Source organism: Chlorocebus sabaeus, chromosome 1 (assembly GCF_047675955.1).
Source record: "Chlorocebus sabaeus isolate Y175 chromosome 1, mChlSab1.0.hap1, whole genome shotgun sequence".
Taxonomy (NCBI): domain Eukaryota; kingdom Metazoa; phylum Chordata; class Mammalia; order Primates; family Cercopithecidae; genus Chlorocebus; species Chlorocebus sabaeus.
In genome coordinates this window covers 84,634,848-84,779,026 of record NC_132904.1, presented here as the reverse complement: position 1 = coordinate 84,779,026, position 144,179 = coordinate 84,634,848, and the positions used below count along the sequence as shown (strand labels likewise).

The window sequence follows — 144,179 nt, the reverse complement described above, 5'->3', positions numbered from 1 at the left end:
TTGCACTGCTATAAAGAAATACCCGATGCTGGGTAATTTACCAAGAAATGAGGCTTAATTGTCTCACAGTTCTTTAGGCTTTCCAGAAAGCATAGTGCCCACATCTGCTTCTGGTGAGAACTGAGGGAGCTTTTACTCATGGTGGAAGGTGAAGCTGGAACAGATGTGTCACATAATGTGGTGAGAACAGGAGCCAGAGAGGAGGGAGGTGCCACACACTTCCCAACAGCCAGATCTTGTGAGAATTCAAGCAATGAGAGATCTACCCTCCATGATTTAAACATCCAAACACTTCTCACGAGGCCCACCTCCAACAATGGGGAGTACATTTCCTTTTTATTTTGTTCTATTTATTTTTTTGAGATGGGGGTCTCACTCTGTCACCCAGGTTGGTGTGCAGCGCTGTTCACTGCAATCTCTCCCTCCCAGGCTCAAGTCTCAAGTGCTGCTCCCTCCTCAGCCTCCTGAACAGCTGGAACCACAGGAATGTGCCACCACACCCAGCTAATTTTTTTCTGTTTTTGGTAGAGATAGGGTTTTGCCATGTTGCCCAGGTTGGTCTCAAACTCCTTAACTCAGGCGATCCACCTACTTTAGCCTCCCAAAGTATTGTGATTACAGGCGTGAGTCATCATGTCTGGCCTGGGATTACATTTCAACATGAAATTTAGAAGGGGCAAATATCCGAACCATGTTAATAATTGTATCATGGTGAGTTTTTCTCTCTCTCTCTCTTTCTCTCCCTCTCTCTCTGCCTCATGAAGTAGAGCCTCAATCTCTTATCCAGTAAGAATTGCTTCTTCTTGGCAGCACATGTTATAAAAAATTATAAGAATAATGTAAGGCATGGATGAAAATTACTGCTAATCTTTTCTCTCAAGTAACAGTTATAATAATAAGTTGATATTCCATACTGAAGCTTTTGCTAGAATATAGCAAATTATGCACGGTGAGCTATATCTACTCTCTACAGTCCCTTGGTAATAAGTGTAAAAAAAGTCTGTGACGCTTTTGGAAGTTTTGCTCTAAAACTCTTTCATTGACTTCAAAGCTTTGATCATGTTTGGCAGAAGAGGTTGTGGTATGCTTTGTGAATATCTAGGACATCAGAAGAGCTGCAGACAACAATGTTGATAGTGACCTTCAGAATGCAGATGAGGGAAGTCAGAAAAATGGGGATGGTTGAACTGGTTTATTCCTACAGGGTATTAGTCATCCAATAAAACCTTAAATTATTTAATTTATTTAACAGATAATTTTTGTAACAAATCTTGGAAGCATCATAAGTAAACTGCTAGTATATCAATTAGTTCTTTCATCTTATTTAGATTAGATTCATGTGTCAATGGATTTACAATAAAGGGATCCATTCTGACCTTTTGAGAATGTGACAGATTAGGTTGATCACAAATAATTTATTCCTCATATTGGCATGAACTTTGGAATTTCACTTGAATAGGTGTATTTGAAACAGTAGGATGATTATGGAAAATTACAACTAGTTTTAAAAGTTTTGCATAAGCTAGAGTTCTCAGTATGGCTAAGTTAAAAATGTTTCAAATCAAAATAAGGAGAAAAGATGTAAGTTCTACAATATTTGTTAAAGCAATACATCAAAATTATACATTAGCCTCGTGCAAACAAGGAAAATTAAATCTTAAAATTTAATTCATTATAATTACTCAGTTTTTCAGGCAAACATTTTTGCTTTCTCACTTCTCATTTCTATAGTCCAGATTCTAAATATTTTCACTGCTCAACTAAGCATCTTCAGCTCCTTTGAAGACGTTTTTTTTCACCTGGTATAAATATTAAATCTTGTTTTGTGGTGATTTGTATCCCCACAAAAACATGGTTTCTGTATAAATACCTTTATCATCACTGGAATATATAGGCCTTAAAGACAGTGATAGTTTTAAAATTTATTTCTGTAATCCTCAGAGACTAACACAGTACCTTCCATCTAGTAGGTGTTAAACTAATGTTGGGTTGTTGAATAGTCAGTAAGACTACTTTGAGAAAAATGCAATAGAAATTAGAAATCAAAAAGACAAGGTAGTCTTTTAAAATATTTTTATTTATTTTAATTTTCCATTTATTTCCAAAGCTTATTGGGGAACAGGTGGTGTTTGGTTACGTGAGTAAGTTGTTAAGTGGTGATTTGTGATCTTAAGCTCTCTGTGGGAAAGCATAATTTTCTTTTTATCTTTTCTGAAAATGAGACACCAATGGATATGAAAAAGGCCATTTGAGATATATATATCCAACAGTATGTATGGAATAACAGGAATTATATCACGATATTTCTAATCTACAAATAATTTTCAGGAGAGGAAAGCAATTTTTTATTTAAAAATACAATTTAAAATAGTATCCACATGTGAATATACACATTGTGGATTGTCTGTGACAAACATATCATCTCTAGCTATCTTTTTTCCATGACACTTCATATTTAGGTAAGTCATAATTCTATTATTCAACATATTTATTGACATGACTTGGATCTGTGTCCTCACTCACATTTCATGTTGAATTATAATCCCCAATGTTGGTGGCAGGGCCTGGTAGGATATGATTGGGTCATGGGGGTGGATCTCCCTCTTGGTGTTGTTTTCATGATAGTGAGTTCTTGAGAAAGATGCTTGTTTAAAAGTCTGTGGCACCTACCCACCTCTTCCTTCTGCTCCAGCCATGTAAGACATGCCTGCTTCCCCATTGCCTTCCATCATGATTGTAAATTTCCTGAGGCCTCCCCTGAAGCAGAAGTTGGTATACTTCATGTACAGTCTGCAGAACAGGGAGCCAATTAAACCTTTTTCTTTATAAATTACCCAGTCTCAGGTGGTTCTTTATAGAAATGTGAGAAAAAGCTAATAAGGAAAATTGGTACAGAGGAGTGAGGCATTACTATAAAGATGCCTGAAAATGTGAAAGCTGCTTTGGAACTGGGTAATGGTCAGAAGTTGGAAGAGTTTGAAGGGCTCAGAAGACAGGAATATGAGAGAAAATTTGGAACTTCCTAGAGCTTGGTTAAATAGTTGTGACTGAAATGCTTATAGTGATATAGACAATAAAGTCCAAGCTGATGAGGTCTCAGGGGGAGATCAGGAGCCTATTGGGACCCGGAGCAAATGTCACTTTTGTTGCACAATAGCGAAGAATCTGGTGGTATTGTGCCACTGCCCTAAGGATCTGTGGAATTTTGAACTTGAGAGTGATGATTTAGAGTATCTGGAAGAAAAAATTTCTAAGCAGCAAAGCATTCAAGATGTTGCTTGGCTGCTTCTAAACAACCAGGTTCATATGTGTGAGCAAAGAAATTATGTACAACTGGAACTTATAATTGAAAGGAAAGCAGAGCATAAAAGTTTGAAAAATTTGCAACCTGACCATAAACAGTAGGCCATATGGTAGAAAAGAAAAGTCCATTTTCTGGGGAGGAATTCAAGCCAGCTGCAGAAATTCATATAAGAGGAGCCAGATGCTCATTGTCAAAACAATGGGGAAAAGGCCATGAAGTCATTTTGAAGAACTTCCTGGCAGCCCCTCCTATCACAGGCCAAGAAGCCTAGGAGGGAAGAATGGCTTTGTGGGCCACAGCGAGGGCCCTGCTGCACTGCAGAGCCTGGAGACACTGTATCCCAGCTGCGTCCCTCCATCCCAGCTGCTCCAGTTCCAGCTGTGGCTCAAAGAGGTCCAGGTACATCTCAGGAAGCTTCTTCAGAGGGCACAAGTCATAAGCCCTGGGGTTTCCATATGGTCTTAAGCCTGTGGGTTTGCACAGTGCAAGAGTTGAGGCTTGGAAGCCTCCACCTAGATTTCAAAGGATTTATGGAAAAGCCTGTATGTCCAGGCAGAAGCCTGCTACAGGAATGGAACCCTCATGGAGAACTTTTACTAGGACAGTGCAGAAGGTAAATGTGGGGTTGGTTACACCACACAGAGTCCCCACTGAGGCATTGACTAATGGAGCTGTGAGAAGAAGCCCATCATCCTCCACACCCTAGAATGGTAGCTTTACTGGCAGCTTGCACCCTCAGCCTGGAAAAGACACAGGCACTCAATGCCAGTCCATGAGAACAGCTGCAGGGGCTGAACCTGCAAAGCCACAGTGGTGGAGCTGCTCAAGGCCTTGGAAGCTCACCCATTGCATCAGTGAATGTGGGATAGGGAGTCAAAATAGATTATTTTGGACCTTTAAGACTTAATGTCTGCCCTGCTGGGTTTTGGACTTGCATGGGGCCTGTAACCCCTTTCTTTTGTGCAATTTCTCCTTTTTGGAATGGGAGTATTTACCCAATGCCTGTACCCCCATTGTATCTTTGGAGTAATTAACTTGGTTGTGATTTTACAGGCTCATTAGTGAAAAGGACTATCCTTGTCTCAGATGAGACCCTGGAATTTGGACTTTTGAGTTAATGCTGGAGTGAGTTAAGACTTTGGGGGACTGTTGTGAGGGATGATTGTATTTTTCAATGTGAAAAGGACATGAGATTTGGGAGGGACTGGGGCAGAATGATACAGTTTGGATCTGTGTCCCTGCCCACATTTTATTTCACATTGCAATCCCCAATGTTGGTGATGGGACCTGGTGGAGGTGATTGGATCATGTGGGTGGATTTTCCCCTTGGTGCTGTTTTCATGATAGTGAGGGAGTTTTTCTGAGATCTGATCATTTAAAAGTATGTAGCACCAGTCCCTCACCCTCCTCCTGCACTGCCCGTGTAAGATATGTGTTTTAAGGACAGACTAATACATTTTTCCTTAGGAAATGCAATCTCTTTTTTAACTTAAGGCTAAGAAAACACAGTTATTATTTCTATGATTATTCTTTTCTGGACCCATTTTATTTCCCACAATCTAACAGGCACTAGTGCTGTGTTCGCACTTTGTACCTCTTTCTCACAAATCTCATCTACTTTTAATAATTCAATTAGCACAGTATATAGGTGGCCGCAGTTTCAACATTTATGTTTATCCTAAGCTCCCTCTATATCTGCAACTGTCATCAACAGTGTCACTTGAATGCTCCACTATCATCACAAAATCAGAATCTGATTAAATAGATGTTAAGCACCAAGTATCTGCTAGGCACTTTCTAGCCATACCCAGTGCTGTAATCTAATTACACAAACAAAACAAAACTTAAACTTTAAACTTATGATCTCTCCACCCTATAAACCATATTTTAATGCTATAAGAGCTATGGCATATTGGGCCATCTACCGGGATCTATGTACTGTACCCAGGATCTCTTAAGTATATAAACACATACACAAAGATATAAATTTTTAAAATGTATGTCTCATTATCTTCACTAAAATATGATATTTAGACTCAGAAAATTTCATTTGCCTAAGACTTCATATGATAGAGAAAGGATTCAAACCAAGATCCTTATGATTCCAAAGTTTAAGCTCTTTACACTATTCCTCACTTCCTCTGACCTCTACTCTGTTATTCTTAAATACACGATAGTAATGAAGACCATTTACTGGAGTCAGACTACTTGAGTCTGAATTTTAGATGTCATAGTTACTATGCTAGTAACCTAAGGTCATTTTACTTTATTTCCCTCTGCCTTGTTTTTAAAATCAATTTTAATTAAATTAATCATTATTTTTAATATAATGGGGCTAATAAATACACATACTTCACTAGATTATAAGAATTAAATGAAATATGAAGCATGTGAAATAGCAACTAATACATGATAACTCAATATATTATTCCTGGGAATCATCTAGTAGTCAGAATGTCTTATCAATTCTTTACTAAAATTCTTCTCTATCCATTTCCATCTTTTCAGGTTTAATGTTGATAGTCCAAATGGAGGAGTCCACCATGTCAAATGACTGGTCCATTTTCTATCCTAGGAACCACATTCATCCCTGGATCTGCAACCTGTTTTGTGCTATACTTCACTCCATGAATAGCGTGCCAGTTCTTCTCTATCTAATTTGACCTTTAGGCCAAGCTCAAGATTGTCTTAATCTAATTCTTCTCTAATTAATCCAATCAGAAGTCACAATTTCCTCTCCCTACTGAGAAATCGGAAGTTGACCCTTGTTTTATGATTAGATAGGGTTTAAATTCTTGGGTAGTCTTATCCATGACTGTGACCTCAGATATACACTACTACTGTCTGCACAAAACAGCCTTATAACATAGCTCTGTCCCAATGTTCACTAAAGCACAGATTTCTGTGATCTTTGATTCTCAACAGGCCTTAAGGAAAGATCCTTGGATACTTGGAAATTATTCTCTACTTAATGTTATCAGTCAATGCTTCATAACAATCAGTTGTGAGTGTGATGCATATAATCGCTCATATTTTCAGAATTTTGTTAAAGGAGAGTTAGGCTGTGTATTCATGAGGGCAATTAACGCTAGCTTCTGTGGGAAACAAATTCAAATTGCAGTGGATTAAAATAATAAAGGTTTATTTTTTGCTCATGTTATAATCCGCAGAGGTTCAGGTGATTTGCTATGGATTTTGGGTATGCTAACTTCCAGATGATTCAAGCATATTGATTTACATTATACAGATCCAGAATCTCAGAATCATTCACTTCTAGCAATAAGGTCAGAACAAAATTAGATAAGGAATAATTGAGGCAGTTTAATAGGCAGGCCTACATAGTGGTACACCACCCTCCACATTTTATTGGCCAGATATCAGTCACATGACCGCAAACCAACTGCAAAAGAAGCTGAGAAATCACTTTTGCTGTCTTGCCCAGAGGGAGAAATGGGATTGATCTGCATCTTGCTAGTCTCTGACAGGGTACCAATGAAACAACCCTCCTTCCCACTGCCATCCATTCTTACAATTATGAAGCTGTTTCATCCCTGTTCCTAAAAATTATATCAGATCTTGCAACTATCCCATTCCAGGGACTATCCCATTCCCATTCCAGATAATAAAACATTAGTTCCAAGAATAGTCTCAGTATAGTAATCAAAATTTCCATTTTGAAAAATAAAACTGTGAAAATCATTTGAAACTAAAATTTTCCTCTCCTCCAACTTTCACCTAAGGGAAGCTTTAATTTTCCCTTATGCAATCTGTTGTGTAACTTCCAGGCTTTGTGAAGCCCCAGAATTAAAGAACTATCCCACGATGCCTCTTGAGGTCTCTCAAGTTCCCGATTTGTTTTAAACCAGTCTTGTTTGACTGCCACAAGCTTACTGGTTTCTATTTCCCCACTGGAGGTTCTAGGCCTGAACCAACTTCAGCCCTTAGGTTGGTCTCAGACTGGGCAAATGCCCTTCGAGGAAAAAATAACATAAAATTATCAGCTCCCTTTCAAAGGCACTCCTTTCTCTAAAGTTTTAATCTAGTCTTCGTTGTTTTCACAGTCACTTGATGTCTTTAAAATTGGGATTGGTGTAATTTCTTTAACTTTTTCAAGGCTTGATTTTTTTCCCCCAGTGGGAGCATAGGTGTGATCTCTCCTACTACATTTAAAAGTGGAAATCCTGCTTTATTGATTTTTAAAAGTTAAACTACATTTATTAAATTAAATTTCCCCTAGTTCCATAAATCATTTATTGAGTTTGGGAATTTCTTGTATTTACAGATATAACCATGAAAAGCATTTTATCTAAAGACATTATTCTCATTGTGAAATTAAAGTGATACCTTAGAGTAAAGAGTAGAATAGTGGCTACTGGAGGCTGGGAAAAGTAAGAGGGAGAGATAGTCAAAGATTGGTTAATGAATACAAAATTTACAGTGAGATAAGATGAATAAGTTCTAGCATTCTTTAGCATTATAGGGTGACTATAATTAACAACAATTAATTATACAGTTTCAAATAGCTAGCAGAGCAGATGTTGAATGTTCCCAACACACACAAAAAAGAAAAATGCTTGAGGTAATGAATATTCCATTTACCCTGATTTGATCATTACATATTGTACCTATGAATTAAAATGTCACACTCTACCCCAAAATATGTACAATTATCATGAGTCAAAAATAATCAAAGCAAAAAAATGGTTTCTTTAAAATTAGGTATGTTTATCTGTAAACATGATTTAATATTTGCACAGTTGTAAAAAATAATATACATGAAAGGGCTTTGGATAGTGAAAAATAATATACAAATGTGAAGTTTTTAAAAAAATTACAACATGGAGTTACCTGAACAATCTGAAAAGTGGGATAACTTCCCCTTATACTAATTACTTTTGTATAATCTATAGAAATATGGTGTTTAAAGTAGGGTCATGAACAACTTCCCCTGAACAAAGTCTTCTTAGACATATATTCATTCAGTTCCTAAGATAGAGAAAACAATGTCATTTATTAAAGATACATTTTTAGAGGGGCGGAGCAAGATGGCCGAATAGGAACAGCTCCACTCTCCAACTCCCAGCGCGAGCGACACAGAAGACCGGTGATTTCTGCATTTTCAACTGAGGTACTGGGTTCATCTCACTAGGGAGTGCCCGACAATCGGTGCTGGTCAGCGGCTGCAGCCCGACCAGCGAGAGCTGAAGCAGGGTGAGGCATCGCCTCACCTGGGAAGCGCAAGGGGGAGGGGAATCCCTTTTCCTAGCCAGGGGAACTGAGACACACAACACCTGGAATATCGGGTAACTCCCACCCCAATACTGCACTTTAAGGAAACGGGCACACCAGGAGATTATATCCCACACCTGGCCGGGAGGGTCCCACGCCCACGGAGCATCCCTCATTGCTAGCACAGCAGTCTGTGATCTACCGGCAAGGCAAAAGCAAGGCTGGGGGAGGGGCGCCCGCCATTGCTGAGGCTTAAGTAGCTAAACAAAGCCCCTGGGAAGCTCGAACTGGGTGGAGCTCACAGCAGCTCAAGGAAACCTGCCTGTCTCTGTAGACTCCACCTCTGGGGACAGGGCACAGTAAACAATAACAAACGCAGCAGAAACCTCTGCAGATGCAAACGACTCTGTCTGACAGCTTTGAAGAGAGCAGTGAATCTCCCAACACGGAGGTTGAGATCTGAGAAGGGACAGACTGCCTGCTTAAGTGGGTCCCTGACCGCTGAGTAGCCTAACTGGGAGACATCTCCCACTAGGGGCAGTTTGACACCCCACGCCTCACAGGGTGGAGTACACCCCTGAGAGGAAGCTTCCAAAGCAAGAATCAGACAGGTACACTCGCTGTTCAGCAATATTCTATCTTCTGCAGCCTCTGCTGCTGATACCCAGGCAAACAGGGTCTGGAGTGGTCCTCAAGCAATCTCTAACAGACCTACAGCTGAGGGTCCTGACTGTTAGAAGGAAAATTATCAAACAGGAAGGACACCTACACCAAAACCCCATCAGTACATCACCATCATCAAAGACCAGAGGCAGATAAAACCACAAAGATGGGGAAAAAGCAGGGCAGAAAAGCTGGAAATTCAAAAAATAAGAGCACATCTCCCCCGGTAAAGGAGCACAGCTCATCGCCAGCAACGGATCAAAGCTTGACGGAGAATGACTTTGACGAGATGAGAGAAGAAGGCTTCAGTCCATCAAACTTCTCAGAGCTAAAGGAGGAACTACGTACCCAGCACAAAGAAACTAAAAATCTTGAAAAAAAAGTGGAAGAATTGATGGCTAGAGTAATTAATGCAGAGAAGGTCATAAACGAAATGAAAGAGATGAAAACCATGACATGAGAAATACGTGACAAATGCACAAGCTTCAGTAACCGACTCGATCAACTGGAAGAAAGAGTATCAGCGATTGAGGATCAAATGAACGAAATGAAGCGAGAAGAGAAACCAAAAGAAAAAAGAAGAAAAAGAAATGAACAAAGCCTGCAAGAAGTATGGGATTATGTAAAAAGACCAAATCTACGTCTGATTGGGGTGCCTGAAAGTGAGGGGCAAAATGGAATCAAGTTGGAAAACACTCTTCAGGATATCATCCAGGAGAACTTCCCCAACCTAGTAGGGCAGGCCAACATTCAAATCCAGGAAATACAGAGAACGCCACAAAGATATTCCTCGAGAAGAGCAACTCCAAGACACATAATTGCCAGATTCACCAAAGTTGAAATGAAGGAAAAAATCTTAAGGGCAGCCAGAGAGAAAGGTCGGGTTACCCACAAAGGGAAGCCCATCAGACTAACAGCAGATCTCTCGGCAGAAACTCTACAAGCCAGAAGAGAGTGGGGGCCAATATTCAACATTCTTAAAGAAAAGAATTTTAAACCCAGAATTTCATATCCAGCCAAACTAAGTTTCGTAAGTGAAGGAGAAATAAAATCCTTTACAGATAAGCAAATGCTTAGAGATTTTGTCACCACCAGGCCTGCCTTACAAGAGACCCTGAAGGAAGCACTAAACATGGAAAGGAACAACCGGTACCAGCCATTGCAAAAACATGCCAAAATGTAAAGACCATCGAGGCTAGGAAGAAACTGCATCAACTAATGAGCAAAATAACCAGTTAATATCATAATGGCAGGATCAAGTTCACACATAACAATATTAACCTTAAATGTAAATGGACTAAATGCTCCAATTAAAAGACACAGACTGGCAAACTGGATAAAGAGTCAAGACCCATCAGTCTGCTGTATTCAGGAGACCCATCTCACACGCAGAGACATACATAGGCTCAAAACAAAGGGATGGAGGAAGATTTACCAAGCAAATGGAGAACAAAAAAAAGCAGGGGTTGCAATACTAGTCTCTGATAAAACAGACTTTAAACCATCAAAGATCAAAAGAGACAAAGAAGGCCATTACATAATGGTAAAGGGATCAATTCAACAGGAAGAGCTAACTATCCTAAATATATATGCACCCAATACAGGAGCACCCAGATTCATAAAGCAAGTCCTTAGAGACTTACAAAGAGACTTAGACTCCCATACAATAATAATGGGAGACTTCAACACTCCACTGTCAACATTAGACAGATCAACGAGACAGAAAGTTAACAAGGATATCCAGGAATTGAACTCATCTCTGCAGCAAGCAGACCTAATAGACATCTATAGAACTCTCCACCCTAAATCAACAGAATATACATTCTTCTCAGCACCACATCGCACTTACTCCAAAATTGACCACATAATTGGAAGTAAAGCACTCCTCAGCAAATGTACAAGAACAGAAATTATAACAAACTGTCTCTCAGACCACAGTGCAATCAAACTAGAACTCAGGACTAAGAAACTCAATCAAAACCGCTCAACTACATGGAAACTGAACAACCTGCTCCTGAATGACTACTGGGTACATAACAAAATGAAGGCAGAAATAAAGATGTTCTTTGAAACCAATGAGAACAAAGATACAACATACCAGAATCTCTGGGACACATTTAAAGCAGTGTGTAGAGGGAAATTTATAGCACTAAATGCCCACAAGAGAAAGCAGGAAAGATCTAAAATTGACACTCTAACATCGCAGTTAGAAGAACTAGAGAAGCAAGAGCAAACGCATTCAAAAGCTAGCAGAAGGTAAGAAATAACTAAGATCAGAGCAGAACTGAAGGAGATAGAGACACAAAAAACCCTCCAAAAAATCAATGAATCCAGGAGTTGGTTTTTTGAAAAGATCAACAAAATTGACAGACCACTAGCAAGACTAATAAAGAAGAAAAGAGAGAAGAATCAAATTGACGCAATAAAATATGATAAAGGGGATATCGCCACCGACCCCACAGAAATACAAACTACCATCAGAGAATACTATAAACACCTCTATGCAAATAAACTGGAAAATCTAGAAGAAATGGATAATTTCCTGGACACTTATACTCTTCCAAGAGTAAACCAGGAAGAAGTTGAATCCCTGAATAGACCAATAGCAGGCTCTGAAATTGAGGCAATAATTAATAGCCTACCAACCAAAAAAAGTCCAGGACCAGATGGATTCACAGCCGAATTCTACCAGAGGTACAAGGAGGAGCTGGTACCATTCCTTCTGAAACTATTCCAATCAATAGAAAAAGAGGGAATCCTCCCTAACTCATTTTATGAGGCCAACATCATCCTGATACCAAAGCCTGGCAGAGACACAACAAAAAAAGAGAATTTTAGACCAATATCCCTGATGAACATCGATGCAAAAATCCTCAATAAAATACTGGCAAACCGGATTCAGCAGCGCATCAAAAAGCTTATCCACCATGATCAAGTGGGCTTCATCCCTGGGATGCAAGGTTGGTTCAACATTCGCAAATCAATAAACATAATTCAGCATATAAACAGAACCAAAGACAAGAACCACATGATTATCTCAATAGATGCAGAAAAGGCTTTTGACAAAATTTAACAGTCCTTCATGCTTAAAACGCTCAATAAATTCGGTATTGATGGAACGTACCTCAAAATAATAAGAGCTATTTATGACAAACCACAGCCAATATCATACTGAATGGGCAAAAACTGGAAAAATTCCCTTTGAAAACTGGCACAAGACAGAGATGCACTCTCTCACCACTCCTATTCAACATAGTGCTGGAAGTTCTGGCTAGGGCAATCAGGCAAGAGAAAGAAATCAAGGGGATTCAGTTAGGAAAAGAAGACGACAAATTGTCCCTCTTTGCAGATAACATGATTGTATATTTAGAAAACCCCATTGTCTCAGCCCAAAATCTCCTTAGGCTGATAAGCAACTTCAGCAAAGTCTCAGGATACAAAATCAATGTGCAAAAATCACAAGCATTCTTATACACCAGTAACAGACAAACAGAGAGCCAAATCAGGAATGAACTTCCATTCACAATTGCTTCAAAGAGAATAAAATACCTAGGAATCCAACTTACAAGGGATGTAAAGGACCTCTTCAAGGAGAACTACAAACCACTGCTCAGTGAAATAAAGGAGGACACAAACAAATGGAAGAATATACCATGCTCATGGATAGGAAGAATCAATATCGTGAAAAATGGCCATACTGCCCAAGGTAATTTATAGATTCAATGCCATCCCCATCAAGCTACCAATGAGTTTCTTCACAGAATTGGAAAAAACTGCTTTAAAGTTCATATGGAACCAAAAAAGAGCCCGCATCTCCAAGACAATCCTAAGTCAAAAGAACAAAGCTGGAGGCATCACGCTACCTGACTTCAAACTATACTACAAGGCTACAGTAATCAAAACAGCATGGTACTGGTACCAAAACAGAGATATAGACCAATGGAACAGAACAGAGTCCTCAGAAATAATACCACACATCTACAGCCATCTGATCTTTGACAAACCTGAGAGAAACAAGAAATGGGGAAAGGATTCCCTATTTAATAAATGGTGCTGGGAAAATTGGCTAGCCATAAGTAGAAAGCTGAAACTGGATCCTTTCCTTACTCTTTATACGAAAATTAATTCAAGATGGATTAGAGACTTAAATGTTAGACCTAATACCATAAAAATCCTAGAGGAAAACCTAGGTAATACCATTCAGGACATAGGCATGGGCAAAGACTTCATGTCTAAAACACCAAAAGCAACGGCAGCAAAAGCCAAAATTGACAAATGGGATCTCATTAAACTAAAGAGCTTCTGAACAGCAAAAGAAACTACCATCAGAGTGAACAGGCAACCTACAGAATGGGAGAAAATTTTTGCAATCTAGTCATCTGACAAAGGGCTAATATCCAGAACCTACAAAGAACTCAAACAAATTTACAAGAAAAAAACAAACAACCCCATCAAAAAGTGGGCAAAGGATATGAACAGACATTTCTCAAAAGAAGACATTCATACAGCCAACAGACACATGAAAAAATGCTCATCATCACTAGCCATCAGAGAAATGCAAATCAAAACCGCAATGAGATACCATCTCACACCAGTTAGAATGGCAATCATTAAAAAGTCAGGAAACAACAGGTGCTCGAGCGGATGTGGAGAAATAGGAACACTTTTACACTGTTGGTGGGATTGTAAACTAGTTCAACCATTATGGAAAACAGTATGGCAATTCCTCAAGGATCTAGAACTAGAAATACCATATGACCCAGCCATCCCATTACTGGGTATATACCCAAAGGATTATAAATCATGCTGCTATAAAGACACATGCACGTGTATGTTTATTGCGGCACTATTCACAATAGCAAAGACTTGGAATCAACCCAAATGTCCATCAGTGACAGACTGGATTAAGAAAATGTGGCACATATACACCATGGAATACTATGCAGCCATAAAAAAGGATGAGTTTGTGTCCTTTGTAGGGACATGGATGCAGCTGGAAACCATCATTCTTAGCAAACTATCACAAGAACAGAAAACCAAACACCGCATGTTCTCACTCATAGGTGGGAACTGAACAATGAGATCACTTGGACTCGGGAAGGGGAACATCACACACCGAGGCCTATCATGGGGAGGGGGGAGGGGGGAGGGATTGCATTGGGAGTTATACCTGATGTAAATGACAGGTTGATGGGTGCTGACGAGTTGATGGGTGCAGCACACCAACATGGCACAAGTATACATATGTAACAAACCTGCACGTTATGCACATGTACCCTAGAACTCAAAGTATAATAAAAAAAAAAAAAAAAAAGATTTCACTTAAAGCAAAGATTAAGCCATAAAAAAAAAAAAGATACATTTTTAATCAATCATTTTTAGGTAAATTATCTGACTGAATTTTCACAGCGTCAAAGATATCTTCTACGTTATAAAACTAAGACAACTCAGGCTGTAATGGGTTGGTAATTTTACATTACAGTCACACAAGTAGAAGGTTGAAGGGCCAGTCTTTAAACCTCTGAAAGTAAGTATAAACCTAGGCTCTTGAACCATACCAAAGATTCTTTTTGAAATCATAGTCTTACTGGAAAGAAAAGGAGATTATAACTTGAAGTTTCTCTGTAGTTCCTTCTGTTCCACTTGCAACATAAAATGCATTTTAAAAGTTGGACAGCGTCTCCTATAGTAATTACATGACCAACGAAGCTCATTTGCCTGCAGGTTGAAGGAAATCATTCTGGAAGTTTCCTTCTGGAGTATTACTTTCTCTCAACTACCAACTATATAGTGAACTCACAATTGTACTGGTATGTTAGAGATCCATAGTGGAAGAAGGGTCTTAGCAAAAGTCAGTTTCCAGAAGGTATAGAGACTGTTTAGAGACAATATTAAGAAAGTAGAGGACTAGAGACACAGGTTATTGAGGACAGAGTGGAAGGGTTTCAAAAGTTGAGGCCTAGGTGAGAAACGGGATCAGATGAGAGAATACAGCCCTATTAGAAGTTGAGAGTCCAGGAGAGAGCAAATGACCCAGAGGTCCGGAGCTTTGAGAGGTGACTAACAGGAACAGGAATGAAGGCACAGTGGAATTCATTCTGAAAAGCTTCAAGGCAGATGGTGCTAGGGTGGCTATGAATGTTGAATGGAGGGAGGAGTGGGTAGTAGATGAGGACTGAAATTAACTAAAAACAGAGTGAGTCCCCTGTGGGAAAGCAACAAGTGTTTGATGATACAACAAATCACAGAAGGAGGGGAAGACAGTCCCAACGAGAGAGCAAGAAATTCCTATTGACTCCTCTAAGAAATCTGAATTCAAAACCTCAATTCTTCCACCACAAACATTTGACTATCACTTATAAGCCTTTACATTTAGCAGAATGTTCACTTTTCAGCTTCATTGTTTCAGCTATTAGAGCTAAAGGAATATCACTGTCACATGATTAATAAAATATAGTACTTCCCAGATACTACTTTTTAGTATGGCTCTCTTTTTCTTTACTAGAGGTCTATCAAAACATATTCAACTCAGTTTCAATATAGACAATTTAAAGCTTTGCTGAGTAATTTCAAGGACATGGTAAAAGATAAAATTATCTGAAAGTTAGTTTAACTGTATTCACTACTCGCATGCTTTAAGATCCATGTCTTTGCCTTACTTGCAGTGAGCCTATTTAACTACCACAATTTTACTGCAGGATATAAGGCAAACTATGATCAAACTACCAATCAAGGTAACCAGATGAAGTGTAAAAATTTAATGTTAACTTAATGTTAACTCCATAGTTCATATAATAATACTTTTTGATATAATTTTTCCTTCTTTGGTTTTAGGAAGATGATTCTAGTTAAATAAGTTTCATACATTAAACTAGGTACATTCAAATACAAATTTGGTCCCAGTAAGCGTATTTTACTTTTCTAGGTAACTTATTCTGTTACAAAACTTACAACCTGTACAGTTAGATTTTCTTTTTAATCTGGTTCTTGTTTTCCTAAAGCATGTGCCATCCTTTCTGCCTAGAATAATCTTCCTACCTATTCTGTTAGATAACTTTTTTCAGCATTTAAAACGGAATCCACTCATTTCCTTTGTAAAGCCTTCTTTGACCCTCCTATCTCCACTGCTACGTCTCTGAAGTTAATCATTTCCTCCTCTGAACAATGTATAGATATATAAAAATATAACATATATAAGTAAATATATATTTTTATCATATTATTTTACAATTCATATACATGTCTGTCTCTTAGTGATTATTTGTGGGGATAATATTATATTATTTTCATTAGTATATCGACAGAATAGTAAGTGTTCTAAGAACATGCTCAATAAATTTTGTTACATTGAACTATGTTTGGGCTTGTGGACTAATTTGTCACTTCCTTAATTTTGGCTGATTTTGCAATGGTGTTTACCAAAATTAATGTATATGGTTAAATAGAGTGCAAGATAGTGACTAATCAGATATGAAAACTTCCTTAAGGCCATTAGAGTCTAGGACAGAAAAAAAAAAAAAAAAAAAAAAAAAAAAGCATTACCACATCTGAAGTGTCTCCATTACTGGAGATTTTTATTGACCAAGAAATTTTTATTTGGTATATTTCCATCCTCCTTACCCCATTCTTCTTCTTTCTCCTTCTTCTGGTACTTTTCCCTTCAAAAGTTGGGCATTTCAAAAATGTCAAGGAACCCCTCTTGCCACACACTTAATTAAGAAAAAGATTCTATGTAAAGATTGTTTCTCAAACTTGAGTAAAATATAGACCTTTCTTTTTTTTTTTTTTTTTTTTTTGAGACGGAGTCTCGCTCTGTCGCCCAGGCTGGAGTGCAGTGGCCGGATCTCAACTCACTGCAAGCTCCGCCTCCCGGGTTCATGCCATTCTCCTGCCTCAGCCTCCCGAGTAGCTGGGACTACAGGCGCCCGCCACCTCGCACGGCTAGTTTTTTTGTAGTTTTAGTAGAGACGGGGTTTCACCGTGTTAGCCAGGATGGTCTTGATCTTCTGACCTCGTGATCCGCCCGTCTCGGCCTCCCAAAGTGCTGGGATTACAGGCTTGAGCCACCGCGCCCGGCCAGACCTTTCTTAAAATGAAAAAAATTTCATCAATTACTAGTGTTGGCTTAACTTACATTTGTTATGTTACTAAGATATGTATAAGAATAAGAGTAGGTATAAATTCATGTATTATTTTAGAAATAAACTGAAACACATTTCTAAATTAAATACATAAATCTAGGACTTAATTAAAATTAATATATTAATTAAATGTTATATAAATGTCACTGTTTGACATTTAAATGTCAATACTGAATTCAATAGTACAAGCATGCATTTTCTTGTCTTATATTTTACTTTTTGTGTACTTAGTTTTGTTCCCTTGTACTGCCTAGGCTATTCTGTGTATATTTTCCATTATTACTATCATTTTAATTTCTTTTTAATAGAAACATTTTTTTAACTATGAAAACATTATTTTAGTGGACCAATTAAATTAATGATGCATAATAAAATATAATAATGGAAAATTTAAAGGGCCATTTAACAAATATTTCTTCATTTTATATTTACTACTCTACATTTTGCCAGTGAGCTTGTACAAGTTGGTAGAAACAAAAAAATGGTTTGCCCAACATATTTGCTTGCAGTCTGAACTTACTGTTTTGGCACAAGTCCGTTTGAATTCAGCATGCCTCTGTTAACATGGTGCTCTGATAACTTTTAACCATCATATAGCACCAAACTGATTATAAAACCAAAAGCAAACCAGAGCACACAAATCTGTTGGAAAATTAATTTTTAATTTGGTTCTGCAGATGGCTCATTTACTCCTGTGTTTTGTCTCTCAGATTTAATGGGACTTTACTGCTATGTCTTAGAAGTGTCTAAGAAACCTCATTGGGTAGTGTCTCCATCAAGACATCTTCCCACTGTTGGTCATAGCTGTAAATAACACACTGTATGATCAAGAAGTCACTTTATTTCTTGTCTTGAGAAAAGTACAGATAGCATAGTACTGTACTATTCACCACCTAAGTACTTTCCTCTCAAAACATAAAGATTACTGGAACCCTTTCTTATTATGCCAGCTTTTTCTGTGATGGCCAAAAGAATTCCCTATCTCTATTTGATCTTCCAAAACATTTTTGTTTCACACAGTCATCCAATTCTTGCCTCTCTTTAGGTTGTATTCCTAATTTGTTACACACATGCAATTAATTATAATTAAAGGTAGGGAGGTGTCAACGCTGTAAGAGTTTTATAACATAAAGTTGTAGAAGTCTTCAGATAAATGAGAGATTCCTTTCATCCAGGGTATCTGAAAGGGCACTTCAAAATAACAGTAAATGAGCGATATCCATATCCACAATCATATGTTGTTGTTGTGGGAATTTTCTGGTTCCACTCATCCGTAGCTTGCACTCAGTTTCCTTCTCTTTTCCAACAAATGTCTATCTGCTTAACCACCAGGATTGGAGCCTAAACAAAGATATATGGCAGCTCCATGCAAATTAGAGGAAGTTTCCCATTCTTTCCAGGTAAATGTAGCTCAGCACCCGATTGCATAGTTTGGTAAGCGGGGCACATGCTGATTTTAAGCCCTCATTTTTTCCCCCATGGTTGAGTGCTCCATTTCAAAGCGTGGCGTACACAATTGCCTATGATGGCATTGACCATGATTAACTCAGACACTGTCACATAAACCAATTTAGATTAATAAAATACAAAAAGAACATTAATGGGGGCTTTGGAAAATTAAAAAAAAAAATTGTTCTATGGAATCTATGAAAAAGGCACTTTGTCCTACTGGACATTAATAAGAAAGCAGATAGTTTTAGTTCCTGCAAGTTGATATCATAGGGCCATAAAATCTTGGGATTAGCTTTAATAGGAAGCTATATTAGTTAGGCTACAACAAACAAAAATGACTCAAAAACAATATGGTTTATTTCTAATTTAAATAAATTCCAAGTTTTTGATTGCTTTTGTTTTTACTTTCAGGGATAGAAGAGCCTCACATTTTTAAAAACAGCTTTATGGAATTATAACTGATGTGCAAGAAACTGCATATATTTGAAATAGACAAATTAGAAAACTTTTGACATATATATTTACATGTGAACATTCTAGTTCATTCTAGATTATTCTTTTTTTCCAGCCCCAGGTTGTCTCCTCACACACATTTGCTGATCAGTACTTTGCTGAACACTAAAGGTGTACCCTCTGCATATCTCCTTAGTTGTTTCTCTGTGCAGCACTTTCCTTTCTATTTGCTGTTTTGTGAACTCCATCTGCCTGGGTCCCTCCCAGACTTATATCTGATGCCTCATTTTAGAAAATGTGCTGGAATCTGCTTGGGTTCCTGCTCCCTGAGCTGCGTCTTGCAAATTCTCTCAAGGCAGTAAACTGGAAAAGTTGTAGGACCCACTCATTTGCTGTTTTTAAAAGATTACTAACTATCCTTCAATATCTGACTTACATGTCCAATACATAGAAAACCATTGCTTCAAATATTTTGTAAGATTTATTCATCGTTTCAGAAAGGAAGACATATCTAGGCCCTTTCTCCCATTCTAGATAGAAGCAGAAGTGCCCAGTCTCCTAATATCTTGTGGCTCCTCCATTCTAACATACAGCTTGCATGATCTCTATGCACTTTTCTGTCAAGCCACGGAAAGAGAAAGAGCCACATGATCGACATGAAGAATCACATGTGAGTACTTTCTGTGAGTCAAGTCTGAAAGTGGTTGCTAACTTCTGTCACATTTCGCTGGCCAGATCTTAATCACAAGGCTGCACCTGACTGAAAGGTCAATGGGAAATAATACTCAAACTGTAATTACAGGAAAAAATAGGAAATGCTTTTTGGTAAATGGCTAGCCAGTCTCTAACACATTGTGCCTTTATAGGCATCAAACTACATTTTACTTCTCCTCCCACAAAGTACAAGATACTCATTTCATCTCATGGGAGACAACCTGTAGTCACATACAGTTATTTATGATCTTCCAGTACTATCCTCTTCTCTTCATCAAGTCCGATTATTATCTCTAATAATCCCGCAGCATTTGAAGCAAAAATTACTTATTTTTTCCTCTATATCCACTCAATAAATAGTATTGGAGCAGGGATTGGATAATTAAAAAGAAAAAAATAAAGAGTAGGATTTCTACTATAGTCAGTAGTGCACAACAATGACGAAAATCCTGCCAGGCAGGAATTGTGAAGTCCCACTCTCCTAATAAATGGAGAAAATTCATTGATTAGACTTTTATTTTGCCTTCTGAAAAGAACTTTTTCACTCTGTTTTCTTCAGGCTGACTTCTCTGAGTATTTCCTATTAATTTCTCCATCACTTTTCATGTTGACATCTTATATTTACAACAGCCTATTTTAAGCTAATAACAACTTAATAGTTGTGTATATATGTATAGCTTTCTGTGTATCAATTATATTTCAATAAAGTGAGCTTATTTAAAGAAAAATTTCGTATGTTTATAGACAGATGAAACTATCTGGAAGCAAATAAGTTTACTATATTTTGAGGAAACTGAATTGCTAAAGAAGCCATTAACCAATACAAAAAAAAAAAAGAATGCCTTGACCAGTCAAGGCTTTAAAATCTGGATGACTACAAGATAAGAAAAGAGGAGCAAAAGAACTACAAAACGAGATAGAAAACAATGAACAGAATGGTACTGGTAAGTCCTTATCTATCAATAATTACTTTAAATGGAAATGGATTAAACTCCCCAATCAAAAGACATAGAATGACTTAATGGATAAAACCAGATCCAACTATATCCTCTCTACAAGAGATTCACCTTAGATTTAAGGCCACACAGACTGACAGTGAAGGGATGGAAAAAGATATTTCATGTAAATAGTAACCAAAAGAGGACGAGGATGGCTCTTGCCCTCTTAGAGGGCAAAAAATAGATTTAAAGTTAAAAACAGTCATAAAAGACAGAGAGGGCCATTATATAATAGAAAAGGGTCAATTAATCAAGAAGATATAATAATTATAAATACATGTGGACCCACTATCATAGCACTTAAATATATAAAGCAAATATTTATTTACAGATCTAAAGGGAAAAATAGATAGCAATACAATAATAATAGGAGACTTCACCCCATTTTCAATAATAGATAGAACATCCAGACAGAAAACCAATAAGAAAACAGCAAACTCGAACAACACTATAGACCAAATGGTCATGACAGATGTATACAGAACATTCTGCCAAACAGCAGTAGATTATACATTGTTCTCGAGGGTACATGGAACATTCTCCAGAGTAAAGTTTATTTCTAGATATAATTCTAAAGCCTAATTCATTTTTGTTTTTGATTTATCATCCCTATATCTACCATTCACAATAAGGATAGTTAACTGGAAACCATTTGAAAAAGTTTGTAGCAATAATATACACTATTAGGCCATTGTTGCTGAAATCCTGTTTATAATCTTATCTTTTACTGTTTGAAGTCTAGAATTAATCATCTTTCCCCTTCCCTTTGGATCCTAAATTACGGAATCTATATATTACCTTTTAATTCTGACTGAAAACTGACTTTTAAATAGGCTAATCTCTTTCTTCAAATGATTTGTCAGCAAAGCAACAAATAGTAGCAACACATACTCAACATTGTATATCTTTTCAACCACTTTTCCTAACGTTACAGGCTCATAGTCTACCTTCTACATTACTGAAGCATTTGCTTTATGAAATGTTTTCTTCTATTGTATAACATAGATCGCTATTTTTTCAGCATGTTTTCTTTATTATTAAACCAACTACAACTAAACAACTAAACCAATCCTATAAAGTTTAGGTTGTTCTTGAGGTATCATTCCACTTCTGTTATCAATATTTTAATGTAAGTCAGTAAAGTAAGGTAATGGCTCAAACAGCACAACAATTTATTTCCCTTTTACATAAAGTCTAAAATGGGTATTCATCATTGGCAGTGGCTTTCCTGCAACTGGCTTGAACCTGGGCTTGCCACATACGGTTTCTAAGATTGTGATGCTTTTCTTCATCAGCTTGTGGAAGGAGATAGCACGAAAAAACACACATAGGCTCAAAACAGAAGTAGACAAAATTTTGCCAACTGTCACCTGGCCAGACTTTAGAGACATGCACAAATTTACCTATAAGGAAGGCTAGGAAATACATACAATCCAGTGGTGTCATCAGGAGAAAGAGCTAAAAATTTTAGGGTATAGCTAACCATTTTATACACAGAAGCCAATACTATGGAAGATAGAGTAGGAAGACAGAAAAACCTGGATCTTTCTTGACTTCTTTGAGCTACTGGATGTTTCACCATATTGCTAGACTGAATGTTTGCTAACGTTCCTTTTATTGTTGAAGGTGATTTTAGTTGGAATTCTGCTACTTGCTATGCCAAATCTTATGATTAATACAATTGCCAAATAAATTTCCCATTAATATCAACTGACAAACCAAACACCGCCTGCTGCCTCCCTGCTATCTATTTGTATGATGCACAGTACAAATGTTTGATGTTTCAGTTGCCAGTGAGTACCTGATAAAATATCAGGTCTGCATCCTGAGAAATTCAACTGGATCCAAGAGATGAGGCCCATAGCCTCAAAATAATAGTGGTAGACTTCAACACTCCACTGACAGTATTAGACTGCTCATTGAGGCAGAAAACAAAGATATTCAGGACCTGAACTCAATATTTGACTAAATGGACCTAACAAACATCTCCACCCCAAAACAATAGAATATATATTCTAAATAAAACTATCAATCCAAAAACAATATAATATGTATCCTTCTCATCAGCATATGGCACATACTATAATATTGACCACACAATCAATCATAAAGCAATTCTCAGCAAATGCAAAAAATAAATAACCTCAAAATCATACAGACCACAGTGCAATAAAAATAGAAATCAATACTAAGAAGATGGCTCAAAACCATACAACTACCTGGAAATTAAACAACCTGCTCCTGAATTATTTTTGGGTAAACAATAATATTAAGGCAGAAACCAAGGCTCCTGAATTACTTTTGGGTAAACAATAATACTAAGGCAGAAACCAAGAAATTCTTTGAAACTAATGAGGACAAAGATATAACATACCAGGATCTCTGGGACACAGCCAAAACAGCACTAAGGGGAAAGTTTATATCACAACCACCAGCATAAAAAAGTTAAAAGGATCTCAAACTGACAACCTAATATCAGAGGAACTAAAACAAACAAGCAAACCAACCCCAAAGCTAGCAGAAGACAAAAAATAACAAAATCAGAGCTGAACTGAATGACATGGAGACGCAAAAAAACCACACAAGATCTCTGAATCTAGGAGTTTTTTCTTTAAGAGAATAAATAAGATTGATAGATCATCAGTTAGACAAATAATAAAAGAGAGAAGATTGAAATAAACACAATTAGATATGATAAAGGAGGCATTAGCACTGACCCCCTAGAAATACAAAACAAAACACCCAGAGACTACAAGGAACACTTCAACACACACAAACTAGAAAACTTAGAAATTGATAATTTCCTGAATACATAAAAACTCCTAAATTGAACCAGAAGAAACTGAATCCCTGAATAGATCAATAACAAGTTCCAAAATCGAATCAGTAATAAAAAGTCCACCAGCGGGAAAAAGTCAAGGACCAGTTGAAACCACAGACAATTCTTCCAGATATATAAATAAGAGCTTGTATCATTCTGCTGAAACTATTCTAAAAAAAAATGGGGATCAGGGACTGCTCCCCACCTCATTCTATGAGACCAGCATCATTCTGATACCAAAATCTGACTGACACACTGCAGAAAGAAAACTGCAGGCTGCAGACTGTAGGGTGCAGGCTGATATCCTTCATGAACACAGATGCAAAAATCCACAACAAAATACTAGCAAACCAAATCCAGCAGCACATCAAAAAGGTAATCCATCATTATCAAGCAGGCTTTACCCCTGGGTTGCAAGTTTGATAAACACGTGTAAACGATTAAATGTGAGTCATTACAGAAACAGAACTAAAAATAAATCCACATGATTATCTCAATAGATGCAGAAAAGGCTTTCAATAAAACTCAACATCCTTTCATATTAAAAACCCTCAACAATCTACGTATTGAAGGTACATCTATGACAAATCCACAGCCAGTATCATACCAAACGGAAAAAAGCTGGAAGTATTCTTCTTGAGAAAGAATGCATTCTCACTACTGCTATTCAATATGATATGGGAAGTTGAACAGCCAGCTTGCTCATACAAGAGACAGAAATAAAAGGCTTCCAAGGAGGAAGAGAGGAAGTCAAACCATCTCTGTTTGCAGATGATATGATTCTTCATATAGAATACCCCATAGTAAATGCCCCAAAGCTCCTAGATCTGGTAAACAACTTCAGCAAAATTTCAGGACACAAAATCAATTGCATTGCTATATACCAACAATGTGTAAGCTGAGAATCAAATCAAGAACACAATTCCATTCTCGATAGCCACAAAAGAATAAGATACCTAGTAATACAGCTAACCAGGGAAGCCAAAGATCTCTGTAAGAGTTACAAAACACTGCTGAAAGAAATCAGAGATTGCACAAACAAATGGAAGAACATTCCATGCTCATGGATAGGAAGAATCAATATGGTTAAAATGACCATACTGCTCAAAGCAATGTACAGATTTAATGCTATTCTTATCAAACTAACTATTGACATTCTTCACAGAATTAGAAAAAAAAAACTATTTTAAAATTTGTACAATGCCTAAAAAGAGTCTGAATAGCTAAAGTCATCCTAAGCAAAAAGAACAATGCTGGAGGCATCATGTTAGCTGACGTCAAACTATACTACAAGGCTTCAGTAACCAAAAAAGCATGACACTGGTGCAAACACAGACACATAGATCTGACAGAATAGAGAGCCCAGAAATAAAGCCACACACCTACATCATCTAATCATCTACAAAGTTCACCAAAATGAGCAATAGGGGAAATGAATCTTTGTTCAATAAATGATGCTGGAATAACTGGCTAGTCATATGCAGAAGATTAAAACTGGACCTTTTCCTTACAATACATAAAAAAATCAACTCAAGATGGATTAAAGATATAAATGTAAAACCTAAAAGAATAAAAACCCTGGAAAGTAACCTAGAAAACAGTATTCTGGACACAGGTCTTGGCAAAGATTTCATGCTGAAGATGCCAAAAGCAATTGTAACAAAAACAAAAGTTGACAAATGGGACCTAATTAAACTAAAGAGCTTCTGCACAGCAAAAGAAATTATCAACAGAGCAAACAGACAACCTACAGAATGGAAGGAAAAATTGGCAAATTATGCATCCCACAAAGGTCTAATAACCAGAATCTATAAGGAACATAAACAAATTAACAAGCAAAACAAACAATCTCATTAAAACGTTGGTAAAGGACATGAACAGATACATTTCAAAAGACAACATACTTATGGACAACAAGCATATGCGAAGATGCTCCACATCACTGATCATTAGAGAAAGGAAAATCAAAACCACAGTGAGATACTAAGTCACACCTGTCAGAATAGCTATTAATCAAAAGTCAAAAAATAACAGATGCTTTTGAGGTTGTAGAGAAAAGGACACACATAACACTGCTGGTGGGAATGTAAATTAGTTTAGGCATTGCAGAAAGAAGTTTGGCAATTTCTCAAATAACTTAAAATAGAACTCTCATTTGACCCAGCAATCCCATTATTTCATACATACACAAAGGAGTATAAATTGTCCTACCATAAACACACATGCAGGTGTATGCTCATAACAGCACTATTGACAAAAACAAAGACATAGAATAAATCTAAATGCTCATTAACAGAAGAGTGGATAAAGAAGATGTGGTACATATACACCATGGAATACTATGTAGTTATAGAAAATAATAAAATCATGTCTTTTGCAGCAACAGGAATGTAGCTAGAGTCTGTAATCCTAAGTGATTTAATGCAGGAACAGAAAACCAAATAGCGTGTGTTCTCACTTTTAAGTGGTGATAAACATTGAGTACACAGGGATACAAATAAGGGAACAGTAGACACTGAGGCTTACATGAGGGTGAGGGTTTGGGGGGAGGATGAAGATTGGAAAACTACTACCTATCAGGTACTATGCTTATTACCTGGGTGACAAAATAATCTGCACATCAAACCTTCATAACACACAATGTATCTACATAACAAACCTGCACGTGCACTAGAATTAAGTTAGAAACCTAGAATTAGAGTTAGAATTAAGAATTAATTAAGTTAGAAACAAACTGTCTTTCAGACCACAGTGCAATCAAACTAGAACTCAGGATTATGAAACTCACTCAAAACCACTCAACTACATGGAAACTGAACAACCTGCTCCTGAATGACTACTGGGTACATAACAAAATGAAGGCAGAAGTAAAAATGCTCTTTGAAACCATTAAGAACAAAGACACAACATACCAGAATCTCTGGGACACATTTAAAGCAGTGTGTAGAGGGATATTTATAGCACTAAATGCTCACAAGAGAAAATATGAAAGATCTAAAATTGACACCCTAACATCACAATTAAAAGAACTAGAGAAGCAAGAGCAAACACATTCAAAAGCTAGCAGAAGGCAAGAAATAATTAAGATCAGAGCAGAACTAAAGGAGAAAGAGACACAAAAAACCCTTCAAAAAATCAATGAATCCAGGAGTGGTTTTTTGAAAAGATCAACAAAACTGATAGACCGCTAGCAAGACTAATAAAGAAGAAAAGAGAGAAGAATCAAATAGACACAATAAAAAATGATAAAGGGGATATCACCACTGATCCTACAGAAATACAAACTACCATCAGAGAATACTATAAACACCTCTACACAAATAAACTGGAAAATCAAGAAGAAATGGATAAATTCCTGGACATATATACCCTCCCAAGACTAAACCAGGAAGAAGTTGAAACCCTGAATAGACCAATAACAGGTTCTGAAATTGAAGCAATAATTAATAGCCTACTAACCAAAAAAAGTCCAGGACCAGATGGATTCATAGCCAAATTCTACCAGAGGTACAAAGAGGAGCTGGTACCATTCCTTCTGAAACTATTCCAATCAATAAAAAAGAGGGAATCCTCCCTAATTCATTTTATGAGGCCAACATCATCTTGATACTAAAGCCTGGCAGAGACACAACAAAAAAAGAGAATTTTAGACCAATATCCCTGATGAACATTAGTGCAAAAATCCTCAATAAAATACTAGTAAACTGAATCCAGCAGCACATCAAAAAGCTTATCCACCACGATCAAGTGGGCTTCATCCCTGGTATGCAAGACTGGTTCAACATATGCAAATCAATCAACATAATCCATCATATAAACAGAACGAAAGACAAAAACTACATGATTATCTCAATAGATGCAGAAAAGACCTTCGACAAAATTCAACAGTCCTTCATGCTAAAAACTCTCAATAAACTCAGTATTGATGGGATGTATCTCAAAATAATAAGAGCTATTTATGACAAACCCACAGCCAATATCATAGTGAATGGACAAAAATTGGAAGCATTCCCTTTGAAAACTGGCACAAGACAGGGATGCCCTCACTCACCACTCCTGTTCAACGTAGTGTTGGAAGTTCTGGCCAGGGCAATCAGGCAAGAGAAAGAAATAAAGCGTATTTAATTAGGAAAAGAGGAAGTCAAATTGCCCCGGTTTGTAGATGGCATGAATGTATATTTAGAAAACCCCATCATCTCAGCCCAAAATCTCCTTAAGGTGATGAGCAACTTCACTAAAGTCTCAGGATACAAAATCAATGTGCAAAAATCACATGCATGCCTATCCACCAATAACAGACAAATAGAGAGCCAAATCATGAGTGAACTCCCATTCACAATTGCTTCAAAAAGAATAAAATACCTAGGAATCCAACTTACAAGGGGTGTGAAGGACTTCTTCAAGGAGAACTACAAACCACTGCTCAATGAAATAAAAGAGGACACAAACAACTGGAAGAACATTTCATGCTCATGGATAGGAAGATTCAATATTGTGAAAATGGCCATACTGCCCAAGGTAATTTATAGATTCAATGCCATCCCCATCAAGCTATCAATGACTTTCTTCACAGAATTAGAAAAAACTACTTTAAAGTTCATATGGAACCAAAAAAGAGCCCACGTTGCCAAGACAATCCTAAGCCAAAAGAACAAAGCTGGAGGCATCACACTACCTGACTTCAAACTATGCTACAAGGCTACAGTAACCAAAACAGCATGGTACTGGTACCAACACAGAGATATAGACCAATGGAACAGAATAGAGCCCTCAGAAATAATACCACACATCTACAGCCATCTGATCTTTGACAAACCTGACAAAAACAAGAAATGGGGAAAGGATTCCCTATTTAATAAACAGGACTGGGAAAACTGGCTAGTCATAAGTAGAAAGCTGAAATTGGATCCCTTCCTTATACCTTATACAAAAATTAATTCAAGATGGATTAAAGACTTAAATGTTAGACCTAAAACCATAAAAAGCCTAGAAGAAAACCTAGGCAATACCATTCAGGCCATAGGCATGGGCAAGGACTTCATGACTAAAACACCAAAAGCAATGGCAACAAAAGCCAAAATTGACAAATGGGATCGAATTAAACTAAAGAGCTTCTGCACAGCAAAAGAAACTGCCATCAGAGTGACCAGGCAACCTACAGAATGGGAGAAAATTTTTACAATCTACCCATCTAACAAAGGGCTAATATCCAGAACCTACAAAGAACTCAAACAAATTTACAAGAAAAAAACAAACAACCCCATCAAAAAGTGGGCAAAGGATATGAACAGACACTTCTCAAAAGAAGACATTTATGTAGCCAACAGTCACATGAAAAAATGCTCATCACTGGCCATTGGAAAAATGCGAATCAAAACCACAATGAGATACCATCTCCCACCAGTTAGAATGGCGATCATTAAAATGTCAGGAAACAACAGGTGCTGGAGAGGATGTAGAGAAATGGGAACATTTTTACACTGTTGTTGGGACTGTAAACTAGTTCAACCATTGTGGAAGACAGTGTGGCGATTCCTCAAGGAACTAGAACTAGAAATACCATTCGACCCAGCTATCCCATTACTGGGCATATATCCAAAAGATTATAAATCATGCTGCTATAAAGACACATGCACATGCATGTTTATTGCAGCACTATTCCCAATAGTGAAAACTTGGAACCAATCCAAATGTCCATCAATGACAGACTGGATTAAGAAAATGTGGCACATATATACCATGGAATACTATGCAGCCATAGAGAAGGATGAGTTCATGTCCTTTGCAGGGACATAGATGAAGTTGGAAACCATCATTCTGAGCAAACTATCGCTAAGGACAGAAAACCAAACACTGCATGTTCTCACTTATAGGTGGGAATTGAACAATGAGAACACTTGGATACAGGTTGGGGAACATCACACACTCGACCTATCTGGGGGTTGGGTGAGGGGGCAGGGATAGCATTAGAAGATATATCTAATGTAAATGATGAGTTGGGTGCAGCACACCAACATAGCACATGTATATGTATGTAACAAACCTATACATTGTGCACATGTACCCTAGAACTTAAAGTATAATAATAATAATAAAAGAAGTTAAATAAATAAATGTCAATGGAACACACACAGAGAATTGAAATAAAAATTGAGTCTATAATTATATATTATCATATGTATTAAGTTGGTGCAACAGTAATTACAGTTTTTTGCCATTACTTTCAATGGCAAAAACAGCAACTACTGTTGCACCAACCTAATAGTATCTTATAAAGAATTTGGCCAGGCACAGTGGCTCATGCCTGTAATCCCAGCACTTTGGGAGGTTGAGGCTGGAGAACTGCTTGAGCTCAGGATTTGGAGGGCAACATAGTGAGACCCTGTACCTACAAAAAGTTAAAAAAATTAGCCGAGTTTTGGCATCCCTGTAGTTCCAAGCATGAGATTTTGTTCTTATTTTTTAACACATTACATATGAAATGCATGAGTGGCTGAGGTGGGAGGATTGCTTGATCCCGGAGCAAGGCTGAGGCTGCAATGAGCAGTGATTGCACCACTGCACTCCAGCCTTGGTGACAGAATGAGATCCTGTCTCTAAAAAATATATATATATATTTGTGGGGGTAGAATTTTTTTTTTTTTTTTTTTTTTTTTTTTTTTTTTTTTTAGACAGAGTCTCACTTTCTCCCAGGTTGGAGTGCAGTGGCACGATCTTGGCTCACTGTGAGCTCTGCCTCCCAGGTTCACGCCATTCTCCTGCCTTAACCTCCCGAGTGGCTGAGACTACAAGTGCCCGCCACCATGCCCAGCTAATTTTTGCACTTTTAGTAGAGACGGGGTTTCACCGTGTTAGCCAGGATGGTCTCGATCTCCTGACCTCGTGATCCGCCCGACTTGGCCTCCCAAAGTGCTGGGATTACAGGCGTCAGCCATGTGCCTGGCCCCTTGTGGGGGTAGAATTTTTTGTTGTTGCTGAATATCACCTCAAATTAAATGTTTAATTTAAAAAACCTAAGTTTTTATTAAGTTGTGTGAATTGCTTTGACACACTCCAGATGAAAAGTGCTAAGTATAATTAGATGTAGACAATTTGCATATGCTAAAAATTATGTTCAAAGACCACGATGGTTTTTTCCTAAAATTTGCACTTTGGAGAAACTCCCAAGATATATAAAACATAATGTATACAGCTTAAGAAGATTATTTTTATTTCTTTCTATTTCATTTTGGAAAAAAGTGGATGTTTTAATATCATTTGAGAAAGGAAATGATATTTTCTTAAAATGCTGTTTCCTGTGATATATCACTTCATATGTAATATGTTAAAAATAAGAACAAACTCTCATTAAGAAACTAGTGCTGTTATATTTAAAGAGCTCTATTTGGGATCAAAAACAATAATTTGCTGAATTTTATCTTAAACATGCTTTTAAGGGACAATGGACCATGACTGAATTAATGCATTTCATAATATTTGAAGCCAAAGAAATCCTCGTTATACAAACAAGTAGAACTAAGAAATCTACCTACATATGTAATACTGTTTTAACTGTACTTACATATCTACATATACATTACAAGAGAAATAAATAATAGAATGAAATGCAAAAAATATTGGCTGCGATTGTGCTGGATGACAAAACTACGAGATCTTTTTTTTCTACTTTTTATATTTGCCAAACTTCTTGAAAATGCATCTGCATGAATGTATACTAAAAATAATAAACTAAAAAATATCCCCTATTTTGTCTGAGTGGTAAATGAAAACTCAGAATTTTATATATGCATTGGCAAAAGCACTTATGATTTACTAATAACTCTAAAAATAAGTTATTTTCTTTTTTGTGACTATATCTTCTTCATAAAGTGGACAGTAACATACAGATTGGTGAAGAGAAGTTCAGAAAATTGTTGCTGTTTAGCAATAATAATTCATATTTGTTAAGCACTTACACTAGTAGTCTATATACAATAACTCAATACTCAGAACAACCCTATAAGGTAGTACTACTTTTATGTCCATGTTATAGGGGCAGAAGCTGAGGCACAGAGAGGTTAAGAATCATGCTAATGGTCACACAACTAACAAATGGCAAAGCAAGAATGAATCCAGGCACTTTGACTACAGGGCCAACTGGCTTATTATGCCTGCACTTACCAAATGTCTACTATGTGCTTTGCACTTTTGATTATGCATCATTGCTTAATGGAAAGGATGATGACCTCAGATCTAGATGGTTCTGGGTTTAAATTCCAATTCAAATAAGTTCAAGAGATCTATTGTACAATATGGTAACTATGGTGAATAACAATGTATTATATTCTTGATAATTGCTAGAAGAGTAGGTTTTTAAGTGTTCTTATCATAGAAAATGATAAACACGTGAAGTAATGCATATGTTAATTAGCTCAATTTAGCCATTCCACAGTGTAGACATATTTCAAAACAATGTGTTGTACATGATAAATACAATTTTTGTCAATTAAAAATAATATATGCACCATAAAAATCAAATTTCAACTTAAGTATTCACTTGTTATATGTCTTTAGAAAAGAAACCTAGCCTCTCAACCTGTTTCTTCATAAATAAATGGCAATAATGGTACTATTTGACAATAAAAAAGAATAGATTTGAATTACATATTAGGTATGTACACACACAAGAAAACTCTGAGGAACATTAAGTAACTTCCCCAAAGATCATACCACTAGTGAGTAGCAGAGCCACAGTTCAAACTCAGGTCTGCTTGATGCAAGGCAGCATGTGCTACAGAGTTTCAGAGAGGCTGGGGAATCACTTCTAGTTGATAATGTTCACTGATACTTTCATAGAGAAGATTGAGTTATTTTAATCTTTTAGTTTTATAGCATGGGTAATAGAGTTCTTTTAGTCTTACAGTGTAAATCTTATGTTTAGGCTTAGAATATTAGCGTCGAGTCTTACTGAAGAGTTTTTAAAATCTTATAGCATGGGAAAAGAGGCACAGTGAGAAACTGTAACTTAACTTTTCTATAGTGATCTCTTCAATGTCCTAACAATTGCTCAGTTAGTTATCTGATGTAATTTTCACCACTACGGAGGGTAGATAATATTCATCTAATTTTACAGCTAAAGAGCCTGGAGCTCAGAGAGAACCAATGACTGGTCAAGATCACGCTCCAAATAAGTTGTAGAACTAGTACTAGACCCAATAATTTGTATTTTTCAGTAAGATTTGAAAAGCCGTGAATGCAAAGTTTGCCTCCTAGCATACAGTGTCCCAGGGATCTGCTACAAGTGTTTCCTACTTTCTGCAAATATGACCATCATTTTCTTTGCTGAGACCCATAATTGTAGCTTTTTTAGTCATGTTTGTCAGCCCAGTGTTCCAAATCTTGTTTTTTCCTAGTTCTGCTAACTTTTCTGTATAATAAATGCCAGGCAGCACTAGCTAATTAACAAGCAGCAGACAATGCATGTTGATAAATAACTCTTACTCTTCCAAGTCCATATTTACATCCAGTGACTTGTGACCTCACTGTGAACCCAAGTGGCACTAAAGCTACCACTGTGATTAGGGTTAGAATAAACATAATCTGCTTAGCCTCAGTTGAAACTGTGAAAATCTCTTTCATCTTCAATTATTATTTATTTGGTCATTTGGCCCATTTCTCTGGGGGGCAAGGGGCTGTCTAATCTCTCAGGCTGAGCCTCAGGAGTCTGTAACAACAGGAAAGAATGCCAGACCTGCATACCAAGAACTGGGAGTCTGGGCCATAAATCTAAGAGGCCATGACCCCAATGTGGGTGGAGATAAGGAAGTTTCAGGAGCATGCTTATTTGACAGTTATTCTCCAAAGTAGCTGCTTTCAAAATAGATCAGAAAAGTTCCTAGCATTGTACAATTTTTCTAAGTGGAGGAGAATAAATAAACTGTACTACCTTTAGAAACAATACATAATGTAGAGTAAACTGAGACACTGCAGTGACTCAGGAGTGACCCAGCTAATTGATCTACTGCACTCCCAAGGGTTCTCATGTCAGCAAGGCAAAGATGTGCTTCTTGGAGACTCACAGGAATTATTCCAGAACTGCCAAGAGTGTTGAAAATGTGTTTAAGAAGACCATATACCCAGATTAGATTACCTTGGAGGAACTCAGCTTTAAACAGTAAGCAGTAAAGTTTTGGCCAAAGTATCCTTTCCTCAAATGGAGAAAGCATCTGGGCATGGAGATTCATGCTTATAATCCCAGCTATTTGGGAGGCCAAGGCAGAATGATCAGTTGAGGCCAGGAGTTCAAGATCAGCCTGGGCAATACAGCAGGACCCTGTCTCTACAAAAAAGAAAAAAAATTGCTGGGCAAGATGGAGCACAACTATAGTCCCACCTATTCAAGAGGCTGGGGTGGGAGGACCAGTTGAACCCAGGAGTTCAGGGCTGCAGTGAGCTATGATTACACCACTGCATTCCAGTCTGGCTGACAGAGTGAAACACTGTTTTCAAAAAATAAAAGGAGAAATCAGCAACAAACACTAGTTCCATGGGTCTTGGCGTTTGTGACGCCTACAACCCTGATATTCCTGAGACTTCTAGTACCAAGCAAGTTGGAAGAATTGGTGCCTCTTTTTGGATTTGTCATGGGATTATCAACCTCAAGCAGCCCAACAGCCATGTCTCGGGGTCCTCAGGTTTTTCTTGTCTCTATTCCCTCTAACATAGACCAATTTGTGCAACAATACACCTTACTTGGGAAAGATGATTGATTCCAGCAGTCTTTATAAGTATCTCTTTTCCAAGGTGAACTGGCAGAATGAGGAGGCACCAATCATCTGTATGGTTTTGCAAAGATCTGGGAAACAAACTCTGATCAACATAAAAACATTGCCAAACACCTTCAATCAGTAGACATGAGTCTAATAGATCAGAACTAAGAGTTTTGTTTTTCTTTCATAAGAACAAAAGCAATCAAACAACAGCAACAACTAAACCTCACATCTTTTCTCTTTGCCCCCATTTTCTATCTTTGTTTTGAGTTCTTCCTAAAGTTCTAAATATAGGGTGGTTATTAGGTGACTTGGGGGAAAATGGTAGAAACCAGCCAGTTTTTCCTTTCCTCCAAGGTTGCCCCTAATTGAGCTTAGCTCACTGAAAGGATCTTCCAATATTAACACAATTTAAGAATTCCTGCTCCCCACAGGTTATCTATTATTTATTTCACTAAATACCTGGTTATTGTTGAGGTTAAGATATGTCAGAGCTTGCAAATCTACAGACAACATAAAATTTCAGTGCTATTTAAATACTTCTCATATGGGTGGGTGAAGGTGGGGGGCCTGTATCCGTGTTTTTACACTACTGATACAGACAAATCTGAGACTGGGCCATTTATAAAAGAAAGAGGTTTATTGAACTCACAGTTCCACATGGCTGGGGGGGCTTCACAATCATGGTGGAAAGTGAAAGGCATGTCACACTCTGGTGGCAGATAAGACAAGGCCTCTGGGCCTGTGATAGAGGGGGCTGCCATGAAGACCTCTGACATGCCCTGGAGACATTTTCCCCACTGTCTTGGGGATTAACATTCATCTCCTCATTACTTATGCAAATTTCTGCAGTCAGCTTGAATTTCTCCTCAGAAAATGGGTTTTTCTTTTCTATCACATTGTTAGGCTGCAAATTTTCCAAACTTTTATGCTCTGCTTCTCTTATAAAACCTAATGCCTTTAACAGCATCTAAGTCACCTCTTTAATGCTTTGCTGCTTAGAAATTTCTTTTGCCAGATACCCTAAATCATCTCTCTCAAGTTCAAAGTTCCACAGATCTCTAGGGAAGGGGCAAGATGCTACCAATCTCTTTGCTAAAACATAAAAAGAGTCACCTTTACTTCAGTTCCCAGCAAATTCCTCATCTCCATTTGAGACCACCTGAGCCTGAACCTTATTGTCCATATCACTATCAGGCTTTTGGTTAAAGCCATTCAACCATCTCTAGGAAGCTCTAAACTTTCCCACATTTTCCTGTCTTCTTCTGAGCCCTCCAAACTGTTCCAACCTTTGCCCCTTACTCAGTTGCAAAGTCATTTCCAAATTTTCAGGTATCTTTTCAGCAGCACCCCACTCTACTAGTACCAATTTACTGTGTTAGTCTGTTTTCACACTGCTAATAAAGACATACCTTAGACTGGGCCATTTACAAAAGAAAGAAGTTTATTGGAGTCACAGTTGCATATGGCAGAGGAGGTCTCACGATCACGTTGGAAGGTGAAAAGCACATCTCACATGGCAGCAGACAAGACAAGAGAGCTTGTGTAAGGAAACTCTCCTTTTAATACCATCACATCTCGTGAGACTAATTCACTATCACAAGAATGGTACAAGAAAGATCTGCCCCCATGATTCGATTACCTCTGACTAGCTCCCTCCAACAACATGTGGGAATTTAAGGTGAGATTTGTTTGGGGACACAGCTAAATACATCAGGGCCCTGGGGGGGTATACATTTTCCAATAGTTTTTTTAGGAAGTTGCTATGGCATTATTATCAAAAACTGATAAAGAAAGTTTAATTGATTAAGCTGTATATTTATATTTTGGGAACCTAGCGCTTTTTAAAAACTAGATAAATAGATCTAAGTATCTCTTCAAAATCAAGTTGCTAATTAAAAGTTTTCAGTGAAAGACGTTGTAAACCAAGTTGAGCAAGTCTTCCAGAAAGTAGAATATAGAGACAAAAAGAATGAAACATTGTTTAAAAAGTCTTAATGGTGTCCTAGAATTAGATTTTAAAATTTTTGAGAGATTAAGAACAAATAAAAAGAGAGATAAAATTATCAAAGAAATAATGCAAGAATGCTTTTGATAAATGAAAGCCATCTGTGTCCAGATGAAAGAGACTACTTGGTAACTTAAACCAAGATGTGTTAACTATAAAATTTAAAAATATCAAGAATAAATAAAAATAAATAATAAATCCTTAAAGGTTTTCAAGATAATTACATATTAATTTCATTAGTTTTAAAACCAATCCATATATATCCTAGATAATTTAGAAAAGTATAAAGAAGAAAAAGGTTTGTTCTAGTTATATGTATAATCATGTACATACACTTATAAAATCTGGATAATTTACGTATGTATGCACATATATATGTAATTTTATATTTTCTTTTCCAAGTAATAGCTTGAATATTCATTCTATTAATATTCTTCATAAACATGATATTTAATGGCTATAAAATATTAAATTTTATGGCTATGACATTGTTTAACCAGTTTCTATTGATAAATATTTAGGTTGCTACTAAAAATAATGCTGCATTAAATATCTTGTGCATAAATCTTGGAAAGACTGCCTGATTATTTATTTGGGACAGATTCTTAAAAGAGGAACAACTGTTTAAAGGGTACTTACTAGTTGTTGGATAATTATGCCTGTCTTTAAGATCCTTCATGCATATGACCTGGTTGTTTTTGAGAAGGTGCTGTCAATTTAGAGAAGATACTCAAAGGAGGTTAAAAGGGTGTGTGAAATAAAGGGATCAGGCTGACTCTGAAACTAGTGGCAGAGTCAGTAAGGGAATGCAGCCCCATAACTTCCACGCTAGCAGTCTTTGTGCACTCATCTTCCCATTGCTTTCTATGGATGCCAGTAGCAATGTTCATGCCTCTTATAAAAAAATAAAAATAAAAGAAATAAAACAAAATGCCAGGTATCTTACTGCATTTCAGGCTCAAAATTGTTGGCAGTAACATCAGACATGGTCTTGCATGATTCATATTTTTCATTGTCATTAGAAGACTTACGGAGTGCCTGTACAAGTCAAGACATTAATACGGCCTGGCATAAAAAAATATGGACCATTTCTTGAGCATGCCAGTATCATGGAGCAGGCTGCCCCTTGTGCTGATAGGGTATATTCTTCTGATTTTATGGGTTAGAGTCAAACAGGAGGGCAACAAAATCTACAAAAAGAATGCTGGGGAGAGGTAGAACGGTGAAATGGCATACATATAAACTGCTATTATACAGGCATGCTAAACAGAGACATGCCTTCTTTTAGACTCAAGGAGATTTATCATTTAAGATTTGGTTTGGCTGCATAAACAGAAAACCCAACTCATCAAAAGGTTAAACAAAACAAGGTATTCTGCTCACACATAAGTTCAGAAGTTACAATAAGAGGAGTAAGTGTCCTATTGCAGTAGTATCTTTATTTTATTTTACTTTTGAAAGGCAGGGTCTTACTATGTTGCCCAGTCTGGACTTGAACTCCTGAGCTAAAGCAAATCTCCCACTTCAGCCTCCCAGTAGTTGAGACTACAGGCAGATGCCAACATGGCCAGCTTGTAGTAATTTATTTTTGAAGATTGATCTGGGGTTGGTGAGGGATAGGACAAAGCAGAGGAAACTGAATCAGGAAGATGTCCTTAGGAAACAACTACTTGATGAGATATTAAGAGGGACTGAAATGACAGCATGAATGAAAGAGACACTGGAGAGAAGATTTTGCAAGTTGGTGTCAAAGTGGAAAAGTAGGGCACAAGCAGGAAAGAAGTGAAGATGATATCAAGGTTTGGATATCGGGAATTTCAATCCAAACTGGGGAGAGACAGTCAATTCCCTTACAGGCACATGGAGCTTGTCCTCATGAGCTAAGCCAGGGCTACTGTGGCAGAGTCACTCCAGGACAGTATGAGTACCTTGTCTAACTGGTTTTGGAGTGTCTGCCTGATTGTGCCACCCATGAAATAGTGCGTTGGTTCCCTTAGGAGGGCACACCTCTCAGCACTGATAAGATTAGGGTGATCAGAATGAGAAAGGTTGACTAGAAAAATACTGAAACCTAAAACACTGATACCCAGCCCTTAGTGGTGAGACAGGAAACTTCATTGTCTCTACACATTGAATGCTGAAACCTGGAACAGGAGTGACTGGAAATCTTCATCCAAGACCTATTCAGTACACATTTGATTTTAACTTTGTTTTCTTCTTTTGATATCAATAATGTTTCCATAAAAATGAAATAAATATAGAAAAGCAGGGAAATATATAAAAAAGAAGCAATAATCTCACCATCCAGAGACAAACTCTAATATGTGGGTACATAAATTTCTGTACCTTTTTTCCATCAACAATGTGTGTGTTTATGTAAAAAGGAAACTATGTATTTTACGCTAAATTGGAGACAATAACTTTTTGTGATTTGTTGACCTCCCATTTAAAAAAGTTATGAAAAAAATTGTGAACATTTTTCAAACTGTAATATTTTCTTTAACATTGTTTATAAAGGCGGTATAATGTGCCAGCACATATGTATACCATTATAATATTTAACTTCATGTGTATTCAGGGAATTCTGATTTTTTGTTTTTATAAGCAACACTGCAATTGGAATTCTTAAAACTAAATTGTCACATACACCTTTAATGCTTTCCTTACCATAAATTCCTAAAAATGGAATTGTTAACAAAGGGCACATGCATTTTAAGGTTTTTGATATATATAACCACATTTCCTTTTAACAACTTTTTCTTACGTTAGTTCCACCACAGGATCATATGATAATATCCATTTTTTTACATTCTCATCAAAATTGGATACTTTTAGTACTAAAATATATTTGTCAATTTAAAAAGTAAAAAATGGTATTACATTATTGCTTAATTTTCATACTTTTATTACTATCCTAGTGAAAAATGTACTTTTCACATTATTGGCTTTTTGCTTGTCCTGTGTGGTCAATTGCTTATTTATATCTTTCTCTATCTAATTTAGTGTCTAAAAAAGTTATTAGAACAATTTAATATAAGGTATATTTCCTTTTGCCTGTCTTAAATGTTGCAAAATTTTTCTCATTCTGCAAGTATCATTTATCTTGCTTCTGGTGATTGTTAATATCTACACATTTAGGTTTTTTTTTTTCTTTTATTATTTCTGCCTTTCATGTAATATTTAAAGGTCCTTTCTCCACAATAATAATGCATAGATATTCACCTTTTTGTTATAATAGTAATTTTGTGGAGTCGTGGAAATGCCGTCAGGAATTCATTTGAGATGGGTAACAAAGAGAGAGGAATCAAGAGTGACTGAGTTTTTGAGCTTGGTAGACTTTGATGAGGGAGGAACCACTGACCAAAAACCAGGAATACAGGAAAGGGAACAAGTCTGTTAGGGTAGATAATGAGTTCAGTTTTGCACATGTTGCATTTAAACTGTCTGCCAGAAAGCCTGGTAGAAATGCCCAACAGGCAGTTGGAACAAGGGTATGGAATGCAGGAGTAAGGTTGTGTTTTAAATAAAGATACAGAAATCATCAGCAGACATCTGATAGTTTAACAACATGTTCTTTTCAGTGCATATCCTGGGCCAAGCACTATGCTAAGCACTTCACATAATTTTATTTGGTCTTCTCAAAAAAATATGAGGTTAAAATTATTACCCTCATTTTATACCTGAAGGGATGGGTTTGCAGAAGTTAAACTACAAAGTTCTTACGACTGGGTAGTGGTAGAACTTGAATATGAAATCAGGTAAGTTCACCTGATTTCAGAGTTCCTAACCCCATTTGCTCTATTGTCACAGGAGTGGATGAGCTCAAGCAGGGAAAGTCAGAGTCCCAAGGATGAAGAATAGCAAACTTTAGTGGATGGGCAGAAAAGAAGGGAAGTTGTGAAGGAGTCTGAGAAGGTTAGAGTGGAAGGCAGAAGGCCATGTGTATACATGCTGCTGCTTTAACCAGAATGGAAGCATTTTGACGGTAGGGGCTTATATCTTATACACTCTTTGAGATAAATGTGAGACCTTTCTTCTGACCCTGATCCTCAGAAAAGTCTGTTACAATGCTTTGTACATAAATATTTCTTTGTTTATGCTGTGATGGTCTGTCAGTAATTCTCTTGCATTAACTTTCTGAGCTAGACCTTACCAGTCCCTGTGTCCTCACGCATTATGGACTAGGGGTTCATTCACTGGAGAGCCTCAGTGCTATCCTATCACCTTCTCTGAAAGCAACAGGAGTAGACTCCTTGGTATATGCTCTCTATGTGCCCTGGGTCAGACCTCTTCTCACAAATGCACAGCATGACAATTTTACTTGTGTTGACTTTTTGCCTGAGTTGGTGAGAGATTATGGAATATATCCTTTTATCTTTGAATCATAGATTTTTCTTTTCTTCCTTTATTGGCTGTTTCCCTGCATAGTTAGGACTTTATCAAATGCAAAGAGAATCAACCTCTTTTCTTCATAGCCTGAATATTTAGTAGCATAGCAGAAACAAAGCTATAGTAGAAGCCTGGACCTGAAATTTATCACATACTAAAGGAGTGTGGTATAGTAGAAAAAGCACAGATTTAGGAATTAGGTGTTACGATTCTCATGCTGTCACTCCATATCTGTGACTTTGGAAAGATTATTTAAATGATTTGAGCCCTATTTCCCTCATTATAAAGTGAAGATACTTGTTACCGAGTGATCGTGAAGATCAAATAAACTTACCAAGATAAAGGGCTTAGCTCGTTGTAGGTTCCCAGAATGAGGAAGTTGAAATTCTGGCACATACAGAATCATTTTGCTCCATGTTCTCAGATGCTTGCCTCTTGGCCATTCCATAGCTTATTTCCACTCGTCCATGTTAGGTACTGTTAGTAGAAAAATAAGCCCCAAGTCAGCCACGCCTGTCTGGCACAGCTAAGGCACATAATTTTAGTTGATGATAAATACACTGCTGAAAATGGTTTAGGTCATATCTGGTTTTCTTGATTCATACTATTGGTCAGTTAAAAAATGCACTTGCAATCAGTTTCTCATGATAACCCATAAATATCCTATTGTAGTCTTTCTTTCTGGAAAAAAAGCTAGATACAAATTTCTCATAGACTGGAGAGTATTTATTTCAAGCACATCCCATACAGAATCCATCTTGGCCTCTCTCCAAATAACCCAAAAGTTGCTTCCTACTTCTAGACACCTGCTGCAATCCTGGATCAATACTAGATGACTCCAATTGCAAGTCAGCACAGGTTTCAGACAAGCCTAGTGGGTAAAGAAAGAACTTTTTGAAGACAAGAAAGAAATAAGCTGCAACTTTAACTTGGCAGACCTATTTATTAAAATTGTGGTTTAGGAGAATTTTCCAAAACCCCTATAGCTGTAGATCTCATTTGAAAGCCCCAACTTTCCCCTCTTCTTCAGGAATGAATATTCTTTTTTATTATTATTATTATTATTATTATTTTTTTTTTGAGACGGAGTCTCTGTCGCCCAGGTTGGAGTGCAGTGGCGCGATCTCAGCTCACTGCAAGCTCCGCCTCCCGGGTTCACACCAGGGTATGAATATTCTTTAGGAAAGCCCTGGCTTATTCCTGTTGTCTGGTGTAATTATTCACAGTGCCCCCTTTCACTCTCAAGAGTCATAGTTTGAATGATAAAATATATGGTCATTTCTTCCAGGCCTTTTGCAGAGTAAAGTTCATCTGTTTTAAGACATATTTCTTGCATTAATCTAAGAAAAATTAGATTACCTTTTCTATAACAGAGCCCTTGGGACCCCATCTTGCAGTCATTTACATATTTCTTCAGGGCAATAATTAAAAGCTCACATAAGCTAATGAATAACTCCCCATGGCTCTCTTAATGGCAAAAGCAAATAATGTAACTTCACAGGGGCTCACCAAATACAGTATCTCTAGGAGGAAAACATGAGGGTTTGCCCCTTCAAGTTTACATTTGCAAAGCAATTTGCAATCATTGTAATTAGTTTTTCCATTTCATAAGAATAGGTACCCACATTGGACAAAAAGGGAATGGAGATTCAGAGAAATCTAATGCTGTGGCTTCTGGGATATCATTCTTGGCTTGAATTCTGAGCACCTCATGGTCTCACACACCTTTTACAAACTTGAGTCATCGGCCTTCCCAACCTTGGTGAGAAGATGTGCTATGGTTTAGCAATTTGAGGGTAGTAAGCTTGTCAAAACATCACCAGAGATGTTTTGAGAATTACTGTGGAGAACAGGTTTCCATGGTGCAGTGTGGCTGCTAGGAGGGGGACGAATGGCACAGCTGTTCTCTCCAGAGGGAGGAAGCACTGGCTCTTTTGTGTCAGAAAAAGCTGAGATCCTCCTGATAATCCTAAACCATCTTGACAGGTATATGTTCAGGTTGGGGAAGGTAGGTTCTCGAGAAGCATCATAATTGCAGGGGACAGGGTTGATTGAAAGAAGAGGCAAGAATAGTCTAGCTGCTTGATAATATCCTTTCCATCTATTCATTGTCTGGCTTGATCCAGTGTATAGTTTGTCCCTGACTACCTGACTCCCTGTCTGCAGCCTAGTTCCGAGAGTAGAAAATAAGTCCAAAGCAAGGAAGGGGAGTACAGGAAGGTTTGCCCCCCACAAAAAATGTTCTTGGATTGCCTTTGTCTTGTGGGAAAATGTACTTGAGCAGAGGAAAGGATAGCACCATGAAACCAGAAGAGAACTATGGCATCATGTTTGCTTTGAGGTGGCCTTTCTTCCAAACCTAAAAAGAGGAGAGAAAACATCACCTCTTGGGCAGTGGTGCTCTTGTGGGGCGACTAGAATCAGCTAGGGTGTAAGTCTTACCAGATGATGTCTAGAACACCCAGAATTCTGATATTTTAGAGTCCAAAGGACTTTCCAGAGATCTTGCAACCTCACTGCCTCATTTAAACCAGGGGACTTTCAGGTTCAGAGACCTAGGCAACTTTTACAAAGATTTTACTGAACTGCTAGGCCGGGGTGCTTACCAAGCTACTTTAATCTAAAAGTCTTAAAAATATAAACCGAGAGTAATTTCTTCCCACTGTGAAGAATGATCATGAGACCTAAATGAGTACTGCTGGAAACAAACTGCACATACTTCCTGCCTGGCAAAGGAGCTTGCTCACCATGGTTGGCTACTGTCCCTGAGAGAGGAATCTCCTACCCCCAGAGAGGCAATAAAACTGAAGCTTCAGGATCCCTTTCAAGGCCCTAGACCTAATTATATATTTTTGATTTTGCATTCTTTTGCTTAAAAAGCTCCTTCCTCCAATGTTATCAGCTTCAGGACCCAGAAATCCTGAACTTTGCCCTGCCTGTCCTACCTCATAAATCAAAATGTCTGATGTTCCAATATGCTCTTGCTCACAAGAGGAGAACAGACAACGGTGAGGATGACTCTGCCTGGACCAGGCTTGGGAGAACAGTCTGGGGCTGGTGAGAAAGTTGGGTTGGGTATAATTCTGAGGGCTGACCCACAAGATGTCTCAAACTCCTACCTCGTTTCTGCCCTAGGAGCTCGTTGGGCAGACAAAGTCTGTCTCTCAGATTTACAGACCCAGGATTTTAGAGCTGGCAAAATTTTGTCATCCTTCCTAATTTTGCAGGCATTTAGAATGGCTTCAGCATCTTGTGCTCCTGAACTCCCCTCCCTGGGAAGTGAGGTGACATGGTTGGCTAATTCTTTAAGCAGGCAGAATATCTGTCTCACTTATTAGATATAATCTTCTTGGTGTGTCCCTGCTTGGGTGGAAACCAGTGAATGAGGCCTACCCAGCTAAGCACTTCAATAAAACACAAATGAGTGCAATTCTACACACTGTCACTTAGTGTCCATTCCGAGCAAAGCTTCTGAGTTACTCTCTGAGGAAAGATAAAACTGCACAGGACAGTGCCTGCGGACAGTATTTAAAGCGTGTCCCTCATTTCACATTAATAGCTACCATTTATTTACCGCCTACTGTGGACCCAGCATTTTCTCAACAACTTTATTTCTATTTATTTATTTATTTAGAGACAGAGTCTTGCTCAGGTCACCCAGGCTGGAGAGCAATGGTGCGATCTTGGCTCACTGTAACCTCTGCATTCCTGGTTCAAGTTATTCTCCTGTCTCAGTCTCCCAAGCAGCTGGGATTACAGGCACCCGCCACCACGCCCGACTAATTTTTGTATTTTTAGTAGAGACAGGTTTCACCATGTTGGCCAGGCTGGTCTTGAACTCCTGACCTCAAATGATTCACCAGCCTCGGCCTCCCAAAGTGCTTGGATTACAGGCATGAACCACCGTGCCCGGCCACAGGTATTATCGTTCTCCTTTTGTTGATGTAGAAACCAAGGCTGAGAGAGGTTATGTGACTTGTCCCAGTTACACATCTAGGGCATCCCTCTGCTTGTTTGGGGCATGTGGAGGCTAAAGTTTAGGGTGTGTCAGGCCAGAGGAGGAAGGCAGAAGCCTTGCCAAACCTCCTTTCTCCCTTTCACACAGGACTCTGTTTAAGCCCCAGTTCTAACACATACTAGTTACGTGTGCCCTTGAGAAACGTGCTCTTAATCTTGGTTTCTTTATTTATAAATTGAAGAAAATAACCCACTTCATAAAGCAATTGAGAAGATGAAACGACAGAATGTGAGCAGCGCTCCATTCACAGCACATTCAGGTACAAAATAGCTCATTTTGGTATAAACTGCTCACCCCCTAGACCTGAATGCCCAATTTCTCATTTCCTTTATGTCTTTACTAAATTGTCTCCTTCTTACTGAAAACTTCCCTGGCCACCCTATCTAAAAGGCAAACCCCATATAATCTCTTCACATCCCCTTTCCTGCCTTATTTTATTACCAATTAATATATGACAAATTGTACTTATTTTGTCTTGTCTGTCTCCACCCACAAGAAGGTAAATTTTTTTGAGGCCAGTAGTCATTGTCTGCATTAGGATTTCTGTATCATGCCAAGTACACAGAACTGTGCATGGTGAATGGTAGTACTCAATGTATATTGGTCAAATGAATGAAAACAAACAACAACAACAAAAAAAAGTTAGGAACCTCAAGACCTGTGCTTGAATTTGGCTTTTTTTCCTTACTATTTGACTCTGGGTCCATTACTTAAAATGTCTAGTCCTTAGTTTCCTCATTTGTAAAATAGGAAGAAAAATAGTATCTATTACTAAGACAGCTGGGAAGATTAAAAGACATAATTTATAAACCCTCTGGCATATAGCGAGTGCTCAATAAATGTTTGCCATTATTATTATTTGTAATAATCTGACCAATTGTTAAAACTGTCTTTCTGTGCAGCTCAGACTTTTTAGGATATGAGAAGAGGCTAAAAGTCACGAGTGCCCTTGGCATTTTCGGCCCAGCTGTCCTCCTTGTTAACTGATTGCCAGTTGAATGGGTGTGAAAGTGCTCAGTGTTCACACCTCCAAGCTGCTGAGAGGTCAGCATTGCCATTCATTGAGAAAGAACAGGCTGGGGGAGCTCAAATGACTTACTTACGGTCCCTCAACTTAAAAACTGGGACACGCAGGAACCAAGTCCAGCCAGTCTCCGGCTTCCTAACACTGTACTTTCTCTCTACAGTGTGGGGTGGTTCGGAGCCCTGTGACTTCAGACCTGTGTTCAGCGGAGCCTTTCACTGGCCATCTCCCGCAGAGTACTTTTTCACAATCAGTTTTCTCGCAAGCAAAACGTGGAAAATAAGATCCACACCTCATAAGTTTGTGGCCAGGGTCACAGGCGAAAACAGCTCTTCGGAAACTCTAAAGCGCCAGATAAATAAGCACTGCAACACGCTACCACACACGAAATCCTTTCAGCTGCCAGTCCCCGGACTAACTCCTGTCTCCTCCCCTCTCCAAGATCGCGGAATAGGAAGGAGGATTAACCCCTAGGGGAGGAGTTCCGCCCCCTGGCCCCCGCCCCGCCGCCCACGCCTCTCCTTTGCACCTACACTTGCGCTCCCCAAGTCTCTCTCCTGCGCAGAGCCCTGGCTGCGGTTCCCTGGTCTGGTACTGCACGGCCGGCCGGCCGCCAGGATGCAGGCGCCGCACAAGGAGCACCTGTACAAATTGCTGGTGATTGGCGACCTGGGCGTGGGGAAGACCAGCATCATCAAGCGCTACGTGCACCAGAACTTCTCCTCGCACTACCGGGCCACAATCGGCGTGGACTTCGCGCTCAAGGTGCTCCACTGGGACCCGGAGACTGTGGTGCGCCTGCAGCTCTGGGATATCGCCGGTGAGCGCCGGGGGAGGGGGTCAGGGGACTAGAGCGCCTCGCGGCCAGTTTCCAGTCTTGAGGCAGCGGCTTGTGGCCAAGCGTGAGATTAAAATCCCTAGGTCGCGAGACAGTTTTTCCTGGTGGGCTGGAAACTTAGTTTCAAAGAAAAGAAAAATGTTTGAAACTTCAAGTGCATTCCCTGGAGCTTTTGGGCTATTGCTTTAGCTCCTTCCCGCACAGTCCCCTGGGATCTCTCTGCCCAGAGCAGGCCTCCCCAGGGAACCTGAGGAAGATTGGCTGCAATTGCATTCTGCTCTCCACTCCAGCTCGTTTTCTAGGCGTGGGTAGTTCTGCCAATGACGCAGCCCAGTGTCAGGCACGGCCTTCCGTGCAGGGGCCGACTGAGGGGAAGCCCCTAGGCTGCTTCACAGCGGAAACCGGGATAGTTCCAGGCTAGCTGGAGTTTGCCCATTCCTGTCTTCCGTCGCTCACTTTATTTCAAATTTTGTCACCTTTCTCTCTGCCCTTAAGACAAAGGAGTTTGAGATTTTTTTTTTTTTTTTTTTTTTTTTTTTCTTTCAGGAAGCCAAGTACTTTTGTGTGTGTATGTCAGGGGCAAAGTATTCTTTCTCCCTCTCTTTCTATATTTCTCTCTCTCTGGCTCTCAGTCTTCTATGAAAAGGAGATTGTGTATATATTTTAAGACCATTTTTATGTAAGGGCCTATGATAGCCTTATGATTTCTTGATTTGGCCCTAAAGTTTTCATTGAGAGATCTGGAAAATGAGAGTTTTTTTGTTTTTTACAATATTGAAAATCAGATTTTGACTCCACAGGTTTGTACCAGAAGTTAGGCCTAGTCAAAGGTGAGGGTGCAAAGTATCTACTTCAAGTATGCCTTGGACAAGGCTGTTTGCAACCTGGGCATGACCAACTCCTCATTACAGATTTTAGCCCTGCTACTAACTAACCTGCTCAGTGGCTTTGGACAAGTCTCTTCAGCTCAGTTGCATCATTGTTAAGTGGAAAGGAGTTGGGCAAGGGTCAGGGATCTTCCTGCTCAGAAGTTTTAAGGTCTTCTGGGATTCTCCATGGAAACAATTTCAGATAGTCTTACTTCATGGTCTGTGACACCAGGAACCTTTCTTTATAAGTGCTGGACCCAAACTAGCCACTACTGTTTCAGAAAATGGGTTCATTTTAGCTGATGCATTTGATTGGAAACACTTTTATCATGGCTTGAAGCCAGAACAAATGTGGAAAATTTTTGAAAGGGCATTTGTGATCTGGGGACTTTCATGCCTCTTTAATCATAGACTGCCAGGACTTACTCTTTTAGCATGTGAACAGATGAACAGATTCATGCATTTGGAGTCATCTTCAACTGCTCTAGTAGCAAGGGGGTTATCAGAGAACAGAAGATGTTATCAGCCACTGTTGGATGGGGCTTTTCATCTAAAAAACTTCTGTGTACTTTCTTGCTGCGTGTCATAATGTCTGAAAACCCTCTGGCTTCATGAAAGTCCTCAGGATTCAGATTTAGAAATGGCTTACTGTTTAAACAGGGATGTAGCTGTAATTTGGACTTCTATGTACCATCCAGGTAACAGCATGACAGCAGACAAGTTCTATGTCTGTAGATTTCAGTCTCCTCACATAAACAGAGATGGAAGGGTATAGTGATTAATAGCTCAAATTCCAAAGTGGAACTGTCTCCATCTGGATCCTTACTTTACTCTGCATGTAGTAGGCAATCTTAGGTAACTTTTCGAACCTCCTTGTTTTAGTTTCCTTACTTGTAAACAGGGAGAATGCTTTCTCCCAATAAATGACAGGTGAGCCACCAACACTGCTAGTTGAAGGTGATCATGCCTGTTCTCTAGGAGATCTGCAAGGATTATTATCACACTAGCTAGCATGTTTTGAGCCTGTATAAATGCTAGGCAAGAAGGATTATGATATACAAGTGCTAATTAATTCCTAATAAATTGTGATCCCAATATTACATATATATTTTGTCCCCAGGTTATCACCATTTTCAGTTTTGCTATTTTACAACATACTGTCAGGAGTACTTTAACTCCCAAGCTCGAAAGCACTTCGTTAGCCATGTTTGTAGACTGAAGTTGCAGTGGAGGCTATAGTCACAGAAGTCTGTATAAATAAGAAATCTGGAGTCTTGGAAATTTCTTTCTACAGATACTGTGGTGTTGTTATGTTCAACATCTCAGTAGAGGAGCTTGTTTTTTCCAGAGCTCTAATGCTCAGTGGTAATCTGTCTTCAGCAGCCTCAAGCCCAAAGGCCCTGTTAGCTGAATTAGAGATTGGACAGCAGGCACAGTGAATTGGGTGGAAGCTAGGCCACTGTGGGAAATGGTTGGAGCATGCATGTGCTCCACGTTTCATGGTTTAAGCTGCATAGTGAGCCATGCGGATAATGAGTTCATGTGAAATCCAGCCTCAACTGCCCACCCAGACTCCAGTCAGCCAGGTGTACCTTATAGTACTTTGAAATCACAGCCTGTCTATCCAAGATAAGAAGGCATCTCTCCCTCCCTAGTGTTCAACTCTGGTGTGTGCCTGGAGAGAACAGGTAGTGGAGGTTAGTGGGCCTAGCTTTGAGAAGGTTGTGGGTGGTGAATGAGATAGAGAAGACCTGCACTATTCTGACAGGATATCATATACACTTGTTATTAAGGGAATCTTGGCTCAGCTAGACTCTTGATATTCACTTGGTTCAATGCCAAATAGGGCCCTTTTTATCCACTAAATTCCCATGATGTATCTCTTGTAGCTGTGTAGATTGGCCAGTTTGATCTTGAAAGACTCCAAAAAGTATCTCTAGGGTCTTGTGAGTAGGCCTTGAAACAAGGTGACAAATCCCACCAAATCGCATAGGGGACAGCAGTTGGCCTGGATTCCAGTGATTCCATGCTAGAGGGTCAGCTGGGTCAGCTGTGTGTTGAGAGGCTCCTGATAGAGTCAGAGAATGAAGTAACTTTGCCTGAGGCCACTCAGCTAGTAGAGGAAGAGCCAGATTTGACGATGCTGTTTGCACTTGCTGGCCTGTGAGTGCCTGGCACACAGCTGGCCCACAGGGATTATGCATCCTTCCTTTTTAAAAGTGTTGTTTCATTAGTAGGTGGGTTAACCTTACCTTCTCCTTTCTAACTAGATTTTTGATATTATTAAGTACCCCTGTGCATTCAGTAAAAAGAAATGAATTAAAATCTATTTCTAAATGTTTTATCTTGATTAGGATGTGAATTTATAAGGTTTTTGTGTTTTGTTTTGTTTTGTTTTAAAATAGATCAGTTAGGGAAAAGGAAAGCAAAAAGTTCACGCTAGAGACTCCACTTTTTTATTACTCTCCAAATCCAGAGACTATAATTGCTTATTCACACTTTCAAAAAGAACTATACTATTTTGTCTAGAACTCTTGATGTGCTTTGGGACTCTGATGCAGGCATTGGGACATTTATAGGGATAGTAGCTAATATTTCTTAAGCCCTTATTGTTATGCATGTCCAGGCATATTTAATCTATAATTTCCCAGTATAATAGCTGGTTAGGCCACTAGAATTTAAAATTGACCGTTGAATCTGTTTTCAAAAGATTTGCTCTACTTCCCTTAATTTAAAAACAGAACACTTCAAACTAGTTTAAATGTATTCTAAATTATATATACTCTGAAAATATAATTAGGCAAACTGTGAAACCTTGCTGAACCTCAATTGTCTCATCTATAAAATGATTATTTAATTTTCCTGTGATACTTATTTTATCTTTTGTAGTCTCTGCAGGTAAAATGTTATATTATCACTGTACTCAGGGTATAGGTAGCACATGGTCATTTATTCCAGCTTCTTAGTAGCTTTGTAACTTGTGTGAGTTACTTAGCCTCTATGCCTTGGTTTTCTGTCTGTAAAATGGGAATAACAACAATATTAGCATCTTAGAATTTTTATAAGCATTAAATGAGTTACTTCATGCAAAGCTGTGCCTGACACATAATAAATGCTGAATGAGTGTTAGCTGTTATTCCTGTTATCATAATTATTATTACAGACTATTTTCACATACATTTTCCCACTTGATCCCCCAGCATTGCTGAGGGTGTAGACAAGCATATGGTCCTAAACCCACTTTTTATTAAAAAAGATAAAAAATGAGAGAGGTAAGAGACATGCCTGAGATCGTAAGTGGCAGAGGAGAAGAGGAACAGTCAGTCTGTTTAGCTTCAGCTTACTTGTATGAGTGAGATAACCAAGTCTGTTGGTAATCAGAAAACCCAACTCTAGTTTTATATTGCTATAGTAGAAAATAAATTAAGTGGGCAGACAATTTAGAGAGTGTTTCGAGTGATTCTTTACCATGTAAAAGTTTGACTGCAGAGCTCTGCTAAATAACAAATGCCTCTAAATACTTAAAATAAGATCTACCCTGTAAGAAAAATATTTCCACACAAGGCACATCTGTACCAACTTCCTCCACCTAAGCCATATGACATGACAGCAGAAGAATACATTAACTGTCACATAGACAAAGTAACAGGATGAAGGCAGCCCGGTCCCAGTGTCAGGAGTCCTTGGACTAACTCACTCTTCACACCAGCAACTCTGACACTTATTTGGGTCACAGTGGTATGTTGTTTTAGGATTTGTAAAGTGCGTTCAGGTTGTGAAATTCAACCAAAGACAGGGTTCAGACTTAACTATCTCTTTAGTATCTATTTCTAAAAGAGTATTTCTTCAAGCAGTTTTACAAGATGGGTCTTAAATGTCAAGGTAATAGGTCTAGGCATGTAGAAAGAGCTAAATTTGGCGATCAGTATGTCAAATAAACCCCCCCCCCCAAATTTATACTGAGGCTGAGCCATGCTCCACTGGACAGTTTATTGCCTTGTTTCTACAGATTTTCTAAATACCACATAAAATAACGTGCTATGTGCTTATGGGTAAATAATGTGTACAGTGAGCAAAAATGGTGAACTTTCCAAGTAGGAATGAGGGATATATGGAGAAAGTGCCTCAAGGCAGGACATGGTGCGTCATCTGGGTTTTAGAAGACTGATTCTGATAGAAAAGCAAGTAGCAGCATGACCAAGGAAAGCTAAGGCATTTGAAAGTGGGAGAGGATTGGAAAAAGTAGCTCTATATGTGTGATTGGTTTCTGCAGCAAATACATGTACATATATATAAAGTGGCTGGTATGTGAAAGTACTTAGGTGAGGGGAAAACAAAGAAGGATAATAATTGAATAAGATTTAATTCTTCATCCCAGCTTCATCAGCATGACACAAAAACAAATCACTGTAACAGTAAGTAAAAAGCACTGATAGATGTAACTTCAAAACACTCTCATGGTGCAGAGATGTTGTCCACACCACATCCTCCTACTCTCTGAGACTAAATCTGAGGAAGTTGCACAAAACCTCAGGACTAGTATGATGTTTCCTGTGCTCTTACCTAGCACCAGCCATTCCCTGTCAGTGTGTCAGGGCTGCACAGCTTGAGACAGAATTTCATCGTCTGGCCCTCTAATCTGGTCTCCTTCGCTTGAGGATCTCATGCATTCCCAGGGCTTTAACTCTATGCAGATGACTTTAAAACTATGCCTATATCCTTGACTACTCATGAGCTCAGCCTTACAATTCCATCTTCCTGCTGAACATCTCTACAATATCTCACCTACACTGCTGGTGAACATGTGCATAACGAAGTTTGCATGAAAACAGGTTTGTTTATTCTATTAATAAAGTAATATGTGCTCAATGTAGCAAAGCTGGAAAACAGAAAAGAAAAACAAGAAGAAAGAAATTCAAACAATGTATCCACATTTGCCCCACTTAATGATAAGTAGTAAATGATGCTATTTGTAAGTCTAAACTAGACATTTGTCCACATTCACTGGACTTTCTAGTTTGTGTTAACCAAAATACCTTACCCCCAGTCACTTAGACTTGAAACCTCTGCCATCTTTTCTCTTTTGACCCTCATATGTCACCCGTCTCCAAGTCAGATAGTAAAATGCCTCTCTTTTCCCACTTCCATAGACCAGAGACAGCACTTTTTTACATACCTGTTCTGGTATCATAGCCTCTTAGCTAGCTCTAATCTCTGCCTCCTCCAGTTCTCAGGTGTATCAAAGCCAAGTTTATCTTCCCAGAACATCTCTCTTTTGTATTGGCTATAGATTACACAGGCTGTGATGAGAACAATGGAGGGGATGAGAATAAAGTATTAGGGGGGCTGATAATTAGAAAATTAGAAATATGATAGATCCAAGTCATAGAGAAATTGAGGAATGGGTTTGTGAAGTCGTTGAATATAAGAAGTGACTGGAGTACTTGAGGCCTGGTGAAGTGAAAAGGAAACCCAGGGTGTCTCTCCTATTGCGGTCTTCTTGTGAGGAACACAGAAACTGTCATTAAGGGCTCAAGTGCTACTTATTTTTTTATTTGTTTTAAAATGCAGTTTTAAAACTTGAAGATTTGAGAAGTATAAGATCTTGCCTGAGAAAATTTATTAATTCACTTGATAAGCAGAGAGATTTAGGGGTGATCTAAATAGGTTGATATTTGTTCTTACGGACTTTTAGAGTCTGGTGTGGCATAAAGATATTTATTTCAAAATAATTATTAAGTCACTGATAAGTGATCTGTTGGGAAAGTGTCAGGTGCTAAAAGAAAGTCAACCAGGGGACTTACCCTAGCCATAACATGGAGATGAGACGACATCATGCAGGCTTCAGTAATCTGACCTAGCTGAGGATTACAATGTGTGAGGAAGGTGGTGTTAAAAGGGATGCAGTAGACAAATTAGGAAAGGTCATATATGCCGAATTAAATGTTAAGAGTAGTGAAAGTGAAAATTCCTTCTATTTACCAATTTATCAAAGCAATATTTGCAATTTAAATACTATAGTAATTCTAACAAATAGGTCTTCTTACTTCCAGTTTCATAGATGAGGAAGCTGGGCCAAGCATAAGTAGAACATGACACTTGGTATATAATTGTTGCTTAGTAAAAGTGGTTTGGTGTTAAGCAGTCACTGAGGTTCATACTAACGTCATCACTCATCTGGTAAATTTTTGAGAATAGATGTTTTGACTTACACTTAGAATCCTTTCTCTTCCTCTTCTGATGATTCACTTTGGAGAGTCCTTGAAAGCTTTCAAACCATTGAGAAGCTTTATTTATGTTACTTTCTTAGATTCTGAGATGCATATTCCCAGAAGGATACAGTGGACATATTGCTCCTGGAGTGGGAATCAGGTTTATTCCAGCGAGGGAAGATCCTTATCTTCTAGGATGGTGTCCTTTTTTTCAATAGCCACATCTTCTTCATAACTCCCCGGAACTGTTGCAGCAGTTGCCGCCTGCCCATGCCCTCCTCCAGCTTCCCTGCCCATCAGTTTGTAATCAACAGTGGTGATACCCCTCATCATGGTGCTGTTCTCCAGTTGATATTCTCATTTGGGATCCATCGGTGGAGCCACAGCATTTTTAGAATTAAAGGCTGAACTTTTTAGCATGACAGTCAGGACCATCATAACTGTCAATCATTTGCCATTCATTCCAGTCTTCTCTCTCACATCTATGATTTTTACATTCCAGATCTTACAGTGGCCCCATTATACCTACCTTCCCCTTTATGCTGTGGCTCACATGGTTGTCTCTGGCTGAAAAAAGCACATTCCTCTTGTTAACATAGGTAACTCCTGTGGGTCCCTTTCACTCTATCAATATCACCTACTCCAGAATGTCTGTTGAAACCATGAGACTCAGGGAAATACTTTCTCTGCTCCCATAAAGTTCCATGATTATTCCAGATAGAAATATTTTACTATTGCATTGGAATGTCTTTTTCCTCCAAAGTGTATCCCTGGGTCCTAATATAGTATTTGGACATGTGGTAGGGACTCAAGGAGTATTTGTTCAATAAAAAGTTTTTCAGTCAACTATTGCATCAGTGCCTTAATTCTAGACATATCATTGATCTAAAAATTTCTTCAATAAAAAATAGACTTCTGTTCATGATTGAAAAACTTCATGACTTCATAAACATTAATATATAAAAGTATAATTTAGAATTGAGAAATATGGCAACCACATTTTTTTCAGGTTTTATTTTATTTTATTGTTTTATTTATTTATTTATTTTTATTATACTTTAAGTTCTAGAGTACATGTGCACAACGTGCAGGTTTGTTACATATGTATACTTGTGCCATGTTGGTGTGCTACACCCATCAACTCGTCATTTACATCAGGTATAACTCCCAATGCCATCCCTCCCCGCCTTCCTCCTCCCCATAATAGGCCCCAGTGTGTGATGTTCCCCTTCCTGTGTCCAAGTGATCTCATTGTTCAATTCCCACCTATGAGTGAGAACATGAGGTGTTTGGTTTTCTGTTCTTGCGATAGTTTGCTGAGAATGATGGTTTCCAGCTGCATCCATGTCCCTACAAAGGACACAAACTCATCCCTTTTTATGGCTGCATAGTATTCCATGGTGTATATGTGCCACATTTTCTTAATCAAGTCTGTCACTGATGGACATTTGGGTTGATTCCAAGTCTTTGCTATTGTGAATAGCGCCGCAATAAACATACACGTGCATGTGTCTTTATAGCAGCATGATTTATAATCCTTTGGGTATATACCCAGTAATGGGACGGCTGAGTCATATGGTATTTCTAGTTCTAGATCCTTGAGGAATCACCATACTGTTTTCCACAATGGTTGAACTAGTTTACAGTCCCACCAACAGTGTAAAAGTGTTCCTATTTCTCCACATCCTCTCCAGCACTTGTTGTTTCCTGACTTTTTAATGATTGCCATTCTAACTGGTGTGAGATGGTATCTCATTGTGGTTTTGATTTGCATTTCTCTGATGGCCAGTGATGATGAGCATTTTTTCATATGTCTGTTGGCTGTATGAATGTCTTCTTTTGAGAAATGTCTGTTCATATCCTTTGCCCACTTTTTGATGGGGTTGTTTGTTTTTTCTTGTAAATTTGTTTGAGTTCTTTGTAGGTTCTGGATATTAGCCCTTTGTCAGACGAGTAGATTGCAAAAATATTCTCCCATTCTGTAGGTTGCCTGTTCACTCTGATGGTAGTTTCTTTTGCTGTGCAGAAGCTCTTTAGTTTAATTAGATCCCATTTGTCAATTTTGGCTTTTGCTGCCATTGCTTTTGGTGTTTTAGTCATGAAGTCCTTGCCCATGCCTGTATCCTGAATGGTATTACCTAGGTTTTCTTCTAGGATTTTTATGGTATTAGGTCTAACATTTAAGTCTCTAATCCATCTTGAATTAATTTTCGTATAAGGAGTAAGGAAAGGATCCAGTTTCAGCTTTCTACTTATGGCTAGCCAATTTTCCCAGTACCATTTATTAAAAAGGGAATCTTTTCCCCATTTCTTGTTTCCTCAGGTCTGTCAAAGATCAGATGGCTGTAGATGTGTGGTATTATTTCTGAGGACTCTGTTCTGTTCCATTGGTCTATATCTCTGTGTTGGTACCAGTACCATGCTGTTTTGGTTACTGTAGCCTTGTAGTATAGTTTGAAGTCAGGTAGCATGCTGCCTCCAGCTTTGTTCTTTTGACTTAGGATTGTCTTGGCAATGTGGGCTCTTTTTTGGTTCCATGCAACCACTTTTCTTAAGGAGACATTCTGTTTGTTTGTTTGTTTGTTTTCCAACTGTAAAAACTGGGAAGTGTCCTTAAATACCATTCTTAAAAGCTGTGTTTTTTCATTTAACAGTCTCCATAATTTGAAGTGAAATGTCATTCATTTGGATGTCAAATGGCAAAACTATATCTTTTTTATGATTTTAGGGTATATTATATAAAGTAATAACTTTTTGAAAGGTAATTTTACAGAGTTAAAACCCTGAGTACTCATCAAAACCATATCAGTCATTTTATGGATAAGCAAGCTTGATCTGGAAGGGAGGTGACATTAGTTTCCTCAGGCCCGCAGAGCTTGTTAATAGTAGAATTAGAACCAGAACACAATATTACCAGGCTTATTACCAAGGAAACTTGAATAATTAACAACGCATTTTTTAACACTAGGTGTTTGGGTGCTGTCTTCAGCATTGAGGTATAATGATAATCAAATTGGGAAGGCACCCAGCCCTGTGGAAGTTCGTGCAGTGGAGAAGAGGAGATAATGGCATAGCACTGGGGACACCCGAAGTCATCTACAGTTTGTTTTTAAATAGCATTTCTAATACCATTTTCTCCCTCCCTCCATGATGAGGTCTAAATTTCAACCATTTGAACTCCTTGCCATTCCTGGTTCATTTTCATGCTTCTTGTCTCTGAGCCTTTGCTCCTGCTTGCCCTGCTGGTTCATGTGTCCTTCCCTTTGGAAGCACATCCAAATCCCACCTGATGTCTAAGACCCATCTGAAAGGGCAACTCCTCTACAGAGACTTTCCTAGTTCTCTCTGTCAGTAGTAACTTCTTCCTCCCTCGAGTCCCATGCGACTTTTCTTTCCTTTGTTTGTAGCACTTCTCCAGTTAAGCTTTGTGTTACAGTTATTTTCTACCTATCCAGATTTGCTTCATGATTTTTAGTAAATCCTGCCATGAGTTATTTGCTGCATAATTTAATGAAATTTACTGTAGAGTCAGCAAAGAAGTAGACAAGAAGAAAGCACCAAGAATGAGGAGAACCTAGCAAGGGCAGGCGTTTGGAAGCAAGAGGTAGATAATTTAAGAAAAGGATAATTAATAGTTTCAAATGCTTTATTACTTTTTGCACTGAGTCTCTACTTTTTGTAGTTTGTGTTATTCTGATGTATTATTTAACCTTTGTTCCTTATCACTTTTATTTAAATATAACTTTCAATTAGTTTATCAGCCTTGCATAAAACTGCTCTTTTAAGAAGAGTGATGAAAACTTACTGATTTAAATTATTCTTGACTAGACTGTTTTCCCATAACATGCTATAAATAGCCACTAATTATTAATGTCAGGCATAGTTCTATGCAATCATATGCATTATTTTATTTACAGCTCATAATGAGCTTATCTGATGGACACTGTTGTTAACCCTACTATAGAGATGATAGAACTATAAACAGGCCAGAAAACAGATAAACAAGCTAACAAGCACAAAAAACTTTTCAGAAGTCTTACCAATAGTAAGAGGTCATGCTGGGATATGCACCAAGATTTCATCTAACTACAAATCCTATTTTCTAGCCACGCTATTCTGCTGTTTCCTAATGCCTGATAAATAGCATAGTAGTTTTCACATCTCATGGTTTGTTATACATTGCATTTAGAAGGTGCTCATTATAGATTTTAATTTTATATATATAATTTATTAATTATATATATAATTTATTATATATAAAATATATTATATTTATTATATATAAAATATATTATATATTATATATTGTATAAATTATATAATTTATATATAATTATATATATAAATTATATATAATAAATATATTATATATAAATTATTTAAATATATACTATATATATATAATTTATTAATTTTAAGCTGTATACTTTTGGATAAGTCTAATAATTGAATTGAATTTTTTGCATGCATTATTGCTGACACCATATGGTTGGTTTGACTTATTAACAGTCATCTTCATATACTACTTTTAGGCAGGAAAACCACTTTGCCTGAGGGACGCAAGTCTCTAGTTTAAAAATTAAAGCTAAGAATAGCTGTGGTGCTTGTTGGCATCAGAATACAAAGATTTATAGGGTGGTAGAAGGACCTATATGCATGTATTGTGTGGTATGTGTGTCTTAAATTTAAAAAAAATACACTAGACTCTAGAGGCTACAGCACAAGTTCTCAAACTTTCTCAGTTAACCGCATCCAAATCCTTAGTGTTAATTTTTTCATTGTGCCTCTAGGCCAAAAGCACTACCTAACAATCCTGTTCATTAAATAGCACCAAACAACTTAATAAGTGTTATGGTCTAACAACTTAATAGTCATAAGAAAAAAAAGAGAACATATAATTTAAAAGAAAATTATTTTTGTTTCATTTTTAATCACTGCAGTTTACTATAGGCAAGTGTATGACTTTGGCCATGAAACACCCTCTCAAACCTTTGAGCCGGAGTGGATGCCACTACCATACCACCCTAATTTCCTGTTTCACATTGATTTTCACATGATTTTTGCTTTTCATCACAGAAACTTCCAAACCCCAGTTTCAAACAGATATAATGACATCAAAAGGAATGTATGTAATGTTAACACTGTGAACTACCTCAAGCTAGTAGTTCCTGGGGTGTCTAATGAATCTTGAGTACTACTGTATTTGCATTGAAATTTTAAAATATCCTCTTTCACCCATATGAGTTCACCATGGCATCCCCTAGAGCACCTCGGCATATATTTTGGGAGTTATAACTCTAAAGGAATCTGGAAATTCCTTAAGAATGAAACCTTTAGAGTTCAGGATCTCTTGGAGGTTATTTATAAAAATGTATTTAATGGCTACTGACTGGTATTGTCTCAAATGCCAAGTAATTCGAAAGTAGGTTTTTAGTGTAATACATTTGAGCTTACAGTTCAGAGGTATTTTAGGTTGTTTATTTATTTAATTATAAACATGAGATGCCGGTCCTTCTGTCTTGATTCATCCATGACTTGGTGTCATTCCTTCCCCTCTTTATCCACTGTTGGACCTTACATTGCTAAATTATCTTTTTATCTCCATCCACATGAGTTATTTGCTTAAGCTGGTAGCAATGGACTCCAGTCTAAAATTATTCTGAGAAAAAATCTGTTGAGCTACTGTATTAGTACTCATTTTCACATACACACATATATATCACATGTACTGCCTTAAATTTAAATATACATTCAGAATTTAATGAGAATAGTTTTGAAAATGTATTTTAAAAGTAGATCACTATAATCCATCCACCTTTTGTTCTATAAGGTAATTATGAACAACAATAAAGCCAACATTTACTTCTTCTGCCATCTTATTCTCTTGTTAACTTTAGCTTACTTAATTCAATATCCTTCATCTAGCTTTATCTTCTTGTTGAATAGAGACAAATTTTGCCTGTAAGAGATAGTAACTGATAGTAGGGTGAAATGAGAGTCATTGATTATGGGGGAACTAAGGAAATTGCTAAAAGAGTTTGGGTGGTTCTGAATTGTGAACAGATATTTTTCAGATGGGATCTTAATAATGACAGAAGTTCAATAGGCATAAAAGAAATGAGTTAGATCAAAGATCTTTTATTCAGCCTACTCCTTTTCCTTCTGGGGTTCCCTCTTGCAAATAAGAAATAAATATTAATTGTTATTTCATTATGTAAAGAGTACTAGTTCTATTCTATTCTGGAAATGCATTGTGAGCATAAACTAAGAGCCTCTCAGGGTACCTGTGTTATGGAGACACAGAGTATAGTAATTGAGTAATTCTACAGTGGACTCAAGGAGTCTACAGTGTAACTGGGGACAGAGGCTGCACAGGTTTGCAGCACATAAAAAGAAGTACAAGGCAGGGCCTGATGAAGTGGTTGAGCGAGTGAGCCAGTTAGTCAGTGCTGTGGGAATATGGAAGAGTTAAGAGATGAGTGTGAGTCCAGGCAGTCATGAAAGTCTCCAAGAAGGTGGGGCTTGGGTACAACCTTAAAGAATGGGTAGAATCTGGTTAGGTGAAGGATGAGGGAGAGGGTACCTTTCAGTGGTAGTAGATTTGCCATGGTATGGGAGTAAGTGGAAGCAAGAAGCAGGACTTAGCAGAGCCTAGCAAGGCATAAGTTGAGACAAAACCTTGACCTCAGTCTGAAAATTAGCCTTTAACTTGTAGATCTAAGAGGGCAACCTCAAAAATGCAACAGGAGGTCAGAGGGTAGAATGGAATCATCATGAAGGCAAGGATTTTTTTCTAGTTATTAGAACATAACTAGCTAACCAGCTGTATGTTCTAGTTATATGTTCCTAGTTATAATTCTGGAAAATTATAGGGATTAAATTTTTTTTGTTAAATGAATGAATGAGATTAGATGAGATGAAATTAGACAATCCTAACTAAAGTGATTTCAGTGGTAGTGGAAAGAAAGTGATGAATGCAACAGACCAGACATGACAGAAAACTCTTAAATACCTAATAAACCTGCAAGTATCCACTGGGAGAGGAGTAAGGAATTAAGAATTATTCCTTCACTCAGCATGGGGACCATATTGAATGCTTACTATATAGAGTGCTGTGCTTGTCACAGGGGCTGCAGAAATTTGGTTCTGGCTATGGGGTGGCTTGTTATTTTGTAGGAGAAGATTGTACCAGGTGAGTTCTAGGATATACACCTAGGTGACTTGGAAAAATGGTGATTAATTTATATGTTTCTGTCATTGGTTTGATGGGGGCAAAGTCACAAAAACAGATGAAAGAGTTTCTGAACCACCACCAGACTGTCAAATAGGCTTTTATCAAAAACTGGAAATAACCACCATCACTAGGATGTCAGCCTGACTCTAATTTCAGTATGTGGGTTTCCCCTGAGCTTTCAAAACCAGCATAAGCCATTATGATGTCAGTGTCCTTTAGACCATCGCAGCAATTATAGTTTATTTTTCTTCTAGATTATTGTGCAAGGTCCATATTTCCTGTTGATTATATATTTATTTTATGTTTTCCATACTGTTACTCCCTAGAAATATAGAGAACATCTTGGTGTCACTCTTAGGTCTACTGATTGTTCTATGACCTCAACACATGTATCATTTGTAATAGAGTAAATTGATTCCAAGGTAGTATTTCTTAAGAAAATGAGAATGATTATGAAAGCATAATAATCCAGGCTGAAACTTGTTACAACAGATATGCACATAACTCTGTTGGAATAATGTTAATTTTCTCCTCCAATAACCATCTATTGATTATTTAGTGGAATTTGGAGTTGAGTATAGAGTAAGTTCATCAGTATGCAGCACTAATTCACAAATACACGATAAGGCATTTTAGAGGAAGGAGGAACCTTAACTGAATTTATTTCCACCATACAATCTTGAGCTCTTGTTGTATCCTAAAGGTGGAGAAATAAGCCTTGGGTTTTGCAATATCAAAACATGGTCAATCTGCTCTCCAAGATTTTCAGTGCCTTGGTTAGAGATCCAAGCATGAATGCACAGCATAATAAGTGTCAGTGGTGTAGAATTTTTAAAATTCTGTGGGTTCATAAAGAAGAGATTCAGTGATTCCAGCTGTCAGGACAGGGAAGTATGCACAAATGTGGTGAGATTTAAGGGCACATTTGAAGTATGCATAGGATTTTATTGAACAGAGTGGGAGTAGAGATGAGGAGGGAATTCAGGCTTTGGGCACAAAGATGTAAAAAGACAAGAGAATCTGGAAAGTAATTTAGGATGTGTTTTAAAAATAACAAGTAGTCCAATGGGACTTGACCATGGATCACTTTGAAGGAAATGACAAGAGTTTGAAAAAGTGGTCGGAACCAAAAATGTACTACATTAAATCACATATCAATGAAGGTGTATTTTTCTTAGGCATATAAGAGTCAATGAATAGCTAAACCAGCAGAGAGTAATGGTAAGACTTACCTTTTGATAGTGGATTCTAATGGAGACAGAGGTTTTCTTGTCTTTTTTCTAAACTTTTATTATAGATTCAGGGGGATACATATGCAGGTTTGTAACATGGACATGGGTATATTGCATGATGTTGAGCTTTGGAGTACAAATGACCCCCTTACTTAGGTAGTGAGCATAGTATCCAATAGTTTTTCAACCCTTGTCCCTTCTTCTCTTCTCACTCTAGTAGTGCCTGGTTTCTGTTGTCATTATCTTCGTGTCTATGATTACCTGATGTATAGCTCCCACTGATAAGTGAGGACATGCAGTATTTAGTTTTCTGTTCCTGCATTAATTCACTTAGGATAATGGCCTCCAGCTACATCTATGTTGCTGCAAAGGATATGATTTTACTCTTTTTCTTGGCTGCATTATATTCCATGATGAACATGTACCACATTGTCTTTAACAAGTCCACCACTGATGGGCACTTAGGTTGATTCCATGTCTTTGCTATGTCAGTAGTACTGCAATGAACATGTGAGTGCACTTGTCTTTGTGGTAGAATGATTTGCTTTCTTTTGGATATATAGAAAAGAATGGGATTGCTGGGTTGACTAGTAAGTAATTCCGTTTTAAGTTCTTTGAGAAATCTCCAAACTGCTTTCCATGATGGCTGAACTAATTTTCCTTCCCACCAAAAGTGTATAATGCATTCCCTTTTCTCTGCAGCCTTGCCAATATTTGTTGTTTTTTGACTATTTAGTCAATGGTAAACCATTCTGACTGGTGTGAGATGGTATCTCATAGTAGTTTTGATTTGCATTTCTCTGGTGTTTAGTGATGTGGGATATTTTTTCACATTTATTGGCTGCTCATATATCTTCTTTTGAGAACTGTCTGTTCATGTTTTTGCCCATTTTTTAATGGGATTGTTTTCTGCTTGTTCAGTTATTTAAATTCCTTATACAGTCTGGAAAATAGACACTTGTTGGATGTGTATTTGGTGAATATTTTCTCCCATTCTGTAGATTGTCTGTTTACTCTGTTGATAGTTCCTTTTGCTGTGCAGAAGCTGTCTAGTTTAATTGGTTCCACTTGTCAATTTTTGTTTTTGTTGCAATTGCTTTTGAGGAATTAGTCATAAATTATTCCCAAGGCTGATATCCAGAATGGTGTTTCCTAGGTTTTCTTCTAGGTTTCTTCTAGCTTCAGATCTCACATTTAAATCTTTATTCCATCTTAATGTTTCTATATGGTGTTAATGTTTCTATATGGAGTTAATGTTTCTATATGGTGAAAGGTAGGAGTCCAGTATCATTCTTCTGCATATGGCTAGACAGCTATCCTGGCACCATTTATTGAATAGGGTGTCCTTTCCCTACTGTTCAGTTTTGTCATCTTTGTTAAAGATGAGATGGCTGTACTTGTGAAGCTTTATTTCTGGTTTCTCTATTCTGTTTCATTGGTCTATGTGTCTGTTTTTGTAGTAGTACCATGCTGTTTTGGTTATGGTAGCCTTATAGTTTGAAGTTGAGTAATGTGATGCCTCTGGTTTTCTTCTTTTTGCTTAGTATTACTTTGGTTATTGGGCTTTTTCTGATTCCATATAAATTTTAGGATAGTTTTTTCTAGTTCTGTGAAAAATGATGTTGGTAGATTGACAGGAATGGCATTGAATATGTAGATTTTTGGGGGGCACTGTGGCCATTTTAACGATATTGACTCTTCCAACCTATGAGCTTGGAATGATTTTTTCTTTGTTTGTATCACCTATGGTTGTTTTTAGTAGTGTTTCATAGTTCCCTTGTAGAGATCTTTTTCCTTCTTCCTTGGTTAGATGTATTCCTAGGTATTTTATTTTATTTTTATTTCTTTTTTTTTTTTTTGCTGCTATTGTAAATGGGATTGTTCTCTTGATTTGGCTCTTAACTTTAACATTATTGGTGGATAGAAATGCTATTGATTTTTATACATTGATTTTTGTATCCTGAAATTTTACTGAAGTCATTTATCCGTTCTAGAAGCCTGAAATTTTACCGAAGTCATTTATAGTTCTCGGAGTCATTAGGGCTTTCTAGGTATAGAGTCATATTGGCCATAAAGAGAGATAGGTTGACTTTTTGTTTTCCTATTTGGATTTTTTTGTTTCTTTCTCTTTCCTGATTGCTCTGGCTAGCACTTCCAGTATTATGTCGAGTAGGCACAATGAGAATGGGCATCCTTGTCTTGTTCCAGTTCTCAAGGAGATTGCTTCTACTTTTTGCCTGTTCGGTATCATGTTGACTGTGGGTTTGTCATAGATCACTCTTACTATGTTGCGGCATGTTCCTTTGATACCTATTTTCTTGAGGGTTTTTATTATGAAGGGATGTTGGATTTTATCAAAAGCTTTTTCAGAGTCTGTTGAGGAGATCATATGGCTTTTGTTTTTAATTCTATTTATGTAGTAAATCACATTTATTGATTTATATATGTTGAACCAACCTTGCATCCAGGAATGAAGCCTATTTGATCATAGTGAATTGACTTTCTCATGTGCTGTTGGATTTGGTTTGCTAGTGTTTTGGTGAGGAATTTTGTGTCTATGTTCATCACGGATATTGGCCTGTAGTTTTCTTTTTTCATTGTGTCATTGTCAGATTTTGGTATCAGGGTGATACTGGCTTTCTAGAATGAGTTAGGGAGGAGACACTTCTTCATTTTTTGAAAATAGTTTTAGTAGGATTGATACCAAGTCTTTTTTATATGTCTGGTAGAATTTAGCTGCGAATCACTCTGGCCTGAGACATTTTTTGGTTGGTAGGCTTTTTATTACTCATTCAATTTTGGAAGTCATTATTGGTCTATTCAGTGTTTTAATTCCTTCCTGATTCAATGTTGGCAGATTGTGTGTTTCCAGGAATTTATTCATTTCCTCTAAATTCTCTAGTTTGTTTGCAAAGAAGAGTTAATAATAGTCTCTGATAATCTTTTGTATTTCTTTCTGTGGGATCAGTTGTAATGTCACCTTTGTCATTTCTGATTGGGCTTATTTGGATCTTCTCCCTTTTTTTCTTTGTTAATTTGGCTTGTTGTCTATTGATATTGTTCATCCTTTCAAATAACCAACATTTGCTTTCATTGATACTTTGTATGTATTTTTGGGTCTCAATTTCATTCTGTTACGCTCTGATTTTAGTGTTTCTTTTTTTTTTTCTGATGTTACATTGTCAATTTAAGATCTTTCTAATTTTTTTAAATTAGCCATTTAACACCATAAACTTTCCTGTTTTTACTACCTTTGCTGCATCCCAGAGATTTTAGTATGCTGTGTCCCATTTTTTTTATTTATTTAAAATATTTTTTAAAAATTCTCCTTTATTTTATTGTTTATCCAAAAGTCATTCAAGAGGAAGTTGTTTTCATTTCCATGTAATTGTGTGGTTTTGAGAGATTTTGATATTGATTTCTATTTTTATTCCACTGTGGTTCAAGAGTATGATTGTATGTTTTCAATTTTTTCAAATGTACTGAGACTTGCTTCATGTCTGGGCATGTGTTCAATCTTGATATGTTCTGTGCAAATGAGAAGAATGTTTATTCTGTGGTTGGCAGGTAGAGTGTTCCATAGATGTCTGTTACGTCCAATTGGTAAGTGTCAAATTCAAGTTCAGAATTTCTTTGTTAGTTTTCTGCCTTGATCATTTGTCTGATACTGACAGTGGGATGTCAGAGCCCCCCATTATTATTATGTGGTTGTCTCTGTCTTTTCAGAGGTCTGGAAGTATTTGTTTTATGAATCTGACTACTCCAATGTTGTATGCATAATATATTTAGGATGTTAAGTCTTATTGTCGAATTGAGCCCTTTATTATTATGTAATGCCCTTTTTGGTCCTATTTGGCTGTTGCCAGTTTAAAGTGTGATTTATCTGACATAAGAATGACAACCTGGGCTCTTTTCTGTTTTCTGTTTATGTGCTGGATCTTTCTCTAATCCTTTACTTTGAGTCTATGGGTGTCATTACATGTGAGATGGATCTCTTGAAGATAGCATATGAATGGGTTTCCTTTGTTTCCGACTTGCCATTCTATGTCTTTTAAGTGGGGAGCTTAGACCATTTACATTCAAGGTTAATATTTATGTGTGAGGTCTTGAGCTTATCACGAAGTTATTAGCTGGTTTGCTTTGAAATATAAGTTTCTGTTGCGTGGTTGCTTTATAGGGACTGTGGGCTATGTACTTAAGTGTATTTTTGTGGTAGCCAGTATAGTTTTTTCATTCCCATATTTAGAACTCCCATAAGGATTTCTTGTAAGGCCGGTCTAGTGATAACAGATGCCTTTAGCACTTACTTGTTTTGAAATGTTTTTAAAATCTCCTTCACTTACGAGCTTAGTTTGGTGGGATATAATTTTTTTTTTTTTTTTTTTCTTGAGACAAAGTCTTGCTCTGTCTCCCAGGCTGGAGTGCACTAGCATGATCTCGGCTTACTGCAACCTCCGCCTCCCAGGTTCAAGTGTTTCTCCTGCCTCAACCTCCCAAGTAGCTGGGACTACAGGTGTGTGTCACCACACTCAGCTAATTTTTGTATTTTTATTAGAGACGGGATTTCATTATGTTGGCCAGACTAGTCTCGAACTCCTGACCTCATGATCTGCCTGCCTCAGCCTCCCAAAGTGCTGGGGTTACAGGCATGAGCCACTGTGCCCAGCTGGGATATGACATTTTTGATTGGATTTTCTTTCCTTTGAGAATGCTGAAAATAGTCCCTCAATCTCTCTGGCTTGTAAGGTTTCTGCTGAGATGTCCACTCTTAGCCAAATGGGGTTCCCTTTTTATGCAATTTGACATTTTTGTTTAGCTGGCTTTAAGATTTTTTTCTTTAGCATTGATCTTGGACAATGTGGTGACTATATGCCTTGGTGATGTTCATTTTGTATAGTATCTGGCAGGTGTTTTCTGGATTTTTTGTATCTAAATGTCTTCCTCTCTAGCAAAGTTAGGGAAATTTTCTTGAATTATCCCCCCAAATACGTATTCCAGGTTTTTTAATTTTTCTTCTCTCTCAGGAGTAATTTGTAGGTTTGATCTTTTTACATAATTGCACATTTCTCAAAGACTGTCTTCGTTTAAAAAATATTCTCTTTTTTTAATATATGTGTGTCTGGGTTAGTTCAAAAGACCAGTTCTTAAGCTCTGAAATGGTTTCTTCTGCTTGGTTTAGTCTAGTGATAATGCTTTCACTTGTATTTTGTAGTTCCTTAAGTGAGTTGTCCAATTCTAGAAGCTGTGATTAATGATGTTTTAAGATTTATCTCCTCTTTCATTTTCTGGACTGCTTTAGAAGTTTCTTTTCAATCTTGTGTTGGATCTCATTGAGCTTCCTTGCAATCCATGATTTGAATTCTTTATCTGTCACTTCTGAATTTCTATTTTCATTAGGGACCTTTGCTGGAAAGCTAGTGCAATCCTTTGATGGTGTCACTGCATTCATATTTTTCATAGTGTCAGGATTTTTGTGCTTGTTCCTTTTCATTTGGAAATTTTGGCACTTCTAATTTTTATAATTATTTTCATGTTTGTAGGATTTTTTTTCTTTTTCTTTATCTCCCTATCATACTTTTGCTATTTTTTTCTTTCCCTTTTCCTTTTCCTTTCCCCGACTCCATTGGGTCTTTTGGTTTTGCTTCTGTAGCCTTATGTACTTCTTTCTGTAGGTTTTATATTGGGCTGTGCGGTTTGACCTATATGCCAGTAGACAGTGCTTATGCATGATAGCAGGCTGTGGCGAATGTGACTACGTATATACTTGATCCTTGTTTACTGGTGGAAGCTCTCTGTTGCCTCAGGCAATGGGCTGATTCTTGGAACGCACAGTTGTCTGAGCTCCCTGCTCAGCCCAGGGGATTGGGGGCCGCAATGGGTGGGGCCAGACCAGGTAGGTTCATCTACAGGTCTCCTAATGACAGGGGCAAGCAACTGTGCTGCGGGAGAATCTGGGGAGCAGCCACCAAGCGCCCAGTTGTGTACCTCAGCATCAGGCTGGGAAATCTCCTTAGCCCCAAGTGCACTGCATGGGAAGGGTAGCAGCCTATAAACCCCTAATCCAAGAGAGTAAGTGCTTCAGATGCCTAAAGATCTGCCTGGATATAGAGCAGAGAGGCTATCCTTGCACCACAATCTCTGCACATGTGGGGTGGGATGGCTCAGGCTGCCAATTCCAGTGAGCTGGTGCTCCTAATGGCTGGAGATTTGCCTGGGCATGGAGCAGAGAGTGCCTCATTGCCTCATGGTCTATGTTCAGAATAGGTGTGGTGGCTCAGGCTGCTGAGCCAGATGAGCAGGTGCTTTGAATGCCCAGAGATCTGCCCTGATGTGAAACAGAGTTTGCCTCCCTGCACCAGGATCACTGCACAGGATGAGTGGTGCAGGTCAGACTATTGCTCCATGTGAACAGGTCGTCCGAATGCCTGGAGATCTGCCTAGCCATGGAGTGGAGAGGGGCTTGCTGTACCATGATCTATGTCTGTCATGGATGGGGCAACTCAGGCTACTGGTCTGGTCAAGTGGGTGCTCCAAATGCCTGGATTTCTGCCTGAGAGTAGAGCAAAGAGGGCCCTGCTGCACCACAATCTCAGGCGAGCAGGCTGGACACCTGCAGATTGGTTCCAGATTGCCAAGCTGGCCCTAGATACAAGTATTACTGCCCAGTAGAAACTGCAGCTTTATCAGCTCTCCTCCTGTCCCAGTGTTGTGACAGAGGAGAACACAATTCCAGCACCTACTGCTGAGGGGCTTTCCACAGTTCTGGCTGTGGAGACTCCTACACTTCTCTAGAGTGAGTGCCCTGGTCTCTGGCTAGAGATTAAAATGAATGGCTGCCTTGCTACGCACTCGGATTAAAAATGGCATCCTGATCTTGGTCCTGGGTATGGGAAAATGTCTGCAGCTTTTCCTCACGTCTTTCCCTCACAATGTCTCCAAGAAACTCTGCAAGTTAGCTCTAGGGCTTGGGAGATACAAAGTGCTTTCCCTTGGCATGCTTTGCTGGGATCCCCAGTGGAAAGGCAGGTCACAGAAGGAGGCTCTCTGCCTCTCTCATGTACCTGAGTTTCTCTCACTTTTATTAGCTGGATGCCATCAAAGGGGCTGTTTGCCCATGTTCCCCTCCCTGGGATTTGGGGTGTCCTTCAATTTAGGTTGTCCTGGTGGATTCCCATTTTCCTTCTTGAAATAAAGCCCACACAGTTGGCCTTTATGCACTATCTTGCTATTTCCACATGGCTGAGGCATGCTACAAGGCTCTAATCTACTATCTTGGGGGAAAAAAAAGAAACAGCAGTTTTAAGACTAGGTCATACACTAACATCATGTAGAGATAGCTTAAAAATACAGATTTCTGATCTCTTCACAAAAACAACACAATAAAGAATCTCTGAAAAGTGCAACTCAACTAGGGATGGGTATTTCTTAGGCGCCAGAGTGATTTCTTATGCTGCCAGAATGGCAACTGCCTGAAGACTTATGCTTACATTTATGTTTATATTTGGGGAGAGAGACATTGATGAGAGCCTAGATACTGAGATCCCCATTTAGGGAGCTGCCAGGGGTCCAGGTGAGGAGCAATGAGGGGCTGAGCTGGAGCAGGAGCAGTGCTGAGGGAGAGGACGGGCAGAGCCAAGGGCTACCTCTGAAGTAGAAATGTTAGGTGGATACTGGAGTCTCTTTGGTTAAAGGAGTGAGGAGGGAGTTAGAAGATGACTTGAAGTAAAAATATTGCTAGATACACATTATAGCTGTGATGCTTGTGTGTATTTTTAGCTGAGTCTGTGGCACCAAATGGACCATTTCAGGCTGCTGGTACAGGGGGCCAAAGTTTGATTTAATCTAAGGCATGAGGAATGGGCGTTTGAGATCAGCCACACCAAGTTCATTTTATAGATAAGAAAACTGAGTCTCAGGGAGAGAAATACATGTGTCTGAGCCTGTTCTGGTAACCAGTGAGTAAAATTAAGACCACGTCTTTTGACTTTTCAAGTTGGTATCTTCTGCTGTGAGATTATGTAAATAGTTCCTGCAGCAATTATATTAACTTTTGTGATTTGGTTGATTGCTTTCTCATTTAACACCCCTCATAGCTGAAAGCTGAATCATGAGCCACATCTACACTGCTATGAAGTGTGTATTTAAGAGCATTGGGGACTTACGTGGTAAAGTGGATTATTTTCAGTGCAGTAATCTAGTGTGACAACAGTTTAGAAATTTCTCCTGGGTAAAAACTGTATATTTCCAGCACAAAGTATAGAGCTTTAGCCACATTAGCTATTCCGTAAGTATGTGTTGAATAAGTGATCTAAAACCAAGGGAAGTTTTTGAATTATAGTCATTTTTTAAACAGGAAATTTAACTACGGTGAATTCATCAGGTCTCTACTTTGCCCAAAAGTAGGCACTCACTCTGAGTCACATGGTTCTCATTTTTTGAATAAGAAACAGCAAAGAGGACTATCAGTTGAAAAAGGAAGGAAACAGTGTGAGTGCTAGGAATGCTCTGATCTAAATGTGACTTCTTACTGGAATGCCAAAAATATAAACTCTCCAAGTGGGCTGGCTCAGTGACCTCAACATATAAACATCTTTTCTTTCTAGAAACAAGCTGTCTTCTTCTTATTTCTGATCTAACATACATACATTCACAAACTCAAACACACATGCACATGCACACACACACACACATTTTCCTTTTTGATTCTCTATGAAGGTATAGCCTATGTATTGCTTTTTGTATGGTCTTAAAATAACTCTATCATATATTTAAAATGCAAAATCTTTATTCTTGAGGACTGCCTTATTCTACTATGAAAACTTCTGGACAAGCAGATTATTGACTAACCCCTGACTTTGCTCTTCATCTGATTAGATCCTTGAAAGAGATCATAAGACATCCTTTAAAAGCCTAAAGGCCTTGGAAGTTCTGAGTAATCATAGAAGGCTTTTTTACCCTATTTTTCTGAAATGTCATGGCCACCCTGGGCAGTATCAAAGGAGATCACTGTTTGCACCAGGAATTTAAAAAGAAAAAAAGAAGTTTAAAACTTATTTGGGAAAACTAAAAGTTCATTTCTGAGTTATGTGTCATGTGGAGAATATTTTGCCCCTTTCTTTCACTGACTAGACAACTATGGGATAAAAAACGCATCTCTGGTATAACCCATGTAAGAAATACTGTAAGATTGTCATGTGCTGGCTATGACAAAATACTCTTTTTTCCAGCGATACTTGCTTGTGCACACAGGTTCACACACTGGGACCAGAGCCCTCAACCTTCATTCATTTTCACTAAGTGCTTAGGGAGCCTTCTCTTACAACTTCAGTGCTACTACCAATGTAAATATAACCATCTGCAAAACAGCTTGCTAACTTGAATTAAAACTTACCATCATAAAGTTTTGAGCTCAAAATTAAGGATAAAGTATTCTTCTTAGAGATATGTTAACCTGTATTTTCTTAGATACATCCCAGTTTTAGCATTTTACTCTTTCCAATAAAAGTTGACTTGTTAAATACATGCTAACTTTGTTTTAATTTATATGACTTTATAAGACTGTTAACATTAATAAATTCCCAAATCAGAATAAAAAGGCTTCGTCTGGTCACATACTTCTAGGGTTTTGAGTTCAGAAAATACAAGTCTTCATTAGCTCCTGTCTTCAGTAACCATTAGTAGACAGAGGTAGAAGTAATAGAATTTTGTTCATTTTTGTTATTCAGCTGAAATACTTACAATTATTTTTTGTCATAAACCCTGATCTGAAACTCTGATTTCAGAACTTGTGCCATATTGTCTTTCACATTTTTTAACATGCTGCCAAAAGAGAAGGAAAACTCCAGTATTGACTAGTTCTAAGGTACTATGCTGGGTGCTTTGCATATATTAATTCACTTCATCCACCTGGCAACACTGTGCAGTACATATTATTATTGCCAATTTGCAGATAAGGAAAAATAAACTTAGAGTGCTTAAGAAACTTGACAATATTCAATTAGAAAATTAAGCATCAGAGCAAAATTGATTCCAACTGATTCTAATTCTAAAACCAATCCTTATCCTAAAAAACAAAACAAAACAAAAACAAAACTTATTTAGTGTTTTGCTATAGGAGGGCTTTTCTTACCCAATAGGTTGTAGAGCATTTAAGGGTAGAGACCATCTAGTTCACTGCTGAATTCTGAGTGAGTAGTCCAGAAACTGGCATCAATACAATAGATGTCCAATAAATATCTGTTCGGTCAAATTCAGTGGGATGGTCCTGTGTGTGGTCCTGGTATATAAGCCTGCAGAAGAGAGAGTACAAGCCTATACTTTAGTAGTTGAGAGTATTTAATGTTGGTAAAAGACTGTGAGCTCTAGATTCAAACAGCTCAGGTTTGAATTATGATTTCTTAAGCTTCCTATCTATATGATTTGAGAATGTTACTTAGACTAAGTCTCAATTTTCTCACTTTAAAATGGGGGTAATAATTGCACCTTTATAATCACTTATGTAAATCACATTTCTCATGGTTAGTAAACATGAATGAATTTTAGCTAATATACAACCTTTAATTGGACTAGATTGTGGAGTCCTTTTAAGCATACTCCATAATTTTGTTATTTATTATGTTTATTGTTTAGAATCTGTCTTCCCATTAAAATGTAATCTCCATGGTGGCAGGAATTTTTATGTTTTAATCAGAGTATCCCAAATATTTCGAATAGTGTTGCCCAATCAAATGTTCTATACTTATGGAAATGTTTTATTATTGGCATAGTCAGTAGGCACTAGCGACATACAGTTACTGATCATCTGAAATGTAGCTAGCTAGGGTGACAGAGTACTTGAATTAAAAATTTTGTTTTGTTTTTGTTCATTTAATTTAAATCGCCACATGTGGCTACTGGAATACTATATTTGCATAGGTCTAGAATATTACATGGTACACAGAAATTTCTCAGTACGTATTTGTTAAATGAATGAATTCCCTTCTGAAATCAAAAATCAAGAATAAAGCTGCATGATTGTATATATAGTTCACTCTTTAAAGATAATCAATAAAGATGAAGCATTTTACTGATTGACTTGCTCATCTTGGAGGCTTCATGAAGTTCTAATATGATTCAGTTTGCAATTGTAATACATTTTTACTTTTATTTCTTTTTGGTGTCAGGTCAAGAAAGATTTGGAAACATGACGAGGGTCTATTACCGAGAAGCTATGGGTGCATTTATTGTCTTCGATGTCACCAGGCCAGCCACATTCGAAGCAGTGGCAAAGTGGAAAAATGATTTGGACTCCAAGTTAACTCTCCCTAATGGCAAACCGGTTTCAGTGGTTTTGTTGGCCAACAAATGTGACCAGGGGAAGGATGTGCTCATGAACAATGGCCTCAAGATGGACCAGTTCTGCAAGGAGCATGGTTTCGTAGGATGGTTTGAAACATCAGCAAAGGTAATGTGACTTTAAATAATAAGCTTAACATAAGCAAGGTTCACAAAGAAAAATGGCATATAATCATCATTATCTCATAATGATAATAATATGTTTGTTTAGTGATTTGTGGTTTCCAGATTGCTCTAAGCTCTTTCTCATGTCAATGCAATGAGCAGGCAAAGCAGGAATTATTGTCTACAATTTATTATTGTGGCAAGAGGAGCAAAGCAACTTGTAGAAGGTTACAATAGTAATAGTGGATAACTGTGTTTGCTTTTTGAGGTCTTACTATGAGCCAGTCATATTTTGCATGCATTTTCCTATTTAGTCCTCACAACAACTTTATTACGTGAGTATGGTTTTATAGTAAAGGCCTTATTCATGTGTTAGTTAATTTACACAATCGATATTTAATATATTCACCTGTACGTCAGGAAATGTGCTTGCTCCTAGGAAAGAAAAGATGGAAAACACTACATTGGGAATACCGGAATGGTGGGGTAACAGAGAATAGACAGCAAGCACAAATGTGAAGAACACAGCATAGCTTGGCCATGCTGATTCCCCTGGGTAGCAGAAAAGTGGCAGGAGGTGAAGCTGAGGCAGGGCTGGAAGATGAAGGATCCTGTATGATGTGATGAGGATAATATACTTCCCATTGTTCCCTAATGTTGCCATCTGATATGTCAGGTGTCTGGCTTTTGTTCTACTCTCTTTTTGTTTGTGCCTGTATTTTTAAAATCTCAGTATCACAGGAGGAAAAAAAAAAAACTTTCATGGCAAAATTTGAAAATCCATAAAAAACCATAACTAAAATTTAAAAAGAATAACTATTTTTTGCTGTATTTTCTGACTTTTGTGTGTCTGCATATAATTACATTATTAGGATTGCATTTTACATGGTTTTAGATCATGATTTTTCCACTTTTATTCAAATATTAAATGTTTGTGGAGCACAGGCATTGCGCTAGTTTTTGGGATTCAGCTATGAATAAGATAGCCATGGGCTCTGTACTTATGGAGTTCACACTTGGGCCTTATAGTGAACATTTGTGCCCCTCATTAGCAAATGGTTTGAAAATATTACTGGAATGGTCATCATTCCAAAAGGCTGAGGAGGAATCTCTAATGGGTTTCCTACTGGAAAGTAGAATGGTCCAATTTGCCTTGGAGAAACTATTGGAAGACAGATTGGAGGGCAGTAAACCAGGAGAGAGAGTGGCATGGTAGTTACCATGTTCTGTGAGAACGTAATGAGAGCTTAAACTGGAATAGTGGCTATAGATAGGAAAGAAAACCTGGATTTGAGAACACCACCACATTACAAAGACCAGCACAATTAAGCAAGCACTTGGATTGGAGATGATGCAGAGGAAGAAAAGGGCAGTGGTGCCACTTTTTCTGTCACAGTGGGATGTTCTTTTGTTTGAACCATTCCTGGAGAGCCTTGAAGCCTGTCTCCTTGCTCTTCTGTCACTAGCTTTTATGTTTGGAAAGTTGTTATTGCTCAGTTGCAAGAGTTGTTGTCTGTCTTTTGAGGCCTGAGTGTGCCAGTGTGCTTTTCCCTTTCATTCTATTTAAAATTTTGATTTCCCCTGTTTCTTGGGATTCTTCCTTTGGTTCAGGATACATTCCCCATCATTTTATATTTCTTGACTCTCATAAACCTTTTTAGTTTATGTGGTTGAAGGATTTCTTGCTGTAAGGGGAGACAGAGCACAACTGAAAGGTATGATTAGGTTACAGAAATTTAACAAGCATGGTTTCTTTTTGTAGTCTATTTTCTTTTTTGAATGTTAGCCTGTTTTTTGTTTTTTTTTCTTTTAATTCCAAAATGTGGGTGAATTCACTTATTTTCATTTCCTTTTAGCACCACACTCAATTTCACTCCAAAGTTCCTGCATATTCCTTCAAATTGCTTTCTTTCAAAAAATGTCACTCTCAGCTCAGAAGTCTCCAGGCACAGGGGAGAAAGAGTAGGACTTTGGAGAACTCCTTTTAAGTGCTAACTAGATTGAATGACCCACACTTACATGGGGAGAGGAGTCTTCTGTTATTTATTCATTCATTCGTTCGACCAATAAATATTATCAAATACCTGCTATATGCCAGACAAATGTTCTGGGCACTGAGAATGTAGAAACTTATGAAACAGATAAAACCTTGTCTTCATGGATAACAACAACAACAAAACATAAATAAAATATACAGTGTGTGATAGTTATTAAGTGCTAATAAGAAAAAAGGGAAAAAAGAAAGGAAGAGGCCTATGAATCTGTAGGGAGGCTTGAAATTACGTGTGGGTCAAAAGACCTTCCGAAGACATTTTTCACCTCACTCTGACATTCCTTGCTCAACCACTATAGTGTTAAACTGCCTGCTTAAGGACACAATGTTTAGTACCTCTAGAACTGGCTGACCCACCTTACTTAGGTACTGGATTTCTAATCCTCCAAATCCCTGTAAGTGTGAACTTTGAAGAGAAACTTTGTACAGTGTTGGGGAGGGGGGACATGAGATTTCACAAGCATTATAATCAAGAGAGTACAAGGCTTTATTGTAAAATATAGAAGGCATGTTCAACGTCTCTTTTCCTTCCATACGTAATGCTGTTGAGGTTGTCCTTCTGAATGTCTTAACGAGAATGTCTTGCCTGTGCCAGATTAGTATTCAAAGTCAACACTTAGAAGCTCAGGAACAATCCTGCAGCATTGACAAACTGGAGTGTCAAACTTTTTTAAAATTCTTTTTAAAGATCTCTGATAAAGCTCTGCTAACTTTCTGACTATAGTATTACAACATTTACAAAACTGAGGCCTAGATTTAACTGTCTGCCTGAAGCAGAGATGGTAGATTATGGGGATAGCTATGAATTCCTTCATTTTGAGATCAGAGAACATTTCCCATAGGTATCCTTCTCTTAGACAGTCAATCTACTAAAAATTAGAGTCCTTTTGAGTGATGACATAATGTCTGGTGATAAATACCTGATTTCCTTTCTTCGCATCGCTGAAACTTCTGAGTCAAACTTCTGGCTTTGTCCCCATGGGCACATGCAGCAGAAATCCTTCAGGTATCATCATCAACTTGGACATCTCTGCAGTTGAAACTTTCAGGGTTTTAGATGAGTTAGTCATTGAAACCAGCCTCCATCTTACCATGGACCCCACTACTGAGGGAAATTTACCCTCTTGCTCTTCAGTCCTATGGAGTAACTTTCCATGAGAGTTTTCATGACTAATGCTGTTGCTGGAGCAATCATGGTAGCCCCTGGCTGGCAAGTGAATTAAGAGAGAAAAAATAAAAATTAAATACATGTTGGTGTCTCTGGTTTTTCACATTCTCTCTCCCAATATTAAAACCAAAGGAAAGAAAATAGTCTTTTCTGAGTCATATTCTTTGATTTTTAACATTTGCATTCTTTTGCTTTCTTGGCTGTATTTCATTGAATTCCCCCTGTAGATTCTCTAGGTGATGTGTAATTGGGGTACTTGTGTGTCCCATTTTGTCCCCCAAATTCCTGGTTTATACCTGCTGTTCCAGCATAATTATTAATAATACCTTCATTTTTAATTTGTAATTTAAATTTACATGGTCACCCTGTAGATCATGAGCTCAACTTATTTTACTCTCTACATCATACTTTAGCTCTAATAATGGATATTTTAACATTCCTGTGCCCATATCCCATTTTTATAATCTGCTTTGGCAGATCTGTTTCTTTAGGATAAGGACCCTGCCCTTCTCTTGTTAGTATATTTTCAGGGCCTATTTCAAAGGCTGACTTGGTTTTGCTGCCTGCTGAACAAATTACCTGGTACATTCTTGGTGCCCATTGCCTGAACCTCCATCAGTTGCTGTTTTTGAATTCACTCTCTAATCACACCCACTCACCTAGAGCTACTGTGAGCATTAAGAGATAATAGCATAAGAGATAATGTGGCTGGGTGTGGTGGCTCACACCTGTAATCCCAGCACTTTGGGAGGCCGAGGCAAGCGGATCACGAAGTCAGGAGTTCAAGACCAGCCTGGCCAACATGGTGAAACCCCGTCTCTACTAAAAATACAAAAATTAGCCAGGCGTGGCGGTGAGCACCTGTTAATCCTAGCTACTCAGGAGGCTGAGGCAGGAGAATCGCTTGAACCTGGGAGGCAGAGGTTGCAGTGACCCGATATCGCACCATTGCTCTCCAGCCTGGGTGACAAGAGCAAAACTCCATTCCCCCCCTCCCCCCAAAAAAGAGAGAGAAATAATGTATGTGGGGCCCAGATGCATAATATCTGATCCCACCACACATAGACACACACTTTACATACTCTACACTATTCCTACTGTCTCTACCTACAGCCCATACGCCGATTTACCTGTGATGCACACAACAGCCACACTCCAGTGGAAAAGTCTGTTTCTGTATCTTAGCCCTTTCCAGCCTGCTCCATTCTGCTCACATAACAGAGTGGATCAGGTGTGGCTATGCTCACAAATACACCACCACGAACACTAGTGTAGATGGGAAAGAATGGAGCAAGTTGTACCTATGCAATAGTGGGGACAAAAGTCAAATTCATAGAAAGAACCTCCAGTGCCTCCAGTTCTTGCTCCCACTATACCAGTCCTACTCCTAACAGATATCTTTGGTTCTTTCTATGCTATTTATAGTGACTTTTTGGACCCACCCTCTCTCCCAAAATGTTCTAAGAGCAACAGGTGCACTTGGAAGAAGCTTATGTTAAATTATACTCAATTTTTGCCTTTTATTTGAAGCTAAAAATAAAAATGTTAACATGTATTCTGCTGAGAAAAATAATATATCTAATACTGTTCTCTATAAGATTGTATTAGTTTCTCTTAGGGAGAGGAATGGATGTTTCACGGTGTAGTGGATATTTCTCATGTTGTTTGGCTTTCTAACAACTGTTAAATATATTTGCTATCTTTGGGGAATTTCCAGCTGTAGGAAGCTCACCTCGCCAAGAAGAACTCATAAAACTTTCTTCTTTTGCTTCCTGTGCAGCTAGGCACAGGCAGATGACCTAGATTCCACCAGTTGTAGGTTGTAGGCATCCATCTCCAAATAATGTAGATGCAGTTATAAGATATACCTCCACTGACTTAATTTGTCACAGCACATTTAACCCTGTATTTGTAGCTGAACTGATTTGAGCTGGTTATACTTAGGGACATAAAAGGAAGGGCCTGATTTGAAATCTAAAACCGGACAAAACTTAGAATCACTTAGAATCATAATATACAGGAAATGATGGCTGTGTTTAATAGTGATTTCACATAATGTCCACCAGTCTGTAGTACAACTATTTGAGTCATCACTTCTAACAGATTATTAACGCCCTACATGAAGAATTAAAATTGTTTTCTGAAGTTGGGAATAGTTGAAGTGTATATGAGTCTCAAATTCAAGCTAGTTATCTATTTAAGGATCAATATAAATTAATAATAATATTTTATCTTTAGCTAATCAATTCTCTAGAGGTTCCCTACATCAATGCTTGTAATTTACTAGACAGTCTGAGGTCTAACTGTGACTAAGATACTGTATAATAGGAGAATAGAAATGAACGATCAGAGACTATAACCATCGTTTGGTTTGTATAAGGCAAGGTGTTGCATATGTCATTCTATCCTACATGGTTCATATTTTCATTACTTAGAGCTCAGATCTTTCATGTTTCATGTTTGGACAGTCATAATAACCTGACTCCAGACTTTGCTCACTGTAGTGTTTTGCATGCTATTAAAAACTTAACCTGCTCAACGGATGACTTTGATTTTGTCACTGCCTAGTTCAAGAATCTTCTGTAGGTTCTACTTCTTAATGATTTAAATTTAGACACCTTAGAACATGCATTAGCAAACTATGGCCTGTGGGCCAAATATGGCCTGCCCTGTAAATAAAGTTTTGTTGGAACTCAGCTGTGCTCATTGGTTTACATGTTATCAATGGCTGCATTTATGTTACAACTACAAAGTTAAACAGTTGTAACAGAGACCTTATAGCCTGCAAAGCTTCAATTATTTACCATCTGACCTTTTATGCTTCAAAGTTTACCACCGATGCCTCAAAATGAGAATAGCTTCTCTGTAGTCAAGCACTGTGCTAGTGGCTTACATGCATTTTAGCTTATCCTTGAAATAATCTTGTATGGTAAGTACTGTTACTTTTTCTGTTCACAGAGGAAGCAATTAAAGTTTAAATTAGAGAGTGACTAGCGAAAGATCTCATAGTGGTGTATGGAAGAGTCAGGATTTTCAAGCTAGATATGCTGACAGAACAGCTTAACCACCCATCCTCCACATTGTACTACCTTACAACTTTTTCTAGTCTGATCTTATATAATAACTATTTATTAAGCAATTGATACATGGTAGACCAGGGACTGGGATAGATAAATGAGTAAAATGTGGTCCTAATCTCTAGGAGTTTAAAGTCTAATGACAGATATACAGATGTGTAAGTACATCTTCCAAGAAATATGACACAATGGAGCAATTCACATGGAATTGTTGGGTGAGTTGGATAAGGAAGGGTCTTTTCTCACATGTACTTTTATTCTAGTCATTGTCAGAAACCTATCTTTTTCTCATTTTTCTGCTTTTGTTCATGATGGCCACACTGTATGGGATTATAATGCAGTGGACATTCTTTTTCTGTATTTCATTTTGCCCAACGAAGTCCAGCTCTGGATGTGAGAGAAGAAACATAGAAAAATACCCTGGCTTTAGTAGTAAGGAGTCTTCAGAACTCAAATTAGAATCCCTGATTCTGATACCCTGCCCCAACAAATAATTCTTGCTCTGGCTAACTATTAACTCTTTCTTCAGGAATTGCCTGACTCCAACACATTTTTTTTACAGATACCTATGGAAAGGGACTTAAGCAATTCATGACACCATGGGCTGACTGTAAAAGAGGATCCATGCTTCAGTGCACAGGATGCTCCAAGAATCTCTTGAAATTATATATGCAACTTTTTCGTGCCCATGTATTATTTGTAGAGAGGGCAATCATTTATTGCATACTAAGAACCTTCCAGGCATTTCACAGCTATTATCACTAATTCTTACAATAATGAGGCATTATCCCTATTTTCTATGGAGAGAAGGAGTCGTGGCATGATTAAGGGACTTGCTCAAAGCCATGCAGCCTTGTGTCATGATTCTGACCCCTAGTTATCTGGTCGAAGCCCACATTTTCCATGATCTGCGAAAGTGCTTCAATGCTTCTCAGCAGTCTTTCTCAGATTCAGAATTCCTTGTGATCCTAGAGCTGAGTCTAGTTGAGGAAAGGCCTGTTTTTCTGAGGTCAGAAGGATGTAGCCACTCCGAGAGCTATCGCTACTGTGGTCTCATCTCTCTAGGCAAGGACCATCCATCAGAAGAGAGGGCTGAACTGCACTATATGAGCTGGCCTAGCATATATCTATCTCCTAGGTAGTACCAGCCATATTGGTTGGAGAGAGGACACCTCTTGAGGAAACCTGTAGAGGCCATATGATGTATGAGGGTAGGAAGGTAGGAGGGGAACACAGACTTGGAAAATCTTCAGAATTTCCAAAGGCAGAGATGGAAGGAGAAAGGTATTCTAGGAAGAGGAAACAGCATGTGAAAGGCATGGAGTTGAGAAATAACAGAAAGTGCTGACAATGCTGCAGTTCAATGAGGCTGAAGTATAAGGTGGAGGGGAAAGAGAGGGCAAAGCTTCGCAGTATGTCAGACCATGTCCATTAACATAAACACTTCTGGCTGAGAATTCTCATGGACTGTAGAAGTCTGAACTCAAAGATTCAACAGTTTCTTAGTAATGTCCAAAAGTCAAAAGACAAATGCCAATTAAATAACACCTCTTATTCAATTAGTGCCTTTTCTGTAGAAAATTTGGCAAATCCTAATATAAGGCGTAGTGCTTTTCAGCCTCAGCACTATTGCATTTTGGGCCAAATAATTCATAGCTGGGACTGGGAGGGAAGTATGTGTGTGCTGTGCAAGGTAGAATATTTAGAAACATTCCTTGTCTCTAACCACTTAACATCAGTAGTACCCAACACCCCAATCAGTTGTGATCATCAAACATATCTCCAGACATTGCCAAATGTCCTCTGGTGGGAGGAGCAAAATCACTCCCCACTGAAACCACAATTAAACAGTCATCAAAAAATATGTCTTGTGCCCAGTTGGTTCTGCGGTTTTTTAGAGGGTGGGGACAGAGTCAGGTCCACCTTGATTCTGTCTGAAAAAAAAGAATCCTTGTAGGCCTGCTCCCATGAGTCTCTGGGAGGAAGAAAACATCTAGAAAGTAAGGTGTGTTATCTTTGAGCCTGGATCTTTCCTCCTGGATCTCTACCTCTAGCCATGGACTTGTTTCTAAAACCTCAGACTTCCAGATTCTTCTGGATCTCTACTTGGATATCTTTCAGAGAACTCCTCAAACCCAACATATCTGAAACGACATTCATCAGCTTTTCTGCAAACATAATTATCCAGTTTGGAGACCCCACATCCACACAGGCACTCAAGCTGGACACGATATAACCAGGTCCCACATTCTTTAGAAACCCCTCATTCTTGAGCATAGAAGACCCCAATAGTGAGATTTTGTTTTCTGCTTCTCCAAGCCTATCTCTACTCTTTCCATTTATTCCATGGTTATGCTAAACTGCATCAAGTCCCCCATCACGCCTTGGTATTTCCCCAGGCTTCCTAGCTTTATGCACCTGTTTCTCACTCTTCCTTCAGGACTTGGCTCTACTGTCAGCTGTTACAGTGTCTCCTGTACCTTAACATGCTATGTTAAGATGATTTCCTTATGGGGCTGGCTCCTGCACTGCGTTGTGAATCCTCCTGGTCATTACCCAGCACAATGGCATGCACGCAGAGAGTGATCATTTGGTCAGTGTTTATTGGATAGAAAAGAATATTTTGATGCACTGCCTTTTAAGGAATCTTTCAAAAGATTGTTTTACTCTATTATTCTTGGCCCTGCCCATGTAGGGTACTTATGTCCTTAGATAACTGTGTAGAAACAGAAAAATTAATTTACTGCTGTAATTCCCAGGAGGATTCCACATTATGTAACTCCTTTCATCCAGAAAGCTCTTCAGAAACTGCACAGCAGGGATATTGTAGTGCCCTGCAGTGTGGATGGGGATGTAAACAAGAAAAATGAAGGTGAGGGAAGCTGTGCCCTCCCCGGCTCTGCCCCCCTCCCCCAATGCCTTGCCTTGGGCCCTCAACTGGGATTTGCAAATTTTTTGCTTGGCAATGCCACATAACATTCCATAAGAATCTAACATTAGCTTGTGCACCGAATTATACAGGTCATTCCTACTTCACACTCCAGGACCAGAATATAGCAATTTTCCTCACTGAAATTCTTATAATCCTGTTTTACATGTATCTCTCATTTGTGTTTTAGCTACTGTCATTTGAGCCACCTGCAATGGCTGTCAAATTTGTCTCTTTTAAAGAAAGAAACAGAATTATGGGGAGGATTTTCAGTGATTTTCATTGATGAGACCAGGCCTAGACTTCAGATCCAGTCAAGCACTCTTATCTATTCCATGACAGTGATTCTTGTAAAAGTGGTGCATCAGGGACACGTAAGGAGCTTGCTAAGATTGCAGATGCCTTGGCCGTATTCTCAGAGAAGTCTGGAGGGGCTTAGAATGTATGTTTTGGAAAACACTGCTTTGGTGATTTCGACTTGCACCCTGGTTAAGATGCATTGTGTTGGAATTTAACTCATTTATTCATTCATTTATTCATTCTCGAAGTATTCTTTGAATACCTACTATATACTCAGGTAGGTACTTTACTAAGCACTGGGACACTGATAATAGAGGGCATGGTTTCCTATTAGGTTCAACTCCTGGAAGACACCCAAATAAACAGATAATTACAATATAGTATGAAGTTCCAGATAATTTGATGGCTTTTACAAGAGCAGTGAGAGCAGCTGAAGAAAAAGTTGTTACCTGCACCTGTGAGTGATGCAGCTTCTTTGATGTTTAATCTGGGTTGCCAAGAGTAAGAGAGGCCTCAAAGGAAGACTGAGAGAAGCACCGAGAATTCCTTTTTAATGGATACTGTGTAGTGTGGCATTAGGAACCCACCTTTAGGAACTCCTGGATATTTCATTTTTAGAAAGCAAAAATAAGCCTCTCATCATTTTTCTAAGATATCTAATCAAGAACGTGTTGTTATTGCAGAGTTAACCTATCATTATCAGTCATCAGAAAATTGTCAAAACAAGACCACAAAGAATCTTATTAAGAATAATAATAAAAATTGTATTTATAAAATCTATGTTTAACAGGTCTTGTGATAAGTGCTTTATTTATTTCATTTAGTTCTCACAAACCTTTATGCAATAGGTGCTATTACTATGCCCGTATTATATATTAAGGAACTGAGACTTAAAGAAGTTAAACAATTTACCCAATATCCCATGGTTAGCAGGTGGCAGAGTCAAAATTAGAACCCAACTGTCTCCATTCAAATCCCTCCTTCCATATATATATATAATTTTTTACTTCTCTGTGTCTAAATGATAGTCTTATATTGCTATTTCTTGATTTACTAGATTTCTACATACTCATTAATAATTTGCTTTTCCAGATGACAATTTAATTTTCTTACCTACTTCCCCCACTCCCCCGTCTTTTCAGCAAAATTCTATCACTGCTTTTGGTTGAATCATGACAAAAATCGTGGTTTATATCATTAAAAATGAAAATATTATTCACTCACATAATTGGCTGTCTGTGCTTATTTTCAATGAATCTTAATTCCTTAATGTTTAAAAAAATGTCCATTATATTATTTATTCTGTTGAGACTGGTTCTGTTTTGGAGATCTCCATCTCAGAATCCTCTCCTTTCCTCATGCAATTTATTCTGAATGCCCTATACAGCCAGCACACGGCTGTAATCCTGAGACTTTGCTTTGACATTCTTGTGTGTGGGAGTGCCTGCTCCCTGGATTCCAATTATTTGTCCTGTTTTGCTGGAACATAGCCTCCTGCTACTGCTTAGGAAAAGCTGCATGACATTTCTAGGTAGTTGATATCTTCAAATATGTATTTTCTAACCCTCACACAATTTTAACTCTCTAGATGTGTAGATTCCTTGGTTTAAAATGATTTTCCCTTATAACTTGAAGGCACTGCTTCATTGTAATATAGCATTTAGCATAACTCTTCAGAAGTCTCATACCATTCTCATTCTTAAAGCTTTGTGCATAAGCTATTTTCTTTTGTCTGGTAGTTATTAGAATCATGTCTTTACCCCTGGTAATCTGAAAGTCCACAATCATGTGCTCTATATAAACCTTTGTTCATTTATTGTTCTGGGCCCTCTGTAAGCTGTTTCAACTTACAGACTCATGTTCTGAAAACTGTTATTTCTTTGATAATTTTTTTCCCTTTTTTTTCTGTGTTTTTTACTTATGAAACTCCTAGTATGGTGTAACCCGAACTAATAAGTCTATGAGCCTATGATTTTTTCACATATTTTCAGCACTTTAGCTATTTTTGTTTTATTCTGTTTACTAGTTTGCTGCAATTTTCCAGTCTTTTATTATACTTTTTAATTTCAGCAATCATAATTTTAATTTTGAATAACTCAATCTTATCCTGATTATTCTTTTTCAAAAATTCTATCTTAAGAATGTAATAGTTGATTATATTTGTGAAGATACTGATTTTTCTGCAGTTTTTTCTGATTTTTGCATTGTCTATTTCATTAGAATTATTTTTTCAGTCCACTTTTGTTTTTCTATTTTATGTTGATGGTCCCTTTTAAAAATTTTGAGAGCAAGACCATCAGAAGCAGATACTGAGCTCTGTGTGTCTAAGGCTTGTTGAATAGTGGCTATGGTGATTGTTGATTTGTGGGTTTTGCTTTAGGTTGGTTTTCACTGGGGACTGCATGTCAGTTGTTGAAGGTCTTTTCTCTATAGAAAAACTGTTCTTTCGCATTAAGGGTGATGATGTCAGAGTTCTTAGTAGAGGGAAGAAGTAGCCCAGCTGCCATATTTGCACACTTTTAGTTGATTATTTTTTCCATCTCCATACCACCTACAAGGGCATGCTAGTTAGTATCTCTTGAGTTTCAAGTCTCCTTTCTTTAGTTTGTTCAGAAGATAAACCAGAATTTGACTTGCGGTGTAAATGTCTGACTGCTGATATCCTATATGGAAGAATGGAGAAGGGACAGGGTTGATGTCCCCATTTGGACTTTCAACCAGTCTCCCTGATTTCAACTACAATTACTAAGTAAGTGTTGAGGTTCTTGGATTTTGAGGTAATTAATTAGTCCTACTATTTTCCATATCTCCCTCTACACACCCTTTAGACCATGCTATCTACACCCTGTTAAACCTATTATTACTTCTCTATTACTTTTAGATTTCTAAAAGTGTGCAAATCTTTTGAATGCTGATGCTCATGTTCTCATTCTTTCCAGCTTTCTACTTCTAAAAGAAAACCAGTAGACAAAGGCACTGTCTCTTCTGTCAGAACCAATGTTAACTTTCTTGATCTTCAACCCTGGGCAGAGTGGCTTCCTTGTTTTAGAAAGGGTTATGTTACTAAGATATGTTTGCCCTCTCCTTCTCTGTTATTTTGCTTTTTTAGTATTGATTTTGTCTGACCTTTGTTTTGTGGTCCTTTGCCGCCTTTGATGTGTCTTGTTTGCCACATTTGAAGCACCCTTAGATTTGTGGATGACAGTCCTACCCTCCCAAGGCCTTCTGTTTCATCACCATCTACTTCACTGCTACCGAGGTATTGATTTCTTGACAAAGCCTGCTGAGATTGGGGGAAAATCAATATCCCATTAAACAAAAGTGAGGAGCAGCAGCAACTCCTCTGTAGCCTGTCTGTGGACCTAACATGCTAGGGGAGTGCTCAAAGGCTGGGTTAGCCTGTGGTGTCCAGAGATATCCTATAGTGATGGAATAGCCCTAGGGATAATGTAGAAAAGCCAGTGATGAATGTTTAAGATTTGTAAATCCATTTCCTTGAACTAAATGAAGTGGAGTCACTTTTTGAGAATAATTTTGCTTGTCAAAGCTTGCTCCAGAGGAAAGAAGTTCTCTCTTGAGAACTTTCATAATTCCCGGTCACTTTGAATTTTCTAGTGTAAGAAAAATTGTTGATTAGCTGGAAGGCAAATTATTTAGCTTTCATTTCTCCTGGGGTTCTCAAATGAAAGAGGAATGACAGCATTGAAATGCCAGGATACTATATGTTTCTGAAACATTATGTTGTAAATCCCATTTTTAAATACCATCCCAAAAGGCTCGTTCTGGTTGCTCTTCCTGAATGAGTCTCTTTAAAAAGGAAGAGTTTCTTTGGAAGACTGTTATCACCTTCTGTGTCATCTGGTTATAAGTTTAGTTTCTGTGTTTCAGATTTTTGTAAAGAAGCACACTCATGAGCAGTAAATGCAAACTATCAGAGTCAAAAGAGATCTAGCATTACCACAGTAGTTGAAACCCATATTTAACCCCCAAAGTAGCATTATATATATTCTTCTACCATTTGCATGGAAACACAAGAATATTAGATTTGGCGAACACTTTAAATTAACCTGTGGTCTAAGTACTTATTTTATTGTTTTATTTATTCATTTATTCTTCAAATAATCATTGAGCACCTCTATGTTACAGGTACTATTTTAGGCATTAGGGCTATACCAGTGGACAAAATAGATAAAATCCCTCTCACCTTGGAACTTGCATTATAGTGAGTAAAGACAGGTTATAAAATGGAAATAAGCATAATATATAGTTTGTCAGGTGGAGATAAGTGCTAAGCAGAACATGAACGCAGGGGAGCTTGTGTGGCATATGTAAAATGTGGGATATAGGGAGGAGTACAAAGAGAAGAAAGCAGTTTTAGACAGGCGGATGTCTAAAGGATGAAACCTTCCCTGGTCACAAGAGGGAAAAACAAAAACACACAAGAGGGTGTTTTTGTTGTTGTTGTTTTTTAAGTTAAATAGTTGAAAGATGAGCACTATTGAGCCATATAAATTCACGAAAAGAAAATGATCGAGGAAGTGGGTATAGCATGAGCAGAGGCACTCTGGCAGGAACTGACAGCTGTATTTTTGGAACAGCAAGGCAACCAGTGAAGATGGAGCAGAGTGAGCAGAGTGATAGAGATGAGGTCAGAGAGGTGATGTCGTTCTGTTGAGTTTTTAGATAATTGTAAGAACTTTGGATTTTTCTGTGAGGGAGAATTTTCTGTGCAAGAAGCCATTGGGTTTGATCAGAGATGTAATATGATTTGATCTAAAGGATCATTGCAGTGGTTTCGTTGAACCTGAATTATAGTGAGAAAGGTTGGAAGCAGGAGATCAGCTGGGATGCTATTGCAATATCTAAGAAAGAATAGTGAGAAATACTCAAATTCTACATTGTACTTATGAATGTTCATCAGACACAGGATTTATTTGCAATTTAAGTAAAGGTAATGACAGAAAGGGAGGATTTAAGGATGTCTAAACAGTTTTTGGCCTAAGCAACTGTAAGAACAGAATTGGCGGCCAGGTGAGGTGGCTCACACCTGTAATCCCAGCACTTTGGGAAGCCGAGGTGAGGGGATCACTTGAGGTCAGGAGTTTGCAACCAGCCTGGCCAACATGGAGAAACCCCATTTCTACTAAAAATAGAAAAAATTAACCAGGCATGGTGGCAGACACCTGTAATCCCTGCTATTCAGGAGGCTGAGTCACAAGAATCGCTTGAACCCAGGAGGGGGAGGTTGCAGTGAGCCTAGATTGTGCCACTGTACTTTAGCCTAGGTGACAGAGCAAGACTCTATCTCAAAAATAAATAATAATAATAGAGTTGGCAGTTTTTGAATGGGGTCATGAGATACAGAGGGATCAATGGGAAGAGATATCAAGATTCATTTTTTTGTATGTTAAAGTCTAAAAGATTACTATACATGTAAGAGCAGATGTAAAGTAAGTAGTTATGTATGATTCTGCAGTTCAGGATAAAAGTCCAGGCTGCAGATATGTTTGGTTGTTGTGAATATATAGGTACTATATAAAGATCCCTTGGGAATGAGATTACCTTGAGAACGAGTATAGATAGAAAAGAGAAAAGGACTAAGGACTAATACCTTGGCATTCCTACATTTAGATGAAGAAATGAGGTCCCAGAGAGGGGAAGTAATAGAGGTAGCGTAGATGTTTTTCAAAATAGCCAAGACTAGAACTCAGTGGACTCTCCTCAGTAGAGAGCCCTAATAAGATTACTTTTGAGTAGCCGGACTTTTCACTTTTTTTCTCTACGCTATTCTTCTGAGTAGTAAACTGGGAAGATTTTGGACAAGAAAAAAGTCAGATTATACATCATTGGTTCTCTCTTTAAATAATCAAAACTTACATTCACTTACTGTGTTTCTGCTAGTTGGTGGATCTAAAAGTTAAAGTAGGAAAATAAGGTTATTAAATGATTATCCCCCTCTATTCTGTCAACAGTGTATTTTCTTTTAAGTCACTGGGAGGTCTAGCATGGGTCAGAGGTGTCTAGGGTGTAATAGGAGCAAACTTTGACCAGATTTTATAGTAGTTAGAGATTTTTAAATCTGACTTAAAGAGCATAGTAGCAAGTCTAAATTTTAGGTCTACAAAAGGGCCAAAATATTCAGAAACTTTGTAAATGAGTTCATCATCTAGATTGAAAGTCAGCTTTTGTTGCTTGCCAAGAATGTTCAAAATATTAATATATAACATTCGTATAAAACTTTCAAATTTTGAAAGTTTCCAACATTTATTTTCTTATTTGGCTTTCACAAATTCCCGGCACAGAATGACTTTTCACTCTTTGGTAAGACTTGTTTATTAAGAAGTCCTGCTGTTGTTCAAGTGAATTGGCTTTGGGAACCCTTACCATTCTGGTTGTCTTACCTGGACACTGTAATCTGTCCGTATGCCAGTTTAAGTGGAGTGGCCAGATCTGTTGACAATATACTAGATATAGATGGAACAGAGCATGGGATAATGGGACTCTAACCTACCTTTCCTGGGCCACAATATTTCTATTGTATGCAGTAGTTCACTACATTAATTTATTTTCAACAGCTGTATCAAACTGTTAGAGACATGTTGTACATATGGTCAACTAAAAATCCCTTATTTTTCTAAATAATATGCTGTCAAATGAAATCTTGTGCATTTAAACTATTAACTTGAACTCACATTTAGAATTTTATTATTAATATCTATTAAATATTATTCTGTGGTTTCAATCTACAATTCCAATTTCATTTTTAATCTATTATTTTTACCCTTGAAAGTAAAACATCTAGCCTGGGTGTGGTGGCACATGCCTGTAATCCCAGCACTTTGGGAGGCAAGGCAGGCGGATCACCTGAGGTTGGGAGTTCAAGACCAGTCTGACCAATATGGAGAAACCCCATCTGTACTAAAAATACAAAAAATTAGCCAGGCATGGTGGCGCATGCCTGTAATCCCAGCTACTTGTGAGGCTGAGGCAGAATTGCTTGAACCTGGGATGCAGAGGTTGTGGTGAGCCGAGATTGCGCCATTGCACTCCAGCCTGGCCAACGAGAGTGAAACTCTGTCTCAAAAAAAAAAAAAAAAAAAAAGTAAAACATCTATTTCAGTTAGAGTTGTGTTCATCTACATTTGATAGAGACCCTAAAAAGAGTGACTTAACCAAAGAAGAGCTCATTTATAACATGAAACAAGTCTTGAGGTATGTACCCAGGACTGGAGCTGCAGTTCAAGGACATCATAAAGGGCTCAACTTCCTGGATCACCAGCCTCAGCACATGACTTTCTCCCTCATTGTCATAAGATGAGGGTATTTGTTTCTGTTTTCTTTTCCAGTGTAATACAGTTCCATAAACTTGGCAGCTTAAAATAACACACATATATGATTTCACAGTGTACATGGGTCAGTAGTCCTAGCACAGGTTGGTTGAGTCCTCTCCTCAGATTCTCATCATGCTAAAACCAAGATGCTGGCCATAGCTATCTTCTCATCTAAACCTTGGGATCCTCTTCCATGCTCATTCAGGTTGTTGGCAGAACTCAGTTCCTTGTGGTTGTAGGACTAAGGTTTCTGTTTTCTTGCTGGCTGTTGCCTGGGGGTTGCTCTCAGCTCCTAGAGGCTGATCTGAGTTCTTAACCACGTGGCCTTTTTTGGCAGCTTACCTCTTCAAGGTTAGAAAGAGAATCTGTCTCTAGTTTGCTATAATGAAATCTTATGGAAGGTAGCCTAATCAAGGGACTGACTATGCCATTCTATCTTGGGAACATTAGAATTAGAATTCTGCCTGTCGTATTAGTTTCTAGGCAGGATTAAGTTACCTGGAAAGGTTAAGAGTAAAAGGCATGTAACAACTAACTCTGCCTGCCCCTCTTTTTAAGTTTAGAAATCAGATGAGATCAAGCACGTTCAAAGTGGTATGGCCATAGATTAAAGTTCAGAAATTGATAGTTTTATCGGAAACCCCACTTAGTAGACTTTGTTTACATTTCATTAGTCATAACTGCAATTAGCACAAGGAAGCCAGGGAAATAAAATTTAGCTACCTATGCAAAAATCAGCATTCTGTTAAAAAGGAAAAGGAGATATTGCATATTGATAGCCAGGGTAAAAATTGAAATGCCAAAGTAGAGAAAATAAATTTGTTTTGTTTAGGAAAAATGGAAATTAATAATGGAAAAAAAATCACACAGAAATTCCTACACAGGATGAATCACTGCTAACATTGTCATACTTGACAATGAATATCATATTGCACACAATATGATATAATTAAGTACATTAAAAATGTACTATAAGGATTTCTAATGGTGAACTATTTATAAATATAATTTTTAATAACTGAACAATACCATATTATAAGGATATTCATAATATCCCCTATCTTTAACCCTCCTTTTCTTATAATACATTTTTAGTTTTTACTATTTTAATAATGTAAAGATGGGTATTTTGTACATGAATTTTTTTATATATTTAAGATTATTTTATTAAGGCTTATTCTTAGATTTACTAGATCAAAGGGAATGGACATTTTTATGTTCTTGTCACATATTTTCATAGATTTTCAAAAATGATGAGCTAATTTATACTTACCAACAATGAACTGAAGTAGTCATCACTCTGAGAACATTCTAAAATTCTAATTTCATCCCTCATGTCAGTTTCACTTCTTGCCTTTGGGTCTAACAAAAATTTGATAAGTATGCCTTTTATGACTTCATCCAATCTTCTGATAAAAATGAGGATACTTCTGGACAGGGGTTTGAGCCCTATACTACCACCTGAGAAGCTATTCTTATTTAATGTAATTAAATAATTAATAGTCTTCAGGCACAGTTTGAGCCCATAAATATCTAGCCATTTTACTTTGGAACCAACCCATAGTCACCTTGTCAGCAGGGACATTAAGAGGGGCGTTATACTAAAGATCAGATGTGCAAAGCAGTCTCCTAATTGCTCAGTCTGAAATCCTTACTATGGAAGAAAATGAAGTTAGTTTATTGTGTTCAGGTCTCCATTCTCTGTGTCGTCTTCTAGACTTGTAGTGCTAGTCCGTCTCTTCAGTGATAATACTTTTGCTCTGAATAAACTCCAAAACAGTCTTTTTCTGCGTTTAGTATTTTCTTCAAGTTTGTCCTTAAACTTAATTTTAGCTTCCTGAGCCCACGTGGATAGTTCAGGCACTGCTCGTATCTGTTCTGCATTCACTTCCCTTCTCCTTCTGTCTTTTGTACATGTTATTTTTAAACTTGATTTTACCTGAGATGTTCCTGTAGTCAAACTAGCTTCTTTTAGATGAATTTCCTTTTTCTTCTTCCTTGGATTACTCATGATTGTATAGTTAGAATTTCTGTTTCTGAGCTTCCTGTCCTTATTTATTTTCCACACTCAATTTTATGGACTGTTTCCCATCTGTGAGAATAACCTACATAGTTTTCCATTCATTGTTAGATATTTCTATTTCCAGTTTTTGGAATATTTCCAAATGTGCTGCTCCTTTCCTATTTTCCGGGCTTCAAAGGCAAAATAAAGATATTAGAACTTCCTACACTATCCTTGGTTCAAAATTTATTGCTGTTATTTTTTTATTCCACACCTTTGAATATGAATATTAGAATTGCATATGCACATTATAGAGAACTTAGAAAAGGATCACAATTATAAAATATATGATTAAAATTATTTGTAATCAAACCACTAATTCATTTAACTGTCAATATTTTTGTTCTGTTTCATTCTATAAGAAATATGTGTGTACGTGTTTATGAAAAATAACTCCTACATCTTATTCAATTTAAGCCATATTTGTCCTTAAAATGTCAGCTTATCGGATTGGCTCATTAGTTATAGACCTATAATTACATATACATAATAACAACTAGAGGCAAAAGAGAAAAAAAAAAGGTACCCAGGATGTGTAAGAAGAGCCATATTGTCTTCTGAATAATGTTTTATAATGCAAGAAAGCATGTAATATATCATAAGTGGTTCTCAGCAACAAAATTAACATTTTTAAAGTTCACAGTTGAAGCAAAAACATCTTTACTCTGGCAAAAGTATTGTCCTTTTGAATCTATTTGCATCAGTGGAATTCTATAAAAACAACCACAAAATCAGAACTGGGGTTAGTTCTTTTTTGTTTTTGTTTTTGTTTTTTTGAGATTGAGTCTCACTCTGTCACCCAGACTAGAGTTTAGTGGTGTGATCTCGGCTCACTGCAATTGCTCCACCTCCTGGGTTCAAGCAATTCTCATGCCTTGGCCTCCAGAATAGCTGGGATTACACATACATGCCACCATGCCCAGCTAATTTTTGTATTTTTAGTAGAGATAGAATTTCACCATGTTGGCCAGGCTGATCTCAAACTCCTGACCTCAAGTGGTCCGTCCACCTCAGTCTCCCAAAGTGTTGGGATTATAGGTGTGAGCCACCACGCCCAGCCAGTTCTTAAACTATAAGAAATTTCCTTTATTTGTTTTTCTTTTTCTTTTCTCTCAAATTTATTGAGCAACTACTTTATACCTTTCTGATGAGAGGTGCCTTTCTTCAGGTCATTTATGTTTCAACTCTACTTTCCTTATCTTGCTTTTCTGCATGTCCAATATAATAGCCTCAATTGTCTACTTATTCTGTATATGTTAAGGCACTCAGGTGTTTGATAATGTGTAAGTTTATGGAAAAATATTTTCTATTCCTTTTTAAAATTATGCATTGCTTAGGTTTATCTAAAATGTAAATGCTTACATCTACATTGGTATAGATATACAACTGTCCATATAGTGATACAGTAAATACAACTGAGGGTTTCCAGATTCAAAATCATTGAGCCATGCCAGGTTTGAGCTCCTCCTCCCAACCATTCCTCTTCCTCTCCCACTACAAGTTTTCCTAGTAGAAGTTGCCACTTCTACATACTGTGTCTCTCAAGTCACTGTAACTGACCAATAGTGTCCACGTGATCCAAGTGAGTCCACTTGTGGTACCACTGTCTCTGGGATTTGGAGTTGTTCTAGTCTTGAGTATGAACATGTGCCTGAAGCTAAAGTCATCAGAGTCCTTCCTCAAGATTTCTCTAACTGAAGTTGAGGGTAGGAAGCCTTTTCTCTTTAGTGGCAAAACTATGAGCATATGAACCCAGAAGCTCTGAACTTCTTTATTTGTAAAAACCTGAGGGCAGATAGGAAAAATTAAGGTGATCTGATGGTATTTGAGAGATTAATTTTATTTTCTAAAGTTCCTGGAGTAGCCAGAGTCTTTCAGCAATTCTGTTATTCCTGGGAACTACCCTCCAGATGGCCTAGGTGATTCAATGGGTTTTTGATTTTTGCAACCAATAACTTATGGCTAATCAAGTTGATAGAGTGCACTTGCTCTAGATAATGATTGCTTAACAAATGCCTTATATTTAAACTCTCAATTTGAGAAATCTTTCCCATTAAGGGAGCATTATTCTCAGCTCTCCCACAAGTTTAACTACATTAGTCAAGAGCTTGAGATAGTCTCAGGAGTCACCTTCAATTCTGTTTGGAAAAAGGGAGAATATAAATTATCTCCCTTCACAGCTGGTGAAACGGATGCCAGAGAGAGGACTTGACCTGCCCATAGTGACCAAGATAGTTTGTAGCAACATCAGGCCTAAGACTCAAGTCTCCTAATGCCCCGTCCTAAGCTGTCCTGAGTATAAAGAGATTCAATGTAATGGATATCAGCATAGAGAAATAACAATTTCTTTTGTGCTTTTTAAATTTGAATCCGCTCATTTTTCTTTCCCTTTTACAGAACAGTTCATTCATAAATTACATTGTCAGCACTACATGCCAACAGGCTCCATGATAGCTGCTGTCAAGAGAGACACTCCAAGTGTGTGTCACTTCTGCTCTCAAGAAGTTTATTATCTAGAGAGAGGGTAAATTTTAAAAAGTAATTATACATGTATGTGACCACAGATACTATAGGGGACTGTTAGGAGCCACCTAGGAGATGGAGCTAACCCTACCTTGCTGGGGTTCTGGATTGGGGAGCATTGGTCTGCCAGAGAGGATAATACCTTATCATAACCAATCAGATCCATTGTTTCCAACTTTGCGTTATATCATCTACTCTGTTAAAATCATATTTTAAAAAACATGTATTTCATTTTGGGCTAGTCTCAGGAAAAATAGAGAAAGGTAAAAATGGGGGTAGCACTACTTAGGTGAGGGTATAAAAAACACACCATTTTTTTTGAGGCCAGCATTTTGGTAGTTAGCTGGTATCACTGACACTCCAAATACAAAAAGTGATTAAAATATTAATTTCTTTAGCTTTACCAACACATCCATTTTTACACATAGTTCTTCTTCCTATTTGTTTTCACCCAAGGTAACATTATTCTAACAATGCTGGCAGAAATAGTTTCATTTATGCTATCTGGAGAAGCAAGAGCTTCAAACTCTCTACTAAAGAGTTAAGGGCTAGGGCATAAGAATCATATATAAGAAAAAAGTTAACTCTAGTTTGAGAGAGAAATGAATTTTTTAAGCTAGAATTGGCTCTTATCCATAAAAGTTCTTAAGAGAGGAAGATGATGTTAAAATAATTATATGTACTATGTAGTCACAAAAATACATAATATTACTCAACTTCTACCTTTGCCCCTAGTAAAGTATTCCTAATTCTCATAATTCTGCCATATGGGTATTATCTCTGCCTTATAGGTAAGGCCAAAGAAAATTAAATATTTTGCCTAAGTACATTTAGTTATTAAATAGCACTGAAATCACTTGTGGAGCAACAAAATATAAAGAACATTTTTAAAAGAACAAAATTAAGACTCCAACCTATGTCTGCTTTCCTGCAAAGCCTACAGTAGTTCAGCTCAACTTTTGTAAACTGGTTTATTCAATCTTCCTTCCATGTCACCTAAAAGAATGGTATCAAATAATAAGTGGAAAGCAAAATAAGGACAGGCAGCTGGACCTGTAAAGTAAATTTTCTTGTGAACATGTTTTCTTTTTTACTTTCTGCAGAAATCACCCACATCTAAAATTATTTTCAGTGAAAGTTGAACTTGTCACTCTTCCAAAGTCCTTGTTCATTCATTTATTCATCAGTCATTCGCTTAGTCTGTATGTCTTCTGAGTGCCTACTGTTTGCAGGCACTGTGCTAGACACCAGGATGGGGCAATGAAACTCCTGGAAGCTCCCAGTCCAGTAGAGGATACACAAACAAAGCATTACATACTGACCAGTGGTAAGTGCCAGAATAGAGAGATTCCTGCTCAGCATGGGGGAGTCAGGGGAGATTTCCCAAGGGAGGTATCACTGAAGAATGAACTGAAGGAAGGAGAGGAGACAGGAGAATGTATTCATTGGAAGACCAACTATGTAATGTTTAGATATTTCATCTATGTATATCATTTAATTCTAACAAGAATCTCATGAAATATAGTGATGATTGGCCCCTTTTTTAAATTAAGGAGTAGAGGCTCAGGCTTTTCACTTGTCCTTTGTTTAACAGTAAGTGGTAAAACCAAGTTTTAAAGCTTGACTCCAACATGCTTTCTCTTTCCATTTTATTCTACTGTTTCTTAGGACAACGATGTTTCAGTCTCATTCCTCAGTCTTGGCACACAGAGGTACCAGAATAAAAGCATTTAATTGTCATAAAAGTAAATTTTGAAACACATAATTTCTGTCATTTCTACCATAGATAGCCCTCAATAAATAACACTTTGAATTGAATAAGTCTAGGAAATATCGTGGCTAAGTAGTTTATCCTATATGTGTCTCAGTCTCCTCATCTGTAAAACAGAGTTAATAGTTTATCCACCTCTCAGGGTGTAGTAAGGGTTAAATGACATCATGTATGTAACATACATGGCATGGTGCCTAAGTGTTCAATAATAAAGTGTTTGATAATTGTTAGCAATTATTACAATTAATATTTTGTATCTGGTTGACCATTTATCGTTTCAAGCTGATTAATGAGAAAGTATTTGAACTAAAGGCTGCTGTATTTCATGAATAAGATTTGTTAAGTCTGGCTAAACAATAGTCTTCATGCTTATCTTTATTCTTTCTTTTCAAGACTGATTATTGAGTACCCCAGCACTGTTTCAGTAAAAGACTCACAGTGAGAACAATTAAAAACTCACTGAATTAAAAACAAAATGTTAATAGAGGTAATATCTATGAATATCCTGGTTCTTAATGGCAATTAGTGGTAAGTAATACATTATATATTGGATTTGGAAAATGTATCTCAGGAATAATAAACTGTCAAAAAGACTCAAGAACTGTATCTGCCTAGGATTAAGGTTTTGGGGTCTAGTGCAGAACAGGCAAGGATGTTGAACTCAGATTATTTTCAGGGGCCAGGAACTTAACAGAAATGCACATTTACAGACATTTACGCATACAAATAAATAAATGGATCAATTAATAACTGTGGGCCACATGTAACACACTGTGGACGGTTTGTTCATAACTTTTGCGATTTAGAAAGAACCAGTAGTCAAAAACTTAGAAAACTTGGGTCCTCATTCCTTCAACAAACATTTGTAGGGAGCAGTGGGTTAAGAGCAGGGGCTCTGTTCTTGAGTCTGGCTTTGCTATTTGACAGTTGTGGAACTTTCAGGGATTGAATTATGAGTGTCTGAACATGGGCTGCAAAACCCGGTGCCAAAAGTTTGACTTGCTGGCTGTGTGACCCTGGGAAAGTTATTTAATTTCTCCATCCCTCTGTTTCCTCACCTGGTTTTGTGGTACAAAACTTAGTAATAAGTTATCCATAGGCATCAGTTATTTTTGGTAATACTATTGTTTAGATACCTCACATGCATTAGGCACTGTGCTTGGATCTAGGAATACAAATATAATAAAATATAATCCTTGTTTTCAAGGACACAGGCAACAGGCAGTTAGGATATAGTGGTGTCAATGGAGGTGGGTACGAAGTACCAGGGAATACTGAAGATAACATTTCGCAGTGCTAAGAAAAGGCTATTCAGTAGAGATATTTCCAGAAACAAGGAGGTATGCAGGCAGCCAGAGCTAAGAGGTGAGGTGCATTCTATAATAGCATGTTCCCTGTGAGGTTCAGCAGCCTGTGTGATGCTAGGCAGGTCACTTTCCCTCTCTTTGCCTTAATTTCCTGATGTGTCAGAGAAAGCAGGACGAATTACTGATACCTAAGTTCCCTTCCTCTTTAACATTTGGTGAATCTCTGTGAGCTTGGGGATGTTTTACGGCTGAAACAGAGCAACAGAGGTGGCTAGGATGATGGGAGGGTGATCTCTTGGTATGTAAGCAGGGAGACCCAGAAGGTATAAGGTATAAGACCCTAGAGCTACAGAAAGAAGGGACGAAAAATTTGAAATACACTTTGGTACCTAAAGAATAAAGGACAGAGGCTGAAGTAAGGCCATGGTGGGGATGAGAGACGCATTGTCAGAGGGACACAATCTTTGGAGCTGCCTTTGTAAACTTTTCTCTATATCCCATTTCTCCATGCTGACAATGTGACTCTGTCCTGTGTTAAAATAAGTGATAACATGGCTCAGTCTGTCCTTCCCAATGCCTGTTAGACCAAACTCTGGTAACTTTCATACAACAGGGCATCATTGAGACCTGGCTTCTCTGTGTCACACTGACCGTGTATGCCTTCTCTTCATGGAGATACCATGGCAAAGTGCAAAACTGTGGGTTTTGGATTCAAATAAACATTGGCTTGGGCACTAAGAAAATGTAGGCCATAGACTCTAAGAAGATAGCAAGGAGAAGATAAAGAGAAAATACAGGCAGAAGCCAGGTTCTGACCTTTCCTATCCCTGAGACCTTGCACACATCATTTAGCTTCTCTGGACTTCACTTTTGTCATCTGTTAAAGGAGAGCAGAGCTCCCACCTCGGAGTTATTGTGGTGATTACGTGAAATGCCATATTCTGAAAATAGTGTCTGAAACATAAGGTCAGTTTAGGGGAGCCCCAGTAGAAGCTCATGATTGCAGTGGGGGAAAGCAGGTACCCAAAGGAAATGGGAGGTTGATATGAGGGACGAGGGAGGACAGAAGTGCTTAACAGACAAAAATACAGGTGTCCACTACACTAGCACCCATGTTAGGTATTAATGACGATTAATAGAAAGCTAGCAAAATCTTTGCCACTTATGTGCTCAATAAACAAGTGCTATATCTTCTCAGAGAAAGGATTTTTAAACCCCTGTTTTGTGTAATACTTTTTACAGTGGTGTTATTATCCAGCAGGCCATCTGCTCTAATTAAAATTTCACAGGGCTGAGGAATTTAATGCCCTAACCTTGGAGTCTCGGGTACAGTTGGTGTTTTGTTTGAGGTTGATGTATTTGGAAAGATTATGGGAGGATGAATTCTTTGCCAGCTTCTAACTAGGCAGATGTGAAAATTTTCTGCTAGGGTTTTCTTTTTGTTTTTGGCTCTCTGGTGCTGGGGGCCAAATATTAAATACTTTGCCACAAGACAGATGTTCTGAAGAGCTAATTAAAAAACTGACAAGTACCCAGGACCTCTGATGGTTAGTTTATGTGCCTTCCTCCACTGAAAGATCAAAATCACTGTGGCTTAGAGTGATTATATTAAATCATATTTCCAGAAAGTTTACAATTGGAATAAAAAGGACAGTGTCTTTAAAGACATTCTTAATTATATGTGTGTCTCAAAATTGGCTGCACATTTTTAAGTGGAGAATCTTTTTAAAAAATTATGAACAATTGTATTTTTTTAAATTAAATGTGTTTAAATTTCAACTTTTAGATACAAGGGTACATGTGCAGATTTGTTATATGGGAATATTGTGTGAGGTAGAGTTAGGAGTATCCCATCACAGTGCCTAACTGGGAATTTTTTTTTTTTTTTAATGCTCATGCTGGGGCTCCATGTCAGACCAATTAGATCAATGTCTGGAACGAGGGCCCTGGTAACATATTTGTTTTAACTCTACAAGGGATATGAATATACAGCCAAGATTGATAAGTTATAATTTATACATAATATTCTAGGATCTATTTTACTCCTAGTCTACACTATAATGTATGTATGGAGAGTAGGATGGGAACTGGAATTGGGATAGTCTTGGTTGAAATGACAGATTGGCTAAGATAATGTTCTGCTCTGGATAAGTTACTTAAGCTTTTTTCTAGCTCCCTTACCTTTAAAATATGACCATTAACTCTCCAATAGATGTTTGTGAATATTGGATGTGAGCATTATTTAATAAACAAGGCATCTGCTTAATTAACTCCATTTGTTTTTAGTAAAATTCTTTGTTAGGAATTTTAGCCTGTTTCTGAGACTTGCTTATCAGTATAAATGAAAGATTCTGAGCAGCGGCACAAAGAAGAACACGCATTACCTTAAAACAGCAAAGCAGACCATCTTGTCATCCTGCAAATATAGAAATAAATCACAGTGAGATCCATTCCAATTTTACATGTCCTGGAAGTCAGAGTATGTACATTTCCTTTCTAGCAAAAGATGCCCCTGGAAATGTTGTGACTACTCCCTATAATAAATGCAAATAAAAAATTCCATGTAGTGTTTTTCACTAATGCCGGCAACTCTGTTTCCATACAATTACCCAGAAAATGTGGACTTGACTGTGTCTATTTGGATGCCAAGTAGCTCAATCAATTATATTGCAATCTAATTGCCCAAAGGGTCTGAACCTGCAATTCTATCAGGCAGGGCCTGATTATCCATGCTGACCTTGGGTTAAAGGGGAGAGGGAGGTTTGTTCTATAATGTTATTTCTTCTCCTAGCCTAGGCCCTTTGGCTGTGACCTCATTGGCATATAGAAAGTCAGAAAGACCAGAAATGGTTCGAAGTGTGCCAGTAATACAAATCAGTCTTGCCTGATTCCTGGTTGCATGCTCCTACCTTGCATGCCGGAACCAGGTGCTCTGCCCATTCTATTCCTTTATTTATTTTGGGAAATATTTGGGGGGAGCTGAGATAAGGATTTGGCTTCAAGCTAGTGCTTTAAACAGTATACATCTTGCCTTTTGTAGTAAACATGTGGTAAATATTAGTATTTATTCTTCTCCCTGAGCTCACAGCTGGCCATCCTAATTACTAGTGTGTGACTTGGGGCCAGTCACTTTCCCTTTCTGAAGCTCAGTATCCTCACCTGCAAAATGAAGGAATGGAAAACACACACACATTGTGTTCTTCTGATGGTTAACTTGTATGAGGAGAATAGATAGATAACATTTATTGAATGTGTACTGTATGCCTTTCACTGTTCTAAGTATTTCATGTTTCAAGTATTAATATATATTAACTTACAAACATTTGTGAGGTAAATTTTTAATTCTCTCTTTTACAGATGAGGAAACTGAGGCATGAAGTGGTTAAAGTAACTTTCCTGAGGTCATGCAACGAGGAAGTAGGGGAACTAAGATAAGAGTTTGTCCCCAGGCCTGTACTCTAAACACTATACCCCTTGCCTTTTTGTAGTGTGCCTGTGGTAAATAAAGTTGAAAGCATTTGTGGTTCTTCCTGGCTTTCTCTTACAATTTCTAATCTGAAATAGCTATGCCATGACAGCCAGCACCTAGGTACACGTGTATTAGGTATTCATTAAATAGTTACTGATAGGTTAGCTGTTAAAGTGCTAAGGATCGGTACAGGCTTGTCTGGTAATGGACTTTTATAGTATTGTGATTACTGACGTTTCACCTGCAAAAAACCTCAATGGCTCTACTTTGCAAATTTAGTATTCAAGGCTCTACAGTGATCTGGCACCCTGATGCCCTTTCCAGCCTTTTTGTACTTTTGCTATTTACACAAACCCTGCTAGTGGGTAAGCTCCATCAGGAATGAGATGTATAATCTGTATATTTGTATGCCTAGTACTTAGTGGAAATCTACATACTATTAATTGGATGAATGAACCTGACTCAGTCACCATGAACTGCTGCTCTTTGTACATGCAGTCTATAAGCAGACACTACTTGGCTCTGCCTGTTTCCTTTCTCTAGAGCCCATCCTTCATGGTCCACTCTCCTGGGCCTAATACCATCTAGACTTTACTCGGTGTATTAAAACTCACACACAATTTAAACAGCGTTATCTTATATTTTCACTAAAATGACCCTGCTAAGTTGCCACTAATTTGAGCTTAGATTTTAGTTCTTTTTCTCATAATGATAATGGATTTTCATTGATTTTCTCACACTAGCATTGACTTATCCTCATCAGATTTTGTCAATTTGCACATTAATGAAAGAAAACCTATTTAACTGGCATGTTAATATATGAGTGGAGGTTTAAAAAACACAACTGGCAAATCTAACTTTCATCATATATGAAGAAGGGCCCTTTCTAATGTTTAAAATTGTTTTCCTGTCATATATATATGTTTTTATTATAACATATGGAAGAGAAAGAAACTAGCATTATTTAACACTTACTGGGTGTAACACTAAAGAACTAACTTTTATTTGTGATTGTTCCTGGTTTCCTGAACAATCTGGAAAAGGAATGCAGCTTAGCCAAAGCTGGGCTTTGATGTCAGAAAGACCCAGTGTAAGCTCTGGCCTCCTAGCCCACTTGCTGTGTCATCCTGGGGAAGCCTCTTAACCCCTTACAGATAAGCTTTCTTGTTTGTAAATGTTTACATGAGATATGGTAATATCTCATGTTTGGTATTTGGGGTATAATTTTGTTGCCTCCTTCTCCAACACACAAGCAATAGCCAAATGGGAATCAAAGTACTGGCTTATGAATAACCGGGCAAGTACGTTAAAGCCATCCAAATAGGGCTTCTTTAATGAGATGTGGTGGCCCTTAAACCCAAGGCCTGGAAGGCTGGGTGAGGAGACCCCTTTTTACCTTCCTGAATGGGAGACAGTAAAGGACCATTGGACAGGCTTCCACTCAGTCACATAGCAAGTGGCAGGGCTCCGGAGCAAAGTGTTGAGCTGGGTCCATTCCAAAGAGCAAGGCCCTGCCCAGGTCAGTTGGTTGCCTGGGAACAGGGAGTTCAGGTGTGACCCTTGGACATGACACTAGGAAGAGGAAGAGTGGCAGAAGACATGCTAAGCACAGGCCATGACTTTAAGGCACAGGAAGTTGTCCAACAGGGGATGGGGCAGAAGCATTGCCATTCTCTAAGGACTGGATTTCATAGAGTGAGGAAGATACTTGAGCTGAAGGAAGAAATGCCATACCCACCCCTACCCCAACAATAACAACAAAATCCATGCGGACAAAAAAACCTAATCTTTATCGATCTTTATCGTAAAGGATTTTAAATGGGATTAAATAAGATTACTTATTTACTATTGGAGTCCCTAGCAAGTTCACATTGTGAAAACAATAATGTCTGCTACACTCTGTCAAGGGAAGCAAATTTTTACTAGGTAAGTGATATCATCAAGACCATTTTATAGTTGGGGAAAGGGAGGCTTAGAGAAAGGAAGACTGGTCTGGTAAAAAGCAACAACAATAATATAATAAGCAAAAAAGCAACCATGCCTTTACCTTGTGTTTTGGATTTAGAAACCCTGGGAAACATTTTTTTTAAGGCTGTCTAGAGGTGAGATAAATAATCAGGCTATTTGTCTGGAACTCCAAAGTTACCTTAAGCTTTCATAGCTGGTGAACTCAGTTTTGGGCTTGAAGGATGGGGAACCTGCTAATGAACATTTACAGCTAAGGTCATTAGTCGTGGATGTTGTATGAAAGCCAACACATCTTCTTATATTTTCCAAGTAATATTACTTCATTCAATGATCTCAAAATATATCAACAACTTTGACATACATGCAAAAATCAGGGATAAGTACTTCCACTTCAGACTGGACAACAAGGTTCTGTAGTAAAACATTTTAACAATGAGAAAGCCTTGTCTCTTTACATTAAATATGAACAAATACATCAGAGAAGTTCTATAAATTATGATTAAAAACAATCAAATTTAACTTTACTGGAGATCTTTACTTTTTACCTAAGCAGAGATATTTATTTTAGTACACTGGTAGTATATATTCTGTGTTTCTCAGATTTCTGACCAGGAGGAAAAAAAGCAGTTTAACTTACACTACTGATATATTTTAGATTCAAATGTTTGCTCCATATTTTTTCCAAATTCAAGTTTATTTCATTTTTGAACCTAAACTTATATTTCCAATTTTACTTTTTTCTTTGAAGCGTTATATCCATCTGGAATGTCTAGATAATGCCATGGTTTATTTGGGGTAATAACCCCAAATCTCAGTAGGTTAAAATAGCAAGATCATCATTCTCATGCACACTACACAGCATGGGCTGATTGGGGTACTTGCCTCTACTTGATCTCACTCACAGACCTTATCCAAAAGGGTTTCCATTGCTGTGCTTCCACAGGAAGAAAGAGAGAGAAAAAGCATAGGAAATTGAGCACTGGCTCTTATTGCTCCTATATGAAAGTGACACACATTACTTCTCACATTTTGATGCCCAACAAGTCACATGTCCATAGCTAAGTTCAAAAAGGTCAGAACAGTGTACTCTTCCCCATTTAACTAGAGGACAGAGACCCAGAAATATCTGTCAAACCATTAATGAATACTATAACATATGTCTTATCATTCTTATTTTATATCAAGGTCACAAAAATAGTATGTGGCAGAGGGCAATTATAAATCTAGCTCAGATTAAAGGTTTATGTTTCTTCCACAATATTATTATAGTTTGAGTGTGTGAAAATGTGAAAATATGAAAATTGCCCTCTAACTGAAATTTAACCTACTAAGTAAATTCACCAAAAAACCATTCCTCCTATATGACACAGCAAAATAAATACTTCTTTTGTGAGGAATTGAACAGTAAAGTTCTTTGAAGGAACAAATAAGTGAGGGGAACAGGAGGGGGATGCATATGTATGATATAGGAAGGAATATTTAAATAAAATTGTCACATATAAGTCTCTGTTCTAGCATTACTTCAGAGTATTGAATAAGAAAAGCTGTTTTATTTTTTCCCTCATAGGAAAATATAAACATTGATGAAGCCTCCAGATGCCTGGTGAAACACATACTTGCAAATGAGTGTGACCTAATGGAGTCTATTGAGCCGGACGTCGTGAAGCCCCATCTCACATCAACCAAGGTTGCCAGCTGCTCTGGCTGTGCTAAATCCTAGTAGGCACCTTTGCTGGTGTCTGATAGGAATGACCTCATCATTCCACGAATTGTGCCTCTATTTTTACCATTTTGGGTAAACGTCAGGATAGAGATACCACATGTGGCAAGCCAAAGATCTATGCCTCTATTTTTTTCAATGAGAGAGAAATAGCAAATGTTCTTTCTATGCTTTCCTCACCATCATCACAGTGTTTACAAGCTTTTGAAAATACTTAGTCTGTTACAAACTTCTGTTGTGTAACTGACCAAAATTCTGCAGGGCCACGGTCAGCCCTGTTATTTGCTTCTTTTAATCAGCAAAGGCCTCAGGTCTTAAAATAAAAGGGGAGAAGAATAAACTAGCTGTCAAGTTAAGCATTGGCTTAACTTGCCCTGGTATCTCTGTCCAGATTTCAGTATATTCTCTGATGGTCTGACAGGCCTATTAAGTAGATGTGATATTTTCTCCCAAGATGACTTCCATTCTCGGCAGACCTGAGAGTTGCCTCTGAGTTAGCTCTTTGGAGTCATGAACACAGGCGTGCTGTATTTTCCTTGTCCTAATTGTCTCTTGCCATGGCCTGAATGTTGGCTTAACTGAATATTGTATGAAAAGACTTGCTTTCATATGTTCCTTTCTGTTAGCTTTCTCTGACTCAAGCTGTGGGGCTCCTCTATACATGTAATATATATTATATATATTTTCGCAGGTGAACAATAAAATATTAAAAGATGCTGTTTCCCTATTTATGAAAGTGCTTTAAGTTTTTTAGTATTGTGAAATTTGTGTGTTTTTTTTTTTTGACAAAGTAAACAGAGTTCTCAAGATCCATTTCTAAAATTTTATTTCAAGAAAGAGATGAGAAATATATGCTTGAAGAAACTGCTGGGCAATATTAAAACTGGGATGAGTCTATGCCATCTATGCCATCTGCATTTAAAATGTTCATATTGACATTTAGGCCAGAGAGTATACAGTGCATATACATATTTTTAGTTAATCAGAGGAATATGTCCTCATAGATTCTGATTAAGAAAGGTACCAGATCAATAAACATAAAAAGAAACAATAAAACATGGATTGTGACACCTTGCTTTACACAGTGGCTGTGGTGCTGATGTGTGCAGGTAGCTATTATTTTTTAATGTCATTATTTTATATCAATATTTGTAATACACTCACAGGAACTGTATTTTTTTTTTTTTCTTGAGACGGAGTCTTGCTATGTCACCAGGCTGGAGTGCAGTGGTGCGATCTCAGCTCACTGCAACTTCCACCTCCTGGGTTCAAGCGCTTCTCCTGCCTCAGCCTCCTGAGTAGCTGGGACTACAGGCGTGTGCCACCACACCCAGCTAATTTTTGTAGTTTATTAGTAAAGACGAGGTTTCTCAGGATCGTGCTATTTTCCTATAAGGGTCTTGATTTTAGTGGAGGAAACGTGGTAGCCCTGTCAGCTTGGCCTCTTTTACAACTCTGCAGGATCCTGAGATAGAGGATGAGATATGTGGGTACATATCCTTAAGAATCTTGAACCCCCAAATTCTTTGGAAACTCTGGCCTAGAAAAAGAGGCCTTTTACTCTTTCCAGTGGGAGAACAATTAATTGCTACATAAAAGCCCTGCCTCAGTAGGAAGTTTTAAGGTGAAGCTTGCCCATATTAAATTCTGCCCCCATTTCCCCTCATTCCTTCTAGACAAATAACTAGGGCCAAGTCTCAACATGATCTGAGTGGAAAAGGATGATCTGTGTTGCAGGATGAAATGGATTATTCATCAAATGAACTACAGAATCTGGCTAGTAAATATTAGTAGTAATCTAGAGAACATTCCAAAGAACTCGTCTTGAGATACTGAAATATTGGATCATAGAGATAAAGTCAGATAATAGATACTCTACTTATATGAGGGCACACTTTCATGAGCTAATTTTTAACATTCTGGCAAGTCTACCTGGTGGTGATTCTAATATGCTATTGGAATGGCTTGGCTCCCTGAAGCTTATAAATGATGCTGGCCTGAAATAAATTTTGTGGACATGCCAGAACTACACTGGCAAAATACTGGAGAAGAGATCCAGGGTCTCATAGAAGTGGGAATGTTAGAATGTACTTATTTTGAAAGGCCGGAGAACCTGCCAGCTCATTATGTTCTCCAGGAGAGCCTAGAAGATAATCACTTTACTAAAGCAAGAAGTGTTCCCAAAAGAGAGATGCCAAAATCAATGAGAAACTCAGTAGTGACTGTTCTCTATTGACCAGGCTTGAGATTATAGAGATGTTGCTGTGTTTTTATGGGAATGGCTTCCTTCATATTTAAGGGTCATTATGTGGTAGACTATTAAATGGTGCTAGTATATCTGGTTCTGTGTCTTAGACAGCTAGGACCAAAATATCAAAGTAACAGTATAGTCTCTCACTGTTACTTTTAATAATCTACTTAAGAAAATGAATTTCTCCTTGCCACAACTTCAGGTTGTTCATAATTGGAGGTCTTAATACTTCCACCAGAAGACACAGTAAGGGTTCCAGTAAATCTACAGCTTCAGCTGCTGTCTGATTATTTTTGGCTCCTCAGGTCTATAGACCGACAGTTAGAGAAGGTAGTTACTATACAGACAAGGGACCCTCACCATAATGATCAAAAGGAAATGGGGTTGCTACTAGATACTAGAGCAGAAAGTAGTGTGTCTGGAACTCATGGGATTCACTGGGGTGCCTCTTGATGCCTCCATCACTGCTGATATCTGAAAGGGTAGTTGCAGCAGCAGCATCTTGATAAGGACATGAAGTCAGGGACTCATACTCTAAGAGATAAATGTCTGAGTTATTGCACTATGCAATGAACCTTGATTAGAAGCAGTTAGAAGCAGTTTGGTCAAGGGAATGAAAATGTTAGGGGAGGGAAATGATGAATATTAATTACGGCATCACTTATGGTCTCAGGATTAACTATAACACTGGAGAATGTAGCTTACCTCACTAACCTTCCTGTTAATATTCTTACTCTCTCTGTCTTTTGGTCTCAGTGGAATTATGGCCAGTGACTTCCTTGGAAAACCAGTGAAAGGACAGAGTGGACTCAACATGCAGCAGGGATGAACCTGAGTGGGCAAGGTGTGGACAGTAGCAGAGAAAATGTCCATATCCCCTCAGCATATGGCCTCCTATTACAATCCTCTGCAACTTTGCCTAAAAGTTTTCTCTGACTATGTGCAGCACATTTGTCTTCCATACTGGACAGGCTAGAGTGCTACAGAGTTAGCACCTCCTGGAGCAGCCTCCTCAAGGCTGACATAAATTGGTAGATGAATACTCCAGCGTCTCACCCATCAGGTGGGATAAACCTGAGGCTTACTCTGTACTCTCCCTCAGAGGTCACCAATGTGACTGAGGCAAAGTTTCATACAGTGGTAACCTCATAATCACAACGTTTTTGGTCTCCCTTTCTTCTCTATCTCACATCTATTCCCCTACCAGTGCTCCCAAGGATGACCTCCCACTTAAGGTATTTTCATTTTTTTTTGAGCTTCAACTACTCAATAAAAAAGAAAATACCTTAAGTAGGAGGTTATCCTTGGAAGCACTGGTAGGTGACTCTTAACATATCACAGTACCCAGGCAGTAACTTTTATTACCATGGAATCTCTAATCTACTGCTTTTATCTCTAAAGATCCACCGAAATGAGGTATGTGAGAAATATATAGTGAGATCAGAAATGAGTATCTTCTAACCCTTTTCCACCATAGAAAAGTATTGCATATATAGTCTTCAAAATGAATATATATTGATTCATTAGTCCCCTCACCCTCACAACAAAAATTTATTGAACAATTACTATATTCCCAATACTTTGGCTGGGCAGTGTTGTGGAGATACAAATGACTAAGTCACGGTCCCAGATTTTAAGTTGTTATGATAAGGTAGGAGACTCAAACATGTAAACAGTTCACCATGTTTTAAGAGAGAAGTCAGATGTCCAAACCAAGATATCTCTTCTGAACATGTAATTTACTTTTAAATGGAGGGACTTCAGCTTCAATCATGCTTACGGAAATAGAATATATGTTCCTACCATTCTCTTCCTTGAACACTGGGAAAAAGACACATTAGACTATTTTGTTCAGCTAACTCTTTCTGCAGTTTGGAATATTCTTTTTCTTTTTTGCCTGGAAATTTTACCCATAATAAAGGATCAACACAATGTCACAGCCTTATAGCTTTGCCCAGCTCTGTAGGCAATTTATATTTTTTCCAGGTTCACATAGCTCTTGATCATCAAGCTCTCACATGCTTCATTAAAGTAGTGCATCAACTTCAATTTATCGAACACATCCTATGGGACAGGCACTGGTACATAACTTTACCTTTATTATGTATTTAACTCCTACAACATATATATAAATTCACTAATCTCCTATTTTATATATGAAAACAAAACTAGGTAGAGGGACATTGAGCAAATTGCCAAAACTCACATAGCTACCACCTGGCAAAGCAAGGATTCAAACCAAGGCAGCCTAATTCCAATGCCCAAGTTCCTAACCATTATTCTAAGCTATCTCCTCTTAGATTTCTGGAGGTGACGATATTCTGAATGTAGAGCACAACACTCAGCCCAGGAAATATTAGAGCTTACTCTATGCCAGACACTGCTCAACGCTTTCTTTTTTTTGGAGAGTCTCACTCTGTTGCCCAGGCTGGAGTACAGTGGCGTTATCTTGGCTCACTGCAATCTCCACCTCCCAGGTTCAAATGATTCATGTGCCTCAGACTCCCCAGTAGCTGGGATTACAGATGTGTGCCACCAGGCCGGGCTGGGTTTTTTTTTCTTTTTTTTTCATTTTTAGTAGAGACAGGGTTTCACCACATTAACCATCCTGGTCTCAAACGTCTAGCCTCAAGTGATCCACCTGCCTTGGACTCCCAAAGTGCTGGGTTTATAGGCACGAGCAACCGCACCTAGCTTAAACATTTTTCTTTTCTTTTCTTTTCTTTTTTTTTGAGATGGAGTCTCACTCTGTTGCCGAGGCTGGAGTGCAGTGGCGCAGTCTCAGCTCACTGCAACCTCCACCTGCCAGGTTCAAGTGATTCTTCTGTCTCAGCCTCCCAAGTAGCTGGAACTACAGGCATGTGCCACCACACCTGGCTAATTTGTATTTTTATTAGAGATGGGGTTTCACCAAATTGGCCAGGCTGGTCTCAAACTCCTGACCTCATAATCTGCCCACCTTGGCCTCCCAACATGCTGGGATTACAGACGTGAGCCACCATGCCTGGTCTTTTATTATTATTATTATTATATTTAGGTTCTGGGATACATGTGCAGAATGTGCAGGTTTATTATATAGGTATACACATGCCATGGTGGTTTGCTACACCCATCAACCCATCATCTACATTAGGTATTTCTCCTAATGCTATCCCTTCCCTAGCCCCCCACCCCCCAACAGGCCCTGGTGTGTGATGTTTCCCTCCCTGTGTCCATGTATTCTCATTGTTCAACTCCCACTTATGAGTGAGAACGTGCAGTGTTTGGTTTTCAGTTCCTGTGTAAGTTTGCTGAGAATGATGGTTTCCAGCTTCATCCATATCCCTGCAAAGGACATGAACTCATTATTTTTTTATGGCTTCATAGTATTCCATGGTGTGTATGTGCCACATTTTCTTTATCTAGTCTATTATTGATGGGTATTTGGGTTGGTTCCAAGTTTTTGCTATTGTGAATAGTGCTGCAATAAACATACGTGTGGATATGTCTTTATAGTAGATTGATTTATAATCCTTTGGGTATATATCCAGTAATGGGATTGCTGGGTCAAATGGTATTTCCGGTTCTAGATCTCTGAGGAATCACCACACTGTTGTCCACAATGGTTGAACTAATTTACATTCCCATCAACAGTGTAAAAGTGTTCCTATTTCTCCACATCCTCTCCAGCATCTGTTGTTTCCTGAATTTTTAATGATCACCATTCTAACTGGCATGAGATGGTATCTCATTGTGGTTTTGATTTGCATTTTTCTAATGACCAGTGATGATGAGCTTTTTTTCACATGTTTGTTGGTCTCATAAATGTCTTATTTTGAGAAATGTTTGTTTATATCCTTCGCCCACTTTTTGATGGGGTTGTTTTTTTTTTCTTGTAAATTTGTTCACGTTGTTTGTAGATTCTGAATATTAACCCTTTGTCGGATGGATACATTGCAAACATTTTCTTCCATTCTGTAGGTTGCCTGTTCACTCTGATGGTAGTTTCTTTTGCTATGCAGAATCTCTTTAGTTAAATTAGATCCCATTTGTCAATTCTGACTTTTGTTGCCATTGCTTTTGGTGTTTTGGCTTTTGTTGCCATTGCTTTTGGTGTTTTAGACATGAAGTCTTTGCCCATGCCTATGTCCTGAATGGTATTGCCTAGGTTTTCTTCTAAGGTTTTTATGGTTTTAGGTCTTAGGTTTAAGTCATTAATCCATGTTGACTTAATTTTTGTGTAAGATGTAAGGAAGGGGTCCAATTTCAGTTTTCTGCATATGGCTAGCCAGTATTCCCAACACCGTTTATTAAATAGGGAATGCTTTCTGCATGGCTTGTTTTTGTCAGGTTTGGTTGTAGATGTGTGATGTTTTTCCTAAGGCATCTGTTCTATATATCTGTTTTGGTACCAGTACCATGCTGTTTTGGTTACTGTAGCCTTGTAGTATCATTTGAAGAGCAACCCTAGGACACATAATCATCAGATTGACCAAGGTTGAAATTAATGAAAAAATGTTAAGGGCAGCCAGAGAGAAAGTTCGGGTTACCCACAAAGGGAAGTCCATCAGACTAACAGTACATCTCCCTGCAGAAACCCTACAAGCCAGAAGAGAGTGGGGGTCAATACTCAACATTCTTAAAGAAACAAATTTTCAACCCATAATTTCATTTCCAGCCAAATTAAGCTTCATAAGCAAAGAAGAAATAAAACCCTTTACAGACAAGCAAATGCTGAGAGATTTTGTCACCACCAGGCCTTCCTTACAAGAGCTGCTGAAGAAAGCACTAAATATGGAAAGGAAAAACCAGTACCAGCAAAAACATACCAAATACCAAAAACATACCAAAAACATACCAAAAACATCAACACTATGAAGAAACTAAATCAACTAACAGGCAAAATAACCAGCTAGCATCATAATGACAGGATCGTACTGACAGGATCAAATTCACACATAACAATATTTACCTTAAATGTAAATGTAAATGGACTAAATGCCCTAAATATGTAAATGTAAATGGACTAAATGCCCCAATTAAAACTCACAGACTGCACAACTGGATAAAGAGTCAAGACCCATCAGTGTGCTGTATTCAGGAGACCCATCTCATGTTCAAAGACACACACAGGCTCAAAATAAAGGGATGGAGGAATATTTACCAAGCAAATGGAAAGCAAAAACAAAACAAACACACACACACACACACACACAAAAAACAGGGGTTGCAATCCTAGTATCTGATAAAACAGATTTTAAACCAACAAATATCAAAAAAGACAAAGAAGGGCATTACATAATGGTAAAGGGATCAATGCAACAAGAAGAGCTAACTATCCTAAATATATATGCACCCAATACAGGAGCACCCAGATTTATAAAGCAAGTTCTTAGAGACCTACAAAGAGACTTAGGGTCCCACATAATAATAGGAGACTTTAACACCCATTGTCAATATTAGACAGATCAATGAGACAGAAAATTAACAAGGATATTCAGGAACTGAACTCAGCTTTGGACCAAGTGCACCTAATAGACATCTACAGAACTCTCCACTCCAAATCAGTAGAATATGCATTCTTCTTAGCACCACATCACACTTATTCTAAAACTGATCACATAATTGGAAGGAAAACACTACTCAGCAAATGCAAAAGAATGGAAATTGTAACAAACAAATCTCTCAGACCACAGTGCAATCAAATTAGAACTCAGGATTAAGAAACTCACTCAAAATCACACAACTACATGAAAACTGACCTGTTCCTGAATGACTACTGGGTAAAAAATGAAATTAAGGTAGAAATAAATAAGTTATTTGAAACCAATGAGAACAGAGACACAATGGACCAGAATCTCTGGGACATGGCTAAAGCAGTGTTTAGAGGGGAATTTATAGCACTAAATGCCCACAGGAGAAGGTGGGAAAGATCTAAAATTGACACCCTGACATCACAATTAAAATAACTAGAGAAGCAAGAGCAAACAAATTCGAAAGCTAGCAGAAGACAAAAAATAACTAAGATCAGAACAGAACTGAAGGAGATAGAAACACAAAACCCTTTCACAAAAAGTAATGGATCCAGAAGGTGTTTTGTTTTTTTTTTTTTTTTTGAAAAGATGAACATTTTTCTTAACAACAGTAAGAGGTAGTGTTGTCATGAAAGAATACATGTAAATCACTTTGTATCATGCCTAAAACATAGCAAGTAATCAATGCATGTGGATATTATGATACTACTCTGTCTGCTTATTTTTAAAATTGAAGAAGTAGTATAAGCAAAGCTATTAGGTAAAAATGGTGGATATTTTAGGATGTGTCAAATATGGGACCCTAGGGTAAATCAATAGAAACACAAAATTGATTGGTAGTCACCTAGGCTTCAGAAGTTTTCATGGATGACTGATAAAACGTATGGGTTTTATTTGGGGGATGAGGAAAATGTTCTCAAATTCATTGTGGTGATAGTTACACAACATATGCTAAAATCCACTGAATGCTATACTTTAAATGGGTAAAATCTATGGTATGCAAATAAAAAATAAAGCTGTGATAAGAAAAAAAGTGGAACCACAGGAAAAAGCAGTATAAAACTATTGTTTCCCCTGATGCATCACTTTAACTTAACATTGGTGTGTAGTCCTGGTGTTTGTTTTCCAAGGGAGGGAATTTTAGAGTGTGCCTCTTTATCACTGCTCTTCTCTGCCTAGTACTTCATCACTTCTGAATTCATGACTTGCTCTCAGATGTTCAAACTAGCATTTTGTATGAATTTAAATTTGACTGCATCTGAACTGTTTCTTTCTTAAAACATCATTGGCTTCCTGGAATTCCCAAGCACCAGAAAATTTCCCAATATTGGAAAAGAAAAGATCATGAAAAATCCTAATAAAGACGATCAGAAATGCTGATAAACTAAGCAAAGTAAGTCTTGAAGACAAGGATAAAATGCCTCTGGGAAGTGTGTCCAAAACTGTTTCACTGCATTGATGACTCTGAAATTTTCCATATCATCAAGCTAACTTATTTTCTTCAATTTGATTGACTTTTAGAATATCAACCTCCAGGCACAGGCAATATATACCTAAATGCAATGTACTCACTGAAATTGTAATGGTAGACATAAGACTCTGGAATTTAAAATTCCAGATGACCCAGGTCATGCTTTCTATTAGAACAAAATTATCTTTCAAAGAGCTCAAAGAAACTTTATGAAAGTGTTTTTTTTTTTTTTGTAAATATCAAATATGAGAAAGTTGCTATTACTTGTAATAAAATACAACATTTTCTGTTTTGTCTTGAACTGAACTTTGAAGAAGTTACCTTATGCCAGATGTGTAACATCAATTTGTATTCATTGGACTCCTTAATCAAATAGCTATCAGTTGTCTGCTCTGAGCAAGTTGTTGTGTTTGGTGCATTAAATAAGTCACTTGTCAAGATCTCTAACAAAATGCATAGTGCTCAATATATGTTAGTTTCTTTTTTTCTCTCTGTGATAGCTGTTGTCATGGAAACCAGAAATAAAAAAGTCATGAGTCTCTGCTCTTTAAGTCTACAGTTTCATTGGGGGAAGGGAGAGTGGGTTAATAAGAGGCAAAAGATACAGTTGAGGATCAAGAAAAGAAGACTGTTTCTGTTTCCACTACATGATATTCTGCATTTTTTTATCATTATAATAAATGTTAGAAGCTATAATTCATTGTTCAGATCAGATATTGTATCTTTTCCAAACATAGTATCATTTAATCATCATTACTACCTCCATTGGGAGGTGTGATTACACATTTTATAGATAAGAAAACAGATTGTTAGAAAAAAGAAAAAGATCTACATGTATCATGTGATTCTGGTAGGATTTCTTGTCAGTGCATCCGCTCTTCTGGCCACAATGGGCTAATCAGAGTACTTCATTCTTCCTGGCTCAAGTGACAGGTCTAGAGGTGTGCTTGTGACCCAAGCTGAACTATGCAGGGTCTTCGGCTGTGCCTTTTCTCCAATTCTTTAGAAAAGGGGCCTGTAGGAAATGGCCATGATTTTCTCACCCCATGTGACAGCTGGGTGAACACATAACCAATACACAGAACATGAATAATCAAGCAGTTAAGAAAAAGAAAGGCAGGGCGAAATGAAGATCCCATCTGAGTCTCTTAGTTTAACTGTGTATGAGTCCTGATTTAACCTTTAACTTCCCAGTTACAAGAGGCAATAAACTCCTCTTTGGTTTTGTTGTTGTTCATTTGTTCACAACAGATTGCATTGATTTTTCTATAACTCAAACATTCCTGACTCATATATCCATAGATTTTTATAGGTATTGGCAGCTTTACTTCAAATATTCTGCTAGTAGAAAGTATATAAAGACATGGCCGATGGAGGAAAAGATGCTAATACAAGTGAAACAATCAGCAGCCCAGAAATAAAAAGTTAAATAGTGACAAGTGGCTTATAGAATAAAACTAAAGCACATGAATACTTTTTTGGAATAAATAATGTTGTTAAATTACTACAGAGGAAGGTGTAATAGATATGACATTGCATGTATATAAATTAATATTTAAAATTAATATGAAAATGCTTTAATCAGAATGTGTTTGCATACAAGAATCAGGAGGTAGATATTAAAAATCTATAAATTAAGGTCTGGAAATTTCTAGAGAAGAGAGAATATTGAGAGTAATCAAAGAAGGATGGAAGATAAAAATTTTGTGAACGTGCAAGAAGATTTGATAAAATGCCTTAAATACTGATTAATTTTGAGAAGAGTGATATTCAGCTATTCTCTTTGGCAAAGGAAACAAATATTGAGAGGACAAAGGATAAGCAAGGTTCACAAATGCTTTGTTTGGCCCTAACCACAAAAAGAATTAGAGTGAGTTTATAGAGAGACACAATCATTTGAATATGACAAGTAAATGAAATAGTGCTCAATCACAGGCACTGAAAAATCATCATAGTGAATTGATATTTAAATACTGTTTATTTAGTGCCCACTTTGTGCCAACTACTGTACATATGCTGCTTAGTTTTCACAGCAACACCACAAGATAATCATTATTAACCTGATTTGAGAGATGAAGAAATTATAAAGCTCAGAGATCTTTAGCAACTATTTCAAGGTTCACATACCTAGAAAGTGACTGAGCCAGTACTCAAACTCAAGACTGGCTGGCTCAAAAGATTTTGTTTTGCCTTCATGGGGGGCGGAGCAAGATGGCCGAATAGGAACAGCTCCAGTCTCCAACTCCCAGCGCGAGCGACACAGAAGACCGGCGATTTCTGCATTTTCAACTGAGGTACTGGGTTCATCTCACTGGGGAGTGCCAGACGATCGGTGCTGGTCAGCTGCTGCAGCCCGACCAGCAAGAGCTGAAGCAGGGCGAGGCATTGCCTCACCTGGAAAGCGCAAGGGGGAAGGGAATCCCTTTTCCTAGCCAGGGGAACTGAGACACACAACACCTGGAAAATCGGGTAACTCCCACCACAATACTGCGCTTTAAGCAGACAGGCACACCAGGAGATCATATCCCACACTTGGCCGGGAGTGTCCCACACCCACGGAGCCTCCCTCATTGCTAGCACAGCAGTCTGTGATCTACCGGCAAGGCAGCAGCGAGGCTGGGGGAGGGGCGCCTGCCATTGCTGAGGCTTAAGTAGGTAAACAAAGCTGCTGGGAAGCTCGAACTAGGTGGAGCTCACAGCAGCTCAAGGAAACCTGCCTGTCTCTGTAGACTCCACCTCTGGGGACAGGGCACAGTAAATAATAACAAACGCAGCAACTCTGCAGACGCAAACGACTCTGTCTGACAGCTTTGAAGAGAGCAGTGGATCTCCCAACATGGAGGTTGAGATCTGAGAAGGGACAGACTCCCTGCTTAAGTGGGTCCCTGACCCCTGAGTAGCCTAACTGGGAGACATCCCCCACTAGGGGCAGTCTGACACCCCACACCTCACAGGGTGGAGTACACCCCTGAGAGGAAGATTCCAAAGCAAGAATCAGACAGGTACACTCGCTGTTCAGAAATATTCTATCTTCTGCAGCCTCTGCTGCTGATACCCAGGCAAACAGGGTCTGGAGTGGACCTCAAGCAATCTCCTACAGCTACAACCTACAGCTGAGGATCCTGACTGTTAGAAGGAAAGCTATCAAACAGGAAGGACACCTACACCAAAACCCCATCAGTATATCACCATCATCAAAGACCAGAGGCAGATAAAACCACAAAGATGGGGAAAAAGTAGGGCAGAAAAGCTGGAAATTCAAAAAATAAGAGCGCATCTCCCCCGGCAAAGGAGCGCAGCTCATCGCCAGCAACGGATCAAAGCTGGACGGAGAATGACTTCGATGAGATGAGAGAAGAAGGCTTCAGTCCATCAAATTTCTCAGAGCTAAAGGAGGAATTACGTACCCAGCGCAAAGAAACTAAAAATCTTGAAAAAAAAGTGGAAGAATTGATGGCTAGAGTAATTAATGCAGAGAAGCTCACAAACGAAATGAAAGAGACGAAAACCATGGCACGAGAAATACGTGACAAATGCACAAGCTTCAGTAACCGTCTCGATCAACTGGAAGAAAGAACGTCAGCGATGGAGGATCAAATGAATGAAATGAAGCGAGAAGAGAAACCAAAAGAAAAAAGAAGAAAAAGAAATGAACAAAGCCTGCAAGAAGTATGGGATTATGTAAAAAGACCAAATCTACGTCTGATTGGGGTGCCTGAAAGTGAGGGGGAAAATGGAACCAAGTTGGAAAACACTCTTCAGGATATCATCCAGGAGAACTTCCCCAACCTAGTAGGGCAGGCCAACATTCAAATCCAGGAAATACACAGAACGCCACAAAGATACTCCTCGAGAAGAGCAACTCCAAGACACATAATTGCCAGATTCACCAAAGTTGAAATGAAGGAAAAAATCTTAAGGGCAGCCAGAGAGAAAGGTCGGGTTACCCACAAAGGGAAGCCCATCAGACTAACAGCAGATCTCTCGGCAGAAACTCTTCAAGCCAGAAGAGAGTGGGGGCCAATATTCAACATTCTTAAAGAAAAGAATTTTAAACCCAGAATTTTATATCCAGACAAACTAAGTTTCATAAGTGAAGGAGAAATAAAATCCTTTACAGATAAGCAAATGCTTAGAGATTTTGTCACCACTAGGCCTGCCTTACAAGAGACCCTGAAGGAAGCACTAAACATGGAAAGGAACAACCGGTACCAGCCATTGCAAAAACATGCCAAAATGTAAAGACCATTGAGGCTAGGAAGAAACTGCATCAACTAACGAGCAAAATAACCAGATAATATCATAATGGCAGGATCAAGTTCACACATAACAATATTAACCTTAAATGTAAATGGACTAAATGCTCCAATTAAAAGACACAGACTGGCAAACTGGATAAAGAGTCAAGACCCATCAGTCTGCTGTATTCAGGAGACCCATCTCACACGCAGAGACATACATAGGCTCAAAATAAAGGGATGGAGGAAGATTTACCAAGGAAATGGAGAACAAAAAAAAGCGGGGGTTGCAATACTAGTCTCTGATAAAACAGACTTTAAACCATCAAAGATCAAAAGAGACAAAGAAGGCCATTACATAATGGTAAAGGGATCAATTCAACAGGAAGAGCTAACTATCCTAAATATATATGCACCCAATACAGGAGCACCAAGATTCATAAAGCAAGTCCTTAGAGACTTACAAAGAGACTTAGACTCCCATACAATAATAATGGGAGACTTCAACACTCCACTGTCAACATTAGACAGATCAACAAGACAGAAAGTTAACAAGGATATCCAGGAATTGAACTCATCTCTGCAGCAAGCAGACCTAATAGACATCTATAGAACTCTCCACCCCAAATCAACAGAATATACATTCTTCTCAGCACCACATCGTACTTACTCCAAAATTGACCACGTAATTGGAAGTAAAGCACTCCTCAGCAAATGTACAAGAACAGAAATTATAACAAACTGTCTCTCAGACCACAGTGCAATCAAATTAGAACTCAGGACTAAGAAACTCAATCAAAACCGCTCAACTACATGGAAACTGAACAACCTGCTCCTGAATGACTACTGGGTACATAACGAAATGAAGGCAGAAATAAAGATGTTCTTTGAAACCAATGAGAACAAAGATACAACATACCAGAATCTCTGGGACACATTTAAAGCAGTGTGTAGAGGGAAATTTATAGCACTAAATGCCCACAAGAGAAAGCAGGAAAGATCTAAAATTGACACTCTAACATCGCAATTAAAAGAACTAGAGAAGCAAGAGCAAACACATTCGAAAGCTAGCAGAAGGCAAGAAATAACTAAGATCAGAGCAGAACTGAAGGAGATAGAGACACAAAAAACCCTCCAAAAAATCAATGAATCCAGGAGTTGGTTTTTTGAAAAGATCAACAAAATTGACAGACCACTAGCAAGACTAATAAAGAAGAAAAGAGAGAAGAATCAAATCGACGCAATTAAAAATGATAAAGGGGATATCACCACCGACCCCACAGAAATACAAACTACCATCAGAGAATACTATAAACACCTCTACGCAAATAAACTGGAAAATCTAGAAGAAATGGATAATTTCCTGGACACTTATACTCAGAAGCTGAATCCCTGAATAGACCAATAGTAGGCTCTGAAATTGAGGCAATAATTAATAGCCTACCAACCAAGAAAAGTCCAGGACCAGATGGATTCACAGCTGAATTCTACCAGAGGTACAAGGAGGAGCTGGTACCATTCCTTCTGAAACTATTCCAATCAATAGAAAAAGAGGGAATCCTCCCTAACTCATTTTATGAGGCCAACATCATCCTGATACCAAAGCCTGGCAGAGACACAACAAAAAAAGAGAATTTTAGACCAATATCCCTGATGAACATCGATGCAAAAATCCTCAATAAAATACTGGCAAACCGGATTCAGCAGCACATCAAAAAGCTTATCCACCATGATCAAGTGGGCTTCATCCCTGGGATGCAAGGCTGGTTCAACATTCGCAAATCAATAAACATAATCCAGCATATAAACAGAACCAAAGACAAGAACCACATCATTATCTCAATAGATGCAGAAAAGGCTTTTGACAAAATTCAACAGCCCTTCATGCTAAAAATGCTCAATAAATTCGGTATTGATGGAACGTACCTCAAAATAATAAGAGCTATTTATGACCAACCCACAGCCAATATCATACTCAATGGGCAAAAACTGGAAAAATTCCCTTTGAAAACTGGCACAACACAGGGATGCCCTCTCTCACCACTCCTATTCAACATAGTGTTGGAAGTTCTGGCTAGGGCAATCAGGCAAGAGAAAGAAATCAAGGGGATTCAGTTACGAAAAGAAGAAGTCAAATTGTCCCTGTTTGCAGACGACATGATTGTATATTTAGAAAACCCCATTGTCTCAGCCCAAAATCTCCTTAAGCTGATCAGCAACTTCAGCAAAGTCTCAGGATACAAAATTAATGTGCAAAAATCACAAGCATTCTTATACACCAGTGACAGTCAAACAGAGAGCCAAATCAGGAATGAACTTCCATTCACAATTGCTTCAAAGAGAATAAAATACCTAGGAATCCAACTTACAAGGGATGTAAAGGACCTCTTCAAGGAGAACTACAAACCACTGCTCAGTGAAATCAAAGAGGACACAAACAAATGGAAGAACATACCATGCTCATGGATAGGAAGAATCAATATCGTGAAAATGGCCATACTGCCCAAGGTAATTTATAGATTCAATGCCATCCCCATCAAGCTACCAATGAGCTTCTTCACAGAATTGGAAAAAACTGCTTTAAAGTTCATATGGAACCAAAAAAGAGCCCGCATCTCCAAGACAATCCTAAGTCAAAAGAACAAAGCTGGAGGCATCACGCTACCTGACTTCAAACTATACTACAAGGCTACAGTAACCAAAACAGCATGGTACTGGTACCAAAACAGAGATATAGACCAATGGAACAGAACAGAGTCCTCAGAAATAATACCACACATCTACAGCCATCTGATCTTTGACAAACCTGAGAGAAACAAGAAATGGGGAAAGGATTCCCTATTTAATAAATGGTGCTGGGAAAACTGGCTAGCCATAAGTAGAAAGCTGAAACTGGATCCTTTCCTTACTCCTTATACGAAAATTAATTCAAGATGGATTAGAGACTTAAATGTTAGACCTAATACCATAAAAATCCTAGAGGAAAATCTAGGTAGTACCATTCAGGACATAGGCATGGGCAAAGACTTCATGTCTAAAACACCAAAAGCAACGGCAGCAAAAGCCAAAATTGACAAATGGGATCTCATCAAACTAAAGAGCTTCTGCACAGCAAAAGAAACTACCATCAGAGTGAACAGGCAACCTACAGAATGGGAGAACATTTTTGCAATCTACTCATCTGACAAAGGGCTAATATCCAGAACCTACAAAGAACTCAAACAAATTTACAAGAAAAAAACAAACAACCCCATCAAAAAGTGGGCAAAGGATATGAACAGACATTTCTCAAAAGAAGACATTCATACAGCCAACAGACACATGAAAAAATGCTCATCATCACTGGCCATCAGAGAAATGCAAATCAAAACCACAATGAGATACCATCTCACACCAGTTAGAATGGCGATCATTCAAAAGTCAGGAAACAACAGGTGCTGGAGAGGATGTGGAGAAATAGGAACACTTTTACACTGTTGGTGGGATTGTAAACTAGTTCAACCATTATGGAAAACAGTATGGCGATTCCTCAAGGATCTAGAACTAGACGTACCATATGACCCAGCCATCCCATTACTGGGTATATACCCAAAGGATTATAAATTATGCTGCTATAAGGACACATGCACACGTATGTTTATTGCAGCACTATTCACAATAGCAAAGACTTGGAATCAACCCAAATGTCCATCAGTGACAGATTGGATTAAGAAAATGTGGCACATATACACCATGGAATACTATGCAGCCATAAAAAAGGATGAGTTTGTGTCCTTTGTAGGGACATGGATGCAGCTGGAAACCATCATTCTTAGCAAACTATCACAAGAACAGAAAACCAAACACCGCATGTTCTCACTCGTAGGTGGGAACTGAACAATGAGATCACTTGGACTCGGGAAGGGGAACATCACACACCGGGGCCTATCATGGGGAGGGGGGAGGGGGGAGGGATTGCACTGGGAGTTATACCTGATGTAAATGACGAGTTGATGGGTGCAGCACACCAACATGGCACAAGTATACATATGTAGCAAACCTGCACGTTGTGCACATGTACCCTACAACTTGAAGTTTAATAATAATAAATAAATTTAAAAAAATAAAAAAATAAAAAAAAAAAAAAAGATTTTGTTTTACCATGACCTAAATGACACATTTTCCATCTGCTTCTATATGACCATACTTTCATATGACCATAATTTAGATGGCACCACTTTTCAAGATTACTTATTTATTTTGTGTAAGCATCAGTTAAGTTTCAGTAAGAGACAGACGTTATACAGTAAATTGAATAAGGGACATTTAACATAAGAAAATAACTAGTAAAGGAGATCAATTAAGAAGGATTGGTTAGGCCGGGCGCGGTGGCTCAAGCCTGTAATCCCAGCACTTAGGGAGGCCGAGACGGGTGGATCACGAGGTCAGGAGATCGAGACCATCCTGGCTAACACGGTGAAACCCCGTCTCTACTAAAAATACAAAAAACTAGCCGGGCGAGGTGGCGGGCGCCTGTAGTCCCAGCTACTCCGGAGGCTGAGGCAGGAGAATGGCGGGAACCCGGGAGGCGGAGCTTGCAGTGAGCTGAGATCCCGCCACTGCACTCCAGCCCAGGCTACAGAGCAAGACTCCGTCTCAAAAAAAAAAAAAAAAAAAAAAAAAAAGAAGGATTGGTTAAAGAGAACTCTAAAGAATCCAGGAATAGCAAATGCCGGGAAAAGCTGCCACTTCTATGGCTGAGGGAGCGCATCCAAAGAGGGAAAAAACTTGGCAGATCCTCCCCCACTTCCCACCCCTTGCTTCGAGCTGAGATTCAGGCTTTGTGGGAGAAAGTATTGCCAAAGCCCACCAGATAGAGGAAAAGTTCAGTTAGGTGCCTCATGCCAGGGCAGATGATCGGGAAACCACTCTCTGGGAAGTCACTGAAACTCACTGGGGGTTGTGGACCACTAGGTCTTCCACCCTCACTGCCAACGCCTTCTGGCAAGAAAGCTGGCTGCTAGTAAGGAAGGTGTATTCTGGCAGCACACCATAGAAGTCAGAAAAAAAGCACTGAATCCGGGAAGACAATCCCCTCCCTCCTGCAGGATCTCATTAGCACCCTCTACTGACAAGTCCTTACATTGTGCCTGCTGGCAAAGGAGAAACGTTTGCAGGGTTCCCCTTTGGAATTTAAAACTAGGGAAAAGAGGGTGGATTTGAAGCAGAGAAGCAATGACTTGAAAACTGGCACAGTGTATTAATTAGAGTAAGCCATGATAACTGCAGGAACACCTCCAAAGTTTCAATGGCTTCATATAATAAAGGATTCCTTCTCGCTTAAAACGTGACCTGGTCCTAGTCAGGTGACTCTATATAAAGCTGCTGTTTTATAAATAGAAACTCAACTATTTAGACGCTTTGTCTTGTGTGGTTCCACTACCTTGGAGCGCTTTGTTTCTGCATACAAACGAGAGAGAGAGAATACATAATATTAGAGGCATGGTTTAAAGCCAATCCTATAAGGTGTATATGTATTTTGCCCACATTGTGCTGACCAGAACATAGTCAGAAGACTCTACTTTTATGAGAAGCTGGGACATGTACTAGAGAAAAATGAAATAGACAGTAAACATGTAGCATTATCTCTGACACACTAGATGTCAAATGCTCATCTGTTAATAAGTTTAAGTTATATGTCTCAGAGTCTTAATTCATCTATAATATAAAAAATAAGATGTCTACTTCGAAATAACACTATGGTATTTAGAGCAATATTATGTAAGGAATTAAACCATAGGGCCACTACATACTCAGACATTCAGTAAATAATTAAATTTCCTAAATCAGTAATTATCAAGGGTGGAAAAAAGAAATGGGCTATATATCAAAATCTCAAAGAAATGGTGATAATAGGGAGAATATTCAGTCTTACTTATAGTTTTATATTTGGAAAACCAGGATATCTAATATTTTGGTAACAGACATCTTAGAAGATTTAAAAATCTTCTGTATTGAGGTATTTAGAGGTCAAATTTACAGCATGCATTTAAAAAGGCAAAGACATGGCAGATGGGATTATATATAGGAGGAAGTGGAAAGGGCATATGTCTCTGTGGAATGACATATCAGAATCTAGTGTTTGTGAAACCAATGAGGGAAGGGAGGAGACGGGAGTAACAATGTAATATTTATTAGAAGAGAGTGGGTTAAGAAAGGTTGAGAAACTGCTGTAAATGCTTGTTAGGTACTTGCCTGAAATGTGTGCAAGCCTGTATCATCATGCCTATTTGACTTAACTCATATGCTGGAGAGGAAGTTTCAGAGCAAGGGAGTTTGTCTGAAATGACACTGTCTACATTCAAATCCTAGCATTATTACTTAATATTCATGTGTTCTTGAGCAATCTACATAACATCTCGTGGCAGAGACTGCTGGTTGCCACCTAATAACTTTTTCTCCTTCTTACATGAATATATACTTTTTAGCTGGGTATTTGAACTCTCAGCTAAATAGTACACTTCAGTCTCCCTCGCAGATGAGTATAACCATGTGATTAAATTGTGATCAATGTGAAATCAACAGAAATTGTGTGCAATTCCTGAGCTTTTTCCTTCAATGAAAAGGAAGTATTGCCCATATTCCTTTGGAATGTGGACATGAAGCTGAGAGCTAGAGCAGTCATCTGTAACTGCAAAGTGGAAGCCTTATTGAGAATGAAAGAGTAAAAAAGACAGAAGGGTTCAGGTCCCAGATAATGGTGAGTTGCCCTGCCAACAGTGGACTACCTGCTTGAATATTTTAGGATAGAGGAAAAAACATTATAACCTATTGAAGCTATGGTATTGGAGGTTTCTGATATAGCCTAGCACGTATCCTGGGTAAAACACACTAATTCTCTGGTTTTATAATCTGCAAAATTGGTATGTTAATAATAGTGTCATACGTCCTGGTTCTTGTGAAGATTGACAACAAGGATAACAATAGCAATATCAGATGCTGATGTAGCCCTCACTCTGTGCCTGGCACAGTTCTAAGAGCTTTACTTGTACGTACTATACAGATGTTTGCTATCGTCGTTCTTCTACTTTCTCCATGATCCCCAAGGTGACCATTCCAATTCATCTTTCATTCTTTCTTCACTAAATGCCATTAAAATTACAATTAATATTCAGAGTGTCTGTTTCTATACGGAAAGCAGTATACATTTGTTAATAGTATATAAATAATGTAATTATAAATAGAGATTATATAATTTGAATAACATAATTATGTATATTATTACTTTTATGTGTTGGTTACTTAAAAAACAGCTGTTGATATTATCATCAACCTTGTGGTCATGAAAATCAAAAACATTTTTTATAGTGTGAAATAGAAATCATGTCTTTATAACATATTTCCTCTTAAAACAAATATAAAATATGCATATTAAATAAAATACATAAAATGAATACAAAATTCATGAGTGATACCCTATTCAAATTAACCTGCCTTTTTGTCTGCCTAAATGAAATTGTATTTAACATGATGTTTTGGGACCTCATTTTTTTCTCTTTATAATGAACATATTTCTAATTCTTCAAATATTTTTATACGTGTAAATTATGAAGGTGAATATAAATAATATTATATTAATATATACTGTGGTTTATTTAAGCAAACCATTAATGTTGCATATCATTATTGTTAAAAATAAGTAATTTTCCTTTAAATGATGTTTCAAAGATAAATGTTTTTTTTTGTTTTTTTTTTTTTTTTTTGAGACGGAGTCTCGCTCTGTCGCCCAGGCTGGAGTGCAGTGGTCGGATCTCAGCTCACTGCAAGCTCCGCCTCCCAGGTTTACGCCATTCTCCTGCCTCAGCCTCCCGAGTAGCTGGGACTACAGGCGCCCGCCACCTCGCCCGGCTATTTTTTTGTATTTTTTAGTAGAGACGAGGTTTCACCGTGTTAGCCAGGATGGTCTCGATCTCCTGACCTTGTGATCCGCCCGTCTCAGCCTCCCAAAGTGCTGGGATTACAGGCTTGAGCCACCGCGCCCGGCCTCAAAGATAAATGTTTGTTTACTCAATTAATTCCTTGTAACAGATTCTTAGAAGTTAAATTGCTGAATCAAAGATTATGAAAAAATGTTAAACCATCTGAAAATTATTTTCAGAAAGTTTGTATCAATTTCCACTTCCATCAGTGATGTTTAAAAATACTCAAAGAGCACATCAATTTATGACCATCTCTCCTACACATGCTTGTAACCATTGCAGATACCCAGCAGAAGGCCTTTCCATGTGTGTGTTGGGGAGGGAGTGATAAATACATGAGGAGAATGAAAACATTTGCAGACACCACAAACCTGATGTCAGATTACAGCAATGTCACTTTCAATAGGAGAACAGATTAAACTTATATTTTAGTCTCCTCTTTCCTCCTTTTGTCCAGTACCCTTGAGAAAGATCATCTTATTCTCTAGCAGCTGGGGAGAAGTACTATGACAGTAAAGATAAAAAGTAAAGTAAAAAGTAAGTAAATGATAGGGTTTCCTAAGAACTATTTTATCTACTTGAAATTATAACCTATAGGCTCCTACAAAACCTGCTTGCCCATAATATTTCTAAAATTAATGTCAAGTCTTTGTGTCTTACAGTTTTAAAAAGACATTTATTCTACCAAAGTATTATTACAATTTTCAACAGCTCATAGGATCACCTTAGTTTGTTTTAAATCCATGGCCATAAAGTGTACTTTCCAAAATGCTATTGAGGTTTACGCCTTAAGTTTGCATAAACTATAATTCTAATAAGAGAATAAATATAACCTTGAAAATTTCCCCCAGAAATGTTTATTAATCTGTTTTAATCATAGCAGGGAGCCAGATTATTTGATATATTGGATTAGTGGAATATAAAATATGAAATATCAAGGACAATTGGACTATGAATTATAATTTTAACATGCCATCATAAAGACTTTCTTACATGATTTTCTTCCAGTGTTACAGCTCCACACAATCTCACCACTGCCTCCTCTTTTCTGGCACCCTTCAGGAATACGAGCTAGGCTCCCATAAAAGGGCCATTCCACAGATGTTTTTGATTTATGTTGCTGACCTTGAATCAGAATTTACAGCATCTGTCAGTATTGTACGATTCTTTTTCGTTGGATTTGAGTTAACAGGCAGGGTGACTTTTTACCTTTATGTGTTTTTAAAAATGTTTGTTTATTGTTTGTCTTTGTGTGTGTGTTTCATTGCTATCAAGGAAAATCATCAAAAATCACTCATTTTTAAACACTTTTTTAAAGATGAGTCAAGTGCAGTAGTGAGAAGGGAGGACAGTAAAACAAGGGGTTTGATCTGTAACTGTTTTCAATCAGTTAAGATAACTAATTACCTTCAGACCAGCGTAAACACTTTCTGATAAAACTGGAAGAATGAAGTTCCTAATCATGGAATTGCTAAATGGGTTAAATGAGACAACCTATTGGAAGTATTTAGAAGAATCCTTGACATCTTGAACCTCTTGAACTATTAATACAATAAATTATTATATTATTAAAATGTTATTTTAATATAAATTGAAATTTAAATATCACCAAGCAAAAGGCATGCCTTGACCCTATGTACTAAGAGTGTGCTCTGTAACAATCATATATTTAGATTTAGAAAGATTTGACCCAACACTCTTGTCCTAGGAGTATATCAAACATTACTAGTGTTGGAGGTGGCTTAGCTGGGACATCTTAACACATTCTCCTACACGCTAGACTCCCATGAGCAGGGCTTTGTGTTTGGGTGAGGAAGTGTGCACATGACCACAAGTGCTCCTGTGTTGTGCTTTAATTCAACTATGCTTATATTTTGGATTGATTTACTCCCCTTAGGAGATTCTAATTGATAACAATGGAATGTTAATGTGACTTAAAAATAATTTCCACTTGTATCTATTTGAAGTTCCCTTTCTCTCCTCTCCGTTTGATTTTTGGAGTATCACACCAAGAAAACCTGTGAGACTTAAGAGGAAGTGATGAATTCTGTGAAAATCAAAAAAACAAAATAACATAACAAGGAAAGGGATTTCCTTGAGCTCTAGGGCATAAAAGTCATTAAATATTTAATAATAAGCCAGACTTGATTTAAATCCCAAAAGTTCATTTTCACCATTTTATTGCATTTCTTACATATTATACATAATCAGTAAGATGAAACTACATAAATAAATTCTCATTCTATTTCAATTATGTTTGATTTTGAAGGATCAAATATAGTTCTATTGGTTTTTAATAATTTTTACAACAAATAAATGATTAAAGAGCTTTGTTTGAAACAAAGCAAACATATAAGAACACATTTTTATTTCTTTTGGTCCACTCTATGTCCAATTAAAAATATACAAAATTTAGGATTTAATTAGCTTTCATAAAAAGAATCTACTTTTCTTACCAAAAAGCAATAGCAACAAAAAGAAAACAAAAAAAAATTATTTTTCTGTGTCATGCCTGGTATGAAGACCCAAAAAGAAGATGGACTATTTTTAAACAATGTAGGATTTGTTTGGTTTTTCTGTACCTGGAGGAGATGTCACAAGCATAAGCAACATATAGGATGCCCTTAGCCATTATCTAATAAATCAAGATTCTAATAAGAATAGCAAGTTGAAGTAAGCTGTAAAGCACACTTACAGTGTGGCCTTGGGTTTATTTCACTTATTGAGTCTCAGAGGTGCTTCTGTAAGGCTTTAGTAAAATAGAAAATCCAACCTATTTTACACATTCTTTCAAAAGTTAGGTTGCATTAAAAACAGAGAATGGAAAGATCTTCAGGTTATTACCCCAGCCACTCATTATACGAATGAAACTGAAGTCCAAGAATTTTCAGTGGTGTTTATGAGGTCATGAAACTAGCTAAGATACAGAATATTGGCTAAAAGCCATATCTCCACTATTCCACTAATATGTCCTGCTACAGAGAGAATGTTGGGTACTGGGCATTCTACTTACATTGCTTTATTTAGTTGGCATAGCAAACCTGCAATGTAGACTTAAGTTTTTACTTAACAAATAAATAGAGACTTAGAGAGGTTGAGTTACTTTCACAAGGTCACACAGAGTAAGGATGAATTCAAATCCTGTTCGGACCTTAGCATTTGTCTTTCTGGTACCCTGCCCCACCTCATTCATAGCAGGCTCTCTATTTCATTGTCCTCTCTAGTGTTGAAATATGTGTCCCTTTCCTGTCTGCTGTGTACCAAATTTCTGACAAGAACCAAGAAGCCAACACCAAATAAGACTCTATTTATTTATTTATGTATTACTGCATCTCTACCCCAGCTGTGCTACGGTGGCTCAGAAGAGGTTCTGAAGCAATTCCGATGTTTAACCATTCCCCCTGATAAATCAAATCACAAGGACAGGTAATGGCTTCCTAGAGGGGCTGACTTTGGAAAGAAGAGAAGCATGAACAGTAAAGTATTGATAAAGTGATACTCTTGTAAATTGGTAAGTATGTATTTGTATTCAATTCTGAAATCCATCCATTTTACTGATAAGAAAACTTGTTCTGCAATAGTAATGAATTAAGACCCCTGTTTTCCAGAGATGCAATCAGAAGATATTGTCCTTTTTCAGAAGCCCTATCCTGTCCTTTTCTAGATTTTTAGGACTTCTACTTGTGTAGGAATTTCATTATACTTAGAGGAGGTACAGGTTGAGTATGAAAATGTAAAGCTAACAGAGGAAATTAAGGGATGAAGGAACTCAAATTCTTTCTGCAGTAGTGAATGGATTTGGTCCTGGTGTCCTCAACATGTCCCTACTATAGCTCCTTTGTGAGGGCACCACATGGTACACAAAGCTGAGGGCACCACATGGTACACAATACTGTAAGGGGATCAAAGCATCCTTGAAGTATCCTGGCTGTGTTTTGGGAGGGTTCCACTCTTTATTCTTGGTTACTCTTTCCTCTGTGTTTCTGCGGAACTAGGTACAGGTATTACTCACAGTCAAAAATTGTTTTAGGCTCCAAATGCAGACTCAGGAATTTCTTCCTGACAGTTTATAAACTCTTCGGTGCACAGATGGAATGCTTTGTTTTCTCTGTACTTAGCTCACAATCAGGTAGATGCTAAATGCTTGTTGGTTATCTGATTGAATTTGCCCAAGCTGTGCATCTGGAGTTGGATTTGAAACATTCCATTCCCTATAAAGTAATAGGCACTTCATGGGATATTTTGGAATATCCTAGAAAGCCCTGGTAAATAGGAATGGAATGGAAAGTCTCTTGTCTGTGTATAAAACAAGACCTGTTTTAATTTAGACAGTCCAGTATTTGAGCTTTCTGTGTAGAAAACAAAAACATATAGGGATATAGATCTCTTTTTTTCTTGTATAATTTCTCTTACAAAATTTTTTCTATCTAAAAATGTTCACAGGTAGAAGTCTCCATCAACAGATGAATGAATAAAGAAATGTGGTTTTTTTATTTTACAAAATAAAACAGATATGAAAAAAAGAGTCCCCCATCATCCCTGCCATGACTACACCACTGAAATATTTACTCTGTTGACATTTTGACATGTTTCTAGAATATTTTCTGTTTTTTTCTTTTATTTTTAAAATTTAAAAATATGGTGTGAAATTATATATGCATTCTTACCCCAAATAGAATATTTTCTACATACAGAATATTTTAATTAAAACACACACTGGCCCCTTTCTTGCTTTATTTCCTTCCATCATTCCTGCTTCCTTTCTTTTTTTTATTTTTGTTGTTAAAGAATTATTTCTTCAAATACAACTCATTTATCAACAACTTCTTAGCACTGTTGAGATTGCTGCAGATAAAGCAGTGTATAAACAAAGGCCCTGCTCTCATGTAGGTTTCACTGGTCTAAGTGACCATCTACAAAAAAAAAAAAAAAAAAAAACATATATATATATATATATATATATATATATATATATATATATATATATATTTACGTGTTAGTGAGTTTTCCAGAGAAAGATAAAGTCACGTAAGAGGGAGAGACAGTGATTGTTGGGGTGCTATTTTATGCAGGATAGCCAAAGAAGTCTTCTATGTGGAGATGTCAATTGAGGAGAGAACAGGGGGAATTGAGTAACCAAGCCATGAAAATATCTGAGAGAAAAAAAATTACAGACAGAACAGGAAATGTTAAGATCCTGAGGGAAGAACCTGCTTGAAGTTTCCAAGGAACTGTAAAGAGGTCAATGTGACCTGAAGACACTGAGCCAGGGAGAATAAAGTGAATGAAATAAGAATGGTATTGGGGAGGGTAAAGATAATGTAGGACTTCTTATTTTGATCTTTAATTGGAATAAAATGGAGAAGCATTAGAAGATACTGAGAAGAGGAATGGAATTATATAACTAAAATTTTAAGAGGGCCACTGTGGATGTTGTGTGAAGAAGAGTTTACAGGGGTCAGAGGTAGAAGCAGAAATGCCACACAGGAGACTCTTGCAATAATCCAAGCAAACGATGCTGCTGCCTTGAACCAGGGTGGCAGTGGATGAGGTGCTGAAAGTCAATGAGTATTGACTTGAAAGCAGAACCAAAGGGATTTCCTGATAGATTGGATGTGAGGTGTGAGAGGAATTAAGGGAGATCCAAAGTTTTTGTCTTGAGTAACTGCAAAAGCTGTGAATAGAGTAGGAGGTGTAGTTGTGATGGTAGGGAGAGCAGGAGTCAAATTTGGGGCTTGTTAAATTTGAGACACCAGTTGGAGATAGGTAGTTGGACATAGGATATATAATACTAGAGTTGAGAAGAGACATCAGGTTTAGTTAAAACTTTGGAACTCATCAGCTTATAGATAGTATTTAAAGTTATGGATAATGCAGAAAGTAAATATAAAGAGAAGAAAGAATTCAAGGATTGACTTCTGGGGTAGTCAACCTTTAAAGTTTGAAAAATAAGAAGGAATAGCATAGAAGAGTGAAAGGAGCAGCCAGTCCGTAGGAGGAAAACAGAGTGACTTCCTAGAAGTCAAATGAGAATGTTTCAAGAATACAGGAGCAACTACATCAAAGGCTGCTGACAGGCTGGGAGGATGAGGACTGAGAAGATATCAGTGGGTCCATCAGTAGGTAATTACTGTAACGATGACAGAGGAGTTTCAGTAGAGAATAAGAGAGTGAAGAGAGGAGGTACAAATGTGTAAATATAAACAATTCCCTTGCTTAGAAATGAAGCAGAGAAATGGGATTATATCAGGAATGGTACTGAGATGAATACAGAGCTTTAATTTTGTTTTGTATTTTTGCTTATATCTTGTGTGTTTTAGGATGGGAAATGTGTAGCATGTTTGCACAGTGAAAGAAATACTCCAATAGACTGGGGAGGTGAGGTGAAAACTAATGGTGCAAGAAAAAGAAAGGTGATTATTGGAGTGATGTCTTTGAGTGAGAAGAGATAGGATCTAGGGCATGAGTGGAAGAATTGGCCATAGGTGAAATAATGTTTCTCCATAGTAACTGGTGGGGAGGCAGTGTGTTGCTTTTGCCTTCTCAGTGAAATAAGAAGATGAGAGTGAGAGGAGAAAAGCAGATACTGAAGGTTCTAGAATAAATTCAGTCAGTATAGGCTGTCCAAAAGTCTTTGAAGTTGCCTAGTGTGAAAACTCTGGCCATATGAACGCATGGGGACTCACCAATCTGTATGCTTTCTCAATAAGCCAATCAGATTTTCTCTGAAGGAGTTTAATAATCTTGAGAAATATATAGAGAAAGATGGTTAATTAGTTGTGCTTGGAACAAGGGAAACAAAATTATATGGTCAACCATTGTGACAATGAAGCCCTAGAGCAGGCATCACCAGATGCCTTATACCTTGTATGATCATCTTGTTACAGAATTTTTCTTGTTACAGACCTTTATGAGGTCTGGCTGTGAGAAAGAAAGCCTTGTCTTCTTGTGTGATCTTACGTATCTTAGAATGAGCTCTCATGACTCTAGGCATCTTTTCCCAAACTTTAATCATTTTTATACTACCTCTGAAGTAGGCTTCTGAATAGAGTCTTCGAAATGTTAACTATTTTCTTTTGAAGGGTGTTATCATGATTAGGGTACTTATACTAATTTACCATATCTAAGGTGAATATATATATATAAGAGAAACTATATGTAATATAATATATATATACATATACATATATATACTAGTTAAATCCATATACATAACATACTCTTTGACATGGTTTAGATGTTTTGCACCCTTTAAATCTCATATTGAAATGTGACGTCAAATGCTGGAGATGGGTCTAGTGGGAGATGTTTGGGTCATTGAAATGGATCTCTCATGAATTTGACTTGGTGCTGTGCTCATAGTGGGGATGAGTGAGTTCTTACTCTATGAATTCATATGAGATCCAGTTGTTTAAAAGAGCCTGGCTTCTATATCCTCATTCTCTCTCTCAGCCTCCCTCTTGCCATGTGATACACTGGCTCCCCCTTCCCCTTCTTCCATGATTGTAAGCTCCCTGAGGCCTACCACAAGTTGAGCAGATTCTGGTGCTAAGAGACTAGCAGGACTTGTTTTTTAGTCACAACTCCGCTGCCCAAAACAGGATATAGTCCAGACAAAATAAAGAAACTCAGTAGGAACCAGAAGATGGCAACAGAAGTAATCTCTACCTCCCCTCATTGCTCGCTGGCATATGATGTTCCCAACGGCACCATGACAGTTTACAAATGTCATTACAATGACTTGGAATCTACTACTGCTTTCCATGGCAATGACCCAAAAAATATTGCCTTTTCCTTGAAAGTTCTAAATAACTTACCCCTCAATTTGCATTGACCTGCCTCTTAATTTGCATGTAATTGAAAGTGGGTTTACCAACAGCCTACACAGTTGCCAAGAGCTCATAAATTGGCTCTGGGCACACTACCTGTGAGTTAGCTGACCATAAAGAGCAGTGCTGTTCAAAAAAGATTACTGTCTAACACTACCAGCTCTCACTTGAAATTTTTCCCAGCTAAAACCAAAAACCCTCCCAGGCTAGCCCCAGCAGCTTGCCTGTCCTGCAACATTCGGTGGCCACAAAGGAATGAAGATAGCAAATGAAAGGCCATACTGATGTGGTGGTGAGACAGCAAAATGGTGGTGATCCAGAAAGAGGCAAGACAATAAGAGACAGTGAGAAACAGTCAGATGGCAATCAGAGAGGAGGCAAGAGGTGGCAATCAGCAGTCTGTGGGATGGCAAGACAGCAAGAGGTGATGATTGGTGAGATGGAGAGATGGCAAGAGGAGGCAACTGGTGAGAGATGGCGAGAAGGTGATTAGTGCTACCAAGCTGTAACATTAGCCAAAGTCTTTCAAGAGCCATCATCTGTTCTGGCAGAGCTGAGAGAATGGACATGTGGCCATAGTGGAATCGCCTCATGTGGGACCTGTCAATCCAGCCAGTAGGCTATCAGGTCACTGGTCCCTGCATTGCAGTGAAGCCCACCTAGGCTGAGGGAAACTAGAGAGACCTTCAACCAGGTCCCATATGGAAGATTGATTGGCACCATTTTGACTCCTGTGGATGGGTGAATGTCCCTCCATCCCCTGCTCCCAATATTGGGTGAACTAGGGAATAAAACTTCTGGCTAGGTGGTCAGTTTAAATGCTTACATCATTTGGATAACCTGAATCCTGTCCTTGTCACCCCTTCCCCTGGTCCCTTTCCTTGGACTTCATTTTATTGCTCTAGCAGCCATTTTATTTTCAGTTCTAAAATGTATGTTTTATTTACAGTTTTGTTTCTCTTATTTGACTTTCTGTTAACTGTACTTGGGCAATTGTTTAAGGCAGGACACGTGTTTGTGAAAGGCCCTTGTTATGTTGACTCTGAGATGCCAGAGTCATGTTGTTATATGGAGGTAACAAGGCCTTTGGAGTTCACTATTGGCTGCCCCTCAGATGCTCCAGCATTTTGGCATTTGGTGTGGAGATCCTCCTTGGCTTATAGCTGAGCACTGTGGGTGTTTTGGCATTTGGTATTTTTGGCTGCCACCTGGGTGCTACCAGGTTTTTGGCACTGACATTTCCTCCAGAACTCTGGGTTCTGGAGAACTGTGGGCCCACCCTAGGGTAATCTTAATCTTGCCTTTTCTTGTTTTCTGCCCTAAAGTTATTTTCCGTAACATATTTTTTTCTTATTGTTACTTTATTTGCACTTTTCCTTCTATGCTTTGTTTAATAAAAATACTTCTTTTGTCATATTTCATTCACTGGCAAACACTTATAATCCACTTTTTTAATGACTTGCTGCCTATACTTACACCTTCTCTGTAGGAAATGAGAATCTAAAAGGGAAAAACAGCAAAGGCCCATTTGCTGTCCCTCTTGCTATACTTAGAAAAACTTCTGTGTCCAGTAAAAATCCTTGTCAGACATGGGGACAATGACTGGCTTCCCACAGGACTCACCACTAGGATATCTATCAGGCTACTGGAGCACATTTGAATTTGACTAAAGAAAACGAAATTTATTTTCTATTGCAACACTGTTTGGATTCAATACAAATTAGAAAACCAAGAGATTTGGCCTAAAGATGCTTCTATTAATTATAATGTTATTTTACAATTATACTTATTCTGTAAAAAGGAAGGGAAATGAGAAGAGGACCCTTATGTTCAGGCTTTTATGACCATTTACTGGCTCATGGTACTTCCAGGAAACCATTCCTAAGGAATCTTCTCCTAGCTTCTCCCTCTAGAAGGCTAATACCCTCTCCAGAGTCTCTTTAGTCCCCCAGTTCTGAGGTGGGTCCCACCCATATTCTAATGAAGGATTCCACCCCAAGATCATCAGGCACCTGTCCCACTTATCCAGCAAGCCACAGCCTATACATTCTACTGACCAAGAAAGTAAGCCAAACCAGTACCAGGAAGAATGGGGTTCCATATCAACCCTTAAAATCACATCTGTGTCCATTGCAGGAGGTAGCTGATGAAAATGAGGTAAATCTTAGAGTTCATGTGTCATTTTTTATGTGTGATTTGACTTTGTACAGGGAAAAATATGACTACTTTTCAGAGAAACCAGAAAAGAGCATAGAGAGGTTTTTTAAGTTGATCATGTTCTTTAACTTTTCATGACTTGTAAGTATTGTCAACTGCTTGCTGTGCCATGGCATGAAGAAAAAAAAAAAAAAAGGAAAAAGTGTGTGGTGAAGCTAGTCAATTGTAACAAGGTTAGAGAAACACCTCAGGAAGAAGACAAGAATCCCACTTGGTTTCAGGGTCATTTAGTTGAGGAACTCAGGAAATACATTAATGCAGACCTGACTCCCTAGAAGGGCACTCTTTTCTGGGAATATGTTTTATTACTCAGTCTGCCGCTGACTTGAGGAGGAAGCTACAAAAAGCAACATTGAAACCTCAAACTCCTATGAGCCAACTCTTAAATGTAGCCTATAAAGTTTACACTAGGGACACTGCAAAAGAGGTGAAAAAAAAGTCAAAAGAAATAACCAAAAAGTACAATTACTAATGGCTGCTTTAAGCCCCCTGCCACCTCAGGGTTGCCCAACAAGAGAGTGTCACAAGATCAGCATCTGAGATGTCAAAGTGGCAGCCCCGACATGCCAGCCTCTGCCCCTTATTCAATCTGTCCCTGACATGAGGAGGAAGGTATTTATTTGTTAAATTATCAGAAATGTTTCTTGTAATGTTATAGTTTATTTAAAACTTGTTGGATTTGTATCTCAGAGATTTAACTGTTGTTGCATCTTGCTGCTTTCATCTCTTTTTCTCTATAAGAAGGATTATGATGATATGTCTATCCTCTAGCTTTTTTTTTTTTTTTCTTTTTTGTCAGCTCCTGTGAGTTTTTCTCCTCCAGTTCTGACTATTATTGTGACCTGATGCTAAAGCATTTTCTTAGAGGACTATGAGAGACATATTTTCCCCGTAATATCTTGAGTCTATGCTTTTGGTGTTTCCTGATGTGTAACCTTATTTTTGGCTTTTAGATTTTGACTCTCACATTGCTTAAAATAAGTTTAAGGACTAGAGATACCTTCCCACCTTCATTCTCATCTGGCCTAGAATGTTTAATTGGCCAAAAGGAATGCCAAAGAAACCTAAAAAAAAAAAAACACTAACTCAGGTCATGACAGGAAACCAGGGGTCAGACACACCTCACCATGCTCCCCCTTGAAATTTAAGCCAGATTTAAATGCCTTTCAATAACTCTGAAATCAAAGTATTTCCCTTTCCCACAAATGAAAATATAGCTCCCCTCTTCAACTAGAAGACTTAGTCTTCCTAAAATCTTTAAAAAAAGATCACCTGATGATTAATTACAACCAAAATAAAAGGGTCCTTATCAGGTATTGTTAAGTATCCCTACTGCTGTTAAACTTCAGGACATCACTAATTGGGTACAACTGTCCAGAGTTAAACTGTTTCTTATGAATCCCTACAGAGATAAAGGAAGGATACCACAACCTGCATTTGAAAACTCTAGAAAACTTAAGTTTGTTGTTTTACAAATGCATAGTTAAATAATTGATGCTGTGGGTGGACATAGTAGCATTAATTCTTCTCTTCTGCCTAATTGCAATTTACTTGTTTAACCTCCTAATAAATTTTGTATCTTCTAGATTCCACACAAAGATGATGCTAGCACAAAGCTTCCAATCCATCCTGTCTACTGACCTGGAAAATGAAAACATCCTACTGTTGGTCCCTAGATCAGATATCTAGAGATTCACGCACCTCCAATGCTAGGCAGGGCCTACACGCATAAAATTGACAAGAAGCTGTCATGGAAGATAGACCATCACCCTTTTTCAGTTCCTGTAATATTAAGGAGAAATATCTTATCTCCAAGTGGGAAATGAGGTAGGAGACCATAAGGACTTTTTTCTAGTCACAACCCTGCTGAACAAAACAGAATTTGGTCCAGACAGGATGAAGTGAAGAAACCATCAGGAACCAGCAAATGGTGATGAAAGCAATCCTAGGTACCCTCATTGTTCACTGACATAAGACGCTCCCATTAGCACCATGACAGTTTGCAATTGCTATGGTAAGACCCAGAACTTACTGCCCCTTTTCTAGAAAAACTTTCTAAATGACCCACCTCTCAATTTGCATTGACATACCCCTTAATGTGCATGCAATTTAAATTGGGTTTACTGAGAGCCAATACAGTTGCCAAGAGCCCATATGTTCCTGACTCTGGGCATATTGCCTATGAATTCGCCCTGCTTTTCAAGGAGAAGTGCCATTCAATAAAAGATTGTTGTCTGACACTACTGACTTGCCCTTGTATCCTTTCCTGTGCAAAACCAAGAACCTTCCTTGGCTAATCTGCAATGTTGGGGCTCACCTGTTCTGCATCAGTGTTGTGCCTGTACAGCCTGCAGAACAGTAAGTCAAATGAATCTGTCTTATTTAAAAATTACCAAGTCTCAGGTATTCCTTTACAGCATTGCAAAAGGACTAACACACTCTCTATGATAAAGTATTTCAAATAAATGAAACAATGGCTAAGTGTGGTCTCTTCCCTGAGTAGACCTTTTTCTGGGCCTAAGTAGCAGGTGAGGTCTCTGTTCAGGGCTCACTGCTTGGACAGATGATCTCAGATACAAGGATTAAGCATTAGGTGTTCTATTCAAGGCACATTCTGCTCAGCAAGTTATATAATGCCTTGTAGTGGCAAAACAGAACCTACAAATATCCTTCCTCTCTTTCTCCAACTCCTTTACCTGCTAATTCTTAGCTGTATTGAAAGTTGCATTACAAGACTCCTCCTTATAGGACATTTTTGCCTCCCTCCAATTGTCCCCATTACATTGTCCAGTCTGCTTTTTAATATCTTTAGTTTTCTCTGTAAAGATAATTGATACAGTATATTGAATGTTTATTATTTTCTAGATACTGGCACTGTGATAAGCACTTTACATCTGCTCCAGAATACTCCACTAGAAATAAGAAAGTACTCTGTCTCCATAATTCAAAGAGCATAGGACTTAACACCAGAGACACTCCTAGAGGAGATAATCGAAGGGCCAAATGAAATCCTCTATCTATCTATCTATCTATCTATCTATCTATCTATCTATCTATCCATCCATCCATTTATATTTTTCTGCTCACCTATTACTTGACACCAAACTCACATGCTATTCATTTACTGGTGTGTTGAGGGAGTTCAAACACAGAATCGGTCATTTGACTGATTGATCTAAACTCTGTGACTTGCCCAAGCTTACCTCCTATCCTAATATCCAGCTCTTTGAAAAGACTCAATGACCAGTAATTGGAATAGCATATGCCAGGTCTCATCAATCCATCATCAGCATAATTAGGAAATAATTGTCAAACTTTAACATATAAGCTGTTAGGCAGGAGATCAATTACCTTGTCTAAGGACAGAGGAGAAAGTGGTTATATCAATTCCCTTGTCCAAGGAGAATATGTGGTTACAACATCGCAAGAATGGGGTTTATTTCTTATCAACTCATCTACTAATCCTTGACATAAAAAATAACATTGTAATTTAATATGTTTATGCAATTTTACTGGCATATAAATCAAAACTAACTTTCTTAAAACAATATGTGTAATACTTTATGATTCCTAATCATTATTATTTCTTCATCCCACAAAGCAACAGTCACAATAAGAAGATTTGGGATTTCTGGAATGCCTACATTGTCACTTAATCTTCACAATAGCCTTATAAGATATTATTATTAAACTGTATTTTCTAATTGAAGAAATTAAAGCTTAGAGAGATTAAATCACTTACTCAAAGTCATACAGTTAGTAAACTGTGGAGGTAAAGTTCAAACCAGTCTACCAACTCTGATGGTCATAATGTTACACTAAGTTGTCTTTCTCTTCTGTGGATTTTATCCCTGAATTTACCAAGAATGCTAAGTTCAGTTGTAAGAACAGCCTCAACTCTTCTCCTTCTGTAAAGCAGGGGCAGTAATTTTTTGTTTGTTTGTAAAGAGTTACATGGAAAATACTTCAGGCTTTGTAAGCTTTATGATGTCTGTCTTAATTAACTCAACTTTGCAGTTATAGTGCAAAGGCAACCATGGACAACACATCGACAAATGTGTGTCTGTGTTCCAACAAAACTTGGTTTACAAAGACAAGTGACCAGTGAATTTAGCCTGTGGGCTTCTTTTTTTAAACAAGTAATCCCCATTTATTTCATAAAATCATTTGAATTGATGTAATTATTTTTTTAAAAATATAACTCATAGTTAAATTTTCTCAGGCATATCATAATATTTAGTCTCTATATAGCATTTAGACAAGGTAGTTATATATTGTAATGAAAAATATAATTAGGTTTGGAGCCAAAAGATCTGAATTTGATTTCTGATTTTGTCAGTTATGAGCCAAAGTGACTTTGAAAAAGTCACTTGGCTTCCCTTGTGAGCATTTTCCCTTTTTCTCTTCAGTGACACCTCTGCTTTTTACCCAATTTCGCCTTGGGAAACCTACTTCTATGAACTGCTTGAGCTTCCTTGCCTTCTGGCTGACAGTTGGGTTTGACCAGACGGGTTAACCCACAAGAGATGTATAGTGAAATAAGTGAATGGGGTTGGTTCTCACCCTACAGGATTACCAAGTGCTGGCTAATTCCCTTACCAGAGGGTCATTGATCCTGAAAAGACAGTCTTCTTTTTATCAGAGTTTTTTTCTCTAGGTTCTATAACCATTAATCCCCAGGGGTGTGCTCTAACCTTTGTGGTTCCTCTACACCTGTCCATTCCTTTTAAGCAGTTCTGTTACTAAACTCTCATCAAATTATCCATTTTAAGCATCATCTATTTCTGTCTAATTTCTTCACACCTTAATTCTGCCTTTATAAAATGGGATCAAAATACGCAATCTGCCTACCATGAAGAGTTGCTTATTTGTCTAATACTTTATTCAGCAAACATTCATTCAGTGCTATTATGTTCCAGGTGGTGTACTAGGCAATAGTGCTACAAAGATGGCCAAGATATGGTCCAACCCCCAAGAAATTTCCAAAGAACTGGAAAGACAAACCCAAAATAATTGACTATTATGTATTACGATAATGCTACTATCAAAGAAGGAAAGAAGCAACACAACAAGAGAGAGAGCTGTTATGTGAGGAGAGAAGAAAAAGTCAGAGAAAGATCCAAAAAGAGCATAATTATGAAGTCTGGCTTTGAAGGTTAAACAGTCACTTATTAATCAAAACAGAATTAGTAATGCAGAGATCTTTTTGACAAAGTGAGATTTTACCTTATCTCACTTCATCCTACTCCTTCTTTTCTGATCAATCTCTGAATCCTCCACTAGGTCATTTTCCTTGTTTTCTTGTAGCAGTGGCTGTTCAGGATGATTTTATCTCCCTCCTTTTTTTCTTTTGTTACATACCTCTTGGAGCTCCATTCACTTCTATATTTCATCTCCTTTCAAAGCAGATGACATCAATCCTCATAACTTTACTTTTTTTTTGAAGTCTAGCCCCAGATTTCCAATGCAACACTATCCACACAAAACTCTTTTCTCCTCATTCAATCACAGGGAAGTTTTTTCTCCCAATTTCCCTATTATTGGTAACTCTTTGACCCTATATTCCAATGTCTAGGCTTCAGGACTTGCATTAAGCCCTATTGTCACACATACCATTACTTCCCCCCATCCAATTTATTGCCACCTACTTCCTCTGTACCTTCCTCTTCAATAGTCACTATTCATTCATGTATTCATTTAATATTTTTATTCAATATCTATTGGATGAACATTTATTGAACACTTACTATTATCCAGGAACAATTCTAGGATATGGGGATATAGCAGTAAATGAGACAGACAAAGATCTTTTTGTCTAGTTCGTTTGTGATGCCGTAACAGAATATCAAAACTGGGTAATTTATAAATAATAGAAATTAATTTCTCACAGTTTTGGAGGCAGAGAAGTTCAAAATCTTAAGTGTCAGGGGGTTCAGTGTTGGCGAGGGCCCTGTTCTCTGCTTCCAAGATAGTGCCTCTCTGCTCAGTCTGTGACCTTTTCCTTGTATGTCAGAAGGCAGAAGAGCAAAAAAGCCTAAGCTAGTTCCCTCTGGCCCTTTTAGAAGGCATTAGTCCACTCATGAAGGCAGAGCCCTCGTGACTTAATCACTTCTCAAAAGAACCCATCTCTTAATGCTACCAAAATGAGGATTAAGTTTCAACATGAATTTTGAAAGGGACATTCAAACCATGGCACCAAGCTTAGAATTTATATTATCATCAGGAAAAATAAACAACAAATATTTTGCCATATTTAATTGAATATTTAATTAAATCTAAGATGCCAGTGATTGTTAAATACATAATTATTTCAAGTATCACCATAAAGCATGCTACCAGTTAAAATAAGACTCCATCCATTGGGAGTCATTTTCATTTCAGAGATGTTAAAATGTCCTATAAATGTAAATTTCCACATCTTTGAATCAATGAAATTCAAAAATAATGCACATATTATTATGTATATATGTTATCTCAGATAAGGGGAAATATTAAGAAAAATAAGTTGGGAAAAAGAATAAAAAGCGCTTAGGATGAGGGGTGCAACTGTAAATAGGGTATTCAAGAAAGGTTTTATTGTAAAGATAATATTTTAATAAACACTGAAGGAAGTGAGGGATTGAGCCTTGCATCTGTCTAGAAGAACAGCTAAAGCAACCCAGAGAACAGTAAAAACAAAAACCTTGAAGTAGAAGCATAGCTATTCATGCTTAAGGAACAGTGAAGTGACCGGTATTACTAAAGGAGATTAAACTAGAAGAAGAGTAGTAAGAGCCAAGGTCAGGAGAACTAGAAGACCAAATTATCTATGGTCCTTTAGGCTGTTGTAGGACCCTAGATTTGAGGAGAAAGAAAGCCATTGGAGGCTTTTGCACAGAAAAGTTAAATAATCTGATTTATGTCTTAAAAGAATGACTGTGTTTATAAATGGAGGAAAAACTGGAAAGGATAAGGACAGGAGCAGAAGTTCAGTTAGAGAGCAACTGCAAAAATTAAGAGAGTGATGCTGGAATCTTAGACCTAGATGCCGTCAATGAAGTTATTGAGAAGTGAGACTGAATAAATGTTAAAGACGGAGTTTGCAGGATTTTCTGATGAATGGAGATGTGGGATTGAGATAAAAGTCAAAGACGACTCTTGCGTTTTGGATCAGAGCAACTGGAATAGTCGTGTTGCTCTTTCTTGAGATGGGATAGATTGTGGGAGATGCATATTTGAGAGAGAAGATTAGGTGTTTG

General features: G+C 37.9%; 1 protein-coding gene across 1 annotated transcript; it reads left to right on the top strand.

The window, feature by feature from the left end:
* The first annotated feature begins 46,453 nt into the window (after nt 1–46,453).
* Nucleotides 46,454–106,191, top strand: RAB38 (RAB38, member RAS oncogene family). Its single transcript, XM_008020455.3, has 3 exons — nt 46,454–46,782; nt 73,510–73,790; nt 105,312–106,191. The coding sequence occupies exons 1-3, from the start codon at nt 46,581–46,583 to the stop codon at nt 105,462–105,464; spliced, it is 636 nt and encodes a 211-aa protein (XP_008018646.1). The 5' UTR covers nt 46,454–46,580; the 3' UTR covers nt 105,465–106,191.
* The last annotated feature ends 37,988 nt before the right edge of the window (nt 106,192–144,179 follow it).

Excerpts from the sequence above, each read along its gene's own strand:
- RAB38 (XM_008020455.3), top strand. The coding sequence starts at position 46,581 with ATGCAGGCGCCGCACAAGGAGCACCTGTACAAATTGCTGGTGATTGGC. Across the intron at positions 46,783-73,509 it reads GCAGCTCTGGGATATCGCCG|GTCAAGAAAGATTTGGAAAC; the intron begins GTGAGCGCCGGG and ends TTTTGGTGTCAG. Across the intron at positions 73,791-105,311 it reads GGTTTGAAACATCAGCAAAG|GAAAATATAAACATTGATGA; the intron begins GTAATGTGACTT and ends TTTCCCTCATAG.